Source organism: Stegostoma tigrinum, chromosome 22 (genome assembly GCF_030684315.1).
Source record: "Stegostoma tigrinum isolate sSteTig4 chromosome 22, sSteTig4.hap1, whole genome shotgun sequence".
Lineage (NCBI taxonomy): Eukaryota > Metazoa > Chordata > Chondrichthyes > Orectolobiformes > Stegostomatidae > Stegostoma > Stegostoma tigrinum.
In genome coordinates, this window is record NC_081375.1 from 15,066,254 (window position 1) to 15,191,587 (window position 125,334).

At 42.6% G+C, this 125,334-nt stretch overlaps 4 protein-coding genes across 4 annotated transcripts; 2 read left to right on the top strand and 2 right to left on the bottom strand.

The window, feature by feature from the left end:
* Window positions 1-24,844: 24,844 nt before the first annotated feature.
* ccdc137 (coiled-coil domain containing 137) lies at window positions 24,845-36,532 on the bottom strand. The gene is made up of 6 exons (XM_048554886.2): window positions 36,365-36,532; window positions 32,157-32,284; window positions 30,391-30,625; window positions 29,289-29,371; window positions 27,854-27,933; window positions 24,845-26,079 (listed from the first exon to the last, which is right to left on the bottom strand). Exons 1-6 carry the CDS (start codon window positions 36,460-36,462, stop codon window positions 25,843-25,845), a joined length of 861 nt encoding a protein of 286 aa, XP_048410843.1. The 5' UTR covers window positions 36,463-36,532; the 3' UTR covers window positions 24,845-25,842.
* Window positions 36,533-36,608: 76 nt separating this feature from the next.
* Window positions 36,609-60,039, top strand: oxld1 (oxidoreductase-like domain containing 1). The gene is made up of 3 exons (XM_059653859.1): window positions 36,609-36,779; window positions 53,343-53,459; window positions 59,575-60,039. The coding sequence occupies exons 1-3, from the start codon at window positions 36,609-36,611 to the stop codon at window positions 60,022-60,024; spliced, it is 738 nt and encodes a 245-aa protein (XP_059509842.1). The 3' UTR covers window positions 60,025-60,039.
* Window positions 60,040-77,612: 17,573 nt separating this feature from the next.
* Window positions 77,613-104,680, top strand: syngr2b (synaptogyrin 2b). Its single transcript, XM_048554997.2, has 4 exons — window positions 77,613-77,894; window positions 88,206-88,443; window positions 94,535-94,671; window positions 98,356-104,680. Exons 1-4 carry the CDS (start codon window positions 77,796-77,798, stop codon window positions 98,536-98,538), a joined length of 657 nt encoding a protein of 218 aa, XP_048410954.1. The 5' UTR covers window positions 77,613-77,795; the 3' UTR covers window positions 98,539-104,680.
* A 1,460-nt stretch (window positions 104,681-106,140) lies between these two features.
* Window positions 106,141-124,804, bottom strand: tk1 (thymidine kinase 1, soluble). The gene is made up of 7 exons (XM_059653544.1): window positions 124,529-124,804; window positions 124,168-124,199; window positions 121,061-121,174; window positions 111,756-111,849; window positions 110,903-110,992; window positions 109,053-109,172; window positions 106,141-107,400 (listed from the first exon to the last, which is right to left on the bottom strand). Exons 1-7 carry the CDS (start codon window positions 124,592-124,594, stop codon window positions 107,200-107,202), a joined length of 717 nt encoding a protein of 238 aa, XP_059509527.1. The 5' UTR covers window positions 124,595-124,804; the 3' UTR covers window positions 106,141-107,199.
* Between the last annotated feature and the right edge of the window lie 530 nt (window positions 124,805-125,334).

Here is a 125,334-nt window from a genome sequence, read left to right on the forward strand (position 1 = left end):
AAGGGCGTTAATGGTAAATCATGGAGAATTTTTGCACAGCTCTGGCGGTTTTTCAATCAAGATAACACACCAATGTTTGCCACAGAATTTCAATGTCTTTGTTACCTTTAGCTCTGCCTTTCGGATGAAGTATTGTTGCTAGGTGTTCGGATCAGTCCCTGAGTACTCCATTAAACAATGGTAATACACTGCTCTGCCAGCACAGCAGCTGCTGTATTGTCTGTGGCAAGGCCCCTTGTGTACTGCTGAGTGATCCCAAGTGCATAGTTTCTGCTTTGTTACACCAGGCACTGCAGCTATTACGACACAGACCCACACATTGTGCAAACATGGGGAAAATTCAGAACAAAAAGTAGCGAGTATAATTGTTGCTGCTTGTTTTGATTTCCCCCTTTCCAGAGGAAATAATTTCTATGTGCTCAGTTGAGTGATATTAAACACCTCAATTAAACCACACCTCTTCAAGGATGTACAATTCGAGATTATGTAGGAACCTCCCCATTCTTTAACTCTGGAATCTATTTGTTAAACCCAGTTGCTCTTACCACTGTATCTATGTATAATTCCTGACGCGTAGAGTCTAAAACTGAATTTAATATTCTGATGGGGTCTGACCAAGGCTTTGTGCAATTGTTGTGTACGGCGTGCTGACCTTTACATCGCTGAGGCCAGGCGCTGGCTCTCTGACACCTCCTCCTACTGACCCTTTGATCATGACCCAACCCCTGACCACCAATACATCATCTCCCAGACCATTCATAACCTTATCACATCAGGTGACCTCTCGCCCACAGCCTGCAACCTCATTGTTCCCCAGCCCACACCACTCACTTCTATCTCTTCACATCTCCTACCCGCAACAAAACAAAGACAGAATCCTCCTTGTCCTCACGTATCATCTCACTAAACTTTGGATTCAACGTATCATTCTCCGCCACTTCCACCACCTGCAATCTGACCCCACAACCAAGGATATATTTCCCTCTCCATCCCTATCTGCCTTCCATAGGGACTGCTTTCTCCATGACTCCCTTGTCCGCTTCACACTCCCTACTAGCTTCACCACCCTGACGCTTTTCCCTGCAACCGCAGGAAGTGTTACACCTGCCCCATCATCCCCATCCAAGGCAACAAACAAACCTTCCACATCAGACAGATGCTCACCTGCACATCTGTTAATGTGGTCTATTGCATCCGCTGCTCCCAATGTTGCCTCCTCTACATCGGTGAGACCAAGCAGAGGCTTGGAGACCGCTTTGTAGAGCACCTGCGCTCTGTTCACGTCAATCGTCAACATCCTCCAGTCACAAACCACTTCAACGCGCCCTCCCATTCCCTGGGTGACATGTCCATCCTGGGCCTCCTATAGTGTCACAATGACACCACTCGTAAACTGGAGGAGCAGCACCTCACATTCTGCCTTGGGAGCTTACAGCCCAATGGTCTCAATGTTTCAAATCCCCCCATCCCCATCCCCATCCCATGACCAATCCTCCCTCTCATCTCGGCCTTCTTGCCCCTCCGTCTTCTACCTCACCTATCCGCTCCTCACACCTCACTGACCAATTCCCATCACTGCCTACCTGCACTCACCTATCACTATCCCACCTACTGTTCCCAGCCCCACCCTTCCTCCCTCTATTTATTTCAGAGCTCCCTTCCCCCTCCCTCATTTCTGAAAAACAGTCCTGACCTGAAATGTGAGCTTTCCTGCTGCTCTGATGCTGCTGTGTTCCTCCAACTCCACATTGTGCATTGTATTACCAAAACAGATTATATCCTTGGTCCACATTTGTTGTGAAAGGCGTGTTAGCGAAAGCAGGCACGCTAGTGAACCGAGGTGCCTCTGTGTACTAGCCTGGGTTCAAATGCTAGTATGCTTTGAAGATCGCAGTCAAAGAAACAGCCACGAATACCCCTGTATTGCAGGTAAACAGATTCTTTCACTCTGCACACTGCAAGTCAGTTTGCTAACAAGGCAGTTAAAGGAAAACAGGACAACAGAAGGATGTTCACTCAGAGAGTTGCCACCCAAACACCACAAAAACAAAAGACAGAAGACTTTCATCAACTGCCAAGGTAAAAATTCCAATATCATTGATCAATATCGACGTTCCACAACTCACAGTCAACCCAGAGAATCTGATCTATTTTGGAGAAGTCAACATTTTAGGGTATTACCTTTCTTCAAGGCTGGGTGAGGGGGTAGGTAGGGCTCTGACTGCAGATCCCCCTGCCCCTACATCCAGTCCTGAAGAAGGGTAATACCTTAAACATTGACTTCTCCTGCTCCAGACCCTGCCAGGCTTGCTGTGTTTTTCTCACCTCCCATCTCTCTCCCTTGGACTGCAGCAACTGCGATTTTCTTTTGTCTCTAAGCCTGATCTACATGTCTTTTAAGTCTTGTCTTTTCTTGGGCTCACTTCTCAATAATCTGTGCATGTGTGTTGCTTTGTAATTGTTTCTCATATTTAGAAACTAATGAACTCCGTTTACATTGGCTCCTTTTAAAACATAAATTCATTTCACGTGGGACAAAGGCATCTGTAAGGAAGGAAATCTTTTCCAATGAACCTTGCTACCTCTAACTGAGGAGATGGGGGAGAATAAAGAAGGGGAACTGGTTCATCCTTTCTCACCCAGGAGTTTAGTGATTTGGGGTATTCCATCTGGAACTGTAACAAGTTGGGGAAGCCCCGTGAGGATCTGGTTGTAGCACATTTAAAGCAGTCCCACTTTTTCTTGTATTTAGATAATCCTCTTTCAGCTTGATGCAATCTTTCAACCTGATTTGCTGACAATGCAAATTTTTGAGATATTGATGACATGCTTGCAATATTTAAATTCTCAGCTGCACCAAAAAAATGTCTGCAAAGCTTAACAACTCTATCCTGTGTGCAAATTTAACATTGAAATGGAGCAATTAAACAGGCTCTCCTTTCTTGATGTATTAGTTGAGAAATCTGTCAAAGAGTTCCCAATTACTGTTCACGGAAAGCCAGCATTTGCTGGTCAATATACAGGTGAGATTCCTGTGGACCCACATACTGCAAGACAAATCTTATTGACGACCTCATGAATAGGGTCCTAGCCGTCTGCTCATTGTACAAGCTTGATGTTGACATGAGACGTTTCAAAACTATACTGTATGATAGTGAGTAAACTGACCAAACCATCAGATGTAGTTTATTTGCGAAAGGGCTATGTTCACCACTTGTGGCCCTATTCAATACACAGTCTAACACAGATTGTTCCAAAGAAGGGTCACTGGATCCCAAACATTAACTCTGTTTTCTCTCTAAGATACTGCCAGACCTGCTGAGTTTCTCCAGCAATTTCTGTTTTTGTTTCTACCAAAGATTACCCTGGAAGTGGAAGATGTCTCAATTACTTGAATGACTTAGCTGTCTCCAACCACTACTATGTAGTTGAGCCATGAGTTGCTTTTTCTCTTACTAACTGGATTCCGCTCTCGAACCAAAAAGGCATACTGTCCCACCCCAGAACCAGTATAGGCAGCCCCTGAGTTGTCAATGGGTTCTGTACTGGAGTCAGCATTCAGGGCAGAACAATATGCACAAGCTGTTCATAAGTACAGGACGTGTTCATGTGTTGGGTCTTTAAAATTATGTCCTTTGCTCGTAGGTATAATTGTTCATAAATTAGATGCTCGTAAGTCAAAGATCCACTGTGATGTGATATCTACGGTTCAGTGCCAGTGTGATGACAGATATAGAAATTTGGCATGTCCATAAGGTCCCTCACCCATGTCTACAGATGCACCTTTGAAAGCAAACTGTCCAGATGCATAACAGCCTGGTATGGCAACTGCTCTGCCCGGGACTGTAAGAAACTACAGAAGGTACGTGCATAGCCCAGACCATCTCAGGAGCCAACCTTCCATCCATGGACTCTATTTGCATGGCTCATGGCCATGGAAAGGCAGCCAACATCATCAAAGAGCCTTTGCACCCTAGTAATGCTCTCCTACAACCTTTTCCATCAGGCAGCAGATACAGAAGCTTGAACACACACACAAGCAGGTTCAGGAACAGCTTCTTCCCGGCTGTTATCAGACTGTTGAATGGGCTCTAGCCTCAAATAATGTAACCTGCAATGTAACTTGTGTGCCTCGAAGTCTTTTTGATCTGTGCTTCCTTTGCTTGCTGTGTTCTGCCCGTACCACTTCTAAACAAAGCTTGTCACTGTATTTTGACAATAAAATCAATCAATCTTCACCCCATTGACTGACAGACCATATTGAACAACGTGCAACATATTGAACCATCTGCAGTGGACAACTTGCCACTCAAGCTCAACTAGCCTGTGCTTGCAATCTCAGAAAAGATTATCCACCATTAGATGTAAATTTGCTGTTGGAAATATTCATTAAACAATCAAGGCTGAGCTCAGAGTGAACCAGGAACTAATTTAACATTATCATCTAGCCTGCAGTGTCATCTATTTGCAGGTGCTTGAAATCCAAAACTACTCGGGACCCTGCTTTATGCAGGCAAAATGGAATTTGTATAAACTTTGTACCATTTTCTGAAAAAAAGTGGTCATGGAGATTGCCAGGGGACACAGCGGAGATTGGTAATGTCCTGTCCAATCAGAATCTACCTGCTAGCTCTGGGAATTGAAATTGACAGTTAACTGTTCTTGCTGCATCTCTTGATCAATGGCAGTCTAACCAATCAGCATCTTCTTCTCATACTGAATAAAGTGGTGTGCTTGTGTTCAGATCTATTTCTTGTGTTCCAGCTCAGACGAGTGTAAGACAAAAGAGCTTCAACTACTCGTCTCTACTGAACAATATTTACAATGTGTATTGCTGTTGCCTTATAGGGTATGGGCAGGTATTTGTATTCTTGCTTACATGCAGCCACCACACTTGGTCAGGAGATTATCCAGGATGTTTTCTAACTTTTACCAAAGGGCATTCTTCCACTAAAATGAAACCACCCTCACAGCTGCAAAAACAGCAAGGATACATAACAGCAATGGTGGGGAACTGGTATTTGAGCTTTGGGCCTACCTGGGAGCTACTTAGCCACAGTTTCGACAAATTCCTGAACATCCCCTACTCCCATGATCAGGGGCCCTGCCAGAACTTGATCTGTATCAAGATCCTTTTTGAATAGATTCCACTTTTCCTCTGAGGCTTTACTCATTAACTGCTCCATTCAGTTTTATTGCAGTCAATTTATTTCTCACCTCTGATGATTGCCTTGCTGAAATTTAAAGCTTTACTCTCTTCGTTCTCTCTCTCTCAAACATAAAATCAAGTTCAGCCTTCCGGAAAATTCCAGTTAATTGCTCTCGATAATTCATTCCTTTAAATGCTAACATTTTCCTATATCTTCGCTCTGAGCCATCTTCTGCATCACATGATGCTTTTTTCAAGCAAGTAAGATAAAAAGTAAACACGCTACTACAGATGTGTCACAAAGGCAAAATTAAATTGCCTTGAAGCTATGGAGGAGGGAAAACAAGCAGAATTACTGATCATTATTATTCAGAAACTCCACTGGGAAGTGTGAGCAGTGAAAGATAAGGATATCAAACTAAGCTGCCGTGTTTCATTCGCATTCAATAATCCTCCTCCTACTCATCTCATCTCAGCTCAAGGGAATGTTAGATCAGGACTCCTGAAGGTGTGTCAGCATGTGTATTGTACCACGCTCACAGACTGTTACTGATGACGTAAGATTGGATGGCATGGTTTGTAACAAAGTCTCATTTCAGATGTAAATGTACTGAAAAACTGATTAAATACTAAGCTGGTATAGTAGGATGTCCAGTGAATGTCAGGTACCAGAATTAAATTAGTTTAAATGCTGATTTAAGAATGTCCATTTTGTCAAAATATATAACAGCTTGACATCAGTAATTCGTATTCGCCTCCATCTGACAAATGTTTTTAGAATGGAATTTTTGTTATCAGTGTGCAGTCCTGTCAAACAACACAGATCTCTATTCTTTCCCACAACAGCAACATCAAACACTCCCTCATCATTCAGCTGGAAGATCCTATCCACCAATCCTTAAAAGGCCATTCTACTTTATCAGAATACAATTAACCCTTTACAGGCCCTGGTTAAGAATGTTAACTTATTTCATATGCTAACAATTTGATTTGATTTATTATTGTCACATACTAAGATACAGTGAAAAGTATTACTTTACGTGTTATCTAAGCAAATCGGACCTTACCTATTTATCTCCCTATTTATTTCAGAACCCTCACCCCATCCCCCTCTCTGATGAAGGGACTAGGCCCAAAACATCAGCTTTTGTGCTCCTGAGATGCTGCTGGGCCTGCTGTGTTCATCCAGCCCCACACTTTGTTATCTTACAGTAGTGCATCAGGGTAATAGAACAAAATGCAGATTATAGTGTTACAGCTACAGAAAAGGTACAGAGAAAGATTAACTTTAATATATGAGCGGTCCATTCAAAAGTCTGTTACAGAAGCTGCTCTCGAATCTATTGGTATGTGTTCTCAAACTTTTGTATCTTCTGCCTAACCATTTGCCTGTGGTATTTGTTCTGCTCGGTCGGATGAGATGCTTTTTAGTATTAATAGAGTGATTGTGAACAGAGTGTGACAAGGAAGCTGTTCCAGGAAGCACTTGTACCACTTATAGGAAATGTAGATTACAAGAAAGAATTCTCATATACTCGTATCCCAAATCCAGCTAATCTGAGAGTTCTGGTGTGGGAAAATATTTTTTTAATGAGTTTCCACACATCAATTTTATTTGAGGCAAAACTTATCTTGGTCATTTTATTAGCTATTTCATTTGTGCAGAGTTGCTCCTGACTAGAACAAACGTCAGTACAGCACAGTAGAGGCACTTCAGCCCAAGATGTTGTGCCAACCTATTATCCTACTCTAAGATCAAACTATCCTGCAAAGCCTACATATGACTAGTTAGAGGCTATGCTGCTTTGCACATGATACATCTCCATGCTCCAAGTAACCCTTGACCCAAACTGTCCAAAGTCTGAAATGTTGACCTGAAATCTGGAAATATCCAAAGTCCAGCACAACCATTGTCCAGAGGGTGTCACTTTTGAGGTGCTATCGTTTGGTTGCTGATTGTATTTGGTTATGCTGAAGAGACTTGGGCTCGTGGTGTCACAGCGGGAATGTCACTGGACTAGTAATCCAGAGATCCTGATTAATGCCCTGGGGACGTGGTTCTGTAACCCATATTGACAGAATTTAGATTCAATAAAAATGTGGAATTAAAAGCTGGCATGACGACAATTGTATAAACAATGTAGATTGCTCTAAATATCCGTCCAGTTCACTAATGACCTTGAAGGAAGGAAATCTGCCATCCTTACCTGGTGTGGCCTACACGTGACTCCAGAGCCACAACAATGTGTTTGACTCTTAACTGAGCTCCGAAATACACTTGCAAGCCACTCTGTCCAAGTGTAATGGATATGAGCAATAAACACTAGTATTCCCAATTCCTCAGCCTCCGCCACATCTGCTCCCAGGATGAGGCATTCCACTCCCGCACATCCCAGATGTCCAAGATCTTCAAGGACCGCAACATTCCCCCCCCGCAGTTGTCGAGAATGCCCTTGACCGCGTCTCCCGCATTTCTCGCAACACATCCCTCACACCCCGCCCCCGCCACAACCGCCCAAAGAGGATCCCCCTCGTTCTCACATACCACCCCACCAACCTCCAGATACAACGCATCATCCTCCAACACTTCCACCATCTACAATCCGACCCCACCACCCAAGCCATTTTTCCATCCCTACCCTTGTCTGCCTTCCGGAGAGACCACTGTCTCCGTGACTCCCTTGTTTGCTCCACACTCCCTTCCAACCCCACCACACCCGGCACCTTCCCCTGCAATCGCAGGAAGTGCTACACTTGCCCCCACACTTCCTCCCTCACCCCCATCCCAGGCCCCAGATGACCTTCCATATCAAACAGATGTTCACCTGCACATCTGCCAATGTGGTATATTGTATCCATTGCACCCGGTGTGGCTTCGTCTACATTGGGGTAACCAAGCGGAGGCTTGGGGACCGCTTTGCAGAACACCTCCGCTCGGTTCGCAACAAACAACTGCACCTCCCAGTCGCGAACCATTTTAACTCCCTCTCCCATTCCCCAGACAACATGTCCATCATGGGCCTCCTGCAGTGCCACAATGATGCCACCCGAAGGTTGCAGGAACAGCAACTCATATTCCGCTTGGGAACCCTGCAGTCCAATGGTATCAACGTGGACTTCACAAGCTTCAAAATCTCCCCTTTCCCTGCTGCATCCCAAAACCAGCCCAGTTCTTCCCCTCTCCCCGCTGCATCACACAACCAGCCCAGCTCTTCCCCTCCCCCCACTGCATCCCAAAACCAGCCCAGCCTGTCTCTGCCTCCCTAACCGGTTCTTCCTCTCACCTATCCCTTCCTCCCACCTCGAGCCGCACCTCCATTTCCTACCCACCACCTCATCCCGCCTCCTTGACATGTCCATCTTCCCTGGACTGACCTATCCCCACCCTACCTCCCCACCTATACTCTCCTCTCCACCTATCTTCTTTTCTCTCCATCTTCAATCCGCCTCCCCCTCTCTCCCTATTTATTTCAGAACCCTCTCCCCATCCCCCTTTTCTGATGAAGGGTCTAGGCCCGAAACGTCAGCTTTTGTGCTCCTGAGATGCTGCTGGGCCTGCTGTGTTCCTCCAGCTCCACACTTTGTTATCTCAAACCATTGGCGCCTATATCCCATTACCAAATTTTAAAAATGCTTTTAATTATGCTTGCATTCTCAGTAAATACCTTACATTTCATAGAACTTTTATTTTTCTTAAATCGGAGGCCTTGGGTCACATGTGTTGTAAATTTTTTTTTCACCATGGTATTACACAGACCTGTTCCCTGAGTTGACCTGATGGTCATGGGGAAAATGGCTGAGCCAAATAATCTTATTGCTTGTATTTACAGGAGTCACATGAAAGGAATGTTTAGACAGTGCAGCCTGACTTTCTCCTGTATTGCAATGAAAGTGTTTTATACCGCAGTGAGCCAGTTGCCAAGAGTAGCCCAAAGCAGGATTAGATGGTGGTTTAATATTCTATTCAGTATAATTACAGGTATGACAGTACATTTATGATGGCAACTAAACTTGACTAAAACAAAGAGCAGAGACGGCACTTGACCTGTTCCAATTTTGTAAGCAGCCTCAGTTATTCTCCTGTAAAGGTTAAATGTGGCAAACTGATAGGAAAAAAAATGGCCAATTACTCCTCAGTCATGCTCCTGAATTAACCTTCAGGTCCTAGTCAAACCTCCGCTGAGCTAAATCATCTCAGCAATGACAGTAGTTTTTTATTGATATATTTTGTTGATACAGGGTGGCACAGCGGTTAGCACTGCCACCTCATAGCGGTAGGGTCCCAGGCTCAGTTCCACCATCTGGTGACTGTGGAGTTTGCACATTCTTTCTGTGTGAGTCCCCTGGGTGCTCCAGTTTCTTCCTAGTGTCCAACTATGTACAGGTTAGCTGGATTGGCTATGGTAATTTGCAGGGTTACAGGGATAGGGTAAGGTTCTGGGCCTGGGTGGGATGCTGTTTCTCGAATTGATGTGGACTTGATGGGTTGAATGGCCTGCTTCCATACAGTTGGAGTTCTATGATTTGGCCTCAGTGTCTGTATGTGGAGGGGAAGAGCCAGTTTGGTCTCCCATTCCTGATTGTTATCCAGCAAATCTTGCTTGAAAGTGCATGTGTCAAGTTAGGACTGAATCTGACTAAAACATTCAGTCAACCTGCCAATTGTCATTGCCTTTCTTCTTGGAGCTAGTTACTAGAATGTGTTGGGATGGAATGGATTGTTAAGAAGGAAGAAACATGTAGTCATAAAGAACCTTTCACATCCTCAGGATGAGTTCCTGCCGAAATGTGTTATGTGTTCTCCAACATTTTTAAGCACAATATCACTTTTTGAATTTAAGAGCATACCCAGAACCTATCCCTAAGAAAATATAGAATAAACAGTTTATTTTTGATGTTATATATAAGTAAAACCATATCTAGGTAATTATACATTCTTTCCTTTATTCATTAAGTCTCAGTGTGATTCCTGTGACTGCATATTATTTGCAAATGCCTTGAAGCCTGTTTTGTGGTTTGAGACTGCTGGCTGTCTACAGTCCAGCAAATGAATATCTCTGAGGCCAGTGTGACATTTTGACTTGACTATCTTCATTTGGGTGACCACTGTCTCACAGAACTATGTGGAGTCAAAGTAAACATCCATTTTAAAAGCACAGGATGATAGAAGTGGATATTTTTCTATGTTTATGAGTCCCCAAATATTGCTGTCCCTCGATCTGAGCTTCAGCTCAGTATGATTTTGCACAATAATTATCTCCATAGCAATTCCGCTGCTTTGTAAATGACACACCTGGTGGAATTTTGCCAGCAACTCATCAATGTCTATTTGAAGGAATGAATTTGAGACAAAAACGACAAATCAATCCTTCACATTCCTGAAATTGTTTGTTGAATTCTTCTGCTTACTTTTGCAGGTGTGCACAGAAAGTCTGAAACAATTTATCTTTGTCTTTCTTTTCTTGTATGTTTTCCAGACACAGGTAGTGTTATATCATTTTGTTTTTTAAATTTGGTGGACCTCAGACCCAGTTTCATTAACAGAGCTGCTGATATGTGCTCGATCTTTGTCCAATCCCTATAATTCACAGTCCAGCTCGTTCAATTTTGATGTTATGCCTATAAAGAACCTGAAAAAAGCAACCACTCATTGTCTGGCAGCTCCCTGCACAGTTCATTTTTTCTTTCAAAGAAGTGACAATTTCAGATATCAGATCTAAAAATCTTTGTAGGACCTAACCTCAAATTAACCAAGTCACATTAGCACAGAAGATTAGCTCACTATAGGCTGCACTGAGTCCATTGAGTAAGGATTTAAACAAGTGGGGCTGAAGGGCTTTTTCTCAGATCGAATTTACAACCTTATTAATTTTCATTATGTAAGAAGTGTCCATAATTTTACTAGCTAATGCTCTCTGTAGTGTTATGTGTAGGATTATGTAGTGTTAATAACTTTGTGGGCTAAAGGAGAAAATAACTGTTTTAAGAATCAGGAATTGCTGTACAGGTGTTGCATGTTTTGATAGTAAGTAACCCGATACTTACAGTGAGCAGCACTTACTCTGCCACTTGTTCAAGCAGTAATCGAAGTTTAGTTTGCAGATGAACTGGAGCCAAAGTGTTGTGTGCAAATGGAACTTTGGTTGGCAGTGTGTAGCAGACTGGTTTGTGGTCAAGTGACCATGTTAATAATGGTAAGGGCCTTCTATCTGCCAACAGTCATGTGAACAGTTTCAGTCTGTGAACAGGATAAGGAGAAGTTTTGAGTCATTGCCAGCTTAAAAGCTTTCTCCCTCTAAAGTAGAAGCCACTTTAAGTATGAATAAAACTAGATTATCAATCCTTCTGTGATTAACAAGCTCGAGACCTTTAATAAGTAAACCAAACATACTGTGCCTTTTGCAAACCAGTGGAAGTACCCAGAAAAGGTTAATTGAGAAAGAGTATTCTAACCAGCATAGGAATCATAGGGAGCATCTCAGAACACTTGTGAACAGGAGCGACTGATTTCTTTTTTCCAATGATCCCTTCATCCATAACCAATTGTTTTTTCCTCTGTCTGTATAAAGAGAAGATTATAAGGGGCATGGAGTTCTAATTAGTGGAGTTATATGCTGATAGTTCATAATTGTTTACTTGTAGCTAAAATCTAATTACTTGTAATGGTATTTTTGTGTTCGGTACTGAAACCTGGTTCATGCCTTCTGTCAACCTTGGTCTATGAGACAGGTAAATTCGGGAATATCTGTGTACTTTTTAAAATCTTAAAAGCTAAAATCTAATAAAAAAATCTTTAACTTTTGTGACAACGCTGGGAAATTAGGTCTTGATTTCCAACGGGCAACCCCAGTAAGTTGTGACAACATGGTAATTGACAAAAGAGAAGAAATCAGGATCATTTCTGTGGAATACCACAAAGCCTGTGTTTGACCATTGCTGGTACACCATCAGTTTTGATAGAAACCAATTTCTTGATTGGAAAATATTTGCCTTAAGCAAGTAACTTTTCAGTTCTTTGTAGATATGCTCATCCTTGTTCTCTCTTCATGGAACAAAAGGATGAGAACATCTTCTTTAGTTGTCAGGTGGGCTGTGTTGGTAATGTCAATGGATTCATAAAACTGCAGTGAGAAGCATTCATGATCCTGCTGTAGTAGCTGAAAGACACCTTTGAACAACAATCTCACTTACCTAGCTGCTATCAAGCTCCTGATGCTGTGGTCTGTATTGCCGTTATTATTTTATCTTTGTTTTTAAAATTTTTGAGTAAAGATTCAGTGGCCACTGTCATTGCTTCTTTAATTCATTGCCATTTGAGAATGATTTTGAGCATTACTCTAAAAGATACTAAATACAAAATAAGACTTCATTGCAACCTTTACCTTTTGCTGCTGGTTTAGTGAAAAAAAAAGCTATTGAGCTTTTAAAACTGCTTTCGGCTCGTCAAATTTCTTTACCTCAAGCGTACTGTTCAAGGGGAAACTGTCCTTGAGTTTGAATCATAGAATCCCTACAGTGCAGAAACAGGCCCTATGGCCCAACAGGTCCACACTGACCCTCAGAGCATCCCACCCAGAGCCACAGTTTATTATGTGGTGTTGGTCTAAATTTCCCTTTTTAATTATTGATATACTTTGATATATACAAATATGATAACTTATAAGGCACATTCTTTTCTTTCAACGGTGAACAGAAATCCATTTCCTATTCTGCATGGAAGTTGAGCTTAGTCCTGCTGCCTCAAGGCACCAGGGATCCAGGCTCACTTCCACTCTCAGAGGACTGTCTGGTGTACTTTGCACATTCTCCCTGTGTCTACGTGGTTTCCTCTGGTTTCCTCCCACAGTCCAAAGATATGCAGGTTAGGTGGATTGGCCATGGGAACTGCAGGGTTACAGAGATGGGGTGGGTCTGGATGGTAGCTCCTCAGAGGGTCAGTGTGGACTCGGTGAGTCAGATGGCCTGTTTCCGCTCTGTGGGGAATCTTGTTTTTGAGGTTGTAATCTGTTTCTGGGGCCCTAATCTGCTTGTGTTGCTCTCAGATTTGGGATGTGGCATGTGGCAGTGCTTCTTCTAGATTTTTTTCATCCTGCACAGACCAGTTTGATAAGCTGCTGAAGAAAGAAACTGCAGGTCTACAGACAATGGATAGAGGAGCAGAGAGTCTGCATGGAAACAGTGGGAGGCCTAGTCGTATTATCACTGGACTGTTGATCCAGAGACCCAGATAATGTTCTGGAACACAGGTTCGAATCCCGCCACAGCAGGTGGTGGAATTTGAATTCAGTAACATATCTGGAATTATGAATCTAGTGATGACTATGAATCCATTGTTCATTGTCAGGAAAAAACCCATCACGTTCACTGATGTTCTTTAGGGAAGGAAACTGCCATCCTTACCTGATCTGCCCTACATGTGACTACAGACCAACAACAATGTGGTTGACTCAACTGCCCCCGGGCAATTAGGGATTGGCAATGAATATGTCTAGCCAACAACACTCTCATCCCATGAATGAATAAAGGGAAAAAAAGCCTTCGATGTTTCCAATACTGTAGTACACTAATTTCACCCATTAGCTCCATCAATTCTTAATATATTCATTTGCACTGCCACCACAAACTTACTTTATCCTGCAAGGCTAGTCCATATGGACCAAACTGAAACATGTTGTTACAAGCTGGACAAAGCTGCTGAGAACACAAACTTTTCTCTAGTTGTGTGTCTTCTGGAAGTCATGCAGCAGTACACTGATCAACATGTATGTGGTAAGTGAACGCAGGCAGCTGGTGAGATCATCTACCAGAGACTCTGCAATGCATGTTAGAGACAGCAGTAGCAATCACTTTGTCAGCAAATATTTGTGAAAGCAAGGTCTAACAAAGAGCAAAGATATAATGATCAATTAACCTGCTTTTAGCTGATGTTAGAAGGATAAATGTTTGGTCAGGATTCCAGCAGAAATTCCTGTTGTTCTTTGAATGTCAGGGATGTTTAAGCCACTCTGAGGGATCAAGGCAAGCCTCAGTTTAGCATCTCATCCGAAAGATGACACCTTCAATCTTCCAGCCTTCCCTCAGCAGTGCGCTGGAATAACAATTTAGGTGATCTGCTTAGTTGCTGAATCGGGGTTTTCACAGAGTGTGACAAGCCTTGGTATCACAGTCTACTGGAGAGAAGGGAAGAAAATTGTGAAGGTATCAAGGTGGGGTGGGGGGAGCAGGGGGAGGTTTTAGGGGTGGCAGAGGAGTGGATTAAGATGTCAAAGTGGGAGCAGTCCCTGTATAATACTGGCAAGGGAGGGGAGAGATTTGATTTGCTTTTTTAGCTGAAGGTAGCTAAAATGATGAAGAATGGTCTTTTGAATGTGGAGATTGAAGGGGTAAGGGGGAACTGAGGACAAAGGGAAACCCTATCATTGTTCAGACATTCCAGCCAAGCCTAGGGTTTCACAAATGAGAAGTCTATGAAGTCAGTTTGAAGCAAGGGAAACCATTGAAACAAATTAAGGCAGAGATGGTCCCAATGTCCCTGTAATTATTTGAAACAAAACAGAATGGGTTTTGAAGAACATTTAACTAATGTGGATAAATCCAAAATTCCAGTGATACCACTGAAACTGCTGGAATTTGAACAGCTTTAATGAAATAATTCCAATTTTTCTTTTGTAGTCTACTTACAATAGCAGTAGGGAGGTTCTTCACCCAGAGTGTTGTGAGCGCATGGAATACTTTGCCAGTGGTAGTCGTGGAAGCGGAGTCATTAGTGACATTTAAGTGACTGCTGGACATGCACATGGACAGCAGTGAATTGAGGGAAATGTAAGTTAGGTTATTCTATTTTTGGATTATTCCACGGCACAACATCGTGGGCCGAAGGGCCTGTATTGTGCTGTACTTTTCTATGTTCTATGTTCTAACACATCATAAACCGCTCCAGGCTTGGCAAACACCGCCTCTGATCTCAATATTGCTTAAAAGTTTCTGTAAAGAATTTTATTTTGTCTATACAGTAAGCAGCTTAACCTGCAACTCAACTGCATCTGAGTTCCTGTGAAAAGGATTTCTGTGCACTTCCAACTAAAAGGACCTCTACCGGGCATGTATTCGTGGACTCTCTATTTCATGAGCTCATGCCATATCTTTGATTTTGATTCATTTGTAATTTATCCCCTTTCCTTTCCTTCTTGGATGGGTTTCTGTGTTAATGTGTCAATTAAACCCATTTCCATTCATGTTGAATGCTTTAATGAACCCAATTTCATTTAGCCCTAAAGAACTTGTTGTGAGCCATTTTTAAATTGTACTTCACTGAGATTGGGGAATTTTTTTAATTTTTAAAAGGGAAAGCTAACAAAGAATTAAAAGTTAAAACCACCTCTATTACAGACAGTAGACAAAAAAGAATAATAATTCAATTCACCTCTCCTTCTTGACTGACGGATCAATAATTTGCCTGTCACACCATTTTCCACATTATTCAATAACTTGCCCTCAGAAACTTTGCCTAGCAACACTGCTGTTTTTAAATGAATGTGGTTCAGGTGTGAACAAGGCAAGGAAGAGAACTGTGATGCAAAAGCTTTGCAACATTTTTGAGCCATCAATGATGGAATTGCGTGGTCCCAGAAAACTGAATTTGGACAGAGTTGGTGGAATGTGAGTAATTTGGATCATAAGTAATTAAATCAACATCTTTACTTGTGCTGCAGTAGGACTATTTTGTATAATCCATACAAGTGCCAAAAGATAAAAACACACCAGTTGCTGGAGCCTATTGAATCTTGAAATATGAAATATGTTTTCCTTACCTCAACTCCCATACGTTAAAACCTACCTTTATGTCTCTTAGTTTGAAGTTCCTTGATTCTTTGCCAGTAAATTTACATTTTCAAGGCTACCAGTCTAATCTTTTGCTTTTGCGCAGATCACGAGATTTGAAATTTTTAATGTCAATCCATTTATGAATATGGCAGCAAATTAATATCTTTAATAAAACACCTATCATTTAACGTGCATATACATACACACGTGCACGCTCGCACACACACACATTATATTATATATGTTTTAAAATTTAATTGAACTCCTTTCCGTTCCCTCATTATTGACTCATTCATTTGTGTATTGAAGAGGTGACTAGTTTAAAGCAGCCTAATTTATTGGCTTTTTTGGTCCCCAGTCTCCTCTCTTCTCTGAAAAGTGTAAGTGCTGATCCCCTGTGAGCAAAACTGCTCGGGTAGTTGGTTAAAATGAATGTGATTCTCTTCATTCCAGATTCTTTCTGACTTCTCACAATTTTAACGGCTAGGTTCAATGCAGCATCAGAACATCGATTAAAAGCTGAGGCAACAAGGTCCCCAATACAATTTTCACTTGAGATCTCCCACAATGTGAGTCCCACCAAGTAAAACTTGGCAGTTAGCACAAGGCAGGCCAGAAGAGATTAATAGAAGTGAACACTTTAATCCCCTATGGATCATGTCAAGCTCAATTAGACTTCATGGAATCATTAGTTATAAGCAAGAGTAAGTCGTCAGCACCTTGATCCTATTCTTCCATTGAAGCATGTGATTAATGTAATCTGTAAATGCTTGCCAAACAAAAATTGGTCAATCGTCTACTCTCACCAGCATTGCAGAGACTCTTCCAGGTTTTTACTAACTTTTGAATCATTCACTCTTACAAAAGGAGGCAATGGCCTAGCATTACGGCTGGACTGTTAATCCAGAAAGCCAGGTAATGTTCTGGGGGCCTCGGTTTGAATCCCATTGTGGCAGCTGGTGGAGTTTGGATTCAATAAATACCTGGAATTAAGAGTCTAATAGTGACCATGAACACATTGCCGGTTGTCAGGAAAAATCCATCTGGTTCACTAATGTCCTTTAGGGGAAGAAATTGCCATCCTTACCTAGTCTGGCCTACATGTGACTCCAGACCCACAGCAATGTGGTTGACTCTGAACTGCTACCTGGGCAATTTGTGATAGATGCCCCAACCCCATGAATGAATTAAAGAAAAAGTTGGTCAAATTTCCTCTCAACAGGCATAGGAGATTTTGATCTCAGGTGCCACCTTTGACTTAGGGATATTTGTCTCTTGAACTAGGTGGTCAGAGATTGAAGATCCATTCTTAATTTAAGCATTTGATCTGTTGACATTTCAGTATCGTACTGAATTGACACCGTCATTGTCTAATCAATGAGGCACACCTGGCTCTATCCCAAGTTTGGCAGGGTTGGGTTTACAGGCATCATTTATTTCTCAAACATCATCACCCAAATTCCACAATAAAAGATTATGGAACACTGCCGTGCATGCGGAATGGCTGCCAGTTTGCCTGGAAAACAAGTGACACACTTTGGAAGTAATTCACTGGCTGTAATGTAACTTTGGACATTGAACAGAGCTATATAAATGTTACCTTTCCAATTGCTCGTTGATTGATTCAAATCCAAATGGCAGATCTGAAAAGACATTCTCTTTAATTTTGTTCCATCCAATCAAATCAGGTTAACAAGGAGTAACTACAATGATTCTCAGCTACAATAGTTTCCTTGCCAAGTCCCTTTAGAAACAGGAAATATCACTTGACTGACAAGATTTGTTCCTCTAAATTCAAAGTCACTTAGCACAAACTGTCTCCTTTACTATTTTACTTACATTTCCTAATTCAAAATACTAGATCATTCAAGTTTCACCACCGCCCCTAAGAAACAATCCATTCTGAATTCATTGAAGACCTCTTTATCCGTTACGGCAAATTTTATTTAAAGCAAAGATTGAACTCAGTGTAAGGACAACATTGTATGCCACTGTGCTACCCAACTCAGATATTTCAATTATTTTTTAAATGAATGTTTTATAAAACCAATGTAAATTCATCACAAGATAACAGCCTGGCATTTCTTTTTGCTTGAACGTGTACAGACCTGTAACAAATGAGTGTCTGCAATCTCCCTTTAAACATTAACCAGACTCTGCAATATTTTATTGTTCAAACAGATGGCACTCCTTTAAATATCATCAGGATTTGTGATTAAATTTGACATTGCACATGTGACACTTCTATGGCAACACACAGAGAAACAAACAAGATAACATAACCCCAAATTCCTTGTAATCTGATGTAACCAGTTATTTTTATTAATTATGTTGCATCATTTTTCATGAAAGTGATTTATTAAAATTTGGAATTCCAGAGCTCACCTAAAGGTTTGGTGACTGCCATTGTTAACTCAGAGCCCAAAGTTAGGGGGAGCAGTGACTGGGTAAACAAATTCAATTGATTGGAATTCCAATTCAACCTTCTGGAATGTGAATGTGTAGATATACGTTATGAGGTCAGAATTGGACTTCGTTCTAACTCTCAACAACACCCCCACATGCTGATCCTGGCCTGGCAATGTGAGCAGGAAGCCGATTTCCAGGTCTCTGCCAACCCAAGCTCTCACCTGCTGAGTACAAATCTTGCTTCCAAGTTGTAAGAATAGGATTTGTGGAGACTGGAGTGTTGAATCCAACATTCTATCACTTCCAAACACAGCACAGGGACTACCTGGTGTCAGGTACAGCAAGCTATTCATCGATGTAGGTCATCTGAGCAAGGCCAGCAGACACACACATACACTTTCCATTAATACTAGCTGGATAGTGATCGCTGGTGTGAACTGATCATTAATGCTTTGTCTCCCCAGAAGCATAACTTACCACTGGCTGGGGATCAAACTTGGAATTACTGGGGTCTATTTTGCCTTACTAGGTGGTGGCTTTTGGTTACTGGAAAAAAATGATTGCAGTTGTGAAGTAAAGACAATGCAACAAATCTCTGTACCTGTCCCTACAACAAACCCCCTCAATCTGCCAGTCCCTGTAAAGGCCCAACACATTTCAGACAGAGATAATAAAATGTGAGGCTGGATGAACACAGCAGGCCCAGCAGCATCTCAGGAGCACAAAAGCTGACGTTTCGGGCCTAAACCCTTCATCAGAGAGGGGAATGGGGTGAGGGTTCTGGAATAAATAGGGAGAGAGGGGGAGGCGGACCGAAGATGGAGAGAAAAGAAGATAGATGGAGAGGAGAGAATAGGTGGGGAGGTAGGGAGGGGATAGGTCAGTCCAGGGAAGACGGACAGGTCAAGGAGGTGGGATGAGGTTAGTAGGTAGGAGATGGAGGTGCGGCTTGGGGTGGGAGGAAGGGATGGGTGAGAGGAAGAACAGGTTAGGGAGGCAGAGACAGGTTGGACTGGTTTTGGGATGCAGTGGGTGGAGGGGAAGAGCTGGGCTGGTTGTGTAGTGCAGTGGGGGGAGAGGACGAACTGGGCTGGTTTTGGGATGCGGTGGGGGAAGGGGAGATTTTGAAGCTGGTGAAGTCCACACTGATACCATTGGGCTGCGGAGTTCCCAAGTGGAATATGAGTTGCTGTTCCTGCAACCTTCGGGTGGCATCATTGTGGCACTGCAGGAGGCCCATGATGGACATGTCATCTAAAGGATGGGAGGGTGAGTGGAAATGGTTTGCGACTGGGAGGTGCAGTTGTTTATTGCGAACCGAGCGGAGGTGCTCTGCAAAGTGGTCCCCAAGCCTCCGCTTGGTTTCCCCAATGTAGAGGAAGCCACACCGGGTACAGTGGATGCAGTATACCACATTGGCAGATTGGACATAGAACAGTTTTTCCGCCGCCTTCGCCTCCACGCCTACTTCTTCAACCGGGAACCTAACCCTCCCTCCACTGACCCCTTCACCCGCTTCCAACACAAGGCCTCCTCCTGGACACCACCCTCAGGCCTCCAACCCTGCCTCGAGCTCTTCATCTCTAACAGCCGTCGAGACATTAACCGCCTCAACCTCTCCACCCCTCTCGCCCACTCCAACCTCTCCCCCGCAGAACAGGCAGCCCTCCGCTCCCTCCGCTCCAACTCCAACCTCACCATCAAACCCGCAGACAAGGGTGGCGCAGTGATAGTATGGCGCACTGACCTCTACATCGCCGAGACCAGACGCCAACTCTCTGACACCACCTCCTACCGCCCCCTCGATCATGACCCCACATCCGAGCACCAAACCATCATCTCCAACACCATTCATGACCTGATCACCTCAGGGGACCTCCCACCCACAGCCTCCAACCTCATTGTTCCCCAACCCCGCATGGCCCGTTTCTATCTCCTTCCCAAAATCCACAAACCTGCCTGCCCTGGTCGACCCATCGTCTCAGCCTGCTCCTGTCCCACCGAACTCATCTCCACCTATCTGGACTCCATTTTCTCCCCTTTGGTCCAGGAACTCCCCACCTACATCCGTGACACCACCCATGCCCTCCACCTCCTCCAGGACTTCCAATTCCCTGGCCCCCAACACCTCATTTTCACCATGGACGTCCAGTCCCTATACACCTGCATTCCGCATGCAGATGGCCTCAAGGCCCTCCGCTTCTTCCTGTCCCGCAGGCCCGACCAGTCCCCCTCCACCGACACCCTCATCCGCCCAGCCGAACTCGTCCTCACCCTCAACAACTTCTCTTTCGATTCCTCCCACTTCCTACAGACTAAGGGGGTAGCCATGGGCACCCGCATGGGCCCCAGCTATGCCTGCCTCTTTGTAGGTTACGTGGAACAGTCCCTCTTCCTCACCTACTCAGGCCCCAAACCCCACCTCTTCCTCCGTTACATTGATGACTGTATTGGCGCCGGCTCTTGCTCCCCAGAGGAGCTCGAACAGTTCATCCACTTCACCAACACCTTCCAACCCAACCTTCAGTTCACCTGGGCCATCTCCAGCACATCCCTCACCTTCCTGGATCTCTCAGTCTCCATCTCAGGCAACCAGCTTGTAACTGATGTCCATTTCAAGCCCACCGACTCCCACAGCTACCTAGAATATGCCTCCTCCCACCCACCCTCCTGCAAAAATTCCATCCCCTATTCCCAATTCCTCCGCCTCCGCCGCATCTGCTCCCATGATGACGCATTCTACTCCCACACATCCCAGATGTCCAAGTTCTTCAAGGACCGCAACTTTCCCCCCACAGTGGTCGAGAACACCCTTGACCGTGTCTCCCGCATTTCCCGCAACACATCCCTCACACCCCGCCCCCGCCACAACCGCCCAAAGAGGATCCCCCTCGTTCTCACAGACCACCCCACCAACCTCCGGATACAACGCATCATCCTCCGACACTTCCGCCATCTACAATCCGACCCCACCACCCAAGACATTTTTCCATCCCCACCCCCGTCTGCTTTCCAGAGAGACCACTCTCTCCGTGACTCCCTTGTTCGCTCCACACTGCCCTCCAACCCCACCACACCCGGCGCCTTCCCCTGCAACCGCAGGAAATGCTACACCTGCCCCCACACCTCCTCCCTCATCCCTATCCCAGGCCCCAAAATGACTTTCCACATTAAGCAGAGGTTCACCTGCACATCTGCCAATGTGGTATACTGCATCCACTGTACCCAGTGTGGCTTCCTGTACATTGGGGAAACCAAGCGGAGGCTTGGGGACCGCTTTGCAGAACACCTCCGCTCAGTTCGCAATAAACAACTGCACCTCCCAGTCGCAAACCATTTCCACTCACCCTCCCATTCTTTAGATGACATGTCCATCATGGGCCTCCTGCAGTGCCACAATGATGCCACCCAAAGGTTGCAGGAACAGCAACTCATCTTCCGCTTGGGAACTCCACAGCCCAATGGTATCAATGTGGACTTCACCAGCTTCAAAATCTCCCCTTCCCCCACCGCATCCCAAAACCAGCCCAGTTCGTCCCCTCCCCCAACTGCACTACACAAACAGCCCTGCTCTTCCCCTCCACCCACTGCATCCCAAAACCAGTCCAACCTATCTCTGCCTCCCTAACCTGTTCTTCCTCTCACCCATCCCTTCCTCCCACCCCAAGCCACACCTCCATCTCCTACCTACTAACCTCATCCCACCTCCTTGACCTGTCCGTCTTCTTCCCTGGACTGACCTATCCCCTCCCTACCTATACTCTCCTCTCCACCCATCTTCTTTTCTCTCCATCTTCGGTCCGCCCCCCCCCCCCCCCCTCTCTCCCTCTCTCCCTATTTATTCCAGAGCCCTCACCCCATCCCCCTCTCTGATGAAGGGTCTAGGCCCGAAACGTCAGCCTTTGTGCTCCTGAGATGCTGCTGGGCCTGCTGTGTTCATCCAGCTTCACACTTTATTATCTTGGATTCTCCAGCATCTGTAGTTCCCATTATCACATTTCAGACTGATCTGCCACTATAGGATTCAGACCTCCCATTATTTGCTACAGTAGCTGGACCTGGTCAATGACATTATTTCTCAGACAGACTGGCTCATCTTGTTTCAATACCATTTGCTAATAGCTACTCTGCCAGGCTTTTGAATGTACAAGTGATTGTGTGGAATTACAGGGGAGTGGCAGGTAACATCAAAAGACAGCATCCACTTAGTGAGGTAAGACAGGACAGCTTGGTGGGGACACTGGCAACAATTAGTTCACTACAAATAGTGAACAAGCCTTGTCCTCATACAGAGAGGTTCATCATGGAAAAGATAGGAAAGCCATAATTTCCAATTTTGCACAAGCCCACTGTGTTTAACTAATAGAAAACTGATATTATTTGCAAAACACAAGAAACAGAAGTACAAGTAGGTCATTCAGCTCTTCAAGACCATGCCATCAAATGTCTGCTTTTCCAATTCCAAAACTGTTTCCTACATTATTACATAGAAATCTATTAAATCTTGAACATCCTCAACAACTAAGCTCCTGTGGCCCTCTGACAAATTCCAAAGACTTACTACTCTGAAAGAAGGGCTGCCTCCCCTTCTAACTCTTAAATGGCCTGTCACTCATTCTAAGATTGTGTTCTCTATTTCTAAACAACTAGACAGGGGGAGCATCTTTCCTGCATCCACCCTATCGAGCTCAGTTAGAACTTTGTATCTTTGAATGAGACCACGACTCATTCTTCAACACTTCCAAGAATAAAATCCTAGTCTGTTTATTCTCCTGTTATAAATCCCTCCATGCCAGGAATTAATTTAGTGAACCTTTACGGCAACTGTATCATCCTGTTGACATGAGGCCAAAAGTACACATGGTATTCCAGGTGCACTTGAACCAATGCTTTCTGTAAATGCAGTAAGACATCTTCACTTAAATCATGTAATAAAAGCCAATATATCATTTGCCTTTACTTTCTTGCTGTACATAGATGTTAACGTTCAGTGGCTCATGAACAAGGGTTATTGTGCCTCTCTGAAGTTCAGTAGCTCCTAGCATTTCTCCATTTGAGAAATTCTGCCTTGACCTACCAAAGTGGATAACTTCACAATTCCCCTCAGCTTATTCCTTCTGCCAAACTTTATCTACTCACTTTACTTCGTGAAACCGCTTTGAAGTGACTTTGCACCCACTTTCGCCCAGTTGTGTCATCTGGAAATATTATTTTTAATGCTCACATCCAAGTCACTGATATTGATTACACATAGGTAGGGCACAAGCACTGCTCCTTGCAGTATCCCATCAACCACAGTGTCACAACCTGAAAAATGACCCATTTATTCCTTTTTATTCTATTAGTCAGTTTTCAATCCACACTAGCATATTCTCCTCAAACCCATGTGCCCTAAATATGTTTACTAAATTTTTGTATGGGACATTACTTAACCTTTTCAGAAAATCTAAATAGAGTCATAGAATCTCCAGTGTGGCAACAGGCTCTTCGACCCAACAAGTCCACACCAACCCTCGGAGCATCCCACTCTGCCCATCCCCCTGTTACCCACATAGTCTACACATCCCTGAACACTACGGGCAATTTAGCATGGCCAATCCACCTAGCCTGAACATCTTTGGACTGTGGGAGGAAACCCACACAAACATGAAGAGAATGTGCAAACTGCACACAGTCACCAGAGGGTGGATTTGAACACAGGTCATTGGCCCTGACAGGCAGTAGTGCTAACCACTCAGCCACAGTGCATCCAATGGTTCTCCCTCTTCTATTTGCATACTTACATCCTAAACAAAAAACTCCAAATGTTTGTTGAGCTTGATTTCATTTTCACAAAAACCTTGTTGATTTTGCCCAATGTTACCATATTTTCCAAAGTATCCTATTATTACTCCTTTAAATATAGATTCTAACATTTTCCCTAAAAGTGATGTTTGGGCAGCATACCATTAATTCCTCCTTCTCTCTTGCTCCTTTTCTTAAGGAGTTGTCAGAATTGACAGGAAATGATCATATCTGTGGCATAGCAATTAGCACATTCTCCATCTTCCCTCAGTCAGTTTCATCATAGAATGACACACAATGAGGCTATTCAGCCTGCCATGCCTATGCCAGATTTCAATGCTCAATTCTTAGCTGGTATGCTCAATTCTTTCACAGGGAGCAGTATGAATCCAAAATTACAGCTGCTATTACAGACTGCACTGGTTGCAGTTTGTCTGCCATTGTACAGGCAAAAACCTACTCTTCATCATCAACGTGGCATCTTTAATCAGGCTTAAAAATAATTTTCTTTATCTTCTATAAATATTGGAACTAAAAACTGAATGTCACTAAATACCACAGTACAGTATTGCTACAGAAATCTGCAAACCCTGCTGTCAAACTACTTCAAAGTTGAACATCAGGGCCATTCATATTCAAAAGGATTCTGTTTTACAAGATATAAATCATGATTGTACATAATGGAAAACTAGGTTTATTGGTAATTACTGTTTAACAAAGTACAAATCATTCACCTAGCAGATCCTATGCACTCGCAGAATGCAAGATCACCAATGGGTTATTCTGATAGTACTAGCAGGTTTTATCAAAGAACATTTTATCCCAATTCACAAAGTTTCATTAGCAACTGTTGTAGGCACCCACTCACTAAACAGAGCATTCACAATGGCTATTCTTAAAGTGTGCAAAACTTGCATTTCTTTCCACAAATAGTGAAGATAAGCAAATTGTGCATGGCCAAGCAAACTAGTCTGCAAGTCATTAATTCACAGAGTTCAATTAATAAGCATGCTAGGCAGATCAGAGTAGTGAACCGTATGGAAGTACAAGAGGTGAATAGATTGCACATGATCATGCTTGGCACAGGTCATGTACATTTGGGGTGGATTATGCAAATAAAACCATTTTCCAATCGCTTCACAATAGTATTAACATTTTTCAAAACTGGTGTCTTTTTAATATAAGAAGGAAGACATTTTCTCCAACCCTATAACCGTAAAGATTGCCAGCAATGACCTGATCTCTTTAAATGCTCAGCCTTTATCAGACTAAAAAGTTCAGATTCAATAAACAAGAAACAATGGCACAGGAAGATAATTCAGAAACATTTCACAGCAGTCAACTCAAGGACACATCAAGTATATCAGCGCATTTGGACAGTCATTATTTAAAACGTCCTGGCATCCTCACTACTGAATGCAGTTTGTGATTTCCATCATTACCTAGAGCAGGCAGGCATCTGTAGAATTCCAGGTATAAACATTTGGTTCCAAAAATGGATCTATTTACTAGTAAATTGACCATAATCTTGACCTTTTATTGTATTGTAAATGTTAACTCAAATAGGTTCAAAGAAAAGGTCAGTTACTGCGTAGCAATCAGGAACATTCAGTCCTCATCAGTTCCAGCAGGCATCAGGATCTAGTGCATCAAATAGCACTTGTCGCAGACTATGGCTATTTTGGGTTTTTCAGCTTCTCCATGCCATCTTTACTCTGGGACAGAGTTTGTTGTTTCTGCTTCTTCAGTGTTCTGTAGGCTTTAATGATCCTCTCCCTCTCCTCCAACATCATCCTCTGACGAGCCATTGAAATGGTTGGCAGTTTACTGTATTGGGTTCCTTCTATTTTCCATCCTGGAGTACACTTGCTTTGCTGAATCAGAGACTTCAGAAGTAACTGTCTCTGGCCAGGCTAGAAAGAACGAATAGTGGATTTAGTATACGGCAAAAGGAAAATATAGAAGCCTTCGCTACTCATAGATAATTTAGACTTAAAGACTAAACTACTCTTCAGTCTAAAAGTGTGCATTACAACAAAATTCAGAAGTTACATGGAGTTGGTTTTATCTTTGTCTTCATTGATCGCAAAGCTCAACTGAATGTACACTTGAAGGCAAGAACTTAGTATTCAATCATAAAATGGCATGGCAACAAGCCATTATATCCATTATATCAGTGGTGTTATTTTCCACTAGCCCTCTCTACTGTTCATTCTCTATGCTCCTTTAGATTCCTCTTTCAAACCACAATACCCATTTAAAAGAAATTCTTGAATTTACTTTAATAACAACATGAGATAGAGAAATCTATACTTTAACAGCCCTGCGCACGAAAATCAATTTTTTGCCAATATCGCCTTATAATTTCCTAAATGTGTGTCTCACCAAGGAATTTTAGAAAACAATAGTCAGAACCACTGGTATTCACTTCATACTTCCTCAGGATTCTTCAAATCTTGGTGAAAGGGTGGTTAACTGACTTAGTTCCAGTTCAAGTGGTGCTTCCTTCTTTGAAGTGGAAACAATCTAACTGCTGTATAAGTCACAAGCATGGTACGAAAAAACTTCTCTTTGCCCCCATAATTTCGCTATCCGAGTCGAAACCTAGATAATTAAATTTCCTACAGTTATAATATGGCTCCACAAACTGTCTAGAAACACAAGTTCATCTTCCTGCTTGCTACTTGGCAGTTCAAGGCACATTCTTAGCACTGTGGCTGATTACTTGTTATTTCTGATCTCAACCTAAAATGATTCTGTTTGGGACAGTTTTTGACACAATCACAACGTGCACACTGTTGTTACAGTTTGTCTTTCTACTGAAGACCTATCATAATGAGGGTGCCTTTAACTACAGATTAAACAAATCAATCATTCCACCTTCTCATAAAAGTTATGATCTCCAACGTTTGTAACACTTTAATATGATAATCTTATTTTTCCATCATGTGTCAACACTTAAGATATTTAGTGGGCAATGATAGCAAAGAATATTATGAAATGAATGTAAACAGAGACACAGATCAGTCGTGATCTAATCAAATGGGAAAAACACGTTCAAGAGGTTTAAGCATCCTTCCTCTTCCTACTTCAACGGATGTGTTATAACCAAACATGATGAGAAAATGGTATTTTTAAAGTTTGAACGATTAACTTTTTAAACACATAAACAACACGCATAGCCAATTACATTAGCCATAAGAAAAGTAGTTTACCCTTTATAAACCACAGAATTTCATTTCAGTTAGGATCTAGAATGCATACCCGAGTGTGGTACAGTCTGATTCAATAACGATTCTCAAAAGGGAATTAAATGAGCATCCAAAGTGGGAAAAACACTGCAGGGCTTCAGGCAAAGGGCCCATAAGTGCAACTAGTTGAACTGCTCTGGAAATAAGTTAGTATGAATAGACAAATTATCTCCTCAGATGTAACAATTCTGTGATATTAAGTTATAACTACAAGCATGGATTTGGTAAGAGGCTACCAAATAACAGATTGTGCCAAATACTTGAAGCTGTTGCAATTTTATAAAATCTACAAATAAAATAATAAATCTATGTTTTTTAAAAAAGTAATATCAAAGCAATGCAAACAGAAATTGTAAATGAACGGTTGGGCTATGCTCAAGGCAAATTAACTATGTCAGTTTGACATAAGTTGATACTACACAAACAAAATAATTACCTGATCATTGGCTTGGCTTTTCCTGGGTTTAGCCGTGAGGGTAGGGGGCTGCATGGCCACTTCTCCAAATCTCACAATATCTGCAAATAAGATCAATCCCATTCTGAAAAGTTACCATTATGTTTACTGCGGATTCTCAATCAAACACATCGACTCAGCTCACTTTAACAGGCTGCCTGAAAACTTGTGTATGCAAATTTTGTACCACAACCCTGACACCTTATTTAGGTTCTAAACTGCAACTTCATAGCCCTTCACATTTAAGTTTTGCTTCAGGTATTTGGAAGAAAGGCGTGCACTTTGAAACAGTGTTTAGTGCAACTGTTCTTCAGGCTGCCAGCTAGCCACGTGAACAGCCAGCAGGTGAATTTCCACTATACATTCTTCAATAAGGACAATTCTGTAGCACAGCTCAGGAAGCTGCATTTGCTTACTGAAATCTTCAGCTCATGCAGTTTTACCCAGGTAAACAGCTCCACCTAGTGTTCTCATTAAGAAGTGAAGGATATAAAAACAAACATCAGGAATGCAAATATTTACAGAACGGCAGATGAGTAACGGTCACCTCTTGTCAGGAGGTCATATTCTCAATCTTCCTATTGGAGCTTAAAACAGGTGTGTTACAAACAGAGATGATATTTCTAGTGCTTATACATTGGTGCAGATTTCCCTAAAAGTGGAATGACCATTTTGTAATGATGTTTGGTGCAGATTTCATTAAAAATTGAACTACTTTTTTGTAACAATGTTACAGATGTGCTGCACTGTATGGTCTGTGGATCTCTTTCTTCATTGATGAAAACACAAAACGCATTCTGGAAAAATGGTGCAACAAGGGTTAAATGAAAATTAGGATCTAATAGATATTATTTAAAAAAAAGAGTACTGGATAGATATAGCCATTGCGGCTGAAGGGGTCAAGGGATATGGGCAGAGTGCAGGGTTAGCGATTTGAGCTCAATAATCAGCCATGATCCTGATGAATGGTGAAGCAGGTTTGAGGGTTTAACAATCTATTCTTGATCCTATCTTCTGTTTCTATGTCCCAAGTCTCACCAAAGTTCACTGCCAGATTGTCTGCTTCTCTGTGAAGCTGTTCACCTCATCCAGTTCAGTCAGTGATGCTGACTGCCTGTCCCAGGTTACGCACCTCACCTTACCTGCTCCTCAATAATGCTGTCTGACACAGTATTCACCACTCCTCTCAGTGACACTCACTAAGAACTATGTTAACTCTGTAAGGATTTCCCAACAAACTATAATGTTAACTTTCTGCAGTATCTGTCCTATGCTTATTCTTCTTGGGACTGGACACTTTTTAGTCACATCATGCACTTGGTAGACAGCATTAAAGGAACAGTTCTAATAAGAAGTAACCTGCCAGAATACTGAACATGGAGATACTGTGCTACCAGATTTCTTGCTAATCACTTACCTGTAAACATTTCTTTCTCTAATTTCATTTCCTTTCTTTCAGCTTTCTTTTTAATAAACTTTGCCAGGCGTTTCTTGTCAAATCTATTTGATTGAAATCAGAATGAATTAACAAATACACAACTTCCCAAAATAAAAGGATTTTAGAAACATCATTAACCACTTGCTTGCTGCAATGTTGGTCTACAAAATTATCTCCTGTTACTTCATTCACTAGCATTTTTACATACAAAGAAATGACGTGTTCTGGCTTGGTGTTCACAAACTACTAGAGATCAAACGTGTGCAAAAGTGTATCCTGCAAAGATTACCAGGACGGGGGTCACAACGTATGCAGAAAGTTAATCATTTGGTTCTTTCACTCACAGGACTTCGATGTTAAGCTTATGCAGATGAATGGAATGTCAGCTGGAATTCTTAAGGATGAGCAATATTCACTATTTGTATTGCTATAGCGTTATTTTTTTGCATGTCTGCAGCATTTTGCAATATGAAGGGGCTTATGTGTACAGCAGATAAAATCCACTGTATTAAGCAGGTGACATGGATAAGGATCATGATGCTAAGCAATGGCTACTGGGATGGTTATTGAAGTTCTCTAGAAGATCCCTCCAGCTGAAGATAGAATAGGGATGAAGGGCGAAGAAAGAACAGCTTCTATCCATTAATATTTGGACAATGTTGGCTGTAACCAATGCTTTAGCACTGTTATCAAGAGTAGTTTGCAATTATGATGTAGTGAGTCTCTCAGTTTGATAGGCACAGAACAAATTTATACTTACCTGGGCCTCTTTTAAGCTTACTTAATGCAAAGGACTGAAGAAAGGAAATGTTACCATACAGATGCATATTCAAGTTGCTTCTCCAAAGTAAACAGATTGTTTGTGTTAAGAGCTGTGGTCTATGGGCAAACAATGCATAAGTACAGTCTAACTGCGACATTTATCTATTTCTCAGTGACTTTATTAGATTCCGTTCCCAAAGATGGATTTCCTTTCCTTCCACACTGCTATATTCAAAGGGGAAAATATTGTAATTGTAGTTATCAATGTCATGTTCCCCATAAGATATAGTACCATAAATACACAGATAATGGAACATACTCTTTCTTTTTCTCAGACTTTGATTTCACAGTGCTTGCCTTTTCTTCTTTCTCAGTCTCCAACTCAGGACAACGGGCCACTTGATTTTTGGTCAACAACATGACGTGCTGTGTTTCCTCCTCCATTCGCTGAATGTAGGCTCTCTCAGACTCTCGCTTCCGCCTCTTAAACTTTGGAACTGGTATGTCTTCATGTAGATTTTTGGCCATTGATGTAGGTTTTCTTTCTGGTTTTTCTTCATATTGAAACAAAAATTAATTCAATGTTACTTTTACATTCCTAAATCTATCCACCTTGAAAGTTGTGTGTGTGTGCGTTTTTTCTCATAAGAATGGATTATCTTGGTTTAACGGCAGCCAATTCAGAAAGAGACCTAGGAAATGCAAATATAACTAAATAACAAACCTTGGTTAAAAACTTTCAGTCAGAGTTCCCAGAAAGATTTCTTACTTACTAGCACCTAAAACATGGCTGTAACATCAACCATACAAAAAAAAAACAGACAGGAAAGAAATGTCAATCCACCTAAACTTGAAGCAGTCATATACTTCAGTGACGTGCAGTCAATTTCAAATCATCACCTAGTCAAGTAAAAGGAGATGCTGAGAGCCTGAGGAGGCTTTCTGTATGTCTCACCCATGAAGAATGGCTGCTTGAGGAAAGGTGCAAAAGATTGCTGGCATTCATGAACTAAATGAGCAAAAACTAGGACAAAAGAAAAATCTTACAACTGGAAAACTTCCAAATGCCAAAAAGCACATCTATAGTTAAATAACTATAATTAAACATAATGTGCAGGCTTTAAACAGCTCAACTGACATGTTGATTCTATGGGTGCATCACAATATGAATTCAAAAGTAAAATTTAGAACTTCAGCATTAACCCTGTTATAGAATATTGCTTCATGGTTCACATTATTAAATAAAAAAACACTACATACAGAATTTCCTTTGCTCCCACATCTAGAGGTTTATCAACTATACACAATGTAAGCATTTGTGGGAGAAAAAAATAGTAGAATTCTGTTTTGTATGCTATAAACAGCTATCAGCTATGCCTGGAGAAGTCAGAAGCAGGTGGATAACATAAATCAGAAATCGGCCGTCATGATTTTCAGATTTTAGTCCTGGTTTTATGAGAAAACAAAATAAACAAATGCTTTTGTTTTAACTGAAATACAATCAAGCCATTTTTCTACTCACAACAGAAACAAATCTGGAGTACAAACACAAATAAGTGTGCCCACATTGATTGAATGAGCCAAGATCTTTGAGTTACTTTATTTCCTAGTTAAATGAAATATTTTACAATAAAAATATTGATCAAAAGCGTACAGAGCAAACTGCTGCAGCAACCGTCCCCAGTAGTTCAAATCCATCTGGACTGTAAATAAAGGGCCCTCGCCTCACTTGTAAACTTTGCTTAGTTTCTAACTTCAAAAGTTATTTTTTCTGAATGTAATTTCATCCTCAAATGGATCACTGACTGACTGCATGTTCACCTCACCACCTTTTGAAATGGATAAAAGAAACCAGAAAAAAATTCAGTAGGTTGTTTGCCCTGACACAAGATCAAGCTCTATTTGTTTTAAGTTCGACGGATGGGATTTATCCTATTCGCCGAGACATTCTATGTCCGAATAATCAGAATGCACTGCATCAAATCTCAACAGTTTCTATACTAACGCTGTAACCCAGTTTTAGAACAACAATTATCAAATGAGCAGTAACTTCTAAAAGGAACAATGTCAGACTGACTACTTTACCAGTCTTTTTCTTCTTTTTATTCAGCTGCTTCATCATTTTCTGCTGAGACCTCATTATCTCACGGACTTTGTATGGAATTTCCTGTTCATCAATATTTTTGGGCTTCATGTCGCTTTTCTTCGGTTCACTATGAAGTTATAAGTGCATTATTGTCAAATATTCTTTAAGATTGTCTACATCTTAAATAATTATTTTACCACACAATAAGACTGCCAAATACAGAAGTATCCTGAAATTAATGTTCTACCCAATTTCCAAATGTTCCTTCAGAAAACTACAATATGATAAAAATATTGATTAATTCACTCTACATTTTATAGGCATCTGCTTTATTTTGCCTCACTCCCAAACTGAGTATTTATCCATAAATTACTTAAGGAATGAGCAGGAGAGAAAACAGGAACTACAGTCCTGGTAGCTTAGATCTGAAATAAGGGAAATATGCTAGATCTTTTATAAAGGATGTGATAAATGAGCACTTAGACAATAATTATCTAATTAGGGAAAAGTCAGCATGGACCTACAAATGTGCTTAACAAACATGTTTCAGTTTTTGGAGAGTGTTACTCACAAAATTGATAAAGGGGAGTCAATGGTTGTAATATACTTGTATTTTCAGAAGGCTTTTTGATAAAGTCCGCACAAGAGGTTGGTTAGCAAAATTAAAAGTATATGGTACAGGAGGTAAAGCACCGGTACGGATTAAGATTGGCTAACAGGCAGAAAATAGTAGAAATAAAGGGATCATCTTTGCTCTGGCAGACTGTGATTAGCGGGATACTGCAAGACCTTACCTGCTTACAACATGTGTCACCAATTTGGAGTTGCAGACAATACAAAGCTAAGTGAAAATGTGTGTAGTGAGGAAGATGTAAAGTGGCTTCAGGACTTGAATAGGCTTAGTGAGTGAGCAAGAACATATCAGGCTATAATATGGAAAAGTATGAGGTTATCCACTTTGGTAAGAGGAACAGATGTGCAAAGTGCTTCTCAAATGGTGAGAGCTTACAAGTTATAGATAGACAAGGGGATCTGGGTGTCCTTGTCAATAAGTCATTAAGATTAACATATAGATGCAGCAACTAATTAAGACTCCTGGAACAAAAACGAAAAGAATTGTGGATGCTGTCAATCAGGAACAAAAACGAAGTTACTGGAAAAGCTCAACTGGTCTTGCAGCATCTGTGGTGGAGAAAACAGAGTTAATGTTTCAGGTCCGGTAACCCTTCTTCAGAACACACTCCTGGAATGTTAGCTTTTATTGCAGGAGTCAAGACATCCTGCTTCAACCGTAAAAGAGCTTCGATAGATTATACCTGAAGTATAGCATGCAGTTTTGGTATCGACCTCAGGAAGGACATCTTTGCCATAGACAGATAATAAAGGTCACCAGATTTGTCATCGTGAAGACAGAACTGTGCGATGAAAAGGGGCTTCTATTTTCAAGAATTCTGAAGAATGAGGGGTGATCTCATTGAAACCTACAAAAAAACTTAAGGAATAGAAGGGGTAGATGCAGACGCTTCCCTTGGTTAGAGTTTAGAACCAGAAGGCACGATTTAAAAATAAGTAGGATCTTACTTTGGACCAAGTTAGTGAGAATTGTTTTCTCTGAGAGGGTTGAGAATCTGTAGAACTTAAAAGTGTTTCATCAGTCACTATTACATTAAATAGCACAGCAGGCTCAATGGTCTACAATTATTCCTAAATGTAGTGGTGGGCAGAGTTAAAAATAAAGTCATTCAGAATTGTTGGGGTGTTTCTTTCTCCTCACTCCTTCTGTCCTCCAAATTTTGTCAACAACTTGAATCTGTGACTTCCCGCAATATGAATAGAAATTACTTGATTTGAGGGATCAAACTTCATGGGGCTCAGAACTGATTGATTACTGGATGTTTTTTCTTTATTCATTCAAAAGGATGAGTGTGTCACTAGTGAGGCAGCATTTATTGCCCATCCCTAACTGTCCAGTGGGCAGTTCAGAGTCAACCACATTGCTGTGGGTCTGGAGTCACATGTAGGCCAGACCAGGTAAGGATGGCAGTTTCCTTCCCTAAAGGAAATTACTGAATCAGGTGGGTTTTTTCGACAATCAACAACGAATTCACGGTCATCATTAGATTGTTAATTCCAGATATTTATTGAATTCAAATTCCAAACCTTAACAAATTAAACTATAAGAATTCCCTGACTAATAGCCGAGTGGGTTAAGACACCAGGGTACATTTTTGGAGTTAACAAGCCTGAAATCCCAGTAGAGAACGTTACAAAGTTTTGTTTAAGTCTTGTAATCATATCTGTGAATTCAGGACATTCTAAAATATTTTGCAGTCAAACGTGGTGGACTCATTGCTGTAATGTAGATAAACGTGAGAAGCCATTTGGAAATAGCAAGATCCCAACAAGCACAGAATCATAAAATAAGGAATGGGTCCACCAAATCTGTACTGACCAAAATACATAAAATCTACACAAGGAGATAACACCTTCGCCACCTCCTCCACCTACAATTCGACCTCAACTAAAGATATATTTCCGTCCCCATCTGCGTTTCACAGGGAGCGCACTCTCTGCAACTCCATCGTACACTCCACACTCCCTACTAACCCAACCACCCCTGGCACCCTCCCTGCAAACTCAGGAAGTGCTACACCTGCTCCTACACCTTCCCCCTCTATTCCATTCATGGCACAAAGCAAACCTTCCACATGAGACAAGGGTTCACCCGCACAACCGTTAACTACTGCACCCGCTGCTCCCGATGTGGCCTTCTCTACATCGGTGAGGCCAAGCAGAGACTCTGAGACCATTTTGTAGAGCATCTGCGCTCAGTACGCGACAAAAGACAACATCTTCTGGTCACGAATCATTTTAACTCATCCTACCTCCCACTTCCTGGGTGACATGTCCATCCTGGGCCGCCTCCTGTGTCACAATGACACCATCCAGAAACTGAAGGAGCAGCACCTCATGTTCCGCTTCATGAAATTAAAGCCCAATGGCTTAAGTGTAGAATTCACCAGTTTTAAAATCTTCCCCAACCCCAGTCTCATCCCTATCTCCTTGACCTGGCACAACCTGTCCATCTTCTTTCCCACTTATCCACCCCTCACCGACCAATCCCCATCACCCCCTAGATAACAAAGTGTGGAGCTGGATGAACGCAGCAAGCCAAACAGCACCTTAGCAGCACAAAAGCTGACGTTTCGGTCCTAGACCCTTCATCGGAAAAGGAGAGTGGGGAGAGGGCTCTGAAATAAATAGGGAAAGAGGAGGACGCGGGTCGAAGATGGATAGAGGAGAAGACAGGTGGAGAGGAGACAGACAAGTTAAAGGGGCAGGGATGGAGCCTACAGAGGTGAGTACAGGTGGGGATAGGTCAATCTGGGGACGACAGGCAGGTCAAGGGGGCAGGATGAGTCAGTAGGGAGGAAATGAAGGTGTGGCTTGAGGAGGGGATAGGTGAGAAGAAAAACAGGTTAGGGAGGCGGGGACAAGCTGGGCTGGTTTTGGGATGGGGGGGCGGAAAAAGAGGAGATTTTGAAGCTGGTGAAATCCATATTGATCCTATTGGGCTGCAGGGTTCCCAAGCGAACTGAGCGTAGGTGTTCTGCAAAGCGGTCCCCAAGCTTCCGCTTGGTTTCCCCCATATAGAGGGAGCCACAATGAGTACAGTGGATGCAGTATACCACATTGGCAGATGTGCAGGCGAACATCTGCTTGATGTGGAGAGTCTTCTTGAGGCCTGGGATGGGGGTGAGGGAGGAGGTGATCCCTACCTGCACTCACCTATCACCATCCCACCTACTTCCCCAGCCCCATCCCTCCTCCGCATTTATTTAAGCTTCCTTGCCCCACCCCATTTCTGAAGAAGAGTCCTGACCCGAAATATCAGCTTCCCTGCTCCTCTGATGCTGCTTGGCCTGCTGTGTTCATCCAGCTCTACACCTTGTTACCTCGAAATCTACACTAGTCCCGCTTTCCACCACTGGACCAAAAACCTTGAATGTTATCACGCTTCAAGTGCTCATCGAAGATTTTTTTTTAATGCTGTGCTCAGCAAAGTGTTAAGCGTTTGACTGAGGAGTAAATACTGATCAGGGCACCAGCGGGACTGCGTGCTCCCAGCCTCAGACTCGCTGAGGAGGGACAATGCGCGTCTGTCTTTCTCTCTCTCTCGTGAACTAGGGCTTCGTCCCTCACTCACCCCGTCCTCCTGCTCCTCTTCCCGGATCTCTCCCGCTGCTCCTTCTTGTGGTCCGAATCTCTCCAGCCAACATCTTTCCCTTTCGGACGCTTCCCCATCTCTGAACAACTCGCTCCTCACGCTCGCACACAAGGCCGAGGCCACCACCGCGACCTTTCGCCTGCTTTCCGATTGGCCGGTCGCGTGGCACGTGACCTAAGTGGGTCTAACCGATTGGCCGAGCGTCGCTGTCAATCAGGCCCGGATGGGCGGGGTTTCGTTGCTAGGCAGTGGGTTGCGAGGCCCAGGCCTGAGGTTGAGCCTGGTGCTGCTCCGTTTTCAGTGGCGGCGGTGGCACTGGTTGGAGCTGGACTCTCAGCTTGGGTCTATGAATGCACTCTGCCGGTTGTGCCCCCGCTGGAAGATGCCGGGCGCGGTGAGTGTTGTTTCCCAGTTTGACCTTCACGTTGTGAGGGGGGCAATGAGGCTTAAACCCCCCATTTGCAGGAGTATATACTCTGAGCAGTTCTGGTCGCCTCACTATAGGAAGGAGGAAGATTTACCAGGATGTTTTACTTTGCTGAGATAATAAAATGTGAGGCTGGATGAACACAGCAGGCCCAGCAGCATCACTGTGTTCATCCAGCCTCACATTTTATTATCTTGGATTCTCCAGCATCTGCAGTTCCCATTATCACTGTTTTATTTTGCTTCCATGTGTATCCATTACATTAAAATTATTCATAATGTTGCTTGGATGTTTCAGCTATGAAGTGAGACTACATAGGATTTTTTTCTGCAAAAATAGATTTTATTCGTGGAAAGAAACTATAATTACATATAAAGGTCCTGAAACAGTCTTTGCAGAGGAAAAAAAGCCAAACACCAAATTGGACTTTGACATTCCTCGGAGCTTCAGATATAACAAGAACTGCAGCTGCTGGAGTCAGAGTTAATACAGCGTACAGCTGGAGGAACACGGCAGGTCAGGCAGCAATCGGAGGAACAGGTTGTTAACCCAAAACATCAATATTCCTGTTCCTCTGATACTGCCTGATCTGCTGTGATCCTCCAGCTCCACACTATTGATTCCTCAGAGTTTCCCTGCAGTCAGTTGCAAAGCAAATGTATTTTCTATTCAAGATAACAAAGTGTGGAGCTGGATGAACACAGCAGGCCAAGCAGCATCTCAGGAGCACAAAAGTGCTTAGAGCCTTCATCAGAGAGGGGGATGGGGAGAGGGAACTGGAATAAATGTCCACCTTTTATTGCTTTCTTAAAATAGGGAGAGAGGAGGAGGCGGACTGAAGATGGAGAGAAAAGAAGATAGGTAGGGAGGAGAGTATAGGTGAGGAGTAGGGAGGGGATAGGTCAGTCCAGGGAAGATGGACAGGTCAAGGAGGCGGGATGAGTTGGTAGGTAGGAAATGGAGGTGCGGCTTGAGGTGGGAAGAAGGGATGGTGAGAGGAAGAACAGGTTAGGGAAGCGGAGACAGGCTGGGCTGGTTTTGTGATGCAGTGGGGGGAGGGGAAGAACTGGGCTGGTTTTGGGATGCAGTGGGTGAAGGGGAGATTTTGAAGCTTTGAACCTGTTAACTTTGAACCTAGGTCGACCAACAAGTTTTGATCAGACCCGAAAGCATTTTTCTTACATCTCCTGCATCAGCTGCTTGGGACAAACCTCGACAAAAACTATTGCATCTCGCTCTAGAATTTCTTTGCAAAAGCACGTTCCAAAAAGAGATATGTGGCAGTCTCTTTCCTCCCCTGCAGCCATTTCAAGGGCAGCATGTGGTGGCATAGGGTGTCCAGGTATGCATGATGGATCTGACGGGTAGTGTTCTTCTCACCATCAGCCGACCCTGCATCATGATGCTTTGGAAAGTTCTGGTGATGAGGCATTCTACCAATGACTTTGACAATCTGCTCAGGGAACCAGCTGACATGATCAACCCGGTCCTTTTTTATGCGATGTCTTGAGGATGTTGTATGCAGACCACTGCCTCGTGGACTTGTGGTCAAAGGTGTTTCCCTTTGCAAATTTTTCTACAAGGATCTTTGATATGGACCTGAGGCAACTAGGCCAGACCCACCCTTTGCAACACTGGGGACCTGTAGAACGTCAGTGTACGTAAGTGACACTTGGTGTTTGCCAGACTGAGGGTCTATGCAAAGCTGGAGAGAAAGGTGGCCGTGAGGATGAGGGGTTTGATCAATACTTTCTCTTAACCCTCTCCCACATTATCCAGAACTTTGTATGTTTTCTCCCTACGGATGCAATCCATCTTTGATTTCGAGATGAGGTGGAAGATGGCTTGGTGACTGCAGTGGCGCAGGCTCAGGGAATGGGCCAGACCTGCGCCACAGACGGCATTATCAACATTGCCTCACACCTGATGACCGGGTTTTTACCTGCAATGGGGAGCTCCCATCTGCCCAGTTTCTGCCACACCTTGGCAATACACACCTCCCACATTTTAGCACACACTTGTTTAAACGCTATTCCCAGCACTTTACATGATCTGATTTGAGTTTCAAAATTGCCAGCATTAATATGCACAGTGTAAAAGCAGTGTAAATGTGGTGTGTTTCCGATGTTGATCCCAGAATACATTCAGGAGCTCAAAATGAATTTGCACAGGATGAGGAACCGTAAAAACCCCTATTTGAGTCTCCAGTGGGAGAGTCAAGCGGTACATGAAGAGATTCTTCATCCTCAAAGGTGTTCAGAAGGCATGAGAGAGGCGAGCAAAACTGCCCATTCGTGTCATATTGTCTGTGCTATGCTGGGTACCTTGTGGTTCTCCAAGTTAGGAGGCGGATTTTCACTGGGCTGTTCGCAATTTCAGCATTTCCAATTTGGGGGTGTGTGCAGTTTTCTTTGTCTCTGCCCCCACCCTAGTGCCCTGCCACTTGGAACCTTCAGCAATGCAGGGGCACCTTCTTTGCAAAAAAGGCCGATTGACTGGCTCAGCTTCCTTCACCTTCTTCACAGAATCTTGACTGTTCCAGACACCCTGGCCTGAAGTGTAGGCCCTTGGTGTTTACAGCTTGAGTTGGCCTGACACTGAACTGGCGTAAAGCCAAAGCCAAAGCCAGACAAAGATCCACTAATAGCAGCTCAGCTCAACCAACGATACTCCAATATCCAATCAACGATCCAGTAATGTTCTTGAAATCCTGAGAACTTGCAACTCAAGTTACACTTGAATTTAACTGTAGGCCAAGGTTGATTTCCTTAAAGCAAAGCGACTAAGGGGGTTCTGTTTGAAGTGTACAACAATATGAGATTCATGGAAAGGAGAAATTAATACCCTTCGTGGAGGGGTCAATATCACAGGGTACAGTTCTGAAGTAGGGAGCAAGGTGTTTTGAAAAAATATTTTTCACATATAGGATGGTGGATGACTGGAAATCAATGCCTAAAAGAATGAAGCAGAACTTTTAAGACAATTCAACATTTAGATGAGCACTTAGAATCCCAAAGTTATATACTTATGGGCCAAGAGCTGGAAAATGAAAACTAGAATAGATAGATGCAGACACAATGGCAGAAGGGACTCTTTGCATGCTGTAAAATTTCTTTGACTCTATTATACTATCTTCCTTCCAACCAGAATTACTAGCCACTAAGTGGAGGGGCAAGTAACTCCTATATGACTCAGAATCACACTTTATTTGAGAATGCTCCTCTGAAACACCTTGAGACTTCAGACCACTTTGAAGGTGCTACTTAAGAGAAAGTTGTTCATGTTGTTACTTGTATATGTCCTGCTCACTCCTGTGTGCTCTCATCTGCATTGATTCCTGGTCCATTAAGCCTTGGCGTTTTAACATTTTTTTCTCTTGTGTTCAAATCCTTCCATGGCCTCATCCCTCTCTTTGTCTCTAACTTCCTAAGCTCACCAAGAACTCTGTGTTCCTCTTTAGAATCTCACTCTCATTGCCTAACGATGATGACCTTGCCTTGAGCTGTATGTATGCTAATTTCATAATTCTCTTAAACTTTGCGCTTTTATTATTCCTTAAGGCTGACCTGCTTATTTGACCAAGGTTTTTGTCACCTATCCCCAAAGCTCTCCCTTTGATTCAAGATCAATATATGTTTGTCTAGGCACCTTACAAGTGCACATTGTTATGCTGACTCATTGAATTGTGAGGTGGGCTCAAAGATCATCTATTCACCCAGTTTAAACACACCCATGTGTGCAAAAAGTGATTTAACTTGACTTCCATCATCTTTATTTAAAAGATTGATGTTTCATAATAGAATTTAAAAGCTGGTAAACATTTAGTGTTACCAATAAATAGACTGGAAAGGAGTTGACTCTTGTTTCCTGATAGTATTGTTTTTCCAAGCCTATGTAAATGAAAAGTAACAATCCTATGCACACCATATCACTAAGCTGTGATAATGGGAACTGCAGATGCTGGAGAATCCAAGACAATAAAATGTGAGGCTGGATGAACATAGCAGGCCCAGCAGCATCTCAGGAGCACAAAAGCTGACGTTTCGGGCCTGGACCCTTCATCAGAGATGGGGATGGGGTGAGGCTTCTGGAATAAATAGGGAGAGGGGGGGAGGCGGACTGAAGATGGAGAGAAAAGAAGGTAGGTGGAGAGGAGAGTATAGGTCGGGAGGTGGGGAGGGGATAGGTCAGTCCAGGGAAGACGGACAGGTCAAGGAGGTGGGATGAGGTTAGTAGGTAGGAGATGGAGGTGCGGCTTGGGTTGGGAGGAAGGGATGGGTGAGAGGAAGAACAGGTTAGGGAAGCAGAGACAGGTTGGACTGGTTTTGGGATGCAGTGGGTGGAGGGGAAGAGGTGGGCTGATTGTGTGGTGTAGTGGGGGGAGGGGACGAACTGGGCTGGTTTTGGGATGCGGTGGGGGAAGGGGAGATTTTGAAGCTGGTGAAGTCCACGTTGATACCATTGGGCTGCAGGGTTCCCAAGCGGAATATGAGTTGCTGTTCCTGCAACCTTTGGGTGGCATCATTGTGGCACTGCAGGAGGCCCATGATGGACATGTCTTCTAAAGAATGGGAGGGTGAGTGGAAATGGTTTGCGACTGGGAGGTGCAGTTGTTTATTGTGAACCGAGTGGAGGTGTTCTGCAAAGCGGTCCCTAAGCCTCCGCTTGGTTTCCCCAATGTAGAGGAAGCCACACCGGGTACAATGGATGCAGTATAACACATTGGCAGATGTGCAGGTGAACCTCTGCTTAATATGGAAAGTCATGTTGGGGCCTGGGATAGGGGTGAGGGAGGTGGTGTGGAGGCAGGTGTAGCATTTCCTGCGGTTGCAGGGGAAGGTGCCGGGTGTGGTGGGGTTGGAGGGCAGTGTGGAGCGAACAAGGGAGTCACGGAGAGAGTGGTCTCTCCGGAAAGCAGACAAGGGTGGGGATGGAAAAATGTCTTGGGTGGTGGGGTCGGATTGTAGATGGCAGAAGTGTCGGAGGATGATGTGTTGTATCTGGAGGTTGGTAGGGTGGTGTGTGAGAACGAGGGGGATCCTCTTTGGGCGGTTGTGGCGGGGGCGGGGTGTGAGGCATGTGTTGCGGGAAATGCAGGACACGCGGTCAAGGGTGTTCTCGACCACTGTGGGGGCAAAATTGTGGTCCTTGAAGAACTTGGACATCTGGGATGTGCGGGAGTGGAATGCCTCATTGTGGGAGCAGATGCGGCGGAGGCGGAGGAATTGGGAATAGGGGATGGAATTTTTGCAGGAGGGTGGGTGGGATATCACTAAGCTGTGAAGGTTATTGCATAATACTGCATCCTGTTTCATATCTTGTGTTGCCAAGCACTATGTTGGTCATTCAACAGGATTAATTTTCTACAATCTTGTAAAAGATCATTAAGTATTTTTCCTTTAATAAATTCTCACCTTTTTTAAATCTGCACTGTGGTTCTACAGGTGTCAGATGCCCCTTTGTGATCGATGTTATTGATCATGTGAAGTGTAACAACTCATCTGCGCCTATCCTCATCCAGTACTAATCGGGATCCCTAACTGTCTTGACCTTCACCTCCCCCAACTTCCAGTCTGCAGTTACTAAATAATCTGTTCAAACTGGGACTTTCTGGTTCACATGATTTGATGCTAGCAATATAGCCCGGTAATTGAGAGACACAGTCAAGCTTTTGTTTTAAATTTATTCATGGGTGTGAGTTTTACTGACTAGGCCAACGTTGCTTGCCTATTTCTTAAATGCCTTCAAGAAAGTGGTGGTGAGCTGCTTTCTTGAACTGCTGCAGCCATTTGATGAAGGTTGATTCAGAATGCTGTTAGGGTAGAAGTTTCAGAATTTTGCCCCAGCAACACTAAAGGTTCAATGATAATAGTTCCCAATCTGGATGGTGTGTGACTTGGAGAGGAACTTGCAGTTGCTGGAATTTCATGCATCTGCTCTCCTTAATCCTCATAGGTGGTAGTGATTGTGGTTCTGGAAGGGATTGTCTGAGGAGTTTTGTAAAATTTCTGCAGTGCATATTGTAAATGGCATACACTGCTGCTGCTACTGAGCTTGGTGGTGAAGGACATATATATTATGCGTGGAGTGCCAATCAAGAAGGCCTGCTTTGTCATGACTTGATGGTAATGGTTGAATGAGAATATGCCAAGCCATGAGGTTACAGAATCTGTTGGAATTCAGTTCTGCGGCCATTGATGACCTCCCATGCATCATGAATACACTTGACAAGTTTGTTTAAAACTATCCCACTCAGCATGGTGGTAGTGACAATATAGTTGAGGGCATCCTCAGTGTGAAAACAGGACTTCTCCACAATGACTGCAGCGTTCACTCCTATCAATACTGTCAAATACCAGGTGGATTGGCGAGGGTGAGGTCAAGTGTGTTTTTTTTCCTCTCCTGTTGGTTTCTTCATAAACCTATGTTAGCGTGTTTTGAGAAGATTTGTAGCTCAGGTTGAGGTTCTGGATGTGAGTTTCCTCGCTGAGGTGGAAGGTTCGTTTTCAGACATTTCGTCACCTTTAGTTTTATTTGAAAAAATATACTTTATTCATAGAATGTACAAAAAATAAAACATATATACACCTACCCAGTCATGCAAGCCACTCCGGGTTACCTGGGGGTACGTACACCAACTAAAGGGAAAAAAAAACAAAACAGAGAAAAAAGAAACCAAGCAAAGAAACCGCCCCGGCAGTCGTCACCCCGCACAGTCCCAGTTTGCCCCCTGACCAGTTGGGGAAGGCGCCAGCTGGGCCCAGTTACCAGATAGGATTCTTTTCCCTTTTCTGGACGAGGGGGCTCATACGGTGGTCTTTCCCCACCGCGCCTTGGCGGCGGCTGCCCCAAGCTTTAGCGCGTCCCTCAGCACGTAGCCCTGGACCTTGGAGTGCGCCAGTCTGCAACACTCGGTCGGGGTCAGTTCTTTCAGCGGGCAGACCAAAGAGCGTCTTTCACCGCATTGATGGTCCTCCAGGCGCAGTTGATGTTGGTCTCGGTGTGCGTCCCCGGAAACAGCCCGTAGAGCATGGAGTCCCGCGTCACGGAGCTGCTCGGGACGAACCTCGACAAATACCACTGCATCCCCCTCCAGACCTCCTGCGCATAGGCACACTCCAGAAGGAGGTGATCGACAGTCTCGTCCCCCCCGCAGCCACCTCGAGGGCAGCGTGCGGTGGTGCAGAGATTCCGGGCATGCATAAAGGATCTCACTGGCAGAGCCCCTCTCACCGCCAGCCAAGCAATGTCCCTGTGCTTGTTTGAAAGTTCTGGCGATGAGGCATTCTGCCAAACGACTTTGGCAGTCTGCGTGGGGAACCACACGACGGGATCCACCCTCTCCTTTTCCCGAAGGGTCCTGAGGATACTACGTGCTGACCACTGCCTGACGGCCTTGTGGTCAAAGGTGTTTCCTTTCAAAAATTTCTCCACGAAGGACAGGTGGTACGGAACGGTCCAACTACTCGGAGCGTTCCGCGGCAACGAGGCCAGGCCCATCCTTCGCAACACCGGGGACAGGTAGAACCTCAGTAAGTAGTGACACTTGGTGTTTGCGTACTGAGGATCTACGCACAGCTTGATGCAGCCACACACAAAGGTAGCCGTCAGGGTGAGGGTGGCGTTCGGTACGCCCTTTCCCCCATTTCCCAGGTCTTTGTACATGGTATCTCTGCGGACCCGGTCCATCCTCGACCCCCAAATGAAGTGGAAGATGGCCCGGGTGACCGCAGCGGCGCAGGTCCAGGTAATAGGCCAGGCCTGCGCCACATACAACAGTACCGAAAGCCCCTCGCACCTGACAACCAGGTTCTTACCTGCGATGGAGAGGGACCGGAGCGTCCACCTGCCCAGCTTCTGCTTAAATTTGGAGATACGCTCCTCCCAAGTCTTAGTGCATGCCCAAGCTCCACCAAACCAAACACTCAGCACCTTCAGGTAGTCTGTCCTGACGGTGAAGGGGATGAAGGAGCGGTCGTCCCAGTTCCCGAAGAACATGACCTCGCTCTTACCCCTATTGACTTTGGCACCCGAGGCCAGTTCAAACTGGCCGCAGATGTCCAACAGCCTACTCACCGACCGACGATCGGTGCAGAAGACGGCGACATCATCCATGTACAGGGAGGTCTTGACCTGAAGGCCTCCACTGCCTGGGATAGTCACGCCCTTCAGGCTCACGTCCTTCCTGATGGAGGCGGCGAAGGGCTCCACACAGCACACGAACAAGGCAGGAGAGAGCGGGCAGCCCTGCCTGACTCCAGATCTAACAGGAAAACTGTCTGATTCCCACCCGTTGATCGAGACTGCGCTAACGATGTTGGCGTAGAGCAGCCGGATCCAATTGCAGATGCCCTCCCCGAACCCCAATTTGGAGAGGACGTCCCTCATGTAAGCATGAGAGACCCTGTTGAAGGCCTTCTCCTGGTCCAGGCTGACGAGGCAGGTGTCCACCCGCCTGTCCTGTACGTAGGCGATCGTATCCCTGATGAGCGCGAGGCTCTCAGCGATCTTCCTGCCCGGCACAGCACAGGTTTGGTCAGGGTGAATCACCGACTCCAGGACAGACCTGACCCGGTTGGCAATGACCTTGGCCAGGATTTTGTAGTCCACGTTCAAAAGTGAAATGGGACGCCAATTCTTAATTTCTTCCCTCTCCCCCTTCCTCTTGTAAATGAGGGTGATGATGCCCTTCCTCATGGACTTGCACATTTCCCCTGCCCGAAGTGCACTATCGTACACCTCCAGCAGGTCCTGGCCGACCAGGCCCCACAGAGCAGAATGCAGCTCGACTGGTAAGCCATCGCTTCCGGGAGTCCTATTCCTCTGCAAGGACATGAGGGCTCTGGTCAGCTCGTCCAGGGATATCGGCCGGTCCAGCCACTCCCTCGTGCCGTCGTCTAAGACCTCCGTGATAGACGACAGGAACGACTCGGAGGCCGTGCTGTCCGTGGGCTTCGTGTCGTACAGTCCGGCATAGAAGGATCTGCTGATCCTCAAAACGTCGGGCCGAGACGACGTCACCAAGCCGTCGTCCTCCTTCAGCCGGCTAAGCACAGAGCTCTCTTTGTGCACCTTCTGAAAGAAGAAACGCGAGCACGTCTCGTCCTGCTCCACAGAGCGGACCCTGGACCGGAAGATTATCCTGGAGGCCTCCGCGGCGAAGAGCGAGGCTTGCTGGCCCCTCACCTCGCGGAGGTCCTCCGTGACATCGACCCCCATCAACTGCAGAAGGAGCAGGTTCTGCACCCTTTTCTGGAGTCGCGACAGCTTTCCCCGCCTCTCTCTTGCCTTCTGAACACCCTTGAGGACAAAGAACCTCTTGATATTCTCCTTCACCGTCTCCCACCAGTCGCCTGGAGACTCAAAGAGGGGTTTCACGGTTCTCCAACCGGTGTACTCCCTCTTAAGCTCCTCGACATTCTCTGGGGTCAACAGAGTCGTGTTGAGCTTCCACGTCCCCTTGCCGGCCGGCTGGTCGTCCTGTAAGTGACATTCGGCCAACAGGAGGCAGTGGTCAGAGAAGAACACCGGCTCGACACCAGTGGATCTGACCGAGAACGTCCGTGACACAAACAGGAAGTCTATCCTTGAGCGGATAGACCCGTCTGGCCGCGACCAGGTGTACCTCTGCTGCGCTCCGTCTGCAGGGGTGCTGAAGACGTCGAGCAGCTTGGCGTCCTTCACCGTGCCCATCAGGAATCTGGACGTGACGTCCAGTTGACTCCCCCCACCCGCTGTCCCCACGCCGGATCTTCCATCTGCATCAATGATGCAGTTGAAGTCTCCGCCTAGGATGACCGGCCTGGACGTAGCCAGCAGGGATGGAAGCCGCTGCAGGACGTCCAACCGCTCACTCCGTACCACTGGGGCGTACACGTTGATCAGCCTCAGGGGAGCATTCCTGTAGGTGATGTCAGCCACTAGGAGGCGCCCCCCCACCACCTCCTGAACTTGAGAGATGGTGAAGTTGTGCCCCCGCAGCAGAATAGCCAGGCCCGAGGAGCGACAGTAGTTACCCCCCGACCAGATCGAAGGCCCACAGGTCCAGGCGCCGGACCATTTCCCGTACCTGCCGAGGTGCGGTATCCCGCACTCCTTCAGAAACAGGAGGTCCGCCTTGATGGTGGTCAGGTAGGCCAACGTGGACGCACATCTCGCGGTTGACTTGACGCTGCGCACATTAATGCTCGCAATTCGTACCCCCATTGTGGGCAGTGACCGCAGTACCCTCCCCAAGTCCAAGGTCCAGCCCCTCCATCTGTCCCTTCATGCCCATTGCCCGGGCTAACTGCTGGACGCTCTCTGGGCTCAGGAAACCGTCTGTGCTGCCTTCCGGGTGGCATCCCCCCGTCAGGGGTGCGGAGGCAGGAGGGTCCGGCTCCGGATCAGGCTGGGGACGTGCTGTTTCCTCCTTCCCGCCTGGAAGTTCCGGGGGGCCCTCCAGTGCTCCAGCGGCACTTGACTGGGTGTCGGAGTGAGCCTCAGGACGCCTCCCGTCACCTGGAAGTGGGGTGCTGCTTTCCTTCCCCCTCGAGACCTTTAACTTCTGCTTCGGGTGGGCCCTCTCCGAATCCTCCTCGTCAGAGGAGCTCTTATAGCCCCCCTGTAGCTGTCTCTTCCCTCCTGATTGTTGCGGTTCCTGGGCCCGTCGACGCACCTTCCTCCTCGCTTTCCGGACTGTAGTCCACTCCCCTGGGTCGCCTGTCGCCGCCTCCATTGGCTCCGGGTTGTCGGGGGGGATTGGAGCCTGCAGAGGTGCTTTGCTGGCCTCGGGCCCATCCTGCAGGGCTGGGCCCTCCTGCACGGCCTGGCCCTCCTGCACATTAGTGGGGTCCTTGCTGGGCCCTGGTGCCTTCCTCTCCTCCGGGGGGGCTGGCCCCGCATTTCCCCTGCCGGCGACCTGGGCGTAGGTGGTACCCCGCCGCGGGCATGCCCTATAGAAGTGGCCCGCTTCCCCGCAAAGGTTGCAGCTTCTCTCTCGTGGGCAATCCTTTGCAAGGTGTCCCTCCTCCCTGCAGATGGTGACTTTGCAGTCGGCCGCCATGTGACCTGACCTACCACAGGCATGGCAGACTTTAGGTTGCCCTGCATAGGTCAGGTAGCCCCTGCTCCCGCCGATCGCGAAGCTGGACGGTGGGTGTGCGACATTCCCGTCTGCGCCCATCCTCAGCGTCACCTTGACCTGCCTCTTACTCGTCCAGATGCCAAAGGGGTCCACCATGTCAGTTAGGTCCCCTTCCACCTTCACATACCTTCCGAGGAAGGTCAGGACATCAACTGCTGGCACATGTGGGTTGTACATGTGTACAGTCACCATACGGCTCCTCTGTGCTGGCATCACAAACAGTGGGACAGCGGTCAATACAGAGAGGGGGCCCTCACCTCCTTTCTCCTTGAAAACCTCCAGGAAGCGCTCGCAAAGCTTGGCACTCCGGAAGGTCACATCGTAAAAACCCCCTCCGGGGAAATCCTGCAGGCAGTAAATGTCCGCAGCAGCGAACCCACAACAGTCCAACAGGACCCTCTTCACGAAGAAGGTGCGGTCCACAGGTGCACCTTCATCCACCTTCTTTACGGAAACACGGATGGTGTTCCGGACCCCCTGACCTGGGGCACGAGCACTTGCCGCAGCCATCGTTGCAGGTTGGCTGCTCCCCTGAACCAGCGTTAGGCCGAAGCCAGCATTAAGATCCACTGGTCGCAAGGGTGCACAGCCAACCCGACGTCCTCCTTTCACCTCCAAGACTGCACTCTCGTCCTCTCAGTCCACAAGAGAGTGGGTCTTTATTGTGTTCGAGATGTGAGCTGGTTCACTGAGCTGTAAGGCTTGTCCCCAGATGTTTCGTCACCATACTAGGTAACATTATCAGTGAGCCTCCGACAAAGCGCTGGTGTTATGTCCCGCTTTCTATTTATCTGGTTAGGTTTCCTTGGGTTGGTGATGTCATTTCCTGTGTTGGTGATGTCATTTCCTGTTCTTTTTCTCAGGGGATGGTAGATTGATTTAGAGCCAATGTGTTTGTTGATGGAGTTCCGGTTGGAATGCCATGCTTCTAGGAATTCTCGTGCGTGTCTCTGTTTGGCTTGTCCTAGGATGGATGTGTTGTCCCAATCAAAGTGGTGTCCTTGCTCATCTGTATGTAAGGATACGAGTGATAGTGGGTCATGTCGTTTTGTGGCTAGTTGATGTTCATGTATCCTGGTGGCTAGCTTTCTGCCAGTTTGTCCAATGTAGTGTTTGTCACAGTTCTTGCAAGGTATTTTGTAGATGACGTTCGTTTTATTTGCTGTCTGTATAGGGTCTTTTAAGTTCATTACCTGCTGTTTTAGTGTGTCGGTGGGTTTGTGGGCTACCCTGATGCCAAGAGGTCCGAGTAGTCTGGCAGTCATTTCGGAAATGTCTTTGATGTAGGGGAGAGTGGTTATGGTTTCTGAGCCCGTTTTGTCTGTTTGTTTGGGTTTATTGCTGAGGAATCGGCGGACTGTGTTCATAGGGTACCCATTCTTTTTGAATACGCTGTATAGGTGATTTTCCTCTGCTCTGCGTAGTTCCTCTGTGCTGCAGTCTGTGGTGGCTCGTTGGAATAATGTTCTAATGCAGCTTCGTTTGTGGGTGTTGGGATGGTTGCTCCTGTAGTTTAGTATTTGGTCCATATGTGTGGTTTTCCTGTAGATGCTGGTTTGAAGTTCCCCATTGGCTGTTTGCTCCCAGCTAACAGCCAATGGGGAACTTCAAACCAGCGTCTACAGGAAAACCACACATACGGACCAAATACTGAACTACAGGAGCAACCATCCCAACACCCACAAACGAAGCTGCATTAGAACATTATTCCAACGAGCCACCACAGACTGCAGCACAGAGGAACTACGCAGAGCAGAGGAAAATCACCTATACAGCGTATTCAAAAAGAATGGGTACCCTATGAACACAGTCCGCCGATTCCTCAGCAATAAACCCAAACAAACAGACAAAACGGGCTCAGAAACCATAACCACTCTCCCCTACATCAAAGACATTTCCGAAATGACTGCCAGACTACTCGGACCTCTTGGCATCAGGGTAGCCCACAAACCCACCAACACACTAAAACAGCAGGTAATGAACTTAAAAGACCCTATACAGACAGCAAATAAAACGAACGTCATCTACAAAATACCTTGCAAGAACTGTGACAAACACTACATTGGACAAACTGGCAGAAAGCTAGCCACCAGGATACATGAACATCAACTAGCCACAAAACGACATGACCCACTATCACTCGTATCCTTACATACAGATGAGGAAGGACACCACTTTGATTGGGACAAAACATCCATCCTAGGACAAGCCAAACAGAGACACGCACGAGAATTCCTAGAAGCATGGCATTCCAACCGGAACTCCATCAACAAACACATTGGCTCTAAATCAATCTACCATCCCTTGAAAAAAAGAACAGGAAATGACATCACCAATGCAGGAAATGACATCACCAACCCAAGGAAACCTAACCAGATAAATAGAAAGCGGGACATAACACCAGCGCTTTGTCGGAGGCTCACTGATGATGTTACCTAGTATGGTGACGAAACGTCTGAAAACGAACCTTCCAGCTCAGTGAGCAAAGTCACATCCATAAACCTATGTTTTCTTGCCTATATTTTTAGTTTTTTTTCTTTATTCATTAATGGGATGTGGACGTCGCTGGCTATGCAGCATTTATCGCCCATCCCTAAATGCTCAGTGGACAGTTAAGAGTTAACTATATTGCTGTGGGTCTGGAGTCACATGTAGACCAGATCAGGTAACGTGGTAGTTTCCTTCCCTAAAGGACATTAGTGAACCACAAGGGTTTTTCTCTCAACAATTGACAATGGATTCACGATCATCATTAGATTCTTAATTCCAGCTATTTATTGAATTCAAATTCCACCATCTGCCATGGTTGGATTCGAACCCGGGTCCCCAGAACAATATTTGGGTCTCCGGATTAACAGTCCAGAGATAATACCACTAGGCCATCGCCTCTCCATTTGACCTGGCCATGAAATGACATGGGGCCCAGAGTTGATGTTGTGGACTCTCCGGGTAACTCTCTGAACTGTAGAACCCTGTGCTGTCATCACTGCTGGAATTGTCCTGCAGGTGGGTCAGGACACACCCAGGGATAATCATGTGTTGTTTGAGATATAGTGTGTGAGTACAATTACATGGGTATGACTAGTCCTTGAGACAGCCTTCTCAATTTTGTCTCTGTCTCCTAGATGTTACTAAGGAGAACTTTGCAGAGTTTTTAGGGCTGTGTTATTGTTATTTCCAGTGTTGAACTTGGTGCAAGGTGTCTGTCTGGTTTCATTTCTTTTCTTGGTGCTCCGTGGTTTGATGTATCTTCATGGGTTGGTTGGGTAGTTAAACTGCAATCACGTTGTGCAGCAGAGTCACATGTAGGCTAGAGTCACATGTAGGCTAGACCAGGTAGGGATAGCAGATTTCCTCCCCTAAAGAACATTAATGAACCAGATGGGTTTTTATGACAGTGGCTATCATTAGACTTATGTATTTCAAATTCAAACTTTAAATTATGGAATTTGAACCCTCTAGGTCCCTGGTTTAGGAATACTCATTCTTATGAACATGATCCCATAAAGGGGTGTAATTTAAAAGACACAACATATGTACGTTTCCTGGACATAATAACAGCTGCTTTGCATTATCTTACATTGTTCTGACTTGTGCACAAATCAACTTGTGCATAGACTCCATTTGCACCCTGAGAACTGCTATATTACAACATTATCGCCTCCCCACAATCCTATTAACTAATTATTCTTAACAATAGAAAGGGGTCTGGTAAAAAAAAATCCTCTGAAATGATGTGGTTTAATTTTTGATTTAACCAATTTCCTATTTGAATCCAAAGCAATGGTAATTTAGTTCATAATCTTTTCCCAGTGGAAGTTTGATGGAGCTATCTGCAGGGCAAACGGATGAGGAGGCATTGAAAGATAGGACATGCTGTAAAATAGTCCACCTTGACTTGAAAGGTTGCAGGTTGATCAGACAGACAACTGACACAGCTACCTGCAAAGACCTCAGGATGACATTTGATAATTCTTAAACACACAGGCATGCAGATAGATCGGAGAGTTTTTATTGGCACAGAAAGAAACCCTTTGGCCCATCATGTCTGTGCTGGTCATATTCTCCTTCCATTTTCCTGCACTTGGCCCATAGTTTTGTATATTATGGTGTGTTGCGATTGCTCATCTAAATACTTCTTAATGACTTGAGGGTTCTGGCCACAACCACCTTTAGGCAGTGAGTTCCAAATAAACGAGTGAAAAATGTTGTCCTCAAATCCCCTCTAACCCTCTTGCTCCTGATGTTAAATCTGTAACCACTTGTTGTTGACCCTTCCATTAAGGGGAGAAGTTTCCTTCAGAATTTTGTACAGCTCAGTCAGATCCCATCCAACTTCTCTGCTCAAAGGAAAACAACCCCAGCTATGTAATGTCTCTATAGCTGAATCACTGCAGCAACACTGTGACTGGTGCAACAACATCCTTCCTACTGTGAGATAAATGGCATTGCACACAGTACTGTAACTGTGCTGTAACTAACATTGTATACAGCTCCACCATAGGTCAATAACTTTTCTGGAATTCTACAAGCTTCTACCTTAGCTAACATTCAGATGCCCTCAAAGTCAGTATGAGTAACATCTTTAGACATTACCCTGTTCTTTGCTTTGGTTGTTTCTTGAAAATATTTAATCAGGTCCACTAGTGCCTGACTTACCCTTACATAGCCATACCCTCTCTGATCAGCTTGCTCTAATCTTAAAAATGAACTCCAGTAAATTCTCAGTAAGAGATATTGGGCTAATAAGCATAAGTTAAATCATGAACAAAAGAGCTGAACTCCAAAGGAGAGGTGAGAGTGGCCATCTTTGACATGAAGGCTGCATTTGACCAAGTGCGACATCAACAAGTGATTAGATCAACAGAATCCAGTACAAAGCAGCCTATTTAACTAACCCAACAACCAAAAACATTCACTTCTTCCACTGCCGACGCTCAGTGGCAGCAGTGTATACTGTCTGCAAGATGCACTTGATTCCTTTGACAACATCGTACAAACCCACAGCCACTTCCATCTAGAAGGACAAGGGCAGCAGATACATGGAAACAACCATCCCCTGCAGGTTCCCCTCTAAGCCACTCAACATCCTGACTTGGAAATATATTGCCATTCCTTCAGTGCCGCTGTGTCAAAATCCTGGAATTCCCTCCCTGAGATAATGAGAGACTACCTCCAGCACGTGGACTGTAGTGGTTCAAGAAGGCAGCACACCACCACCTGCTCAAGGGGCAGCTAGGGTCAGGCAATAAGCGCCGAGCCAGCCAGTGACCCCACATCCCATGAATGCATAAAGGTTGTTATTTTATTATTTATTGTATGTTTTATATTTGTAGTAGATTTAAGAAAGAAGTTTGAACCACACCACATCGGTTAAATATCCTTAAGTGTTTCTGTATTTTCAGGGAAAACGTGAAATTTCTCCTGAGTACAGGTCACCAGAAACTTGTGGCATCAAAACAGAAAGCCTAGACGAGTTTACCAGTTCTGTGAGTGAGCAGCAAAATGCAGTTAAAGAAATGGTAAGTTAAAGAACTTGACACATGGCTTGTCTTAGGCCACAGCTTAGTTAGTTTCCATTTGATTGTTGGTATCAGTTGGTTAAGACCTGGACACTGGAATAAGCCTAAATATTTTGCAAGAAGGGGTAAGATAAAGGAACCTTGGATGATGAGAGCGGTGGAGCTTCTTGTGAAAAGGAAGAAGGTAGCTTACATAAGGTGGAGGAAGCTAGAGTCAAGTTCAGCTAGAGAGGATTACATGCAGGCAAGGAAGGAGCTCAAAAATGGTCTGAGGAGAGCCAGGAGGGGGCACGAGAAAGGCTTGGCAGAAGGAATCCGGGAAAACACAAAGGCATTTTACACTTAGGTGAGGAATAAGAGAATGATCAAAGAAAGAGTAGGGCCGATCAGGGATAGCATAGGGAACTTGTGTGTGTGGAGCCTGAGGAGGTAGGGGAAGCCCTAAATGAGTTTTTTGCTTCTGTCTTTACGAAAGAAACGAACTTTGTAGTGAATGAAACCTTTGAAGAGCAGGTGTGCATGCTGGAATGGATAGAGATAGAGGAAGCTGATGTGCTGAAAATTTTGTCAAACATTAAGATTGACAAGTCGCCAGGCCCGGACCAGATTTGTCCTTGGCTGCTTTGGGAAGCGAGAAATGCAATTGCTTCGCCACTTGCGAAGATCTTTGCATCCTCGCTCTCCACTGGAGTCGTACCTGAGGACTGGAGAGAGGCAAATGTAATTCCTCTCTTCAAGAAAGGAAATAGGGAAATCCCCGGCAATTATAGACCAGTAAGTCTCACGTCTGTCGTCTGCAAGGTGTTAGAAAGGATTCTGAGGGATAAGATTTATGACCATCTGGAAGAGCATGGCTTGATCAAATACAGTCAACACGGCTTTGTGAGGGGTAGGTCATGCCTTACAAACCTTAGAGTTTTTTGAGGATGTGACTAGAAAAGTTGATGAGGGTCGAGCTGTGGATGTGGTGTATATGGACTTCAGTAAGGCATTTGATAAGGTTCCCCATGGTAGGCTCATTCAGAAGGTCAGGAGGAATGGGATACAGGGGAACTTAGCTGCTTGGATACAGAATTGGCTGGCCAACAGAAGACAGCGAGTGGTAGTAGAAGGAAAATATTCTGCCTGGAAGTCAGGGGTGAGTGGGGTTCCACAGGGCTCTGTCCTTGGGCCTCTACTGTTTGTAATTTTCATTAATGACTTGGACGAGGGGATTGAAGGATGGGTCAGCAAGTTTGCAGACGACACAAAGGTCGGAGGTGTTGTTGATAGTGTAGAGGGCTGTTGTAGGCTGCAGCGGGACATTGACAGGATGCAGAGATGGGCTGAGAGGTGGCAGATGGAGTTCAACCTGGATAAATGCGAGGTGATGCATTTTGGAAGGTCGAATTTGAAAGCTGAGTACAGGATTAAGGATAGGATTCTTGGCAGCGTGGAGGAACAGAGGGATCTTGGTGTGCAGATACATAGATCCCTTAAAATGGCCACCCAAGTGGACAGGGTTGTTAAGAAAGCATATGGTGTTTTGGCTTTCATTAACAGGGGGATTGAGTTTAAGAGTCGTGAGATCTTGTTGCAGCTCTATAAAACTTTGGTTAGACCGCACTTGGAATACTGCGTCCAGTTCTGGGCGCCCTATTATAGGAAAGATGTGGATGCTTTGGAGAGGGTTCAGAGGAGGTTTACCAGGATGCTGCCTGGACTGGAGGGCTTATCTTATGAAGAGAGGTTGACTGAGCTCGGTCTCTTTTCATTGGAGAAAAGGAGGAGGAGAGGGGACCTAATTGAGGTATACAAGATAATGAGAGGCATAGATAGAGTTGATAGCCAGAGACTATTTCCCAGGGCAGAAATGGCTAGCACGAGGGGTCGTAGTTTTAAGCTGGTTGGTGGAAAGTATGGAGGGGATGTCAGAGGCAGGTTCTTTACGCAGAGAGTTGTGAGAGCATGGAATGCGTTGCCAGCAGCAGTTGTGGAAGCAAGGTCATTGGGGTCATTTAAGAGACTGCTGGACTCGTATATGGTCACAGAAATTTGAGGGTGCATACATGAGGATCAATCGTCGGCACAACATTGTGGGCTGAAGGGCCTGTTCTGTGCTGTACTGTTCTATGTTCTATAACCTCCTTGCTCTTCTAATCTATGCCTTCACTAATAAAGACGTATCCCAATGTCATCGTAATCACTTTATCTACCTGTTCTGCTGCCAACAAAGATCAGTTGACATGCACACCAAGGTCCCTGTCAACCTCTGTACTTCCTAATGTTCTACTTTCTAATTCTGTTAGTCCTCCCAAAATGCATCATCTCATACTTTTCTGGATTAAATTCCATTTGCCACAGTTAACCAGACCATCCACATCACCCTGAAATTAAGGCTTTCCTCCTCACTATTTACCACAGCATTGATTTTCCTGTCATCTGCCAACTTACTGGTTATACCTCCTACATTGTGTTGTCTAGATCATTAATGTGCACAACAAATGGCGAGGGACCCAGGAACCCTTTGTTCCAACTCACGTCTCTAGTAAGAAAAACACCCTTTGGCCACCACCCTCTGTATCCTCCCATGAAATCAGTTTTGGATCCAATTTAGTAAAATGCTGTAGATCCCATGGACTCCTAGCTCTTTAACAGTCTGCCATGGGGGTGCTTTGTCAAAAGCCTTACTGAATTTCATGTAGATGACATCAACTGTACTACCCTCATCTACACACTTAGTCACCTTCTGTCAAAATTCAATTCAATTTGTTAGATGTGATCTTGCTGTTTATAAATACATGCTGACTATTCCTGAATGATCCTTTTTCCCTCCAAGCAGGGATTGATTTTGTCCCTCTGAATTTTTCCAATAGTTTTCCTACCATGGATGTTTTAACTCCATGGTCTGTAGTTTGCAGATTTATCCTTGTAATCATTGGCAGTCACTTGCTATCAAGTATGATTGTTCACCTGGGAAATTCTGAGTCACTGGTCATCGGTTCTATGGACTTCTTTCTTCAGTTCCTTTTCCATACTTCTTGCAGACGGGTGTTCTCAAAGATTTATGTCTCTTCATACAGGAATTTCCTTCAAATCAGCTTCTTTTGAACGGGGGTTTTCCATGCATTGATATCTGTGTTGCATTTCTTGAGGGAAGCCTTCAGGGAGTCTTTGTCCTCCTTTAGTTCAAGTGCCTCCCTTCAGCTCAGCGAAGATTTGTTTTCGTTGTCAGAAACCAGGCATCCTAAGAACATAACCAGCCCAATGGATTTGGTTTTGGATGATCATGGCTTCAGTACTGGTGTTATTGACTGCTGTAAGGAAGCTGATGTTCGTAAAGCTGACTTCACACCTGATGAGAATCCATTTAAAACAACAAAGATTGCACTTTTTGAGGTGGCATCCGTACATATTCCTAGCTTTGAAGCCACACAGGAGAGTCGGAAAGATAACTGCCTTATACACAAAGATCTTGGTATTAGCACAGATGTCATGGTCAAAGACTCTAATGCTTAGCTGTCCAAAGGCAGTGCTTACAGATTGAATGAGAAGTTGAATTTCCGCATCGATGTCATCTTTCGATGAGAAGTAGCTTCCCATGTAGGGGAAATGTTCATTTTCGGCAGAATTTCTGTTGATCTTAATGTAGGAGTTGACCGCTACTTCTGAAGAAGTGTCCCAACCTGAAAGATCAGCTTTCCTGCTCCTCTGATGCTGCGTGGTCTGTTGTGTTCCTCCAGCTCCACACTGTGTTATCTCTGGCTCCAGCATTGGCAGTTCTTACTGAGTTTCTGAGTGAGTTACAACCCTTCTGCGAAGCCTCTTTTAGGGATGTATACCTTGAAGAAGTGATCCTCCTCCCTCTGGAAAGACCTCCATGGATATCTCTCCTACTGCAACCCTCTGGTAATCTCTTCGGCCCTGAAACTGCTCGATCACATACTGAAGCAAACCAGATACTACAGCTACATTGCCTTTCTCTGTACCTGCCTATGGAACTGGATTATCCCAATGGACTCCAATCTGCATTTCAGGCCTTTCCAATTTGGCCCCACCCGTGATGACTGCTACATATGGAACAGTCACATCCTCCAAAAATGTTTTTCTCTGCGACTCCTCATGCACACGCTTTCAGCAATGTGCCGGCATCTTCTGGCCCTTCAATCAAGCCTACTCCAGTTCACAGCCTCCTTGTCCTAGACCTGCAAACGACCTCTTCTATTTTTTATTCTTAAGATCCACAACCTCAACCTACAATTTTACTCTACTCTATTGGACATTTAAAAACTGTAAGAACGTCAAACTTACTGGTACCTGCCACAAAACGCAGACCTCTGGGAAGCTTGTTCTTGACAAGATGAAGAATGGTGCCAATGAAGGTAGAGAAAAGGGTAGGGGTGATGATATATCCCTGCTTGACCCCTGTGTCGACTTGGGAGTATTCTTTCATATTATCATCAGTGAGGACCAGCGTTGACATCTTGTGTAGGAGATGGATGATGTTGATGAATTTCACTGGATAATCAGCCTTTGACAGAGTCTTGCACAGAACTTCCTGACTGACTGAGTGAAAAGCCTTGGTCATGTCAATAAAATCCATGTAGAGTGGTTGATTCTATTCCTGGCATTTCTCTTGGAGTTGACAAGCAGTGAAAATCATGGTCCTTGGTTTGGTTGGAAGTCACACTGACTTTCAGGAAGGATTTCCTCAGACTGGAAAAGGCACCTGGCAAGGATTCAGGCAACGATCATCCCAACAATGGAGCATAAGGAGATTCTTCAGTTGTTCCCATAGTGCTCTTTGTCTCTTTTTTATTGAAGATGCCTACGATGACATCATCCGTGAGATTTCTTCTTTGTTCCAGATTTTCAGGAACTAGCTCTGCTCCTCCAAGTTTGAAAATCTCTGCTAGAATCCTGTCTGTTCTTTGGCTTTTCCATTCTTCAATTCATCATGTCTTGTGCAAGACATCTTTTCATGTGGGAACAATGTTGCACATCAGCAGACTCTCAGTCCTTGAGAGAAGGTAGATCTAATTCCAGTGGCAAGAAAACCTCGAAGACTGAAGGCTGCAGCAGTATGGAGATTCTCAATCACATACTTTCCGCCTGGATCTCCATTGAAGAATTATTCTGTATTGTGTTTGGTCTGATTCCTCCTCTCTTACCTGACCATCATGCCAACAGTTGAGAATTATAGACGGTATCACTCTTGGGATCAACAAACCATTCAAATATCTCCACCACAGCAAGGAAAGGGTTTATCCCTACCTCCCTTATTGAATAATAGTCCTCCAGTCCTCTGGCTCCCCTCCTAGGGCCAGAGAGGATTTGAAAATTAATGTCAGCTCCCACAATTTCCTCCCTGGCCCCTCACCGCATTCTTGGCCTCGTCTCATCTGGGCTGAGAGATTTATTCACTTTCAAACTTGCTAAAATCGCTAGTAACTCCTCCCTCTCAATGCTAATTTGTTATAGCATAGCACAATCCCTTCCCTGATTTCTAGACTTACATTGTGCTGCTTATATGAATATGATGCAAAGTACAAATTTAAAAACTTCTGGCTCCACACAAATATTGCCACTTTGATCCCTAATAGGCCCTACTCTTTCCTCAGTTATTGGCTTTCTCCCAAAACCCAGAACCTTAATTGGCAGCTTCTAGTACTGGATTGAAAAAAAAAGTTCAAGCGCAGGCACTGTCATTTGGTTTCTGGACTGGTAAGATAACATAGCCCAGTCTGATTCTCTCCTCAACCAAACTCATTCCCTTGCTTTCTAACAGGGCATTGTAGATGGTGATCACGAACAGGAACCCTGAATAACATTTGTTTCAGTTCCTCTTAGCCTAGGATCACTGTGACTGTACGTAGGGATACTATTATCTTCTGTTTGAGGCCTGTCAACACTAGGGATTGGAGGCAAACTGATCTGCAGGATTTAGGGTTGCATTTGGCTTTGTATTAGCATGGATAGTTTAGCCACAATGCATTTTGGGACAGAAACATTTTGTACTTATTTGGCAAAGTATTTTTGTTTGCATCCTGACATTTCCATTCCTATTCATTTTATGATTGAGTTATTATAGGTGTTGGTATAAGAAATAAGCTTTTTTTTTCATTTTAATCTTCAGGGAGCTTCTGGACTATCACAATTCTCTTCCAATGGATTTATATGGACATCAGGCTTTCCTCTTTCATCACATTTGCCTGGACTGTTCAGGGTTTTGCAGATATTATACTATAACCAGACTATTACCTTATACAAAAGGTTTTTTGCTCTCTCCAGGAACCTGAACTGCAAAGAGAACAAAGAAAACAACCAACTTCATCTTCAAAATAAAGAACAAAGTAATAACGATGATGGTTGCAGTCAGGAAAGTGACAACTTTCCACCAATCCCCCCTACTTGGTGCTGTATGAAAGGATGCCACAACTGTGTATGGATTTCATATGCAGAGGAAATGACACAGTACTACCAGAATGGAGATCAAAAAGCCCTCGAGGATATTGATAAATATGTTGATGATGAGAATCTTAAAGCTTTTATTAAAATGGAAATAAAATTAAGGCAAAAGAAATAATATTTGGATCATTTGTGTAAACTTGCATTTTTTTTCATTGTTGATCTGAATCCCAAACGGGGTATTAATTCAAAAGTGCTGATTAATAGGTACTAGAAGGATGAATTCACCTTAGTCGATCAGTTGTTTACCGGACAGGTATCCAGCGGTTAAAATGAAAACTGCATAGATTGTCTGACTCTCTCAAGGAGCTATCAAAATCAAGCAATATGAGGGTAGAAAGGGAATTTGGCATTGAAGCAGATGACCAACCATGATCAAGATGGTGAAACTGGTTTGAGGGATTGAATGGCTTTTTCCTGCACCAATTCCTTGAGTACCATCTTGCTGCTTGCCACGATAGTCATATTAAAATCTGTAGCACAGATACTGCTAGTCTTCCCAGACGAAGGGGAAGTAGGGCAGCAGCTACAAAAGGATCTGTAACTCAATCTCCTTCTCTCACCCTGGCATGAGTGTGCACACACTCTATATCAAATACAGATATGTCAGTTTATGCAAATTGTAAGTCTGACCAATTATTCCCCTTGACCTATCCATATTCCCGAATTTTGTGCAATTGTTTGTCCTGCTTTCTTCTCATCCCTCTCTGCACCTTCCCTGTAGGCCTAGTGAATAACTTTACAAGACATGGGGAAGTTGATGTGAAACTTTTAATTGCTCAATCGTAATTGATGTCCATACTCGTAACTACAACTTTGTAGTGTAAACCAAACGATTCAGAATCAGAAACAGAATATCCTTTTTTGTCACGTGTACTCTAATACTGACATACAGGAGTATAGTGAAAAGGTTTTACAATTGCTGCCTTTTGTAGTATCATGGGATACAAAGAGGAATAAAAGGAAAAGTATTAGCATTATTTAAAGTGTCTTTTAAAAAAAAAGTTAGAAATAAAGTAGGCATAACATAGTTAAAGGATTGACAGGACAGTCCGGTAAAAAATTTCAAAAACAGCACGTGGTCTGACTGAGCCAGACCCCAGTCCAACAACTGTCCCGCTCCACGTCAGAATTAGCTGCACCAAGGTAAGTTGTGCTGCTCCAGGACTCGCTTTCCCTCACGCTTCTCTGCAGTGATTATATCATAAAGTTGAAATGCCACATAAACTAAACCTCAGGCAAACTGAAGAATTTAACTGTGTATAGTGCTTCCTGTTCTTTACAAACATTAAGTACAATAAAAAGAGAGTCACTTGAGCAGGTCTTGGTTACTCAGCTTCCCTCTTAGCAGTGCCACATCCTTTCACATTTAAGCTTGAACAGAAATGCGACACCGAACTTGATTTCATGCGCTCATGTTGTCTAGAGATATAAATCCTCATCTTAAAGAGCAGAACTCAGTAGTAGATGTTCTCATGGAAATATATGGATACCCTGAATAATGTACCAGCATAAAATTGAGAAGAAAATTTACAATCAGTTGATTTTGAGTAGACTTACACTTAGAAAGAATCTGACTCAATTTTCTGACAGAGTTATGAAAAATGGAAAGGACTAATTAGAGATCCAAGACCTACAGTGTAAAGTTGAAAAGAACAGAAAAGAAATAGTTTTCCAGGCCATTTAGATTAAATTTACTGATCACAAAATTACTCATTTTTTGTAAGACTTTAATATACAGATTTAAATTTTCAGGGTAGTTTCTGGGGTATTCTAATCAACCTGTTTAGACACATCATGACACACGTCTGAAGGTGGGACTTGAACTCAGGCCTTCTGTGCAGAGGTAGAGACACAGTCACTGCGTTAGAAAAGCCTTCCAAGTTACTGAAATCATTTATCAAATGCATTTACCTGACGTCCACAATATCCTGTTCATTATATTTGCCATGATCTTCCCACAAACCACCGAATGTATCAATCCCCAACTATCTGTCTGTCACTCCATCTATATGATCTGCTGGATGTGATTGATTTCCTGCCAGTTCAGTGGGCTGATCCCAAGTTGAATAATCTTGCTAAGATGGAGATAAACATTCTTGGTGACAGAATGTGAGGCTTAAAGCTTAATTGGAATCAAACAGGATGTCTAGACTGTGGGTGTGGGGAGTGAGTTTGTGATGGAGCTCAAAAGCAATGGTTTCAGACTTCCCTACTTGATCTGGAAGCATTCATGATTTATTCAAGTGAATCTGTTGAACCACCTCAAAGGCTGATTTTTTTTTTCCCCCTGATGTTCAGTGCCCACGACTTAGTGCTTTATTCAAGATGAAAATGACTGAGGTAATGTTGAGAAGAAAGGAAAAAATGTACAGTATATGATTAGAAAGGAATAGAACTGTGCAAGAACAGTTGGATGAAGCTGCATAATGGAGAGGAAGAAGATCAAGTGGAGACAGAATAAAAGTGAGAGACATCACAATCTTGAGAAAGTCCACTTGTTACTTTACTAACTGTGTTGAGGAGATTGGAAGTTTAGATAGGAGGATTTCAAACAGAATACTGTGAGGAATTACCATAAATCTGGGAACCAGCAACATATTCAATTAATGACCTTAGGAAAGGTTGGATTTGGACTGCGACTTGAAGGAGATGGGTGGGACAAAATTGGCATGGTAGAAGGGCAAGAAACAAGGGAAAGTTACAAAGGTGGACTCAATCTTGAGGATGAAGAAATCCAAGACCTTCACATTTCATCTAAAGTGAAACATGAAAAAAACCATTTGGTCAAGGTGTGAGAACAGTTAGGTCAGGTGAACCATAGCTATAGAATGCACTTATCCTTTTTTATTTATGTATCCTTAGGTTCCTGTCAGTGCATGACCCCATTAACATTTTTTTTTTCATTTCAATGTCCAAGTATTCAATGGTGTGACATCAGGATGTTTCCTTTCTCTGGGTTAAATGATCTATAGAATTAAAATGAACTACTGTTTTCATATTCTCTAAGGCCAATGTTAAAGTGTGTCAAAGTTGCCATAATTCTGATACTGTAAAATACTGGGGACTTCTGCCTGAACATTTGTTTCAAATGTACTGTATAATTACTTAAAATAGGCAGTTCCTATTTCAGATATTCATACGTCATTTGTTACAGCTCCAATTTTACTTAAATACTATGTAAATGTCGGTGTGTGTCTGTATAATACCAGGAATTGAAATTAGAGCATTGCAAAAAGAAAGCATTCAAGAGAACTCAGTATCTTCTTACTTTTTTCCAAACAGATGAATTTGCAAAAATAACTTGTGTGGGAGACAGAAACACACAGTTGTCGCTCTCACAGAAAGTCATTCAGAAACATTAAGTACGTAAAAACTGACAGTTTGTCTACAGTACAATATCTCTTTATACTAAGATAGCTCTAATATTAGAATTGACAAAATGTTGTTGATTTCTCCGTAATCTGCTGTTAAGCAGATTCTAACAAAATGAACTGTGTTCCTTGATGCTGTAATTGTTGTGTTTTCTGATTTGTCCCATCACCTCTATCGGATCAACTCTGACATTTTTTGTGCATGATACAAGAGTAATTTTTTTTTACTGATTCATGGGATGTGGGTGTCGCTAACTGGACCAGCATTTATTGCCCATCCCTAATTGTCCAGAGGGCAGTTAAGAGTCAACTACTGTGCTGTGGGTCTGGAGTTACATGTAGGCCAGACCAGGTAAGCATGGCAGATTTCCTTCTCGAAAACTTAGATTTCCTTCCCTAAAGGACATTAGTAAACCAGATGGGTTTTTCTTGACAATTGACATTGGTTTCATGGTCATAATTGGACTCTTTATTCCAGATTATTATTGAAATCAAATTCTACCACCTGCCACAGTGAGATTTGAAACCAGGTCCCCAGAACATTACCTGGGTCTCTGGATTAATAGTCTAGCAATAATACCATTAGGCTTTCACCTACCAAATAAGACAGGTGCAAAATTATTTTAAAAACCACATTTACATTATATAGGACAGCTGGCACTGAGGATCATTCTTTACATTTTGACATGGAATCAGAATGAATGAATTAAATCATCGTGTAAGTAGTTATTACTTGCACAGAATCCCTTTCATTCTCTAGAGTATTATGAAATACAGTCAGAAAATAGCAGCCAACTTATATGCAGAAAGTCCCCACAATGGACAATTAAATTACTGGTTAATCTATGTTTTTAGTAATTTTGATCATGAAACAAGTTTTGGGAATGAGAAAAAGGAGAATTCCCTGCTGTTTGAATGATAACAATGTTACTTTATGTGTTCTCCTGGGGGCAGAGAAGGTCTCTGTTTAATGCCTCATCCAAAACTCCCTCCATACAGCACTGGATTGAGTAATAGCCCAGAATATACACCCAAATCTCTGGCATTTAAATCAAACAGTTCCTGATTCAGAAACAAAAATTCTAGTGCTGCGCCACAGCGGGCTCTTTTGTTAATCCATGTCGATAGACATGCTGGATCTACCTATAGTATTCAGGATAGTTTCCTAGCACAGAGATCCGGGTGTTTTAGATTTGGTGATGTGTAATGAGATAGGTTTAACAAATTATGTCAGACTAAATGATCCGTTAGGAAACAGTGACTGTAACATGGTGGAATTTAACATTCAGTTTGGGTCAGAAACTACTGTATGAAGGTTAGATAATGGTAATTATAAGGGGATAAGGCAGAGCTAGCTGGAGTGGACTAGCAAAGGAACCTAACAGCAAGGGTGGTTGAGGAACAATAGGAGATATTTAAGAAAGTGGTTCATGACTCAAAAAAAATTCCAGTGAGGAACAAGGATGCTAGAAAGGGAATAATCCAATCACGGTTTACCAGGAAAGCATCAACTTGAAAGAAAAAAAGATGTGATTGGGCAAAGATCAGTGCTATGGAGGATTGTGAAAGCTTTAAAAACTTACGAAAGATCATCAACAAAGTAATAAAACGACGGAGATGAAAAACTTTGTGGGTAAACATGCAAATAATATCAAGAACTTCTTTAAATTTATTAAAAGGAAGAGAGAGGTGAAATTTAACATAAAAACAAGGTTGAGAAAATAATAATGGTAAGTGGCAGAAGAATGGCAAGAAATGGCAGAAGAGTTGAATAAATACTTTGCATCAGTCCTGAAGATACTAACAAAATTCTAAAAATACTGAAAAACAAGGGGCAAAAGGAGAAGTAGAAACAAACATGGAGACTACCATGGAAGAAGCTAATAGGGCTGAAGACTGGTAAGTCCCCTTTATCTGATGGGATACATTGTGGATCTTAACGATAGTAATTTCAGAGATATGGATGCATTGGTAATCTTCCAAGAATCCTCAGATTCTGGAAAGCCCCAGAGGATTGGACAACTGCCATTTTTAAAAAGGGAATGAGACAAAAGTCATGTAACTATAGGCTGGTTAGCTTAATATCTCTTATTGGGAAAATGTTAGTGTCAAAGATAAAGGGTGTTGCAGCAGGGCATTTAAAAACACGTAACATGGTCAAGCAGAGATAATAAAATGTGAGGCTGGATGAACACAGCAGGCCCAGCAGCATCTCAGGAGCACAAAAGCTGACGTTTCGGGCCTAGACCCTTCATCAGAGAGGGGGATGGGATGAGGGTTCTGGAATAAATAGAGAGAGAGGGGGAGGCGGACCGAAGATGGGGAGAAAAGAAGATAGGTGGAGAGGAGAGTATAGGTGGGGAGGTAGGGAGGGGATAGGTCAGTCCAGGGAAGACGGACAGTTCAAGGAGGTGGGATGAGGTTAGTAGGTAGGAGATGGAGGTGCGGCTTGGGGTGAGAGGAAGAACAGGTTAGGGAGGCAGAGACAGGTTGGACTGGTTTTGGGATGCAGTGGGTGGAGGGGAAGAGCTGGGCTGGTTGTGTGGTGCAGTGAGGGGAGAGGACGAACTGGGCTGGTTTTTGGATGCGGTGGGGGAAGGGGAGATTTTGAAGCTGGTGAAGTCCACATGGTCAAGCACAGTCAGTTTCATGAAGCAGTAATCATGCCTAACAAATTTACTAGAAATTTGATGAAGCAAGATACAGGATAGATACACGGGAAGCAGTGGATGTAATATATTTTTATATTTAGAAGGCATTTGCTAAGAATCAAATTGTGTGTTGGAGGTGGTATGTTAGCATAGGTAGAGAATTGACTACCCAACAGAAGACAGCATTGGGATAAGAGGTGGGGGTTGCATTTTCAGGGTGGCAACCTATGACTAGTGGAGTGCCACACACACATATATATATATCATATACAATATATACAAGAACTTGGTTAAGCCAAGTTTATGTATTACACAAAAATAGGTGGGAAGGCACATGCTGAGGATAATATAGAGTCTGCAAATGGATATAGACAGGTTAAGAAAGTGGGCAAGATCTTGGCAGATGGAATATAACACAAGAAAATGTAGACTATGCATTTTGGCAGGAAGAATAGTGGACCCAAATATTATCTAAATGGAGAAAGCCTTCAAAAAAACTACAGCACAGAGGGATTTGGGAGTCCTTATACATAATATCACAAAATGCTAGCATGGAAGTTCAACAGATAACAGAGAAAGCAAAATAAATGTTGGCCATTATTTCAAAGGAAATAGAGTACAAAAATAGGAAGCATTACTAAAACTATACAAGGCATTAGTCAGACCACAGCTGGAATACTGGAGTGATTAGGTACACTTACCCATAAAGAGAGAGAACTGGCATTGGAGGTTTGCAAGGAAGGTTCGGTAGATTGCTGCTGGGTATGGAGGTGTTGTATTTGAGAAGAGGTTGAGTAGATTGGGTCTGTACTCATTGGAGTTGAGAAGAATGAGAAGTCACCTTATTGAAACATACAATATTCTTAGCAGATTTGTTAGGGTAGATGTAGAAAAATTGTTTCCTCTTGTGGGAGAGTCTAGGACTAGATGTCATAATCTTAGAATAAGGGGTGATCCATTTAAAACAGAAAGAACATAGAATAGAACAGTGCAGCACAGTACAGGCTCTTCAGCCCACGATGTTGTGCTGAACTATATCCTACTAAGATCAAACTACCCTGCATACCCTACATTTTACTATCCTCTATGTGCCAATCCAAGAGTCACTTAAATGTCTCGAATGTATCTGACTCCACTACCACTGCTGGCAGCACATTCCACAAGCCCACCACTCTCTTTGTAAAGAACCTACCTCTGACATCTCCCCTATACCTTCCTCCAATCACCCTAAAATTATGCCCCCTCATAACAGTCATTTCCACTCTGGGAAAATGTCTCTTAGGTTCCACTCTATCTATGCCTCTCTTGTACCCCTCTACCAAGTCACCTCTCATCCTTCTCTTAAGCTTCCACATCCTTCCTATAATGAGGCAACCAGAACTGAACACAATATTCCAAGTGCAGTCTAACCAGGGTTTTATAGAGTTGCAGCATAACCTTGTGGCTCTTAAACTTAATACCCCTGCCAATGAAAGCCAGCACACCAAAAACGCCTTCTTTGCAACCCTATCAACTTAGGTAGTAACTTTGAGGGATCTATGGACATGGACCCCAAGATCCCTCTGTTCCTCCACACTGCCAACAATCCTGCCATTAACCCTGTATTCTGCATTCAAATTTGACCTTCCAAAATGAATCACTTCACACTTTTCTGGGTTGAATTCCATCTGTCACTGCTTAGCTCTGCATCCTGTCAATGTCACATTGCAACCTACAGCAGCTCTCCATGCTGTCCACAACTCCACCAACCTTCGTGTCATCGACAAACTTACTAACCCATCCTTCCACTTCCTCATCCAAGTCATTTATAAAGATCAAAGAGCAGAGGTCCCAGATAGATCCCTGTGGAACCCTACTCGTCACTGAAATAGGGAGGAATTTTGTCTGTTTGAGGGCAGTGAATCTGCAGAAAGCTGTTGAAGCTAGGCCGTTAAGTACATTTCAAGACTGAGGCAGATTTTTAATTAGTAATGAGACGGCACTGTTGCCTCATGGCGCCAGGGCACCCAGGTTCGATTCAAGTCTCAGGCGACTGTCTGTGTGGAGTTTGCACGTTCTCCCCATGTCTGTGTAGTTTTCCTCCAAGTGTTTTGGTTTCCTCCCACAGTCAGATGTGCAGATTAGGTGGATTGTCAACGCTAAATTGCCCATAGTATCCAGGGATGTGTAGGTTTGGTGGATTAGCCATGGGAAATGCAGGGTTTCAGGATAGGGTGGGGGAGGTGGTCTGGGTGGGATGTTCTTCAGAGGGTTGGTGTACTCTCAATGGGCTGAATGGCCTGCTTCCATACTGTACGGATTCTGTGATTCTGTAAGTGATTGTAGGGGAATTGAGGGTTACTGGGAACGGGCAGGAAAGTGAAACCAAGGATTATCTGATGAGACAGGATGTCAAAAATGTGCAGCAATCTTAATAGCTGATCAGGATAGCCTACTTCTGCTCCTATAGTCACAATAAATTTTATATCAAGTAATGTCAAGAGCAATGCAACTTAAAATTCCGTATTTCTATTGAATCATTTCCGGAATAATGTCTTAACCCAATCTCTCCTGCTTTCAAGATGTGGTGGGAAGTCAGCAGTCAGCAGGCAGTGAAGAAAGCTAATAGCATGCTGGCCTTCATAACAAGGCGAATTGAGTATAGGAGCAAAGAGGTCCTTCTGCAGCTGTACAGGGCCCTGGTGAGACCGCACCTGGAGTATTGTGTGCAGTTTTGGTCTCCAAATTTGAGGAGGGACATTCTTGCTATTGAGGGAGTGCAGCGTAGGTTCACGAGGTCAATTCCGGAATGGCGGGACTATCATATGTTGAAAGACTGGAGGAACTGGGCTTGTATACACTTGAGTTTAGAAGGATGAGAGGGGATCTGATTGAGGCGTGTAAGATTATTAAGGGATTGGACACTCTGGAGGCAGGAAGCATGTTTCCGCTCATGGGTGAGTCCAGAACCAGAGGACACAGTTTAAAAATAAGGGGTAGGCCATTTAGAACAGAGTTGAGGAGAAACTTCTTCACCCAGAGAGTGGTGGATATATAGAATGCTCCGCCCCAGAAGGCAGTGGAGGCCAACTCTCTGGATACTTTCAAGAAAGAGATGGATAGAGCTCTTAAAGATAGTGGAATCAAGGGTTATGGGGATAAGGCAGGAGCAGAATACTGATTGTGGATGATTAGCCATGATCATAATGAATGGTGGTGCTGGCTCGAAGGGCCAAATGGCCTACTCCAGCACCTATTGTCTATTGTCTATTTTACATGTGAATACAATCAGTTATTATATCTTGGTTTATGGAGGATGTGCAGTTCAAGAACCAGAATGACTGGAATTGTTGCCTTCTATGCCAAAGCTATTCTTCATGCTAAATTAGAAAAAAAAAGGGTCAGGTCATGGGGTGAATGGAAGGCAGCTTCTTCATGAAATGTGCATAAAAGGAGCATGGTCAGATATGAGATAGTAGGAACTGCAGATGCTGGAGAATCTGAGGTAGCAAGTTGTAGAGCTGGATGAACACAGCAGACCAAGCAGCATCAGAGGAGCAGGAATGCTGATGTTTTGGGCCAAGACCCTTCCTCAGAAAATTTTCTGAAGAAGGGTCTAGGCCCGAAATGTCAGCCTTCCTGCTCCTCTGATGCTACTTGGCCTGCTGTGTTCATCCAGTTCTACACCTTGTTATCTATGGTCAGATATGATGTGGTATTTGATATTAATCTTGAATTGTGAAAATATTCCAGATATCTAGGATTACATCTGAGCACTTGTGATTACAGTCATTTGATTAGGAATGAAAGTTGATGCACAGGCTGAGTTTAAAGAACACTTTTGGGGAAATAAATGCAAGTGAGGAGAAGAATCAGACTAAAATGAAATACTGTTACACAGTGAATGCAAATTAAATATGCATCATGTAGTAGGTCAAAAGAATGTTATGAAGGAAGCAATTCAAGCGCAGTTAATGAAGGTAAGGCAACTGTTCCAAGTCATAATCGCTATATAAAGGGAGGATCATATTTAGCAAAATATTGGTGAATGTTTATATTTTCACTCTCAGAAGGAACTTGTTGAGGCGCCTGAATAGAGGCTTTATTTAGGATAAAGAAGATGATTTTATTGGACAATAAATTCACATGAATTCACTCCACATGAATGATTGTATCGGTGGCTTAGTGGTTAGCACTGCTGCCTCACAGCGCCAGGGGCCAGGGAGGCAGTTTCGATCCCACCCTGGGGCAACTGTCTGAGTGGAGTTTGCATGTTCTCCCTGTGTCTGTGTGGGTTTCCTCTGGGTGCTCTGGTTTCCTCCCACAGTCCAAAGATGTGCAGGCTAGGTGGATTGGCCACGTTTCATGGCCTGTAGTGTACCGGGATGTGTCGATTAGGTGAGTTATAGGGCGATGGATCTGGGTGGGATGCCGCATGGGTCGGTGCAGACTTGTTGAGCCGAAGGGCCTGTTTCCACACTGTAGGGATTCTATGATACTGTAATATAAGGGCTGAAGGCACTGGACATTGCAATGGCTATAGATCCTTACAGCATTCCAACAATTGCTGAGCACTAGCTAATCTGTTCCAGTTCAGTGACAACACTGGCATCTACCTAGCAATTTGAAATATTGCCCAGGTATGTCATAGACATAAAAAGCAGGTTACATCCAAACTGGACAATTACTGATCCATTGATTCACACTCAACCATCAGTGAAGTGATGGAATGGGTTATCAACAGCAACTTGCTTTACAATAATCTGTTCACTGACACACAATTTGGGTTCTGCCAGGGCCACTCAACTCCTCAGCTCATTGCAACCTTTGTTCAAACATTAATTAAAGAACTGTATTCCCAAGAGGTGAGAGTGACTGCCTTTGACATCAGGCCACATTTGACTTAGCAAGGAGCCCTGGCAAAACTAGAGTAAATACTAATCAAGGGGTAAACTTTCTGCTGATCAGAATCATTCTATGTACAGTATAAAATTGTTGTGGCTGATGGAGTCAGTCATCTTAGTGCCAGGACATCTCTGCAGGAGTCCCTCAGGGTAGTGTCCTATGCCCAATCCTCACAGAGGTGGAAATAATCATTGATAATTGCACAAATTTTCAGCACCATTCGCAACTCTTCAGATATTGAAATTGTTCATCTTAAATGCAGCAAGACCTGGACAATGCCCAAGTTTAGGCTGACAAGAGGCATTATTGCACCTTGACATTACCATTAACAAAACCACCAATATCGACATCCTGGGTTACTGTTGACTATAAACTCAACTGAATGAGCTATATGAATAATGTGGTTACAGCAGAATGTCAGAGGCAACCTATCCCTTTAGCAACTCTCCTCTTGTCTCCCCAATGCCTAGATGAATGAAGGCACAAGTCATGAGTGCGATGCAATGCTCCCCTCTTGAAACTTGATAATGAAGCCTGCTCGACATCCACAAACATTCGCTCCCTCCTCCATCAATGCTCAGTAGCAACAGTATATACAAGATGCACAGCAGAAATTTATCAAGGCTCCTTAGACCGCAACTTCCACCCCATGCTGACCAGCATCTGATGGTCGAGGGCAGCAAATGTATGGCAAATCCACCACCTGCAAGTTCCTCTACAAGACACACACCATCCTGACTTGAAAATATATCACCATTCCTTCACAGTTGCTTGGCCAGTATCCTGGAACTCTCTCCCAAACAGCATTGTGAAGGTGTCTACACTACAAACTGCAGCTGTTCAAGAAAGCAGGTCACTATGACCTTCTTAACAGCAATTATGGATGGACAATAAATACAGGCCTTGCCTGCAAAACCCACATTCCATGAAAGAATTTTCAAAACAGAAACAGTAACAACAGAATTAAACATGAAATGGATCATACAGAGAAATGGAATAATGTTCAAAAAATCCAAAAGCACTAAGCGATTTAAGGACAATTACACTGTTGCTTTTATACTGGCACTCGGTATTGTCAGTGAAGTGGCTACCCATAGAACATAGAAAAGTACAGCACAGTACAGGCGCTTTGGCCCACAATGTTGTGCTGTGGAATAATCCTAATCCAAAAATAAAATAACCTAACCTACATTCCCCTCACTTCACTGCTGTCCATGTGCATTGTCCAGCAGTCGCTTAAATGTCACTAATGAAAATATTTAAGCAGCATTAAAGCAGACTCAAAGAAAAATGAAATTATCAAGTCTATGATTCACAATCATTTTTTAAAGTGCAGCCTGCTTGTTCAAAGTCTGTTAATCAAAAAAATTGAAGTCTTCGAATGCCAGTATGAAAATGGCTCAAAAGAAGAAGCTGGAGAAATAACCAGCAGATCAGCATCTGAAATTAAAATATAAGTTATCATTTTCCTACAAAATAATAGTGACCATACCTTACATTGACGGTAAGAAATGTGAACCACTTCTGTGCATAAAGAAATCCACACAATGGAAATGAAAGAAACGATAATGTCAGTCCATAATGAAAAGATAATGATATCACAAAGCAGTATCATGAACACATGCAGTAATTTTGGTTACAGTAAGATACATAGTGAAAGGGATTTACAAGCACAATGATGGTAGTTACATTCAGTATCTATAGGTAAATGAACTATATGGTCTGGCTAGACTTAGACTGAGATTTAGCTGCTCTTCTCTAGCTAACTACAACCTTAGGAAAGAAAGTATATATATTTCTAAGACGCCTTCCCACATCTACAGACTGACTCAAAGTGTTTCATGGTCAATTAATTATTTATTAATAGTTATTATATTCATGTTTAAAAATATTTGGCAAGTAGTTTGCAGGGTTTCACAAACAAAAAAAGGTAATCGGGTTTTTTATGGGGCAGCACAGTAGCTCAGTGGTTAGCACTGCAGCCTCTCAGCGCCAGGGACCCGGGTTTGATTCCAGCCTCGGGCGACTGTCTGTGCGGAGTTTGCACATTCTCCCCGTGTCTGCGTCGGTTTCCTCCAGGTGCTGTGGTTTCCTCGCACAGTGGTGCAGGCTAGGTGGATTGGCCGTGCTAAATTGCACGTAGTGTTCAGGGGTGTGTGGGTTAGCGACGGATGGGTCTGGGTGGGATGCTCCAAGGGGCGATGTGGACTTGTTGGGCTGAAGGGCCTGTTTCCACACTGTAGGGAATCTAATCTAAATGTTGATAACAAAGTGTGAAGCTGGATGAACACAGCAGGCCAGGCAGCATCCCAGGAGCACAAAATCAGAGATGATGAAGGGTCTAGGCCCGAAACGTCAGCTTTTGCACTCCTGGGATGCTGCTTGGCCTGCTGTGTTCATCCAGCCTCACACTTTGTTATCTTGGATTCTCCAGCATCTGCAGTTCCCATTATCTGTAATCTAAATGTTGGCCAGGATAACCTCCCTGCAGTTCTTCAAATATATCATGAGAGATTTTACATACTCTTGCACAGGGAAGCATTTTCTCAGTTTGACATCTCTTTTAGCATAAATTTAAAACAATCAATCCACACCTTAAACATCACCTGCATTATCCTAAAGATTTACAGTTCAGTGCCTGGATTGACAATTGAGAGTGGGGGTGTAAATTGGGCTATGCAGCCTTCATTGTATTTTGTACAGGCTTTTCAATGCCTGGTCCTTTGTTTGATCAAAAAGACTGTGAATTGATGTTAATGCATTAAAATTAAAAACTTTCCTTGAAAGTATTGTCTAAATGTTGCCTCCACCCACCATTCATCATTGTGGTTGCTTAGGGGTAAGGAGGAGGCTAATAGCGGTGTTTAAAATAATATGAGATTTTGATGGATTGGATACAGAGAAACAGTTTATACAGTAGACCAGTTTTATGAAAAGAGGAAATAGGTTTCAGATAATTGGTAAAATAAATCAAGGGGAGCAGGATTTTTTAATGCGATCAGTTTACATAATCTAGATTGTACTGTTCAAAAGCAGTTTACAAAGAGAAGTGTGCATGTATTTATAAATACATACATGTATGTGTTAGCTCTTTTGAGGAACTGACAGGAACAGAGAGCCAAATGACCACCTACATTGTGGGATGTTATGGTTCTCTCAACCCCTTCAGCCTGTTGTGTTTTATTATGCTTTTGTTCCACTTTTTAAAGCAACGATTTATGCTGGTGAACATCTTAATGTTTCTGCCAAGTTCTTCACCCAGTGGGTTGTAAGCGCATGGAATGCTTTGCCAGTGGTAGTCGTGGAAGCGGAGTCATTAGTGACATTTAAGTGACTGCTGGACATGCACATGGACAGCAGTGAATCGGGGGGAATGTAGGTTAGGTTATTTTATGTTTGGATTAGGATTAATCCACGGCACAACATCGTGGGCCGAAGGGCCTGTATTGTTCTGTACTTTTCTATGTTCTATGTTCTAAGTGAGGAAGTGAGGAGAAAGGCAGCAGAACTATAACATAGAATAAATAATGGAATTTACAATAGCACAAAGAAAAGCACTTCTTAAAAAAATTCCAACCTTAAAAAAACATAAAAAGTACGCACAGAAGAGGTCATCCATATATTTGAGCCTGTTGCACCTTACATGAAATTATTGGTGCCTGCCACCATCACACTTGGATGCCTTGGTCAATCAAAACTCTGCCTAATTCGACCAGAACATACCCAACAGCCTAGCCTCCACGGCTTGCTGGGGATGAGAAATGCAAAGAATACACTAGGAAGAGAAATTCCTCCTTATGTCCATCTTGATTGGGAAACCCTTATTTTTAAACTGTGCCCCAAATTCTAAATTCCCTATAAGAGGAAACATCCTCTCAACAGCTATCCTTGTGGCGTAGTAATAAAGGCAGTGGACCTCGTTATCCAGAGGCTTACAGTAATGCTTTGGGGATGTGGGTTTAAATCTCACCATTGCAGATGCGGAATTTAAATTCAGTCAACAAACCTGGAATCAAAAGCTAATCTCAGTGATGGTGACCTCGAAACGATCATCAAATTCATTCCAATTTCTCTCTTTTTTAAGTCACCCTTTGTTAGTTTCTAAATCCTTCCCAATTTTCTGGCCTGCCACTAATCTTTATAGCACTGCATTCCATTTCATTCAGTCTGATACCACCCTTAACTTCCTTATCTAAGGCATCTGTCTCATATGTTCTTTTTCAGTGACATTTATGTTATTGTTGAGAGATAGAAAATTGCTGCTTAAAAGGCTGTTGCTGCTTCTCTAACATCCTTCTTTCTTACCTATTTACCCAGTCCATCACAGCCAAAGCACAGCAAGTGAGAAGATAGTAAGCCTTACAAAAGCTACAGAAATTCAACAAAGGTGGGAATGATAGGAAATACGATTACGGTATTGGAGTCATACCTAGCATGGAAGAAGATGACCATGGTTGTTGGAGGCCAGTCATTTCAGCTCCAGGATATTTCTGCCAGACATCTTCAGAGTAGTGGCCTCGGCCCAACTATTTTCTGAAGCTTCATCGATGACCTTCCCTCCATCATAAGTTCAGAAGTGGGATGTCCACCAGTGACTGCACAATATTCAGCATCATTCGCATCACCTGCAATACTGAACCAGTCCATGTTCAAATGCAATGAGGTCTGGACAATATCCAGGCTTGGGCTAACAAGCAGCAAATAACATTCATGCCACAAAAATACCAGACAATAATCATCTCCAATAAGAGATAATCATCGCCCCTTGATATGCAACGATATTACCATCACTGAATCCCCCAATATCACATTCCAGGGGTTATCATTGACCAGAAACTGAACTGGACTAGCCGTATAAATACAGTGGCTAAAAGAGCAGCTCAGAGGCAACTCACCTCCTGACTCCTCAAAGCCTGCCCACCATTAACAAGGCACAAGTCAGGAGTTTGATAGAATATACAGCTCTTGTGTGCAGCTCCAGCAATATTTGGAGGTTTGACATAATCCAAGACAAAGCAGCTCACTTGATTGGCACCATATCCACAAGTATTCACTTCCTCCACCACTGACACTTTAGCAGCAGTGCGTATCATCTATATGATGCATGGCAGAAATTCACCAAAGATCTTTAGCATTTTCCAAACCCTGGACCACAACCATCTAAAAAAGGCAAAGCAGAAACTTAGGAACACCACTGCCAAAAAACAAATTTTCAAGAAGCTCCTTAAATTTTGGAGGAGTGCCAGAAGAAAATTGGAAAACTGCCATTTTTTCACCTTATTTGAAAAGGGTCAGAGAACAATATTGGTAAACTATAGGCCGATGAGCCTAACATCCATGATTAAAAACTATTCATCAATTATTAAGGTCGTAGTAGCAGCACAATGGGAAAAATAATAATCTAATAAAACAGGAATGGCATGGCTTCATGAAAAGAAAATCATGTCTGAATAATTTATTAGAGATTTCTGAGCAAGTTTAAACCAGAATGGATAGAGAGGAACCAGTAGATATGTTGTATTTGGACTTCCAGAAGGTGTTCCACAACCTCACAAAAGGTTAAGTCATAAGAGACCATGGTGTTGCAACTGGTATGCTGGTTTGGATACAAAATTGGTTGATGGGCAGGAAAAAGTGAGTCGGATGAGGAGAGAGAGATAAAAGGAACTGCAGATGCTGGTGAATCCGAGACAACAAGGTGTAGAGCTGGATGAACACGGCAGGCCAAGCAGCATCTTAGGAGCAGAAAAGCTGACATTTCAGGCCTAGACCCTTCATCAGAAGTCACCTGACCCTTTTTAGTGAGGATAAGGAGTTCAGGCTGGTGACCTGTAACCAGTGGGATTTCACTGGGATCAGTTTACAATGTATATTAAAGATTTGAAGGAGAGTGAATGTATATGATCAAATTTGCATATAACACAGAAATAGATAGGAAGGCAAGTTATGAGAGGGATACAGTTTACAGAGAGTTAGGTAAGTGGATGTAACAGCTGGCAAATGGTGTTTAATGTAGGGAAACATGAAGTTGTTCATTCTGGAACTTCTTCACACAGAGGTCTGTGGAGTGCAGAGTCCTTTTGTATATTTAAGGCTGAGATTGATTCTTATCAGTCAGGGAATAAGGGTTACAGGAAAAGGGCAGGAAACTGGACACATCAGCCATGATCTAATTAGGTATTTTAGCAGCCAAAGGTCTACTCCTACTCCTATTTCTAATGGTATTCTAACTACCTGCAGGTTCCCTGTCGAAGCCACTTGCCATCCTCAATTGGAAATATACCATTGTTCTTTCAGTGTAGGTGGGTTAAATTCGCGGGGTTCCCTTCTTAACAGCATTGTCCGTCTACGCCTAAATGTGACTCCAGACCCACAGCGATGTGGTTGATTCTCAACTGCCCTCTGGGAATTAGGGATGGGCAATAAACGCTACCCAGCCAGCAATGCCCTCATACCACGAATGAATTTTAAAAATCATGTGAATGAATAAAAAAGTGAAGAAGCAGTGGGACGTTTCAAACACAACCTTGGACAAAAATTTTCTAATGCACAAAATTTTTGAGAATTTGGAGGAAAACATGAGAAAATCAACGAGAATTAGGATTAGCAAGCGATGTGTAAAGATACAGGATTAAAAAAACCCAACGACACTATCACTTTCAGCTATCATTGTAAACTAGATACAAGGAATTAGTACTGAAAATGAGGAGCAGCGTTAGATCATATTGACTAGATTCTCTGTTACTGGTTACAGTCAGGCCAGCCTTCCGGTTATTGCTTGTCTTCAGGTACTATCACATGATGCTCTTTTTCTCTCCCACTGACGTGTCCTGGGAAGTCTGCAGTGTGATCTGGGAATTGCTTATACGCGCACCTCCACCCCCATTCACAATTAAGGTACCACCTTCTTGCCTTAAAAACAAACCAACATAACAGGGGCGGCGAAAGAAAAGCAACTTTTTGTTCCTTCCTCCCCCAGCATGGAAGGAAATGTCTACGGCGCAGCTAAGGCTGGCGGAGCGTTTGACTTAGAGAACTTTCTGAAGCAGCCTCAGACTATCGCCCGGATAGTGAGCTGGGTGAGTTAGACATATGTGGGTGTGTTGTCGGTGCTTTCGATCTGGGTGGGGAGTACGGTCTCAAAATGGGGTTTAAAAGTTTACCGTCTTCCCCCGCCCCCCCCCCCCCCGACTACTTGTTAATTTCACGAGCTACAAAGTCAAGAAGTGAGATGGATCTGAAATTTTAAGCTTTCCAACCCTCGCCATTCGCGATCCTGTAGGGAAAACGGGGTGGTAGGTCTGTTAGGTTTGCATTGGGAAATTATTTGCTGTATTTTGCAATGTACCTGCTTGTTTCTCCAACTACTCTTTCTTCCCCCCCCCCCCCCCCCCCAAATCTCCAACCACTTCCGCATCGGCGAGTACTGGAGGAGTTACCAGTCCCCGGGAGCTGGCATTTCAGTTCCTAAAGTATTAATTATCCTGCTGTGTCACTGGGAAAGGGATTGGCATCGCTGCAGAGACACAGGCTTCCTTGACATGGCGAAAAGGAAAGGAAATACAAAAGCAGGGTTCTGCGGAGAGTCCCCCCCCCCCCCCCCCCCGCTTACTGCTGCGCTTGCAGAAATGAATTGGGAATTTTGTCTGGGAAACATGGCTGCTGCTGTCCCCTGGGAGTGACATTCTAACCCCCCCAGCTCTGGCTCCTTTCACTTCACTCCTTCCTGCTAACACAGAGCTCAGTTACAACGTTTCCTTTCTCCGTGGAAGTCTTCATTCTCAAGACGTGTTAATTGATTTATTGCCTAACGACTAATGTTTTACTTGCTGTTTCTTTCTCAAAAGTAAACAGAGAATTTGTGATTCACTCTTGACATTCCTTTACCAGTATGGACGGGAGGTGTTTTGTACCTGTTTTAACAGGGGAATGACATGGCAGCTCTGTACAAGGTGTTAAGTATGAAAGCGCCATTCCTTACGTTTAGAAAGCTGGTTTGTAAATTCCAGTAAGAAAGTTGTCCTTGTCCTTGATGTTTTAAAACTTAAAATTATCTTAAATTTGAACCAGATATTCCTTTAAATATAATTTTAAGATCTCTTTCAGTCCCTAATTAACTCATGCTCTCACTCTTTCTTCCATGCTGTTAACAGACTTTTGAACAGACCTCTCCCTGCTTCCACACCTCTTCAGCTTTAACACTGAGTTTTCAACTTTTTTGTTTTGCTACCTGATACATTTTGTACTGTTACGGTATGGTTTGTCTGTAGAGCATGCAAAACGCTTCACTGTATCTTCGCCCTTGTGATAACAAAAAACAAATCTTAACATTAACATTCACTGCTTGGTGTTTGTCAATCGTTCTGTAGGATTTCCTTTGTACACTTGCAGATGCTGGAAGGTACAGTCCATAAATACATAGCTGGAAAAGCACAGCAGGTCAGACAGCATCCAAGGAGCAGGAAACTAAATGTTTCAGCAGAAACGTTGACTTCCCTGCTTGTGTGCTGTCTGACCTGATGGCTTTTCCAGCTCTGTATTTATGGATTCTGGTTTATGGTAGGTTTGTAGAATGTAGTTTGTCTCTTTCCCCCTTCTCTTTCCCCCCTCCCCCTCGCCCGGAGCCATTCTATAAAGAGAATGACTGACTGACAGATTAAAAACCAAAAGAACTGGAACAAAAACAGGTTGCTGGAAACACTCAGCAAGTCTGGCAGCATCTGTGAAGAAAAAAATCAAGAGTTAATGTTTCAGATCCAAAGACCCTCAGAACAAGGATTGCACATTCCATTCCCTGAAGGACGTTAGTGAACAAGATGAGTTTTCCCAATAATCATCAATGGATTTGTGGTCATTAAACTCTCTCTCAATTTCAGATTTTTATTGAATTCAAATTCCACCACCTGCCATTTTAGTTTCAAACCTGGATCTCCCAGAACGTTACTTAGGCCTCTGAATTAACTGCCCACTGATAATACCACCAAACCATTGCCTCCCCATAAATTGGAGAACCTCCTCCTGATACTAGTTGTATCACAATACTCATGAAAGGAGTCTTTTAATTCAGCTAGATCTTTCCTCTATTTGTGATCCCTGGATGAATAATTGAATAGTTGTTTGAGCAATTGCTGTAAGGTGGCTCTGACATTACAGCTATTGTTTTGGGCAATATAAACGGAATATATAAAAATGAGGAAGTGTATGATGTAGCGTATTCCTGTGTTGTATTCCAGTCCTTCCAGTCCACTCATTTTCCCCCAGCCCTAGGAAAATATTATTGACTTTTCACAGGGTGCAAACTGTGTTGACTTTTTTAGTTTATTAAAATGCAACCTATATTTTAATTAATTCAGTAATTGAATTCCACTTTGTCATGTTGTACTGAGTGGAAACTGAACTCTTTGTACTGAAACTAACCTGACAATTGATATGGAAGCTTCCAGTAATGATCCAAAAGAATGATGATATCCAACAAAACTTCAATTTTCTTTTGAATAAAATGGTTTTGGGATTACTTGGGCCTCAGAGAGGTGGTTTTCTTGGCTTTAAGAACCGGAAATGTTTTCTGTTGTAAACAACTTTCCACCCTGTTGCCGCAGGGATATACCTCTCTTACAGTCACCTTGTCAAGTTATACACTTTGTTACTTGCCATGTTCTAAGTTAACTAAAACAATTGCCTATGTGCCATTTGTCTTTGCACTTGTCTGGAGAAACAAAGACAATGTAGACAGTAGCTGCTGTCACATCAGGCACGAAATCCTGTCTTCTCTTAATAATGTAAACATGATAACAGCAAAGCTCAGAATTGACTCTTTTATTTCCCTATTTTGACCCAAATCTTTCCTTTTCACAGGCAGTCCTTCCAGTAGTAAGTATAGGGCTAGATTCTTTCTCTTGATGTAAGGCCAGATGTAGCCACAGCAAATTAGTTTGAGCTGATCATGTCCCTGCTTGTGTTTTACATTTCGTAACTCCAAGCTTCTTGACTATCGCTCCTTCATTCCATCACTAGCTGCTGATTTAAACCATATAAAAACTGAAAGAACTGTGGATGCTGATTTAACAATGTTGCTGCTGAACCTGGGAACTCCCTACATGGTTTACTTCAGTCTGGATAGTTTTGATAAGAATTTTAAAAGCAGCAAAGTCCTTTGGCCCTCTAGAATGAACGCTCCAAACATGAAGACAGGTTACAGTCTGTAGTGTTCCACTGTCCTTTTGATATTTAGTGATTTTGAGATGCCTTCCTATGTATGAAGAGCACTTTGAGAATAATAGGGCCCCTTAAAGATCAAAAAAAGTCATCTCCATGTGGAACTGTGGGAGAGATACTAAATGAATATTTCACGTCAGTATTTACTGTGGGTGGGAGAAAACATGGAGGCTAGGGAACTTGGAAATAAATGTTGATATCTTAAACAGTCCACATTACAGAAGAGGGAGCTGCTAGAGGCCTGGAAAAACAAGTGAATAAATTCTGGGACCTGATCAAGTTATTGTGGGAAGTTAGGGAAGAAATTGCTGGGCCTGTAGGAGAGAGATTTGTATCACTTGCAGCCATAGGTGAGGTGCTGGAGGACGGAGGGTATCTACTATTGTGCCTTTATTTAAGAACAGCTGTAAGTCGAATCCTGGGAACTATGGACCGATGAGTCTGACATCAGTAGTTGGTACGTTGTTGGAGGGGATTCAGAGAGGTAGAATTTACAAGTATTTGGCAAGGCAGAGAATGATTCGGGATAGTCAGCATGTCTTTGTGCATGTGAAATTGTGCCCCTCAAACTTGACTGAGTTTTTTGATGACTTGACCAAGGAGATAGGTGAGGGCAGAGCGGTGGAGATGTGTGCGTGGGCTTCACTAAAGTGTTTGACAAGGTTCTGCATAGCGGACTGGTGGGTAAGGATAGGTCGCATGGGATTCAGGGAGATCTTGCCATTGACTTCACAGTAGGGGATAGTGGTGGTGGTAGAATGGTGTTTTTTGCACTGGAGACCGGTGGTGTTCTGCATGGATCAGTGCTGGGTCCACTGTTTGTCATTTATAGGAGTGAATTTAGATAAGAATATAGAAGGCACAGTTAGAAAGTTCTTACATGGCACCAAGATTGGTGATATAGTGGATGGTAAAGAGGTTATCTAAGATTACAAAAAGGTCTTGATCGATTGGGCTAATGGGATGAGGTATAGCAGATGGAGTACAATTTGAATGAATGTGAGGTGTTTGTTTGTTTATTTATTTAATTTTTTGGAAGGATGAACCAGGTAGGACTAATGCAGTTAATGGCAGAACACTGGGGAGCATTGTCAAACAGAATGGTGTTCAGGTATGTAGTTCTTTTGAAAGATGCATCACAGGGAGACAAGATGGTAAAGACATGTTTAGCATGCTTGCCTTCGTTGTTCAGACCATTGAATGTAGGAGTTGAAATGTCTTATTATGGTTGTATAGGACATTGATGCTACTTTTGGAGTACTGTCTACAGATTCGGTTTTCTTGCTATGGGAAGGATATTCCTAAATTGGAAAGGGTTCAGAAGAGGTTAATAAGGATGTGGCTGGGACTAGAGGCTTTAAGTTTTATAGGAATAGGATGGGAATTTTTTCACTGGAGTGTAGGAGGTTGAGGGATCACCTTTTTGTAGAGATTTATAAAATCATGATGGGCATAGATGAGGTGAATAGCAAAAGCCTTTTCCCTTGAGCAGGCATGCTGAAAGCCAAGGTGCACATTTTTAAGGTGAAAGGAGGAAGTCTCAAGAGACCTGAGAGGTAACCTTTTAACACTGTAGTTCGAATGTAGAATGGACTGCCAGAGTAAGTGGTAGATGTGGGTACAGTTCCAACATTTAAAAGACATTTGCACAAGTACAGGATGGGGAAGTTTAGAGGAATCTGGGCCAAAAACAGACAAATGGAACTAATTTTATTTTGATTAACCTGGTTGGCATGGAAAAGTTGGACCGAAGGGCCTGTTTCCATGCTGCATTACTCTGAATGAAAATTGTTTCTTTGTTTTCTGTGGGGTGGTAGAGATGTGATTTGGAAGTTTCCATTGAAGACTCCAAACATAATGTCTGGTTATAAATTGTATGTAAGAACGTCAGTAAAAGTACATGTTATAAATTACCTCAAATTCAAATTAACTTACACTATATGGCCCAAAACTAATTTCCCCTTCATATGTCACCTCAAAAACCAAGTGCTTACATTTATCATGAACCTTTTGTCACTTAAAAATTTCCAATGGAATACTCTTGATTTGTACTCACTGGTGTCATGCAGGAAGACTTGGTTCTCGGTGAAGGCACGGGAGGAATAAGTTCAGCTGGTTTTGAATGTTGATTTGGCATCTACAATGCCCATCTGAGAAGGAAAAATTAGCTTCTATTTGATATCTTATGTAAGAGGCTTGCACGTCAGAAAGTGCCACACTGCCTCCATACTGACCTGGAAATATCAGCTGATATTATGTGCTCAAGTCTCTAAATTGGATCTTGAGCTCACAACCTTTTGGCTCTGAAACAAGAGCAATACAACCAAGGGAAGGTTTGTGTTTGACTTCAGATTCTGTGTTTTAGTTTGGCCAGATAACAACCCATTTTTCTTTGTGTTAACTGTGCCATGGGTATTTTTGATAATTCAGCATCCAACACTTGTGCCAACCATTCATCCTCCCATCCACGGAAGTTGCTCCTTGCGATGCGACATTGAAATATACAAACATGTAAACAAGGAGCAGGAGTGGGCTGTTCAGCCCCTCTAATATTTAATAAGATCTGATTATGGATTTGAGTTTATATTCTCACCTACCCCAACAACCCTTCACCTCTTGTGCTACCAAGGATTTGTCCACCTCTGCCTTTTAAAATATTTGCGGATTCTCTTCCTGTGGAGTTGGCGAAAGCAGAATTCCAAAGACACTCGAGCCTTTGTGAGAGAAGACAAATCCCTACGTTTTTAAATGAGCAATCCCTTATTTTTAAATGATGACCACTTGTTTTAGATTTTCCTGTAAGCAGATGCATCTTCCGCACCTCCTCTTTGCCAAGACCCCTTGGGATCCTGTCTGCCTCTGCACTTTGAAACTGCTGTGAATGCACACCCAGCCTGTCTGCCCTTTCCTTTAAAGACAGCTCCTACTCATGCCTTCCTTTACTGGGTATTACTCTGGTGAATCTTCTGAATTGCTTCAATGTATTTACATCCTTCCTTTGGGTGGCCAGTGCACTACACACAGTCCGGGTGTGGCCTCACCAGTGTCACGTATAACAGAAGCATAACCTACCTGTATTTGTATTTGAGACAGTGGGAACTGCAGATGTTGGAGAATCCAAGATAAGAGTGTGGAGCTGGATGAACGCCATCTGATGAAGGGTCTAGGCCCAAAACGTCAGCTTTTGTGCTCCTAAGATGCTGCTTGGCCTGCTGTGTTCACCCAGCTCCACACTCCGTTATCTTGTATTTGTATTTGATTCAATTTGCAATCACTGATAATGTGATTTTAGCTTTCTTAATTACCATTTACCTTTACCAAATACCAGTATCTGCAGACCAGCCGTTTACAATTCATGAACTTGGGCACCCCAGGTCGCTTTGCATCTCTCAACTCTGCAATCATTCCCTTGTGCTTGATTATTTTGCTTCCTGAAATGGACAATACCGCATTTTCCCACATAATACTCCACTTGCCAGACTGTTTCCCACTCACTTAAAATCTCCACACCTCGTTTTAGCTTCTATCTTCTTCACAATTTAACTTCCTACCTAGCATTTTTATGTCTTCTGTAAACTTGGAAGTCATGTTTACCCTTTCTGTTCCCTCAAGCCTGTTAGATAACTAGTAATCCATTGAGGTCCTACCATTGAATCTTGTGGTACACCATTTGTCTTTCACAACTTTGCATGTAACCAATTTATGTATACTGTTTCCTGTTAGCCAGCTAATTTTCCATCATACACCATTTACCATTGTGTGGAGCAAAATGGAGAAGTATAGATTTTTTAAAAAATCCACATGTCATTTCCTGCAGTCGCTTTCCTATCTTGCTATAGTCCTTCAAAATTACGGTTACGTAAGTTTGTTGCTTAAGTTTACAGTCATACAGAATAGAAACAGATCCTTTGGCCCAGCTCTTCCCATTTTGACCTGGTATCCTAAACCGTGCTAGTCCCATTTGCCTGCTTTTGGTCCATATCCTTCTAAACCTTTCTTCTCCATGTCCCTGTCTGAATGTCTTTTAAATGTTGTAATTGTACTCACTGCTACCACTTTCTCTGGCATCTCATACCATATGTGCACCACGCTGTGTGTGGAAGAAGTTGCATTGTAGGTCCCGTTTAAATCTTTTCCCCTCTAGTTTGGTACTCCTTACCTTGGGGGAGAAGACCTTGGCTTGTCACCTATCTGTGCTCCTTTTCTGATTTTTTTTTTATAAACCTATATAAGATCACCCTTCTGCCTTCTACACTCCAGGGAAAGAAGTCCTAGCTTCTCCTTTATAACTCAAGCCTTCCAGTCTCTAACATCCTTTTGTAAATCTTTTTTTCACCCTTTCCAGTTTAGTGTCATACAGTAGGAAGGAAGGTTAATCAGAATTGTATGCAGTATTCCAAACATTATCTTAATAATATCTTATACAACTGTAACGCGGTGTCCCAACTCCTATATTAAGTGGTGTAACCAATGAAGGCTAGTATGCCAACTAACGCCCTCACCACTGTCTATTTGTGATGCAACTTTCAAGGAACTGTGTACCTGCACTGTGTGTCTCTCTGTTCAACCATATTCCCAGGGCTCTACAATTAGGTGTATAAGTCCTAGTTTGTCTTACCAAAATGCAACACCTCACCTTTTCATCTGTATTAAACTCCATCTCTCACTACTTTGCCCAGTTAATCAAGAACCTATCGTATGCTTAGATAACCTTCACTATTCATCCACCAACATAAATTATATAAATGACTAACAATAGTGGACCCAGCACAGATTTCCTTGCAGCATGGCCCGGTCAGAGGCCTCCAGACTGAATAACAGCGCTCGACCACCACCATTTGTCTCCTACTGTCAAGTCCATTTTGTATTCAATTGGCTCACTTTCCCTGAATCACAATTTATGTAATATGTCATCATGTTATCCAACCTTACAAATCTACCATGTGGAAGTTCTCGCTAAAGTCTATGTAGATTTATTAGAAATTCAGTCAAGACTCCAGTCTCCATCTCTGAGAAAATTATAAATAGTCACGATTCAATGCTATTGGAATGCAAGTATCGTGTGTTTCTTCATAATAAACAGTCATTGAGAAAGTGCGGGCAGTGCTATGTAAATAAATACAAGGAGATGTCGTGTGGAGTGCCTGTTTTTCAAATTCAAACCTAGGTTTGTCAGGGTTGCCAACAATACAAAAAGTTGTTCTTGAGGAATCCAGATTAATGCCTAGGAATTAGTTGCAAGTCAACCCAGAATGAACATCACCAGAGCACTATTCTCAATTTTGTGTGTGTGTGTGTGATGTACATTACATACAGACGTTTTCTCCTATAACTTTAATTTTGATTGGATCTTGCAGTTGGTGAGGGATCACATGATGAAACATGCAGGGAATAAACCCAGCCAGATTTGGCAGCTTACTGTTTCAGTGAAAAACAAATTTGATGCAAACATGAATCTAAGACTCATGACCGTCATGATATATTGAGCTTTGATTGTTCAAACCAAAAGATTACTCGCTGCCTGATTGCTCAGTGATGAATAAAGGCTGTAAATTTTGAATGTCATAGATGTGGGGAATACTGGTTGCTGTTTGAACCATCAGATTCAATAATGTAGTCTTCCCCAATTATAATGCACAACATTGACTCCAGCTTGAAACATGCTGCTCTTGCATTGTGTGAGGACTTTGAAGCATTATTGTGAATTGTAGTTGATTCTAATAAAATTAGATTCCAGTGATGTTATTAAATTCTAAAAATATTAGTGCTGTCCAACGATTCAGAATTGTCTGATTATAACCAGCTTCTTAAGCTATCCACGTCACAGGTTTGTAAAGGATATTTTCATGCATGAGCATGTTAATCTTTGTCCGTGTATTTTAAGTAACAATCATATACGTTATTTTCCCCAAAGTTCTACAGGGTGAAGCTGAACAGGCTGGGGCTTTTTCACGGGAGGCTGAGGAGTGACCTGTGGGAGAGGATTATAAAATCATGAAGAGCATGGATAGGATGAATAACCAAGGTCTTTTTCCTCAGGTGGAGGAGACCCAAAACTAGTGAGTTTAAGGTGATGGGGAAAGATTTTAAAAAGGGACATAAGGAGTAACCTAGCCATTGGTGCATACATGGAATGAGCTGCCGGAGGAAGTGCTGGAGGCTGGTACAATTACTACATTTTAAAAGGGATCTGGATGGGTATTTGAATAGGAAGGGTTTAGAGGGATTTGGGCCAAATGCTGGCAAGTGAGACTAGACCAGGTAGGGATATCCCGTTGCCACAGACGAGTTGGACTGTAGGGTCTGTTTCCACGCTGTATAACTCTGACTCTTCGTGCAGTGTTCTCCCTTATTTCTTGACTGTTGTTTAAGTGGTAGAAACCTGTTGATGGCTAAGAATCCAGTTTCCAGTCAACTCTGCAGAGCTCTTCCTTCATGCATAAAAATAAGTAGTAACTGCAGTCTGGCTTTCCAATTATGGATATCATCTAGGAAGTGCTGCTGGCGTACTCTTTCTTTATCTCCAATGATGTGCATTATCCAGCTGATGGCATTGTATGAAAATCAGAAGCAACAGAAGAGCATTAAGCATGGGCCAATCTTTGGATTTCTCCCAGAAATGACTTAATATTTAGTGAATTTTATGTAAAATCAAGTTTACACTTTTTAAAATGGATTTACTGACTAAGATGGGTATGTTGCACAGATTTAAAAATTAAAATATGTGCATTGACCACCTAATCTGAATTAACCATTATTTGTCAACGGTGTATGTAAGAGAACTGCACAGCACATGTTGAGAATAGGGAGTGTTGTGCTGGAGAGAATGACTACCGTAGCTAGTAAACTTTATTCGGGAGTCCCAGATACTGATTTGGAATCCAGTGGAATCGTGCAAATGCAGTTTGTTTCAGAACAAAATCTTTTGGAAGCCCTGAAGTTTACCAAGCGGTGAGAGTCATGGTGAATTTTATTGTGATTTGATTTGCAGCCACTTCAATTTTTAGACTTGTAGCTGCAAGAGTGGGGTGTTGGTCATACACCATCTTTCACCAAGTATGCGGGCCTTGTGTGTTGTATTTAAGTTCTTTGGAACATCTTGCAGCCAGTATAGTAATACATGCCTTCCTTTATCGCACATTATAAATTTGGATTGTGGTTTTTTTTTCTTCCAGGTCTTTTCAATAATTGTATTTGGTTGCATCACGAGCGAAGGTTACACCAATTCACATCGATCTTCACAGCTGAAGTGTATCTTCAATGAGAATGTGGATGCTTGCCACTATGGTGTAGGAATCGGTGTGATTGCATTTCTCCTCTGCATTGTCTTCTTTGCTCTTGATGTCTATTTCCCTCAGATCAGCAATGCTGACCAGCGCAAGCATATCGTTATGGCTGACCTTGGAATTTCAGGTAGAAAGTTGTTTTTTTCTTTTAAAATCACTCGTGGGATATGAGCGTCACTGGCTGGGCTAACAATTATTGTCTGTGATAATAAAATGTGAGGCTGGATGAACACAGCAGGCCCAGCAGCATCTCAGGAGCACAAAAGCTGACGTTTCGGGCCTAGACCCTCACTGATACAATTATTGTCTGTCCTTACTTTCTGCCTTCAACTGCTGCAATAAAATGTAGGGGAGGAAATAACACCTTTTGTAACACTGTATCTTAGCCAAGGCCAGGCTTCAGGCTATTGGTATCTGGGGCTGCCTCATAGGTGAGCTTATCATACCTGTGCTGAAGGATGGAATAATGGCCTTGTTTATTTACCAAGGGATGTCAGGAAAACTTAAGTATTTCTGTTTGTACGTTAGAAATTAAATGAACTACCTATGAACAAAACTGTCCCATGCAATTTGAAGTTGGTTAACTCAATGTGCGGTTTGTATCAAACTAAGCGATTTTAAAAAGTAGGAAACAGAGTAGGCCATTTGACCTCTTGAGCCTGCTGCACCAATTAATAGGATCATGGCTGATCCGACATTCCTCATGTCCACTTTCCCATAACCTTCGATTTCCCCACCAAATAAGAATCTGACAAGGACTCTGCCCCACACCCCTCCGTGGCAAGGATACAAAGACACTCGACCTTCAGAAGAAATTTCTCTTGAACTTGGCCTTAAATTGACACCCCTTTATTCTAATATTATGCCCTCTGGTCCTAGACCCTCCCACAAGGGGGAATATCCTCTTGGCATATGCCCTCCAAGCCCCTTGTGAACTCTATATGTTTCAAAAATAAAATCTCACATTCTTCTACACTCCAATGAGTAGAGTCCCAATATGTTCAACCTTTACTGAAAACACAATCTTCATGCCAGAGATCATCCCAACGAACTTTCTCTGAAAGCCTTCATTGAAATAATAATCCTCCCTTTAAATAAGGGGACCAAAATTCTGCACAGTTATCCCAGATGTGGCCTCACCAGTGCCTCGTACAGTTGCAGAAAAGCTGCCTTATTCTTACATTCCAATTCCCTTCAAGTAAGGGCCAACCTTCCATTAGCTTTCCTGATTACCTACTGTCCCTGTGTGCTACCTTTATGTTTTGTGCACAAGTATCTCCAAGTCCCTTTTTGTGTTGCAGCTTTCTACAACATGAACCAGGAACAGTTAGGCTTCATCCTGGGTTGTGTAACTGATTTTGGTCAGGCAGTGGTGCACTACACCACTGCTTGTATCCTTGGAGCAAAACTCCAACAGTTCTAGTAAAAGGCAAAATACTGCGGATGCTGGAAATCTGAAATAACCACAAGAATGCTAGAGGAACTGGGCAGGTCTGGCAGCATCTATGGAGAGAGGTAGAGTTAACACTTTGAGTCTGGTATGAATCTTCTGAAGAGCAATTCTAGATTGGTCCGTCGATTCCATTCGCACTTGCACGCTATCTCTCACAACCAGTTCGTGTTGAGATATGCAGAATGATTTGGTGACTGACCCCAGTGGGTCCGTCCTGCAGGGTTAGATCAGGTTGCAGCAGAAGTGGGGAATCTTGTTGAGAAGGGAAGTGAAGGAAGCAACAGCAAAATGCAAGAGTGTCTCCTGGGTGGTATTAGTTGGCAGGCAATCCAACTTTTATGTCACATTTGAGTGTTGTACTTATTTATTGCTTTTCTTGGTTATTTGCATTATATGAAGTACTATTTTTCCTCCCACTATGGTGGATTTAATGTTGTGACACTCCCTGGACAGCTATGTCACCATCGTGTGTCTGCAGTGACATTGCTTCCCGCCATCTATTGAACTTGGGCAGCAAATCTTTGTAAACATCCTCAACCTGTCATCTCCTTACTTTTTTTTTTTACAACTCTTGACTGAAAGATTTTTCCATTTAAAATTCAGATTCTGAATGTTTATTCCATTGCCAAAATCTGTTATTTGATTACTTTTTTTTTCCACCTGGTTTTCAAGTTTTATGTTTAAAAATAAAAAAGTTATGAGATGTGAGGGTTGTTGGCTAGGCTAGCATTCGTAGTCCGCCCTTAATTGCTCAGAGAGCAGTTAGGAATCAACCACATTGCTGTGGGTCAGGAGTCACGTACAGAGCAGAGCGGGTAAGGACGGCAGATTTCCTTCTCCATGATATTTGTGAACCAGATGCCATTTTTACACAAGATGTGCTGGTGAGGTGGATTGGCTGGGTTAAATTACCCATAGTGTCCTGGGATGTGCAGGGCTAAGTGGGTTAGCCATGGGAAATGCAGGGTTACGGGGTAGGGTCAGGGTTTAGATCTCGTGGGGATGCTGTTTGGAGGATAGGTGTGGACTTGATGTGCCAAATGGCCTGCTTCCACATTGTAGAGATTCTGTGATTCTAAAAGAATCAGCAGTGGTCACCATTTAAAACCTTCCAAGAACAAAGCCTTGTTCATCTTGAAGGCCAAAGACAACAGATTCATGAGAAGACCACTGTCCACAAGTTAGTTTTTAATTCTAGATATGTATTGAATTCACATTTTGCTATCTTCCATGATAAGATTCACACCTGTGACCCCAAAACTTTACCAGTCCATAACCACAACTTCTCCACTTTTCTAATGTCTGACATTGGTTACAGTTTTGCTGACTCGCCGCTCTGACCCTTTTCATATTGAATCAGTAAGCAGGAACTTTACCCTCCGCAAAAGAAGAAAAGTAGTTAAGTGTGGTTTGCCATTCCATCGCTGCAAAACTGACTCCTGGTCTCAGGTCCAGCTGTTGTGCGGCAGGGATGCACCTTGTCGATGCTTGATATGTCTTAAGTAAGCTGCTGCTTGTGGCTTATTTCTCAATACCCTTCACAAATTGATAAACTAAATAAATTCCAAATACTGCTTCCTGAATATAAACCTCAGTTTTGTATCAGCTAGGCCTGGGACGTTCCCATACTGACTTTTTTTAAACTTGCTTGATTATGATCAGGAGGCAGCAATAATGTTAGTTACCAACGAGTTGCATGCAGCCTTTTGTTTTCGGTCATATGCTGCAAAACGTTACGAGGAAGTCAAACCCCAAGTATCAATATCACGTTCTGGATGAGTGCAGAAGACAGTCAGTCCATCTAACCTACTCTGCTCTTAGCATTTTTTAATTTAAAAAAGAGTGTCTGCCTTCCCAGTCGTACATTTCCAGCAAGTGGATGATTATTTGCCAATTGTATGTCTTTTAAAAAGTCGTTTTTTTTGTTTAGAAGTCCTGGCCCCTAAAGAATAGTCTTAAATCCACATTCTCTGTATCAGTGAAACTCTTTAAAATTACTATCCTAGCTATCCTCCTCTTGCCTAAAATAAAAATTACAGGGATTGACCATCTTTCCCTATAGCTCAGCCCCCTCGGCATCAAAATCGACCTCCTCCTATGACTGACCTCGCTTAAATAAACCTACGCTTCCTGCATGAGCAATGCTTCAGTGCACCCTCTCTCCAGGACCTGATACCGTTTCAGAATTTACTCCCTCAGACTCGCAGGTCATAGACCCAGCTCTTGCTGTCTGCAGGCACTGAACCTGTCTCTGGCCCATCCCTCAAAACACTGTCAAAGTTCCTACTGTTACCTCGCGTGTATCACCAATTCAAACAACTTGTATTCTTGTTTCCACTTAGTGTCGTGAATAGCACTTCCTTTGTTAAATTTAGAGGCTGTGAATTCTGCAGCAGGTGGACAGGCTCTCTGTCTCCCTAGCACAGGGACAAAAACAAAGTTGCTGGAAAAGCTCAGCAGATCTAACAACATCTGTGACGGGAAAAACAGTTAACATTTTGGGTCCTGTGACCCTTCCTCAGAACCCTCTGTCAAATCCTGTTTGCCAGCTTTAAGGCGCAAGTCGGGAGTGTGATGTAATACTCCCCACTTGCCTGGATAGTGTCACTCCAACAACACTCCAGGAACTTGACACCATCTAGGACAAAGCAGCCTGCTTGATTGCTTGGTAGCAATCTCACTCCCTGTCCCACCAGTGCACGCAATGACAGCAGTGTGGAACATCTACAAGATGCACTGCAGCAACACGCCAAGGCTGCTTTAAAACCTTACGAGGCCACAGCCTTGTCCATCTTGAAGGCCAAAGACAACAGATTTGTGGGGAAAGCCACTGTCCACAAGTTCTCCACCAAGCTGTTTGCTGCTCTGAATGGCTTTGCAATATATCACCAATACGTCAATGATGCTGGGTCAAGATTCTGGCACTGTTTGTAGTAGCGCTGAGTTTCCCTACATTCCACGGACTGCAGTGCTGCAAAAAGCCAGCTCACCACCAATTCTCAAGGGCAGTTGGCAATTTTTAAAAAAAAAAATGCATCCAATTCCAACTGTCATCACTATTCGTGCTTGAACCTGTTCAGGTCTCTGTGTTATGATGTTGCAGTAAGCATTATCATCCCCTACACCTCGTTTGCCATTTATAAACTTAGATACCTTGAATATTCCATTCTCCAAGTCAAACGTGGTGTTGTCAAAATTCAGAGGGCCAGCCTGTCCTGCTTCTCTACTTATACCCAATCATCCTGTTCACTAACCTGCAATCTCTTCAAGGAAAATGGTGCAAAATGTTGAGATGTAAACTGCCCTTCCTAAACCCACAGTGGCTGTCTGGGAACATCCAGCATTTGCAAATGCTTTTGTTTTTTGTTATCATCTCAAAGTGTTAGTCACTTTTCTCCTCAGTGCAGTTAAACCTTGTCAGGTTGTGCTTCATCGCTCTATCCCTTACGCATTTTCCTTTCTTTTAAATGCAATGAAGTCACATTTTCTACTTTCCACTCCAAGGTTCAGGTAAAATTTACAAGGATGTGGCCAGGGTTGAAGGGTTTTGGGCTAAAGAGAGACTGAATAGTCTGGGGCTGTTTTCCCTGGAGTGTTGGAAGCTGAGGCATGACTTTCTTTTAATATAGAAGCTGAAAATTATGAGGGACATGGATCGAGTGACTAACTAACTAGGGTCTTTTTTTTTCTAGAGTGGGGGAATCCAACACCAGAGGGCATAGGTTTAAGGTGAGAGGGGAAAGATATAAAAGAGACCTGAGTGGCAACTTTTTCACGCAGAGTGGCGCACGTATGGAATGAGCTGCCAGAAGAAATGAAGGCAGATACACATCCAGATGCTTTAAGTGTTGTAATTGTATATGAATAGAAAGGGTTTAGAGGGATATGGGCCAAATGCTGGCAAATGGGCTAGATTAATTTAGGATGTCTGGTTGGCCCAGACCAATTGGACTGTAGGGTCTGTTTTCATGCCAGACAACTCTGACTCTGTTTAGTATGTTACTTGGCTTCAGTTGGATGGTGTGAGGGGGCTTTGCAGTCTCCTTACCCAACTCAGTCGACCTCTTACTGACTAAATTGGTTAGAATCTCGCATCTCTTCACTTCCCTAAATCACACTCTGCCAAGAATTTGTCCCTGAAAATCCTAGGCTTTGGTCTCCTCTCAACTTTGGCATCTGCTTTCTCCTCTTGAATAATTTTCTGACTTTTTTTTTTGTTAAGAAAAAGCTTTAAGTTCGACAAGTTTTGGCTGTCTTTTAGAATATGGTTCCTAACTGCTCATGCTCATGGTCAAACAGCTCTTGCCCTGCATCCCCCTCTTGCTGCTAATGTTTTTGAAGAAAGCTTTTGTTGTGCTTTGTTTTTTTGATAGATGCGCTTATTTTCTGTGTCACTTGCCTCTTTTTCTCTAACTGTGTTACTTGAACTTCAGTGGATTTCCTCATACTCTTAGTCATTCCCCACTTGAGATCTACTTTTACATATGCATGAATTGTGATCTGGGGCACCACTGCAAACTCTTGGTGCTTGAATTATCAGTCCCAGCATTCCTTTGGCATTGGTATTGAGGTTCTGTGCTAGGCAAGTTGTGAACCCTTAATTTCATGAGTATAGCAGTGAGTGGTCTGTGGCTGACTGTTCAATTTTTTAAAATCTATTTTACACCAATCTCCAGTATGTGGGCTGTTGTCAGACTAATGTCTGCACTGGTGCTGATTCTTGTGAGTAATTACTGATAAGTTTAACTGGTTTTGCTGTCCTCAGGCTGCTGGACCTTCCTGTGGTTTACTGGTTTTTGTTTCCTCACCAATCAATGGGTGTCCAGCACTGTTGTTCCAGAAGTCGGGGCGGACAGTGCACGGGCTGCCATCGCCTTCTCATTCTTCTCCATTTTCAGCTGGGTAAGTCGGCGAGCATTTTCTTTATTGCTGTTTTCTTCATCTGTTCCAGTAGACATGCAGAGACTATTTTAACGTAAACTTACCACATCCTTTGGACTTTTTCTTCTCCCTCCCACCCCCCCCCCCCCCCCCCCCCACCCCACTCCTTCCAGGATAAGGTTTGTAAAAACTTTTTTTTTGTTTGTTTGTATTTTTGCAGTTCTTCAAGGAAAGAGAAGGGTGGGGGCATGGTGCAAGGAAAGAAGCAATTAAAACATTGCAATGATGTGCCAGTGTTTAGTTGGAAAATTCACTGGCTATAGCAGAGTCGAGTCATAACTTTGGTTTGATCCCTAGACAGTACCGAATTAAGATGACAGAGTTGGCCTCCAGAGATGTTGAGAACTGACTATAATTTTGCTCTGGATCACTGTAAAGACTAGGTGAATGTCAGGAAGTACTATGATGTCTTCCCTGTCTCATTCTTGAGGAATAGCACGTAAACAGTACCCCCAAAGATTCCAATGAATAAAATTAGGTGAATAAGCCCACAGGATTGCATCTCTTTATCTAACTACCTCCTGGGTAGTTCTGATGAGTCTCCAGACTCAAACACTAACTCTACTTTCTCCCCACCCAGACCTGCAGCAATTTCTGTTTTTGTTTCAGATCTTCAATATCCGTAGTTGCGTTTTGTTTTCTTTTACCGGCCTGCAGGTGACATCGGATACCTAGCAATGTGGTTGACTTTTAATAGCCTCTGAAAGGGCTTATCAAGCCACTCAGTTAAAGGGCAGTTAGAGATGGGCAACAAATGCTGATGTTGCCCCTTCTGTGGAAGAATATAGTTTTTAAACTCCTACAAAGGGGGAAAACTACAGGCTTCAAAAAAAAGTTCAAACTTGTTTAATTGCTGTTCCATTAGCAAGATCAGCAACATTTTTGAAATTTGGGATTAATTTAATAAATTGAATAAACCATTTCATTAAATAAAAGTTAATGTAGTTTATTTTTCTGGAAGACTTATGCAAGTTAATCTTGATGATTTGCAGAGCTGTGAGTGACATTGAGAATGGGTTTTGGGGTGTTTTGGCACTTAGAACAGTCTGCAGGTTTTCTCCAGTAAAACTTGTTCAATGCATTAGCTAACAAGACTGTGGTTATACAGGGAGCCACAACTGATTTAATTTAGTTCAAATCTGATGATTATTAATAAGGCCATTGAGCACAAGAAGAAGGTGATGTCTAACTTGTGTAAGACACTTGTTAGGCCTCAGCTGGAATATTGTACACAGTAGTAGGAGCCTCACTACAGAAAGGATACGAATGTATTGGAGAGAATGCAGAGGAAAATTACAGAATGGTTGTAGGGATGAGGAACTTCAGTTATGGGGATAGGTCAACCAATGTTCAGACTGTTCTCCTTGGAGAGAATTAGGTTTAAGAAGTAAACCGATGCCTTTCAAAATTGAGTGGGCTGGATAGAGTAGGTAAAAAAACTGTTCCTGTCCATTTAAAAGGAACAACAGCAAAAGGATAGTTTTAAAGTGATTTGGAATTTTAAAAAAAACAAAGATGAAGTGAGGAAAATTCCAGAGTACTGATGGTTTGGAATGCGCTACCTGGAAATGAGGTTGAGGCAGGTTAAATTAAGGCATTTGAAGACGTTGATTATTTGGTTAAAAATAATAATGTGCCAGGAGCAGGCAAGTGCCACAAGGTAATGATGCGGCTTTTGAGCCAGTGTGGCACAATGGGTCAAGTATCGTTATTCTACGCCTTAAAGCTGCTGTCATTCTGATGATGTGGTAACAATAATGGGGCTGCTTAAATTTTTAGTTGGATTCTTTTAAATAGAGAAATAAAACACAATTGAGTTAAAGTGATCTGTGTTCATTACAATATTTGTGGTGTTTTGTTGAAATTGATTGCACACCATTCGGATATCTGTGTCTTACTGGATTCCTAAAAGCTAATGTGGAAACAATTATTTAGGCAGACTTGTCAATTCATTAGTTGCTAGTTCTGGTGTCAGGTCAAATGATTACTGTCTGTCTTTATAAAGCAAGAATTTTCACACGTCTGTCATTAGAAAAATAATCCATGTGTCAGGTAAAATGAGTTATCTCCAGGGATCAAGCCTCCTCCCAAGTCAACTGCTTTGATTTTTCTGAAGAAGGGTCCAGACCTGAAACGTCAGCCTTCCTCCTCCTCTTCTGCTGCTTGGCCTGCTGTGTTCATCCAGCTGTACGCCTTGTTATCTCGTCTGCTTTGTATTGATTTAGGGGAATGGTCTGAATTGTTTGACTGTTTTTCCTGACACTGCTAATTGGGGTCAAGAGACATGTGTTTTGTGTGTGACTTGGCACTTTAAAATGCCTGTGAACTGACTGGCATGTAGGAGGTTGATAGGTGACCTTTTTTATAGGTTTATAAAATCATGAGGAGCATAGGTGAATAACAAGGATCTTGTCCTAGGGCTGGAGAGTTTGAAACCAAAGGTCATATTTTAAGGCGAGAGAAGAAAGTTCTCAAAATGACATAAGGGGCAACTCTTTTACACAGTTTGTGTGTGGAATGAACTGCTAGAGGAAGTAGTGGATGAAAGTCCTGCCAAGCGTTTTGAAGGACATTTGGATAAGTACATGAATATGAAAGGCTTGGAGGGATGAGAGCCAAACGCAGGCGGGTGGGACTAGTTTAGTTGGGGAACCTGGTTGGTAGGGACATGTTGGGCCAAAGTTTGTTTCCCTTCTGTGAGACTGTTAAATGGCATGACTCCTCAGAAAATCTTTGCCATTACAATGCACATAGTCTTATGATTTGTCACTGTCACTTATTTCTTTTTGCTACCATGTGACAACCCCTGAAAAGTACCATCACCACATAATCCCCAACCTGTGGCCATACCTTCAATTGAAATCTAAAGGTGCTTACAGGTGTAATACGACAAGCGGGTAGGTCGGTTGAGATGTTTGCTCTCTGGTAATTGCAATCGGCTGTTGTACCCTCTTCAGTTATACAAAGTAGTAGGTTCTGTTAATGGGGAATGCACCAGCTTCTATCAGTATTTATCTGGGGTAGACCCTTGGTGGATCAACTGTTAAAATGGCCAAAAATTGCTACCCCTGATAAAGCTCTTCAAAGATGCAAGATGCTCTTTGAAGTTAAGACAGTGACAAATAGGATAGAATTCTCTCAAGCATTGAGATTCCATCTTTTTTTTCCCTCTCCTTTCCAGCTTGGCTTGGGAATAATCACCATCATTTCATTGTCACTGATTCAAAATCCTAGAATCCCTTCTGTTAGCCTTGAGGGTGTACCCAGACCACTGTGACGTTAGTGTTTCACGAAGACAGCTCACTCTGCCTTCTAGAGGACACTTGGAAATGGACAATAAATGCTTGCTTTGCCAGTGACTCTCATTTGCAAGAACTTTTGTTTTAAGAGTCGGTAATTACTAATTACATAACCAAGAAAGGGAAGGGCACCTCAAAGCACACTGACTAGTGGACTAACTGTTCTGTGTGTCTGTGCAGTATGGTGAAAATGGCAATGAAGTGTGCAGCCAGCATGATGATGATGTACAGGAAAAGTGATCCCACTTTACTGAAATCCAGGCTCTGCTGTATATCTTGATGTATGATACAAAGTAGGGATGATTTTAATTCCTGACCTTAACTCTTGACATTGCTTTCTGTTCAGGGATTGCTGTCTTGTTTTGCCTACAAGAGGTATCGCATGGGTGTAGAGGACTTCACTGAGAAATATGTGGATCCATCAAATGATTACCCTCCGTATCCCAATGTTGCTGACAACTACCAGCAGCCGCCATTTGGTAGCGCTGCCCGGTCGGAATCTGAGGATTACAAGCCACCTATGTACTAAAGTAAAGTGAGCAGTTCTGCCTGCAGATCCTGGAGTACAAGGCAAACTGAACCATACAACGTCAAGCAGGAAAAGACACTCACTGTTACAGTAATAGTTTTTATTTCCAATCTTGCTTTACCCCATCACTTCTCTCTCTCTCTTTTTTTTTTTCCTCAGCTATAATGCCCTGACCTCTTGCCCTCCATGAAGATGGTAGGTGTGCTGCTGGGTTTCCTGCAATACCCACTGGTCACTGTATGTGTGTATGTGTCACTGCGTCACCTGTCACCCCCTCACAGTGAAGGGATGGCAAGTCTATGCTTGGCATCTGGAAGCAGCAGCCCACAGCTGCAAAGGAGAGTGTTTGACACAGCCCCACTTCCCTCCCTTCTCTGTTCAATGCTTCAAGTTAAGCTTTCAACCTGAGATCCCATTCGTTCAAACGCAAAAGATGTTGCAAGTTTCACTTTCCAGCATTGCTCTTTCAACCTTTACTGTCTAAATATTATCATTTATCTTGATAATATTATATACTAACAGGATATTTTAAGTGTATTCAGAACCACTTTACAATTATTAGCTAGGTAACCAGTCTTGGTTTTAATTGAGTTTAGAGCACTTTTTTCACAACATGTAATTTACAGGCACCCAACTGTGTGTGTTGCCGGTATATGTTGCAAAACCTCACCTTCAAATTTTGGGATTTAGGAATCTCACTACCATATGCTTGGTACATTTCCTCATTGATTGCATGGGTTTGGGAACTTGCTGGTCAGAACCCTGATTCTAATTTTGCCAAAGGCATCATCAACAAGAGCTGTTTATAGAAAATCATCTTGTTCCTGTGCTGCCTGAGACACCTGAACCACCAGCTTGATGTGGTCCCTCTTGGCTCAAACTATTTTGATTCTATTTAGACTTCAATCACGTATTGTCCATCAGATCCTCCTCCCGACGCACTACCCAAAAAACCTTTCCTGAGCAAAGTGCTTTTGTGTTAGTGAAGTGCACCAGGTCACTATGCACTGACAATTTTAAGGTTGCACCTGAGTGCTGTGAGCCACACTCCTAAGCAAACGCTAAAGCTACCAACAGTTGCTGAAGGTGACTTGCATTGTAAAGGGAGAGAGTTTGGCAGCAATAGAATAGGCAGAAAATAACGAGGCCATGGGTGAAGTGTAAAGTGGGTGTGAGCTCAGGGTAAAACTCCTTATTGTAGCATTAAACACTCCTGATGACAGAATAGTGTCAGAAAATATCACTGTTCAGCTGCAAGGAATGATTTTGGTTTGAAGCTTCAGTCCTCAGTTATTAGGAACTGTTTTTGCTTTATATTTGAACTCTGGTTATCCATGATCTGTCATTTGACTAAGGAAATTTTGACTTGATGGAAAAAAAAATTGGAAGAATGTTTTTGTTTAATAATATATGTTGACGACCCTCTATGTACTGGAGTAGGGAAGGATAAGCTTAACGTGTTCAGTCTAACATCCTCCGATCTTCCTGCTCTAGAACTAAAGATTTCAGCAAACATTGTTCACTTCAAAGATGGAAGGACTATGGTGTGATGCAGAAGTTATTTGAGTAAATGCAGATATGTGATAATTTGCGGCATGAGTACAAGATGAACAACTGAAATGTGTATAATTTGTGTTCTAATTGTAACTAGTTGAGAATTACAAAAGTTGAATTAAGGAGGCAAGATTGGGATTTTAGATTTTGATAACCTGAGTGCAAAGGTTTAGGTGAAATACTGACTCTGAAGAAGTGAATTTTAAGTTTGCCCATCAACTGCATATGAATTCATTGCTGTTCTAGGAGAAGGATTTCAGTATATTTTAAACCACCCCCCACCCCTTCACACTGCATCAGTTCTGTTTAGAAAAAAATATGCTGATTCTTAATGAAGTCTGACAGTTTTGAATTTCAACATTAGATTTTTGAACTTGTGAAGATTTGTGACACCTATTCAATCGGGCATTGATTGGGAAGGATCGTGTACTTTTTTTTTTCCTCTTGCTATGGTGAATATGCTCATCAGCACCAGTGTTTTTCCACAACTTAAAAAAAACACTGTAACAGATTCTGATCATTTCACTGCTCTCCTCGAGGTTAAAATTTCCCACTGGGTTTTTCCCGATTGACAGATCTAACTTTTGATAGAAATGCTGTATAAATAGTGTAAAATAGTCCTTTATGCATCTTCCTCGTTTATCATTGGGGCTGCTATTAATGTTGCAGCGAGGTTTGGGAGAAATTGTCAATTCCAAGCATGTGTTGCCACTCAGTAACAGACAGCCCTTGCAAAAAGATTCTGTTTCATGCCTGCATACTTCACAAATATTGAATTGTTAAATAACCAGCAAAAAGAAGTTGGATATGGTTTGAAGCCTTTTTGTGAACTTCGAATGATTTGTTCTATTTAATTGCACAGTTCCATAGGGAACAGTCTTAGGATATTGGGGTAGAAGTTGTACCAATCAATTGAATCATGGCATTGATTCACAAATTCCTGTGTCCCAGGTAAGAGACCTAATAGAACAGTTAAATATCAATATTATTTGAAACATACTATTGTGCAGCACATCCCTGTGTTCCCTTCTGATAGATTCCTCAGGAAGTGGCTTCCCATTTATTCCTATGTGCTACACGTCCCTGGGACACCCTAGGCTGAACCAAAATTGAACTAGTCTTTTTGCAAAGAGTTCAACACTCATTCTGTTTTTGCAGTATGGTTTGAACAGCTTGTAATCCACTGCTTATGGCTGAGTTTGTCACATGCAATAGTAACCTATTAAAGCATTCGTGAAAACAGAGCTCACCAGATGTTGGATGGGTGAAATAATTGATCCCACATTGGTCTTCTGGCGTTTCTTTATTTTGTAGCTGGAAAGTTTAGTTGGACAATGTGGCAGTTTTTTTTTCATATTGGCAGGATGTGTAATTGAGTATAACCTGTGCATTTGGCATTACAGTACTGCAAGGAATGTATTTGAAATTTGGCTGGATTTCTTCACTTCAGATGAGTGATATGTTTATAAGCATCTAAACTAGGTTGGATTTGGACAATAGAAATACTGTTTACGGCTATATTATGTAGATCTTTGAGTAAGCAATCGGAGCTGCATGCACAGTTTGGGTTTAAATAACCCAGGAAAGTGAAATGTTGTGGTTAAGGAAAGGACAAAACGCAAATCTGCTTTGGATGGCTAAAGTGCATGAGTGTCAGGGGTTATATTCAATCACTGAGGCAGAGTTACAAGGACTGGAGAAGCTCTAGACGTGTCTGTTATTGATAAGGCATTAAATTGGCATCTTGTTCAGGGAAGATGTCAAAGATCAGATGGCATTCTTTTGAAGAAAAGTGCTTCTGGAGTTGTGGCCTTTTTTAAACTCTACAACTGATCAAAAAAAAATTATGTATCATCCTTAATGCATTCCTGTCTTTGGGCCAATACGTGCATAGCAAAATCTCCCAATGAAAGGCATTACAAAATATTCTTTTATAATTAATCTGATCTGATACCAAACTCCAATCCAGAAATTTTGGGTACGTGGGAGTCATGCCAGAGGGAGCGGTCCATTGTTCTTGTGACAATGGTGAAACCACTCGGCTGCATTATGTATGGTGTCCAGTCTTGATCTTGAGACTTTCATTTGCATTTGGAACAAAGCTTATTTATTTGTGATTATTCCCAATAGAATAGAACTTCTGTGATCTCTTCTATCCCAATATGGTTTGCAACAAGAAAAAAGAGATCCGATCAGTTTAACCATCTTAAAAGGCTGTTTTCCAATTGCCTTAATTCATCTTCAGATGTTTGAAATCTGAAATAAAAACAAAGTGCTGGAGAAACTTGGGTCTGGCAGCCTCTGTGAAAACAAAGGGTTAACATCCTGAGTCCAGTATGACCTTTATTTTCTCAGGTGTTCTGAAAACTCACATCAGACTCTGAATGTTCACTGTTTCTCTGTCCAGAGATTCTGCCAAGTCTGCGTTTCACCAGTTTTTTAAAAAATTAATACTCACTTGGGCTGGCTGAACAATATATGTTCAAAAATAAAAAAAGATCAAATTTGACAACTCCGAATTGAACTTTCTTGTTCCAGAACTGTACTTCTGCATAAAAGCAGAAAATGCTCAGTACACCAGCCAGAATGTAAGCAGCAACATGATGGATTAATAGTTTGGATGGCAACTGTCCTGAATTGGCATGGTTAACATTTCACTTTCCTACTATATATTTTCTGTTTTTGCTCATGTACCTTCTTTCCTCCTTAACCTCTACTTTGAGGTATTTCTGTTTTGTGCAGATGCTTTTCACAAGCACTAGATGAATGGTAGGGATGCTGGGGAGAAAATATGTCTGCAACACGTCCTAGACAGAATTATAGCCGTATGTAAACTGTCTTTTCAGGGCAGAAACAGAAGTTGCCAGAAATGCTCAGCAGGTTTGGCAGCATCTGAGGAGAGAGCCTGAGTTAATGTTTTGGGTTCTCAGTCTGAAACTCTGGTTTTGTGTTTTTCCTTCACAGATGCTGCCAGACCTGCTGGGCTTTTTCAGCAACTTGTGTTTTTGTTCCTGATTTACAGCAGCTGCAGTTTTTTTGTCTTCTTTCTCTCTTCAGGGCAGCCCCTTCAGTACTGAGGAGTTGGGAGAGGTTATTTAATTCTCCACACATTTAAAATTAAAATCTGCGTCATTTCTGGAATCCATGAATAAATTGCTACTTTCATTAAGTTAGGCCTTTTTAGTATCACTTTATATTCTGTAATTTGTCTAATACCCACAATCACTCACTTTTTTGTAAAAGAAATCTTTTGTATTGTTTAAAAACTACTGAAATGAGGGCTTTTAAAAGATGGGTTAATATGTTGTAGCTTTTGGTTCATTGTGGTTTATATCGAATGAATGTTAAACTTAAAATTGTAATTAACCTGGCAACCATTGCACTGGAAAAGTGTTGTGAATTAATTGGCAATTTGGTGCAAGATGTCTGCAGTACAGTTGGGGCCTGCAGGTTATTGGCATTACTTCAGCATCCAAGTGGAGGGACTCTGGATTAGACAGGTCCGTTTGTCAGCTGTGAGCAGAAACCTCTCCTGCGACTGATGTGTGTTACTGTGACTAGCTTGGCACTTGGAACAGATCACACCAAATCGCAGCAGCACAGCATGTATTCCCACTGTACTGTGGTGTGCAGAGCTGTAGCACAGTATGTAATCTAGTGCCAATTGTCAGTTTTAATCTATATTAATTTTCACCTGAATCCACTGTATAAAGACTACATCTACACAAAGCTCGAATGAGCACTTTCTGCCTTAATATTTATGCACTGCTCAGTTAAAGAACTGTTGAACAGCAACTTGAACATGTAATTAATATCTGCACTAGGAAGATAGCTTTTGTTGAAACAATGGGAACTTTCCGGGTTACTTTAAATTTATAAAAATTGGGGATCTTCTTTAACTTAGCGATATGCTTAGTTTGTTAGCTTATGTGCATTGGTACAAATGCCTCTTGCATCTGACTTGTTACTAACAATTGAAAAGTGCCAAATGGTGAAAAGTCTATTTCACGGTTTCTGGGGAAGTGTTCTGGCTTTCGTTTTTCTTTTTATTGTTAGAGGACTGTGGTTTTCCTTGTATAATAAGCTGGAGTTTTCACATGATCACTGTCCACTGATCCTCACCAAATTACTGATTTTAAAGCCTTTGTGTGGGTAAGACATTCAGTTTAGCTGTGATGTCTTTAGAATATTCAAACTCATGGACTGGTGGATAAGAGGAGCTAGTGACTTTGGAAGAAAGTGTTTTTGTTTCACCTCACCATGATGGAAAATTATTGCTTTATTGTTGTCATTTGAAGTAATAGGGACAGCAAATGGGTGAGTATTTAAAGAGTAAACTCTGATTTTAAAATCATGTGGATTGTACATGTAACAACCAAAGATTTTATTTTGTACAACTAAAGTAGAAGAAACTGGTGTGAACCGCTACTATGTATACCTTGGTTCTCCTGCTGTGGCTTCAAATGCCTTTGTCATTAATATTGACTGTATTGGAGCTTACATTGGCATTTATCATTGGACTGAAGCTTTCAAATGAAGTTATTGGTTATAATGCTCAAGCCACTGTACAAATAAATTTTCAAAAGAAGTGGCAGGTGTTTGCTGACTTTTTCTTTATAAAAAGGAGTCTGACAATGTCCTTAACTATAGACCACTTGGTCTAAATCTATGATTGTGCAGAAAATAAGCTTTCACTGTAGAATATTCAATTCACTGATAACTTTGCATCCTACAGCATAGATAAAGATTGCAATGTGACTCCCTGACACTGAAGGAACAGTGATATATTTCCAAGTCAGGATGCTTGAAGGAGGGGAACTTGAAGCTGATAGGTAAAGGAACAGAAACTGTTGCTCTTATGTGGTTATTGATTTGAAAAGTGAATTTAAGGGACCCCAAGGCAGAAGCAGTTTTTGGTTTAGGGAGTGGGAGATAACCACGGTTGATCAGTCCCCTGTTTTGCACTTTCTCTCCATACTGCATAACTGTTTCCTCTTTTTGGAGAGAAATCAATTAATGTTTCAGGTTCAGTGACCCTTATTTATTTCTTAACTGCTTTCTGCCACAAAAATAGTGGGCCTGTGACAAAGTCCTGTAAGCTTTGAAACTGGTTGAGCTGTGAAGTTGAACCTCAATGCCACAAAATTGATTTGAGGAGATTAGAAAACTTTGGCTTAAAACAATTGTTTCCATAGTATTTAATACTTGACCATCCTACCTCTGATAACTACCATTCTCTTTAAATCTTGTTGAGCCTAGGTTTTAACACTAATCATAAACTGCAGTTTGAGGTAAATTGCATGTGGTAAGTACAAATCAAATAGATTGAATTGGCTCAGCAGCCACTCTAATACAGACAGTGGTAAATTTAAGACTCTTCCCAATTAAGAGTCACACCCCTGTAATCTCCTACAACGTTTTCTATCAGGCAGCAGCTACAGAAGCTTGAACACATGCATGAGTTCAGGTACAGCTTCTTCCTGGCTCTTAATGGACTAACGTCAAATAATGCTGACCTTGCTAATGTTAAACATGCCTAATGCACACCCTGTTCAATGGTAACCTGTGTTTAAGTTTCTCCCCACACCCACCCCCCCCCCCTCCGTTTATCTATATTCCCTTGCTTACTATGATCTGCCTGTACTAGGTACACATAACAATGAATAAATCAAATCCCATCCTTAAGAACTTGACCACTACCCCTCAGACCTGCTGTCTCCAGCTCACAGCAGAACACAACTAGGGTTCCACATTTGAAAACAAGGCCTGCAAGATTGCTTCAACTCGAGTAATGTTTATCTTGAAGTGACAGACAACAGTGGCAATTATTTGCTTATTCTTGGTATCTGCATCTGGCCTGACATCTTAAGTGCATACCACCAGACTCTAACTTTTATATCCTTGAACGTGCTTTCCACCACACTCAATCTGCCTAGAAAGTTTGGATTTCGATTGTGATTTGTTCTTGTTTCCTTAAACTGAAGGACAGTTTCAAACTTTGTTTCCCTAAACAAAACATTCTGTAGAAATGAACAGATGCATGAGGCATAAGACATAATTCACTTTTATTTTTTAAATATTGTAAAAATTGGAAACAAAGTAGCTGACAGCCATTGGATTTAAGATGCACTGGTCTATTCTGAGCACTCTAATCACTAAAATATCACCAATTCTAATGGCAGTGAAGATTGATCAATTGACTTTTACAGTTCATGGTTTTTGTTTAAACTAGTTCCATTAACTTACTCAGTTTAAAAATAGATAATGACAGCTGATAAACAAGGTTCATTTTTTTTCTTCCACTCCCACCTCTGTTCTACTCCTCTTCATAGCAATCCTTGTCTGCATCTAGAAGCTGGAATAAGTTAATTATTTGCAACAAAAGAGTTCTGTCACAATAACCTGCATTGGCATACCAATTAAAGAACACATCGGGGACTGGAAGATTTTCTCACTGTTTCTGAGCAGGTAATTGAGATTGTGGGTACTGAACTATGCTGTAAAGCTCCTGTGTGGCTAAATGAATAAAGACATGGCACCTAATTAGAAAAACTATTTTAAAATGTATGCACTGAATTTAAGAAACAAGCATTAGATACTGCTGCTTTAACTTTGGGCAGGGGCAGAGATGGGTGTATATCACTGAAAGGTGCATTTGTGGTATTGGACAGAATAATTCAAAGTTTGATTGTTGGCTCACAGGGAAAAGTGCAAAGTTCAAGAGAACTGAACCAGTCCCTCTGCCACAGTTAAAATGCAACAGAAGTTTCAAAAGGGCACTTTTGGCCTTTTTGAAATAGTGCAGTCAGTATTAAGTGGTAAATTCCAACTTGCAAACAAGAAAAGATGCAATGCTGCAGTTATCAAACACTACAGCATTGTGAATATTCTTGTCTCCAACTGGAAGTGCAAATGTAGAAGAAAAAAAGTGAATTAGCCTTGACTGCAATGTGTCTGACCAATTAAGTTGCCCAGATTTGTACGAAGGATCACCTCGTGGGACAAAGCATTGAAGAGTTGGAATTGCACCCGACATGGGTCAACACCTTTTTAGAAAGTACAGAAAATTTGCAAGACTGGGGCATGGCACAGGCTGCAGGGTTAATTTCAGACCTGCAGATTTTCAAAGAGTTTTCTTGGTGACTTGCCCTGTTCCTTGTAGGCAAGTTGCTTTGATGCTATAAAGTGACGTGCATCTTCCTGCCTACTGTTTTCCTTGTCGCTCTCCACGCACAACAGATTACCATTTGCAAAATAGCAGAGCCGGCAGGTTGCTCGGTACATGTCTGTTCCACCAATCACTTCGACCTGTCAAGGCAAAAGAAGTCACTTAAATTAAACCATGAGAAGAGGGAAAAGTCTGAAGAACTGAATACCTGTAACATCTCACAGCAGAAATAATCTGTTATTTAAATGTCCCAACCATTCTGTTAGGATCTGGAGTTGGTCAGCTCCTACTGTCTGTGCCATAATTCCAACAGATCATTATTAATTTCTATGTCAATTTGTTTAACCTACTGAATAAAATCCATTGTTCAATCCCAGAGCTCGCTCACTCACTCACTCGCCAAAAAAACATCTGAACTGGTTCTTCTACTTGGCTTTGGCTCAGTTCGTGGCCCTCTTGCCTCTGTGGGTTTCAAGTCCTGGTGCAGCACACTTTCATTTAAGGGCGAGCTGCTCCATCTTTTTGGTGACATCTCAAACAGAATCCGTGCCTACTGTCTCAGGTGGATGCAAACAATCTTATGCCACTAGCTGGAAGGATAGCAAGTTCCTGGCCAATGTTTATATCTCAATATCCATCCATTATTTTCAAAAGACTGCATTATTCCAAATGTCTGTCCCTTCCATGACAACAGTGAGTACATTTTCAGAAGTACCTTAAGACTAAAATACTTGGGGCCAGCTTTGTCATTTTTTTTTAACCATTTCGTCCATCTTCACACTGCAAGTTTTGACCTTGCCACACTAGTGGCAAGCATTTCCTTTCCTGTTTATCTGTTGGCTGACAGATTCAGGTGAGAATTGATCAAGCTCTCGAACAGGACCTGGAATCAGTGCTTGGTACTCAGCTGGCAGGAGATAAATAGGAGCCAATGATTTCTCCAGACCTGTTTGCCCACAGGAAAAACGCATTCATGGCTCTCCTTTCTCACATCTCCAACTTACTTTAGCACTGCTTGAATGTCTGTCACACAGCCATTCTATTCTTCCAATTCTTACTGCTTCTTCATCCCATGATTAAAAATCTTGCTTTGGTGCACTGACCAGTTCTTTCTTATTACATTACACCACTTTAAAATAGTGCAGTCAGTATTAAAGCAGCAAATTCCAGTTTGCAAACAAGAGAAAAGAGCAGTGTTACTGTTACCAGAACTTAGTGCCTCGACACAGATTTTTCTATACTAAAGATGCTATGCCAACAACTTGTATAATATCTTAAGACCTAACAGTTCACCCAAAGAATAAGGTAAACTGTCCATTCTACCCACACAGTCAAAGCTTCTACTCACGTGCAAACTTTCTGTCTACGTTGGTTACCTGATACTTCACCTAATTACCAAATGGCTGAATAAATTCTCAATAGGTCTCCTAGACTTACTACAATGGCTCAGTGGGTCTGACAATCTGAAGTCAAACCCTAGGGACCAAAGAGTCCAATATCAGTACCAAAACAACAGACCTCAGCTGAGGAATTATGGGGAAGTCAGGGACTAGAATTGCAGTCTAGTCTGCACTACTACTAGAGGAAACACTACTCACTCATGTGGATTGTGAGCAATGCTGTGATCGTACTTAGAACCTCCTCTTATTACCTGGGGGTCATAAGTAACAAGTGGCCAATTGGCAAGATGTTAGATGACACCCAACAGTTTCCTCCACAGTGAGACAGTTTCCTCAGGAAGAGAGGAGAGCAAAGCAATGATTGAGAAAGTGAGAGATAGACAAACACAAACCTCTTTTTCACTCCCCAGCCTCTTGGTATAGGCAGCTTCCCTGTAGCACTCCATGCACACAGCGCTCAGTTTCACGACACTCTCCGCCAGGGGAACTAGGTTTAGAATGTTGCCAAAAGCCTGTAGAAACAAGAAGAATAATCACTCAGAATCTGATACGGGAATAAAATAGACTACAGCTCCTTCACAGGTTGTTGCTGTGCCACATCAAAGTGACCTAGTGCCATTTTAAGTGACAAATAGCTATTTCTTGCTGCCATGCAGCAATTATGCTGTCTCCTTGCTCTCACATCAATCAGGAATGACAAATCCGCATTAATTCCAGGAGTGGAGATTTGCAGGACAAGGAGACTGGCATGCATGTTGTAGAGATGATTTACTAGGATTGTACTGGGGGGATTCAATAAGATGGGAAGACTTTGTCAAGTTGGAATCATACTCTCCTGCATAAACAATTTTCAAGAGACCCTTAAACAATGATGTATTCAGATAGAATAGGACTGTCAGGAAGGTCAGTCACCTGAAGACACAGTTTTAAGGTGATTTCCAGAAAAGCTGATGAACTACTTTGATCATGCATGTTATTGACAACCTGGAATGCACCACTGGAAAGGTGAAGTAGCCTCAAGTGGATATATTGTCATGACCTGGTTTCTTAATCAGTCCTCATTGGTCACAACAAAGTTTAAGCCTATATTTTACCAGACTGTACAACACGCAGGATAGGCAACAAGTCAGATTGCCCTAAGTAACATGTAATGAACTAGTCCATTATAAATCAGAATAATAAGGATAATTAACTAAACATTTAAATTCCAAAATATATACCATGACCCTTCTTGGAAAAAACAAGCCATGCCAATCTGGGGGAAAGCAAAATAGCACGCGGCAGAGCTTTTGTTTTTAAAAACGTGCTTTGACTACATTTATAATTAAATTTCAGAGATTAAGAATCATTCAGATTGTCCCAAATGCTGATCTGTAGCCAAAGTCACTTTCCACACAAGCTGAAGCTTTTCCTGGATCAGTTATGGTTGGCTGAATTCCCTTTATGTGGACACAGTGAGGGTTCTTTATGAAGTCTCCTTAAGGGACCTTTCACTTGTGGTGATGGGGTCTTTGAAAACTAACTGGCATTTCAAGGAAAAGGAGACACAGACAGAGCGCAGGCAAGGGAAGTTCGCAGGCTTTTGTTCAAATCAAAACAGCTGTACTGTAACCCTAAGCTGGATCACGTGACCTTTCTGAAAGAACTGCAGACTCTGACTGTAACATCAGCTGAACAGCTTGTTTTTCTCACTGACACTCAGGACTGACATTTCAGAGAATACACAGTCACAATAAAACGCCCAAAAGAAGAAAAGTGCAGGGATATTGAGAATACATAGGCGGGTCATTTGGAAAACTGAGCAGCTTCAGATGGGCTGAATGGCATCCTTCAGTGCAGCACAATTGTGTGTTTTTCACTTCACAACCACTTGTTCTGAATGAGATGCCAGCCACTGCTCCTCCACCTACTTCAAATATTGTTACTCTTGCATTAAAAAGGTGCACCAGTGATCAATTATAGTGCATCGGGTGATGGGGCCAGTAAATCTACCCTTGGTACAATACTCTGAGGGAGGGGACCTACCCTTTGCTTGAAAATGTTGGGAGGGTCAGGAACACGACAGAAATTCTTAAGTGGTTAAGGAATCGATTTCAGAAGAAACCATTGCTTCCCTGTCCAAGGTAAAACAGAACTAGTTTGCTGGTTGTAAAAGATGTAGCTATACAATTAGATACATCACACAAGTCGAACAGGATATACTCATATGGCTGCAGTAAATGCAGTTATTCTTTTCACTCACTTTCCTTTGGAAAGTTCCATCCAGTGCTGCCACAATCACAGTTTTTCCTTTGTTAGCCATTTCCTCTGCAAATTCGACACAGTCTGGAAACTGGAGAGAGAGGACAACTTCAACGCCACATTCTGAAACAGCACCTTTTTTCAGGTCCACAAGAAAGTAGGCAACATAAATGAACACTGACCCGCCTTTACAATAACACTCATCATAGGAACATATCCTCAGACACATCACAGAAGGGCAATTAATTCTAATGTGTCAGCCTTTAAATCCATGGGAATCTGCTACAGAGTTATGAAGGGACCCTAATAACTCAGTAAGCAAATGCACTGGCTAGTGTTGTCCTGAACCAGCGGGAATAGGAAGATCTCAAGTTTGATTAATGTTCTGGAATGAGTTGTTTAACCTGAGCCATGAAAAATAAGTGTACAATTGCTTCAGCATCCCTAAATAGAGAGAGTTTGGGGAAAGGGATGGTGATGGGACAAGGGTTCTAAAAAAAACAAGTCAACTGCACTGCTCGGAACAGCGTGTTGATAGACATCAGCTGAGAAAAGCATTGGATTATACAGTGCTGTTTCACAAAGCTGAGGAGACCTGTGTTCATTACTACCAGGTTTATACTTTGGGAAGACACCAGGAAAGGTATTAAACCACATGTCTGTGCTGGAAAGCACCCTTAAAAGCTTTCCAATTCCATCAATTCTCAAAAGCAGCATAAGTCTTACTCCCCAAGCTTAGTCAATTAAGAGATTTATCCAGGGATTGGCATTCAATGCAAAGACTCAGACTAGCTTGGATTTCTCAGTATTGTGCACATATTTCAAGTAAAGCAAGCACAATGGGCCACACTTACAAACTGTCCTTCGTCAATTCCGATAACTGAATATTTCAAAGCTTCTTGAGTAACCTCACTCAGCTTTGTTGCAGGAACTGCCTGCATTGTAGACCTAGGAGATAAAAAGAACAAAGAAAAACAGCAGCTTATGTCAATAAAATCCAGAAATCCATGGAACATCACATCAATAATTTTAATTCAGGACCCTGCAAAGTACCTGGACTAACACAACAGGTTAACAGGATGGCAAATTGCATAATCAGCACACAGAAATCATTTCATAACTCACAGCCTTCTTCAGTTTAGCTTACATCAGGGTAAAACAAAATAGGCAGAAATTATCAAAATGTATGGTTGCAATTCTCTGGCATTATATTGAACTATTAAAAAAGATTGGAGAGAGGCAAATGTCATTATGTTGTTCAAAAAAAGAAAGGGAATAGGGATAACCCTGGAAATTACAGGCAAGTTAGTCTTACATCAGTGGGGGTCAAATTATTGGAAAGGGCTCTGAGAGATAGGAATTATGATCACTTGGATAGGCACTGTTTGATTCATGATAGTCAGCATGGATTTGTGAGGGGTAGATCATGCCTCACAAACGTTACTGAATTCTTTGAAGAGATGCAACCACATGGATGAAGGTAGAGCAGTGGATGTGGTATACATCGATTTAAGTAAGGCATTTGATAAGGTTCCCCATTGTAGGCTCATACAGAAGGTTAGGAGGCATGGGATAGGGGAAAATGTGGCAGATTGGATTCAGAATTGGCTGACCCTTAGTAGACAAAGGGTGGTATTGTACGGAAAATATTCAACATGGTGGTCAGTTACAAGAGGTGTACCACAAGGATCTGTTCTGGGTCCGCTTCTATTTGTGATTTTTGTAAATGACTTGGATATAGAGTGAAAGGGGGAATTAGTAAGTTCACGGACGATATGAGGGCAGGTCAAGTTGTGGACAGTGAGGAGGGCTGTTCTAGGTTACAAAGGGACTTTGATAGGCTGCAGGACTGGGCTGAGAGGTGGCAGATGGAGTTTAACTCTGAAAAGTATGAGGTGATTCATTTTAGAAGGACAAATTTGAAAGCAGAATACAGGGTTAACAGAAAGATTGTTGGCAGTCTGGAGGAGCAGAGGGATCTTGGGGTTCATGTCCACAGTTCCCTGAAAGCTGCCACCCAGGTGGATAGAGTTGTTAAGAAGGCATATGGAGTGTTAGCTTTCATTAATAGAGGGATTGAGTTCAAGAACCGTGAAGTTATGCTCCAGCTATACAAAACCAGGATTCAGCCAAATCTGGAGTATTCTGTCCAGTTCTGGTCACCTCATTACAGGAAAGATGTGGAAGGATTAGAAAAGGTGCAGAGGAGATTTACCAGGATGTTGCCTGGAATGGAGGGAAGGTCTTATGACGAAAGGTTAGAGAGCTAGGGCTTTTCTCTTTAGAAAAATGAAGGATGAGAGGTGCCTTGATAGAGGTGTACAAAATGATCAGAGGTATAGATAGAGTGGACAGCCAGAGACTTTTTCCTAGGTTGGAGGTGGCTATTACAAGGGGCATAGTTTTAAAGTGAGCGGAGGTAGATATAGGGGAGACGTCAGAGGTAGGTTCTTTACTCAGTGGTCAGGACGCGGAATGCATTGCTGGAGAGGATAGTGGAGTCTGCCTCATTAGGGACATTTAAGCAGTAATTAGAAAGGCATGTGGACGATAGTATAAGGTAGGGGTGGAGGTTAGATAGACCTTAGGTTTAGGGTAAAAGTTCAGCACATCGTGGGCCAAAGGAAGCTGTACTGTTCTATATTTTATATTCCATGTGTGTTCCAAGGAGATGAACAACTGGAACCTGTAACATATGAGGCCTGCGCAATAAGGATAGTTGCAGATACTCTGCATGCACACCGCCATCTGGATGCAAAAGTTTCCAAGTGTTTGCTCAGGAACTCAAGAGTGACATAGCAACCTTTCGAAGTCGGAAGGATCTGAAGTGGTGGGCTGAAAGGCAATGTAGACATTTTCCAAGAATTTAAACATAATGAGGACAGCATCAAACAGAAAGTTGCTGTCAAACATAAACACAGTAATAACTGAAGGCTCCAAAGAAAAGAGACAGATTGCTTTGCAGTCACTGGAGTTCCGAATGGTGCACTGTCCCAGTTAGTCCGAGTGAAGGAAATCAAAGAACACACAAGAAAAGTTTGGGGGTACAAAACTGTCATTCAATTGTGCAAGAGGAAACGTATGATATCCTTTGGTTCCTTTCACCCCAAATCCCTCTTGACATCACATAATGGCCTCAATTGCTTTCTGTGGTAGTGAATTGCACAAGGTCACCAATTTGAGAGTGAAGAAATTTCCCCTCATCTCAATCCTACACTGTTTACCCCATATCTTTTGGATGTGATTCCTGGTTTTGGACTCGATCATCAGGAAAGTCCCTCCTCCGTCTCGTCCTGTTAAGAATTTTACGGAATTCCTCAAGATGCCCCCTCATTGTTCCGAGTTCCACTGATTAAAATCCTACCCACTAATCCTACTCACTTTCCTCATAAGTGAGTCTTGCTATTCTGGAAATCTAGTGTAATGGGAAGCATTGTTTGAAGGCCACAACAAAGAGACAGAGGTAGAGTTGTAGACTGGAAGTCAATGAGATGCAGAAGAGTTGCTGAACAGGATAACAGGAATGAGAAACCATTAATTGGATCGACGGACTGCCACATAAAAGTAAAGGATGGTTTAGAGTAAGCATTACTTGGAGCTAAGAGGGAGTCTTATTGCAAAGAAGCTATTGCTGAGATATTAATGATTTTGCCTAAGTTCACATTCTTCATGTGAATGTGAATCAAGTGCCTACGTAGCCCAAGCCAAACCCTACTCCACCTTGTGTCGACCAGAGGAGCGTTACCCAGACACAGGGTCGATCAATTTTCCTCTCACCAAGGGCAAGGTGAATGTCACCAGTCTTGCCATCACTCTGGGAGACAGCAGACAATAGAATTGGGGTCAAACTGGGATTCTTGCTTTTCAGAGCTCTGTACAACATAAATGTAGAAAATATACCCAATGAATTTTCCATATCAATATTTTCAGGACATGAATTCACTTGTACAAGATTGTCTGAACTTTAATTTAATAGTGTAGGTTAGATGGGTTTCAGATTGTTGTGCCAACCTGTGAAACCATCGAGGGCTGAAGGGCCCGTATTGCGCTGTAACGTTCTATGTTCTTTTCAAACTTGCGACAATATTAAATTGGATCAATCACAAAGAAGGATTATACCAGTACTTTTTATTTTTGACCATGGGTTCTTTTTCCGGCTGCAATAAATATTCTCGTTTTTAAAAAACACACACAGCACTTTATTGGCAAATGAAGTCAATATCTATGTTTTGCATTTTATTTTAACCTGAAGAATTAGTTACTGTGAAACTACTGACTTACAAATCCATTGTTATTAAAAAGTGTGGCGTGGTACATTAAAACCAGTTATTGGATTTGACTGTTCCAAATTCATACAGATTCTAACAGTTGAGCTTTGTTTATAATTGCAAGTTTAGAAAGAACAAAATTAAAGTTCAAATAGTCTTGTACAAGTGAATTAATTTTTTTTTAAAATTGGAGATGGAGCATTCATTAGGTACATTTTCTATATGATGTTGTACAGAGCCACAAAAAGCAGAAGGAATCCCAGTTTGACCCCAGTCCCATTATCTGCTGTTTCCCCAGAGTGATGGCAAGATTTGTGACATTATCCTTGCCCCTGGAGAGAGGAAAATTGATCGCTGCAGTCTCTGGGAAATGCTCACCTGGTTGACAAAGTGGAGCATGGTTTGACTTAGGCTAAATAGCCATTTGATGAATACTCATATGATGAATGCTAACTTAGGCAAAATCATTAATAGAATATGGCGTTCAATTCTGGTCTAGGAAAGATGTTGCTAAATTTGAAAGGGTTCAGAAAAGATTTACAAGGATGTTTCAGGGATTGGAGGGTGTGAGCAATAGGGAGAGGCTGAATAGGCTGGGACTATTTTCCCTAACGTGTCAGAGGCTGAGGGGCAAACTTATAGATGTTTATTGAATCATAAGGGGCATGGATAGGGTGAATAGACAAGGCCCTTTCCCCTGTGTAGGCAAGTCCAAAACTATAGGGCCTAGGTTTAAAGGTGAGGGGGCAAAATTTAAAGGGGATCTGAGAAGTAACCTTTTCACACTGTTGTATGAAATGCGCTCCCAGAAGAAGTGGTGGAGGCTGGTACAATTTATAACAGTTGGAAGGAACTGGATGGGCAAATGAATAGGAAGGTTTTAGAGGGATGTGGGCCAAATGCTGGCAAATGGGACTAGATCAGTTTAGGATATCTGGTCAGCATGGACGAGTTGGACCGAAGGGTCTGTTTCAGTGCTGCACAACTCTAAGTAAATAACTAATAACCATAAATTGGAACAAATGAAAACAGAAATTGCTGCAGAAATGGCAGCATCTGTGGAGAGAAAACAAAGTCAAAGTCAATGAGCCCTGTGACCCTTCTTTAGAAGAACACCAGTTCCCAAAAAGAAAGGGAACGGCAGGATCAGGAGAGCTGAAAATAAGGTCACTTATAATGGAGGTAAGGACAAATCAGGCAACTGAGTTCTGCGTTGTGGGCAAAGACAGGGGTGGGGAGGTCGTAAGTGAGTAGTGGGGAGAGCTTGTAGAGCTGTAGAATACTAACGGTGGAGGGGAGAGACCGTTAAGAGGCTTGAATGTTTTAAATTACATGTTATGTGAGGACAATAGTATGAAAAACCAAATTACGTTAGTTAGGACTAGGCTGAAGGGTAACTGGAAACAGAAGATGTGGTACAAGGAACAGATTTTAGACAAAGTGAAGTTTGAAATGTAGGTAATTGGAAACCAGCCAAGGTATAAGTGGAAAAGAATCATGGAGATGACAAACATACAGACACCATTTCAGTTTAACTCAGGGTCACTGGAGTTGAGGCATTGACTCAGCTCTCTCTCACTACAATGCTGCCAGACCTGCTGAGTTTCTCCAACAATTTCTGTTTTTGTTTCAGCATCTGAGTGGCAAGTCTGCAACATGTAAATAAATCAGAAGCTTTGTTTGAAGATAAACAGTGCAATAAGTTAACCCAGAGATCCAGGCAGCATTCTGGGGACACAGGTTCGAATTCCGCCATGGCATATGGTAGAATTTAAATTCAAAAATATATCTGGAACTAATAATCTAATGATGAGCATGAATCCATTGTTGAGAAAGCCCATCTGGTTCACTAACATCCTTAATGTTGACTCTGAACTGCCCTCTGGGTAACTAGGGATGGGCAATAAATGCTGCCTCGCCAGTGACATACTCATCCCGTTAATGAATAAAGAAAAAAAGTTGTGAATGATTTCTTTGAAGCAGACGTCAGTTGCAAGGAGGGAATTGAACCAATAGCAATTATGCAGAGATAGTGGACAAAAGGGTGACTTTGATCTCTGTCAAATTGGAAGAGATTACATAACTCAAACGTCAATCTTTGGACGATGGTGGGGCAGCTCTGGTAAGAGGTGGCACAATATGGCATCCATTGCAGTAGCAGAATTAGCTTACCTGGCCTTGCGTTAAAGTGAGATCACAAGTTAGCACAAGAATAGCTTTGAGAAGGAAGTAACCCAACGTAACAGGATCTATTTTGACCAAAGAATCATACAAAGAAACATACAGGGAGTTCTGCACAAACAACAGCTGCAGATGTGAGAAAGAGACAGTTTGATAACAAGTGTCTGAGAACAGACAGCCTGAAATTTTTAAGCAAACAATAAAAATAAAATTAGGACCCCATAATAACAGACAAATGAGAAGGGTGGGATTATGTCTTGTAAAAACCTAGGAGATCTGACATGTTCATTGAGCTGTGAAAGTGATTGAGCTTTAGTGTCATTGAAAAGGATGTCGACTTATTAGGTAAAAGAGTTAAGAGTGCTGGCAGTAAGCTTCATCTCAGAAGACAGTATGTGACGAGGATGAGTTACAATGCAACTGCAAGATGCACGTGCAGTGTCTACCCGACTTTCCAAGGTCAGGTGGGATAGAAACTGCTCACAACTCATTAGCTAAAGAATCCAAACAGTAAATGTAGCCATAAAACTTTACATTATTAATACTATGGGTCTTATAGCAATTAATAAGAACTAACCACCTTTTGTATATCCTGTGGGAAATAGAAAATGAGTAACGGAATTTAATAGGGATAGCAATAAATACAATGAATTTCAGAATTTGAGCAGTCTTTTGAGATAAGCAAGTATGGGAAATGCCTGTGAAACAGGCTAACCATTAACTTTGGAAAGTGAATTAATGGGATACGTTGTAAGGTCCCAAGGCCTGATGATTACAATGCCTGATAAACATCATGAGGTTATGGACAATCTAGGGGTATCTACCATTGTTCAGGTGTTTCACAGGATTGGATGTATAGATTAAGGAGGAAAGAACAATGACAACATTGCATGTAATTATTGTAACGAGAAATTGATCTGACCTGTGATTAAAACAGCACCTGGGCCCCGCATGAAGGCCAGATTTGGAGGGGTCTCTGACATTACCAGATGTGCAAGCAAAGAGTTCAAATAAAGATCGATTGTACTTATGAACACAGAACTCCAGACTGCTCTATGTTGTCTCTCTCCTACAGATTGTATAGCTAAGGGGCATAGCGTAAATGAACAAATGGTGGCTTGACAGAACTGTGTAAGATGGGAACAGAAACCATTCTGGAGATTCTCTGGTGGTCATGAAGTGAGACCAATTTTAATAAAATGAACAACCAATGCCATCCAGAGAGAGACAACCAGTTTTTTCATCTTTAGAGAGATATTCTCAATGACTACATTTCGATTTCAAGAGCTTCCTTTTCATTCTCACTAGTTTCTCTATTGGGTAATGAGGTTACACAGTGGATTTACAGTATTTTAAGGCTTCTTTCTTTGGATAGACAATTACAAATACAGCCTTTTATATAAAGTAATTGCAAGGAAATTGCATTCTGCAGTATCCTTTGGCTTTGTTCTGTTTTTTTTTCTGTCTGAAGTGAATGCTGATGAAAACAGCAGGATACTGACTTCCAAATGTCCAACCACACCACAAGGGGAATCCATACAAATTAGTTCTGCAGTACCAAGTAACCATCAGATTACAAATAATTTAATTCATTTTCAGTGAGTTTTCCCAAGCTAATGCACCTCCTCACTTGACCCAAACTTTAATGAGATAGAGATTGGACTGACTAAAGAAACATTATTATTAATACAGTTTCAAAGAACCTGAACTAAAGTGTTCTAATGTTTTATTTTCAAATGAACTGGGGGGAAATCAATGCTTCATGAAATTAAAAACAAAAGAAGTGCAAGAGGAGAACAGCTCTGAGCTATCGTTAATTACCGTTTGCTATGAAGATATTAATACCATGCCTTTTTTTTCAAAGGATTTACTGCTCCTACTTCAAAGTTTTTTTTGTGGGATTAGTTTTTGGGAGCAGGTTAAAGTTTACATCTACCAGGCAGCAACTCCCTTAGGAGCTTGAATCTCCTTCCAATAACCGGTGGCTCCTTCACAAGTCCAGACCCCAACTTTCCCATCTACAGGCACTTTTTGCAAGTGTTCTCCAATTCTCAGCTGACTTCAAGTGGACACCCTGCAAACTCAGCTTGGAGCTGCCACTATAGCAAGGTGAGAGGTCTGCCAAGATCCCCAGATTTGTGAGGGGCCAGCTGCATCCATATCCACATGAGGCTGGATCCATATTCCTATTCCCCGATGCCCCACTCCTAGCCTTGTTGATGGGTTTCCAGTCCGCCTTCTCTTCCATTTCAGCTAATTCATGTCAATCTCAGTGGAAACAGTGCAGATAAAACTCTCCTGCATGGTGACACCAGGATTGCCAGAAAAACTGGTCTGACTCCACCAGTCACAGATTTTCTCTTTCCTGTCCTCTCTCTCACTCACTGTTCCTGAAATCAAACTCTGCATTATTTTCCCACTCTCAAATGAAACACAGCATAAATAAAATATATACACACACACATCGGGAGATCTTATGTCTTTTTTTAAAACCACCATATATTTCTTTTGCAAACAACATAAGGTTTCCAGGACATACTTGCTCAGTGTCCTGCCTGTATAAAAAAAAACCAGAGAAGGTGTGGTTGATTGTGCCAAGGATCAACTTCTCTACAGAGAAGAGAAACCAAGGGGCAGGGGTATGGGAGGAATAGGTTAGAAATTAAATGGATGGATGGATGAGTACAAGAATAGACACCAACAAAAATCAGCCAATAGAGAAATGTTATGAATAAACAAAACAGTAAAACACCAAACAATTGCAGATGCTGGAAATTCTGACGAGTTAGTGGATCTGAAACACTACCTCTGCTTTTTCTCCAAAGATGCTACCAGACCTGCTGAGCTTTACCAACAATTTTAGTTTGTGTCTGATTTCTGGCATCCACACTTCAGTTTTTTTGTTTAACATCAAGTTGTTGCTACCTGACCGCAAGAAGATTTCAATGAACTTAATTTTGGTTCAGAAGTGATTAGGAAGATCATAAGACAGAAAGTAGGGAGAGCAGGAGTGCGCCTGTTTCCCTCATTTGATAATATTATGGTTGATCTAATTGTGGCTTTAACTCTACTTTCCTGCCTGGCCCCTCGATCCTCGACTAATGTAGATCAAAACCCTCATGTAACTCAGCACTGAATATAATCCATGACCTAGACTCCACCTCTTGCTGGGGAAAGATACTCCCACAGATGTAATAGAGGAACAAGGATTAATATCCAGGCCTGCACTTAACCACAACAGTACATCATACAAACTGCAAAGACAATGATTAGTTCAAAAAACTCACCAAAGTTTGCTAATTCCTGGGATAGCAGATGAGGGAGTTTACAAGCAATAATTATTTGGTGGTATCAGCTGGTGGAGTGCCAGTCCAGCAAACTTTAGATATGGAGGTTAAATGTCAAACCTATGGATTTCAATCAAAAGCAAAAATGACAGAACCATACCAGTTTGAGATTGCATGGAATTCCTGCGAATGAGGGAGTTCTTAAGAAAGTGCCAAAGTGGTTCAAAAGAATTACAGCCCAGAAGGGTCATAGCAACATTAGCAAATGTTTCTTGTCATTTACAGGGGGCATGAAATAAGTTGTATTTTCCTGTAAATGCTCACCCTGGTCACAGATAATAAGCATGAGCTCTGGTTAAATATAGACTACAGTGTCCACTCACTGCTGTGACTCTCAGTAACCACACTGCACTTAATACTCACCTGTCATGTGTAGACAGATCTTCTTTACTGTATCGAATATCCTTTGCATACTTTACCACAAGACATTGGTATTGAGCAATCTGAAACTTTCTCACCCGACGCATTAGTTCTGTGCTGCAGTGGAAAGAGAAAACAAGTTCACTCAGGGCTACGTGCTGTGACATTCAGGCTCCTGAAGAAATCTGTGCTGAAACCGCACAGAAGTGTTCTTGATCTTCACCAGTCAAAGGGAGATTTTTCTCCCCCAGACTTCCGATAGAGGCAGCTGTACATTGTCCCTCCAGATGAAGCCGGTGAGACTGACAGCCAACCGATCACAGGAAAGGAAATAGCAGGTGCAAAATGTAACTATAATCTTACCACAGAAACAACGCAATTCTCAGAATAACACAACCTGTAGCTCACCCAATTCTGAAGTCAAGTCTCGTTTTAGAAGCTTGAACTAATTCTCAATCTCTATATATGCACAAGGATCTTTACATTCATGGTGCTTATAATCCACCCTCCTGCTTCATGAAAGGAGATGGTATGTAAAACTGTACAGGCATATACTATAATGTGGGTTTGCGGTATCATTCTAGATTTGGAAAACTTTTGAACAAGTCATTTTGGGTGCATATAGTAATTTAACAGTTGATTTATTTAACATTTTTAATCCTAATCTCATCAACAAATGAATGCCTTTGCATGCTATTTACAATCAGACAGAAAAAATTGATTTGAAAATGCAAGTTTGGGAACTACAGTCAAATGACAGTCTTAGGTCATTTGTGTAAATTTCCACCTCAGTCAGATGGTGGTGGGTTGAACACATTCTAAGCGGACATCCCAGTAAGATACTGAGAAATTGCTGTACTGTTGGAGGTACTGACTTTCCAATGAGGTGTTAGACTAATTCAGAAAAGATTCCACAGACATTTCCCTGAGCTGAAGCCACTGAGATAAGTGTCTGCAGATGCTCACTTCATTTCTCTACTTTTCTAATAATTCTATGAAAGTAATGCTTGACTTTTTAAATCTAGTTTCTTTCACTATTTTGCAGCTAAGTTTGTTGTACCCTTTATACCCAGAATGGTGCTGTGAATGGCGATAGATATTCCATATCTAATGTCCCATTTTTCTCCAAAGTTCTTGAACAATTTCCAACCCATTTTTCCAGGAATTCAGGGCTCTTAGAAGCCCTCCAAATCAGGTTTCAGCCCCTGCCATTGCATCAAGACAGCTCTTATTGAAATCTCAAAGTGAAGTGCTAAGTGGCTCTGACAAAAGGCAAACTATTCCTTCCCATTCTTCTTGACAGGCCTGTGACATTGGTATCCTACAAAGCATCCTCACTGCTATCCAAGATAATAAAATGTGAGGCTGGATGAACACAGCAGGTCCAGCAGCATCTCAGGAGCACCAAAGCTGACGTTTCGGGCCTAGACCCTTCATCAGAGAAGGGGATGGGGTGAGGGTTCTGGAATAAATAGGGAGAGAGGGGGAGGCGGACCGAAGATGGAGAGTAAAGAAGATAGGTGGAGAGGAGAGTATAGGTGGGGAGGTAGGGAGGGGATAGGTCAGTCCAGGGAAGACGGACAGGTCAAGGAGGTGGGATGAGGTTAGTAGGTAGGAGATGGAGGTGCGGCTTGGGGTGGGAGGAAGAACAGGTTAGGGAGGCAGAGACAGGTTGGACTGGTTTTGGGATGCAGTGGGTGGAGGGGAAGAGCTGGGCTGGTTGTGTGGTGCAGTGGGGGGAGGGGACGAACTGGGCTGGTTTTGGGATGCGGTGGGGGAAGGGGAGATTTTGAAGCTGGTGAAGTCCACATTGATACCATTGGGCTGCAGGGTTCCCAAGCGGAACATGAGTTGCTGTTCCTGCAACCTTCGGGTGGCATCATTGTGGCACTGCAGGAGGCCCATGATGGACATGTCATCTAAAGAATGGGAGGGGGAGTGGAAATGGTTTGCGACTGGGAGGTGCAGTTGTTTATTGCGAACCCTCACCCCTATCCCAGGCCCCAAGATGACTTTCCACATTAAGCAGAGGTTCACCTGCACATCTGCCAATGTGGTATACTGCATCCACTGTACCCGGTGTGGCTTCCTCTACATTGGGGAAACCAAGTGGAGGCTTAGGGACCGCTTTGCAGAACACCTCCGCTCGGTTCGCAATAAACAACTAAGCTAAAGGCAGTGCAAGTCGCCATGGAAGTTTTCTTGAATTGCAACAGCAAAAATCGAAGTTTGGAAGTTATGTCACTGGGAAAATGTGAGGCCCACGGCTCTAAATCACCTGATACCCAGTACTAAATGAGCTGAGAAGTGTTAAGGAAAACCAAAATCTTCACTCCCAGCTGTAAACTCCATTGCCTTGCCACTGACTCGATCCCTCTCCCTGGTTACTGTGAGCAGCTGAAGCAAAAAAAAAATTGCATTCTCGGTGTCACAACTGAATTCAGGTGCAGATTTGCCCCAAGAAACGAAATTCCCTCCCCAAAACCTCTTAAATTCTCTTTTCTCCTTTCAGACACTCCCCAAAACATATTTGACAAAATAATGTTCATGGTCACTTGTTCTGAAACCCTACTGGGGTGTCAGATCTTATTTCAAAATGTTCAGTAAAAGGTCCTTGGGACGATAAGGCTCTATATAAACGCGAGTTACTGTTGTTATTGACTCCTCAGTTAATAACTGGAAAGAACGTCCAAAAAAAAGTGTTGAACGTTTCTCAAACTGGGAGATAACACATCAGGGCAGATGGAACATTGAGAGATTTGTAGCAATCGAAACAGATTTGAAACGTTTCCAAGCAGATATTACAGAATGATACACCATTCGGAGGAGAGGAATCGCGGAGATATATCCCAGTGCTGGATGACCAGCAGAGAGAAATAAAGTGTGGATTAAAATCCAGGACACTTTGGTGTCTTGGCCCTGGTAGAAGCGGGAATGAAACTGTGGAATAAAAGCAGAGGCCGGTTTGCGGAACACAGTTGGCCGGAAACAAAACACTTCGCGCCAAGTAGCAAGGAGGTCACCAACAAATTCACAGCCTCAGCGACCAGGCAGAACCTTTCTATCTGAAAGTCTTATTTGAAAAACAAATGCAACGTTATATCTGTTACCTTTTCCCTGAGAACATCGGTCCGAAGATGATCTGTAAATTGCAAAAAGAAAGGAAACATCCTTAAGATCAATTCTCTGATGATAGTGGCGCCTTTGGCGAGATACAGGAAGTGGGATCAAAAACGAAAAAAAAATCAAAACGATTGCAGAAATACTGTCTTAAAATCAGACCCACACCAAGTTTAACATGGGTCAATTTCTGCATATTTATCACAGATTCATTGAGTGAAATAAAAATATCTCAAACAATCTCTACAATGCTGGGTATCTCTTCTAGGAGATTCTGGTCAAGCTTTGTTTTAAAAACAGTGTCCTCGATTATTCTGAAGAATCAACAGTGTGCATTTTTATCCCCCTTACCTGAATCTGACCCTTCACTTTACGCGGAGATGAAACTGGGATTTCTGGGGTGTAGGAACAGTCCATTGTATCAGAAAGTAAAATATAAACAGTTATACAAACACCAGCTGATATAAATAGAAATAAAGATTGTGGAGCGGAAACAAAACAAAATAGATGCCCAGGAAAAAGAATAAAAAGCGAAATATAACAGAGTGATGAAAGATTCTGAGCGCAGAGAGAAACAGCAGAAAAGGGCAAAGCGTTTTCAAATTTAATACCCCCGCCAAAATTACGTCAAGAGATGAAAGTGACAATTTGTTGTCACGTGGGCCGAGCCAGCCAATAGACCTCTTTCAGTGACACTAGCTGATTTGTGAAACACCAAAAAACTACAGGCACCTATGAGATTGGAAGAAATACATTTTTAAGATAGCAGGATTTCCCAAAGTGAAGGTCATCATATCAGAACAATTGAAACATGTTGTCCTCAAATTAAACACAATAATCTACACAAAGAACAATACAGCACAGGAGCAGGTGCGTGCTGACTCATTTTGCCCTTCTGTACTAAAAGTGTCTTCAGTTACACGAGAGATAATGGGAACTGCAGATGCTGGAGATTCCAAGATAATAAAATGTGAGGCTGGATGAACACAGCAGGCCAAGCAGCATCTCAGGAGCACAAAAGCTGACGTTTCGGGCCTAGACCCTTCATCAGAGAGGGGGATGGGGGGAGGGAACTGGAATAAATAGGGAGAGAGGGGGAGGCGGACCGAAGATGGAGAGTAAAGAAGATAGGTGGAGAGGGTGTAGGTGGGGAGGTA

Bases quoted from the DNA above. Each gene is read 5' to 3' on its own strand.
- oxld1 (XM_059653859.1), top strand. From the start codon at position 36,609: ATGGGCGGGGTTTCGTTGCTAGGCAGTGGGTTGCGAGGCCCAGGCCTG. The intron at 36,780-53,342 runs GTGAGTGTTGTT...CTGTATTTTCAG, and splicing joins GCTGGAAGATGCCGGGCGCG to GGAAAACGTGAAATTTCTCC. The intron at 53,460-59,574 runs GTAAGTTAAAGA...TTTAATCTTCAG, and splicing joins AAAATGCAGTTAAAGAAATG to GGAGCTTCTGGACTATCACA.
- tk1 (XM_059653544.1), bottom strand. From the start codon at position 124,594: ATGGACTGTTCCTACACCCCAGAAATCCCAGTTTCATCTCCGCGTAAA. The intron at 110,993-111,755 runs GTAAGTGTGGCC...CTCTCTCTCCAG, and splicing joins GAATTGACGAAGGACAGTTT to TTTCCAGACTGTGTCGAATT. The intron at 107,401-109,052 runs GTTTGTGTTTGT...TTGCCTTGACAG, and splicing joins GGCTGGGGAGTGAAAAAGAG to GTCGAAGTGATTGGTGGAAC.
- ccdc137 (XM_048554886.2), bottom strand. From the start codon at position 36,462: ATGGGGAAGCGTCCGAAAGGGAAAGATGTTGGCTGGAGAGATTCGGAC. The intron at 32,285-36,364 runs GTGAGTGAGGGA...ATAACTTCATAG, and splicing joins AAGAGGAGCAGGAGGACGGG to TGAACCGAAGAAAAGCGACA. The intron at 27,934-29,288 runs GTAAGTGATTAG...TCTTATTTGCAG, and splicing joins AGAGAAAGAAATGTTTACAG to ATATTGTGAGATTTGGAGAA.
- syngr2b (XM_048554997.2), top strand. From the start codon at position 77,796: ATGGAAGGAAATGTCTACGGCGCAGCTAAGGCTGGCGGAGCGTTTGAC. The intron at 77,895-88,205 runs GTGAGTTAGACA...TTTTTCTTCCAG, and splicing joins TCGCCCGGATAGTGAGCTGG to GTCTTTTCAATAATTGTATT. The intron at 94,672-98,355 runs GTAAGTCGGCGA...CTTTCTGTTCAG, and splicing joins TCTTCTCCATTTTCAGCTGG to GGATTGCTGTCTTGTTTTGC.